The sequence below is a fragment of the Vulpes lagopus genome, chromosome 4 (genome assembly GCF_018345385.1).
Source record: "Vulpes lagopus strain Blue_001 chromosome 4, ASM1834538v1, whole genome shotgun sequence".
NCBI lineage: Eukaryota > Metazoa > Chordata > Mammalia > Carnivora > Canidae > Vulpes > Vulpes lagopus.
The window spans coordinates 132,662,425-132,806,603 of NC_054827.1; the positions used below are offsets into that span (position 1 = coordinate 132,662,425).

General features: G+C 36.9%; 2 protein-coding genes and 1 pseudogene across 2 annotated transcripts; 1 reads left to right on the forward strand and 2 right to left on the reverse strand.

Moving 5' to 3' along the window:
* Positions 1–16,289: 16,289 nt before the first annotated feature.
* N4BP2 (NEDD4 binding protein 2) lies at positions 16,290–111,935 on the reverse strand. The gene is made up of 18 exons (XM_041753462.1): positions 111,286–111,935; positions 98,682–98,783; positions 84,596–84,935; positions 79,571–80,717; positions 78,879–79,003; positions 66,398–66,486; positions 61,514–61,590; positions 55,647–55,802; positions 46,485–48,868; positions 45,796–45,881; positions 45,241–45,286; positions 43,783–43,979; positions 40,932–41,050; positions 36,090–36,228; positions 30,519–30,707; positions 29,378–29,546; positions 19,482–19,605; positions 16,290–18,210 (listed from the first exon to the last, which is right to left on the reverse strand). The coding sequence occupies exons 3-18, from the start codon at positions 84,819–84,821 to the stop codon at positions 18,165–18,167; spliced, it is 5,319 nt and encodes a 1,772-aa protein (XP_041609396.1). The 5' UTR covers positions 84,822–84,935; positions 98,682–98,783; positions 111,286–111,935; the 3' UTR covers positions 16,290–18,164.
* Positions 19,614–20,448, reverse strand: LOC121489438 (annotated as a pseudogene).
* Positions 59,685–60,669, forward strand: LOC121489963 (acylphosphatase-1-like). Its single transcript, XM_041753461.1, has one exon. It carries the CDS (start codon positions 60,271–60,273, stop codon positions 60,667–60,669), a length of 399 nt encoding a protein of 132 aa, XP_041609395.1. The 5' UTR covers positions 59,685–60,270.
* Positions 111,936–144,179: the final 32,244 nt, after the last annotated feature.

Genomic DNA, 144,179 nt, shown 5'->3' on the forward strand with positions numbered 1-144,179 from the left:
GCAAATTATATTTTCCAAAAATAGCCACAATATATCCTGTCCCACATGGTATTCCAGAAACTGTCCACTCTCCTATAAAAAGTGTGGAGTCAAAAAAATAAAAAATTTAAATGTGGAGTCTATTTCCCTCCTCTTGAAGCTTGGTAGGCCTGTGACTGTCTTGACAAATAGAATGTAGCAGAAGTGATGCTGTGTGACTTCTAAGGCTAGGTTAGCAAAGATACAGCTTCAATCTGTTTCTATCTCTTTCTTTTTCACCTCCCTCTCCTCTTCCCCTTTCTTCTTCCTCTTTCTCTTTCCTCCTCTTTCTCCTTCTTGCCTACCCCTCCCCTTCCTCTCTCCCTCTCTCTGCTGTCATGTTGTGCAGAAGTTCAAATTACTCTTGGAGCCCATGTGCAAAACTTCTAGTAGACAGCTCTAGTTAAGGTCTCAGCCAATAAGCCAGACTGCCAGATATGTTAAGTGAATGAGTCTTTAAGTAATTCCAGATCCTTCCATGATGTTCCCCTCTGCTTTCTACATGAGGCCTCAGACACCATGGAGAACCGACAAAACATCTCCATTGTGCTTGGAGTCTCAGCTGTGCCTCACCCAAATCCCTGACCCACAGAATCCACAAGCATAATAAAATTGTTGTTTTATGTCAGTAAGTTTTGGGGGAACTTCATTACAATAGATTACTGGAAGAGAATCGACTTGTCTATTCTAGTGGCTGCATAGTGTTTTATAGCATGCTATATAATATGGCTGGTTTGATAATTACATTTGCAAGGGTGTTCACTTTGTTCCCTGTTTTTGCTACTACAAACATTACTTCAATAAATATCCTTGAATATATATTTTGAGATGTTTTTATTTCCATGAGAATTGTAGAGTAGAATTGCTGTATATTTTTATTTTTACTACTTCTTTTCTTACTCTGGTTCATAAGAAGTTTATTCGGTGGAGTGAAGGGGCTTTTATTTATCTTTGTTTTCTCTTCTGTCTTTTATGGTTCATTTTCTAATTTATTAAGATGAACATTGAGTTCTTGGGGAGTTTTTTTTTTGTTTTTTTGTTTGTTTGTTTGTTTGTTTTGAGTTCTTGTATTTTTAATCCTTGTTTGCATACAGCTTTTTTTAAGTAGGCTCCATGCAGGGTGTGGAGCCCAATGCAGGGCTTGAAGTCATGACCCTGAGATCAAGACCTGAGCTAAGACCAATAGTCACACCCTTGACCCATTGAGCCACCCAGGCACCCTGCATATAGCTTTCTTTGGGTCTTGTAGGTTTGGTTATGCTAGGTTTTCCTTTTTTGCTTTAAAAAGTTTATAATTTCAATTTTAGTTTCTAATTTGACCTAAGAAATTATTTAGGAGGATAGTCTTAAGTTTCAAATAATTGGTTAAATTATCTTTTCAAAATCTATTTCTAATTTCACTGATTTTCTTCTAATTTCATCAGATAATGTGACCTGTAAAAGTCTTTACTTCTAAATTTTTTATTGTTTTTTTTTTGTGGAAAACTTTATGATCAGTTTTGTAAGTAGTCAATGGCCATTGGGAAAAATATATGTAATCCTTATCTAAAGAATGTAAGATCATGAAAAAAAATGTAAGATTCCATATATATTTATTAAAGTGTATATGTTGATCATGTGCCTTTGTACTATGTTACTTTTGGGGGGGTCTACTAGCTCCATCTATTTCTGAAAACAGTATAGGACAAATCCACTCTAATTTCATTTTTATGAAATTGTATTTACATTACTAATAATATTCTAGTTTACATATATTTGTATACTTAAATATATATACATATATTTAACTACTATGTTGTTCAATGCATATATTCATATATTACACCCTTCATAGGAAATGTTCTTCTTCCTGTTCATTAATAGTTTCACCTGGCTGATGTTAACACTGCCTCTCCTACTTTTGTTTGCTTGCATTTGTGTGCTTTCTCAATCTCTATATTTTAGATTATTTCCTTATTACGTTGTGTTTCCCGTGGACAATGTATTGCTGGGCTTGCTTTTAATCTATAGTCCCATCTCTATCTTTTTATATGAAAACTGAGTTCATTTACATTTAATATAATTTCTGATATTCTTGATTTTATTCCTTCTTTTTTTGCTTACCATTGAACATACTTAATTTCCCTATTTCATTTATATTCACTAGTATGCTCAAGTTATAATTTATTTCCTTTTTCCCCTTACTATAAATTTCAAAATTATATACTTTCCCATTCCATGCTTACCTTCCTTTTTATTTTCTGAAAAGCTACAATTTCCCCACCATGTTAGTCTATTTTCCTGATCTTTCCCCTCCACTTCAGTAAGATAATACTTCTTGAATGCTTTTACTTTCCACTCCTCTTCTTCCACCCCCACTTTTTGGATTTTGCTGACAAATGTTGCAACTTTTACTTCCAGGCTCTCATTAGTAGAGTCACATTTATGTTAGGAGTCTTTATTTAACACATATAGTATATATTCCCAGTCATTCCATTATTATCCACATACATTACAAGGCTCACTGCTCACTTACCACTTTTTCCCTTCTACTTCACCATCTCCTTTCTTTAGATCTCTATTCTTATTAATTTGTTGATTAGCTACAGCCCTCTTTTCATAGTTTTCTTGGATGGCATATGAGTGCTATATTCTTGGAATCCTTACATTTTCTCATTCCTTTCCCCCTAGCAGGTGAATGATCCAGGCTGGAAAGAAACCTACCAATTGAGTTACATTCCTTTTCTCCTAATAGGGATAGATATTATTCCATTGTCTGAGGCCAGTCTGATTCTTTTCCATTGGTAAATAACTTCCTTCTGTCTGGAAATTTGCAAGGTTTTTCTCTTCAACCTTAGGATTCAGGAATGCTGCCAGAAAATGTTTAAAGTGTGTGTCTTTTCTCATCAATTCTGCCTAAAATTTCATGGCACTTTCAACTGCAAATACAAGTTTTCATTCAGCTCAGGAAAATTTGCATCTATTAAATTTGTTTTTTCCCTTGTAATTCACACTGGAACTCCTATTACCCACATATTAGATCTCTGGATTTGTCCTCTTTCTTCCAGAAGTTAAAGTACCCATTTAAGAATTTGAAAAGGTTATTAATGCTTTTCCTGATAATACTGGATCATCACCAAGACCAGCTAACTTACCTAATTATAACATTTGTTACTACACTATAGCCTAAAGTGAAATATAATAATATACATATCATTTGTATACTAGATAACTCAAAGTTGGCTTTTCTCACTATATTTTAAAATGTTCATCTATTAATTTAATTATGTCTATTTTTAAAAATACTTTTAAAGCAATATACACAGTTTTTAAAAAATCTGTTCAGATGATGAAAGTAAAATCTCCATCTTCTACCTCTGACTCCTCAGGCCCACCCTTATCCCTAAGATAACCTGCTCTTCACAATTTCTTACAAAAGCTTTCAGAAGTTCTTCATGTATAACAGGGACAAAATTATTACTGTAGAAGTATCCATAGCTCCTTTCCATGCTCATACCTACTAACAAAAAATTTTGACATTTGCACCCTGATCCCTTCCCACCTCCTACATTCCTACTTCCCACTGCCTTATGCAGTTGGGACAAACAGAAGTGGGAGACTTCTAAATGAAGAAGCAAAGAAGTTGAGGTAGAAGATTTATATTCCAAAAGCCCAGACCCACTCACTACAGGGAGGAAAAAAAAGAAAGAAATGGAAAGAAAGGTAGAGGGATGATAGATGAGGCCTAGCACTGGCAGAGACATTAGGGAGAGTTTTGGCAAAAGGGGGGAAACAGAAACTTTGGAGTATCTATAGGATATGAGACAGTGGGGGACAGAAAGGCTATGTGGATATGCAGACATAAAGAGGTGCTCATGCAAATTATGTTTTATATAACTTCTGTTGGATAAAATATGTTTCAATTAAGCTTTTTGAGGAATACAAAGATTAGAATTGCTTTCACTGTCTCATAAGCACAAGGCCCTCTGAGACTGTCATTTGAGGCCCAAGATCTATTCTGTTCGTTTTATGTGTGGGTTTGCATTCATGTATGTGTGTGTAGATGAATGTACATGCGTTTAGAAAATGTATAGTATATAATATTTACCCACATGTATCCTTTTGTAAAAATATTTATTATGATTTTTTAAATAAGCTCTACATCCAACATGGGCCTTGGACTCACAACTCTGAGATCAAGAGTCAACATGCTTCACTGACTGAGCCAGCCAGGCACCCCCACATATATCCTCTTTTAAAAAACACAAGACTGTGGAACACCTGTTAAAAAGCACAAAACTGTGGGACAGCTGTTAAGCATCTGCCTTCGGCTTGGGGCGTGATCCTGGAGTCTCAGGATCGAGTTCCACATTGGGCTCCCTGCGTGGGGCCTGCTTCTCCCTCTGCCTGTGTCTCTGCCTCTCTCTATGTGTCTCTCATGAATAAATAAATACAATCTTTATAAATAAATAAATAAATAAATAAATAAATAAATAAATAAATAACACAAAAGTGTAAATACATTTTTGCACCTTGCTTCTTTTCCCCTTCAATATATGGATTGAGTTATACCCTGCCTACTTCCTGCAAAGATTTGAATTCGTTTACAATAAAATCATAGGCAAATTTTTGACATGACTCCAAGGATAAGACCAAAAAGTAAAAGGGCTAACAGAGAAACTATATTCAGAAATTCTAGCTAATGGTTTCGTTGCATAAATGTAATAAAGTTAATAAGGTACTTTATTTTTTTTAATTTTTATTTATTTATGATAGTCACACACACACAGAGAGAGAGAGAGAGAGAGAGAGGCAGAGACATAGGCCTTTTTTTTTTTTTTTTTTTTTTTTTTTTTTTTTTAAGATTTACTTTTTTGAGAACAAGAGAGCACAAGCAGGAGAAGCAGGCTCCATTCACCGGGAGCCCGACGTGGGATTTGATCCCGGGTCTCCAGGATCGCACCCTGGGCCAAAGGCAGGCGCCAAACCGCTGCACCACCCAGGAATCCCAAGAAGGTACTTTAAAAACAGATTCCTAAGTAACCAAATGCCAAACCTTACTTTTGAAAGGAAGAAATTAATTTTACCTAAAAAAAGACTTAACAATGAAAAGAAAAACTTAACTCAGAGCTTAAAAAGACAGTGAGCTTCTTACTGTGCAGCTCCATCCACATCAGAATCTTAGCAAAGAGATTCAGGAGAGTGCCATCAATTCTCAATTGTTTATACAAGCAGAGAAACCAAGATAAACCAAAATAGTGGGTAATTTTTAAAATATATTTTATTGGTTTTTTATATCCAGATGGATAAATGATCAGGAAAAAAGTGTTCAGACAAAACAATGAAGTCCTACTGCAAAGAATTATTTCACAAAGACCTAGGAAACTGTTCATTTCCCATAATCCTCTCAGTTCCTCCCGATGACCCCATCCATCTCATCCCTCCAGTATGTGCAAAACAGTAGATTAAAGCAGAATAATCCTTATAAATCTTTCCTCAAAGTGGAGCTGTGTTGAGTCAGATCCTATCAGTGTGAAGGATGGGGACCATGCAAATAAAGAAAACGTGTTTTAATCCATCCATACTTTAGGCAGATGGCTTTAAATCTTCCCCTCTATTTCACTGCCTGTCACCTTCTGTACAGTATGTACCTAAAATGGATGATCCAGAAATTTGATATCCCTTCTGTGACCTTCTTCATGCTGATAACCATCATCCCCATGCTCAGCCACAAATCAAACTATGCGGGGAAAAAATATCCACAGTCCTAATATCTTGAACTCTGATATTCTCTCCCTTCCTACATCTTCCTTCCACCTTCCCTCTCGGACACTTTCTGAATCTGTTCTTTATCTCCACCATACCTTCTCTTATTCACCTCCATTTCCCCACTCTATCAGCTCCCTCCACTTGAATCCACTTGACCCCTAATCTAGTCTGTATCTCATAGTCAACCATTTCAACTTCACACATACAACACCCTAAATGCCTTCTCCCTTCCTTTCCACACTGACTCCCTGTTATACCTAACACTAACTTTGCTTAACACAACTGATGTGTGTTTCTCTTCCCTTCTGAAAATTGCTGGAGAAAAATCAATTAATTGATACAATAAACAAGTATCAGGTGTTTAGGATATACAGCTCGCAATCCAAAACCTGGTTCTGCTATTTATTAGCTAAGAAAGTTTGGGCAAGCAACATAATGTTTCTGAACATCTGTTTCCTTATCAATAAAGTGGGATATATCCATTAGGATTCTTGGAGCTGTAACAGAAAATCCAGTAAAAAGTAGCTTATTGTCTCCCGTAATAAACTGGTTAAAAATCAGTGCCAGGGTTAATTTAGTGGCTTTGTGATGTCATCAAGAACAAAGATTCTTTCCTCTTTATGCTCCACCATCCTCAGCTCATGGACTTGGTTGTTAGGCATATCTCTTCATTTTACTACATTGGTGACTGCAATTCCAGACATCACATATAGACACCAAGTCTTGCTGAAGAAGAGTGCACCTCCTTCCATGTGCCTCCTCTCTGTATTTGTAAAGGAAACCTTTCCTAGAATTCTCCTTAGGTCCCTTTTGTCTGGTCAAATATCCACCGTCTAGCCAATCACTGGCAAAAGGAAATGGGATTACCATGATTGCCTTTTCAACCAATCATAATTCACTTTCTGCGGCTAGAGGGGGGCCAAGCTTTCCTAAGCATTTTGCCACCAGATACTTGTTTAAAAAAACTGCAATAGAAAGAATACCTGTTGTGTAGGCCAGCAACCTCTGTCATTTGGGCAATAATATCTGCTCCACAGGGTGGTTATAAAGATTATAGTGGATACATTTGTAAAGTACCTAGTGATATCTGGCACATGGCAGACTGAGGGCTTTTAAAGATGTCCACAAATTCTTTAACATTCTTTCCTTCAAAAAATAGATCTAATTCCCTTATCCTTGAATATGGACTGTACCTAGTGACTGAGTTCCAACAAATAGAATTTGGCAAAAATAATGGTGTGAGATTTCCAACACTTAGGTCATAAAAGGCATTGCAGCTTCTGTTTTGCTCTCCTGGACTGCCCACTCTGGCGAAAGCTGCCATGTTGTAAGAACACTCAAGTAGCCTAAGGAGAAGCCCACACAGGGAGAAATTAAAGATTACCACCAACAACCAGCACCAACTTACAAGCCATATAAATGAGCTATCACCTTAGAAGTGAATTTCTCAGCCCTAGTCAAGCCTTCAACAAACAGATGCACCAAGCCACATCTTGGTTGCAATCTTATGAAAGACTCCAATCCAGAATGATCCCTGCCTGACACTCCAAGAATCCTGGGAAACTGAGAATAATTTTTGGTGTTTTAAGACTAAGTTTTGAAATGACTTTTTACACAACAATCGATAAGACAGATTTGGGTACTAAATGGGAGTTCTGCTCTAACAAAAACTTTAAAATGAAAGAATAGCCTTTTTAACTTGGCAGTGGACAGAAGCTGAAAGCACTTCGATGAGAGAATTAGTGAAGACTTTAAAGGGCCTTGAAGGGACTGCCAGTGAGGGTGGGAAGGCTCATGAATTTACTATGACAGACCAGGTAAAATGTATCTTGGTTTTCTCCTCCATAAGTTTTAAGTCTGACCATTGCTGAAAGGTAATATGCATCATGGTTAAATGCAACTTTGGAACATGATTGCCTTGATTTGAATCCTGGTTCCATCACCTCTTATCTACGTAACATTAGGTAAATTGCTTAACCTTTTTTATGCCTCAATTTCCTTCAGTGGATTTTTTATAAGGATTAAAGAAGTTGCTGTGTGTAAGCTTAAATATATATAATTAAGAATTATATATATATATATATATATATATATATATTTTTTTTTTTTTAAATAGGTTTGTGTCCCATGGCAGAGCTGATTATAGTTGAGGACCTGCAAACCAGGTTTGGGGTAGAAGCCAAGGAACATTACCTTGAGTAGCCAAAAAAAGAATAAAGTCTTTCTGATGGGCTATCCCACAAGGTAGCATTTCTTAAGGTGTGGCCCACTTACATTAGAATCATTGAAGTATTTATTTAAAATTGGGGTCCCTACCTTCTGAGATTCAGGAAGTCTAAAGGAGGGCAAAAATCTGTATTTTAACTGAGCCTTGTGTGGATGATTCTTGTGTCCACTAAAGTTTGTAAACTATTGCCTTGGGGAAAGGGAATCCAGGTGCATAGCTGAAAGATGAATCTCTTTGAATTCTACTGTTTGATTTTTTTAATTGGGGGCAAAATTGCCTGTTCTTCTCCACAATTTATCCATTTTTGTTTTAATATCCAAATAAGATACATTAAATAATAATGTGCGTTATTTGCCATTGAGTGAAACTAATGCTCTTGAATGATCTGCCACCTTTATCCTAGACTTGTGGTAGTCCCTGGCATACATCTACATACCCCAGTTGACACACAAGCTTTTGCAATAATTGCATAAACCCATTTTATTTCTAGTGTCTGAGATGACAAATACCACTAGTATTGTCAATATGGACATTTGATTATTCATTCTCTGGCAACACTTTCTTCTAATTAGCCTTTTTGTACTATAGAAACTGAGAAGTTTAAAACTACATATCCTAGACCTCTCCAGCAGGTAAAAATCTGGATACAAAATAGTTTACACCAACTAGATAATACTCTTATGGAATGCGGAGGCAGAAGTAAGTTGAAGGCTATCCACCTACTATGTCTCATTCCAATAAAACATCAAGTTATGGAGAGGTCAGGGTTTTCACAGCAAGTTTTCTGGTGTCTAGTCACCAGTTCTGAGTACACGGAGAGCCAGGTGTGGCAATGATGCCATGGTGGACTTTTAATCATGGCAGAGGTGGCAGGAGGTTAATTCTGCAGTGTCCTGGAAGTCACTTCCTGATCAAATCTAGAGTTCACTCCTCTAGGTCTTCTACCGACTTTTAAAAAATATTTATTATAGTTTTGAACATATTCGAAAGTAGAACCAAAGATTAATGAAACCCCAGCTTCAACATTTACCAATTTAGACCAATCTTATTTTCTAAGTACCCCCACACACTTCATTTTAAGTAAATTCCGGATATCGCATCATTTTATGTATTTTAGCATGTATCCCTTTTTCAAAAAGTAAAGACTCTAAAAAATATAATCCCATTGAAAGAATATATTGGTCTCTGCACGTATTTCCTGGCAGAGCTCCTGAAACCCTTGCACTCATTCCCCAAGTGATAAAAACACTAGGAGAATCTCTTGTTCTGATATTTGTCTTTGACCCCAAGGCTCCTAAAGCCCATGTTTCTAAGTGATAAGTGCACTAGCAGCATCTTCTATTCTACTGAGGTGACTCTGGGGGTGGGCTCCTGGATAGAGGCTGACCACCAGAAAGAAAAACCAAACCATGATCAGAAACTTGGAATTTTCAGTCCGAGCCCTCATCTTCAGAGGCAGGAAAGGGGCTGGCAATCAGGGTTAATAATTGATCACGCCTATGTGAGGAAGACTTCATAAAATTCCAATACTACGGGGTTTAGAGAGCTTCCAGATGGATGAACGTATCCAAATAGGAAGGGTGATGCATCCCAACTCCATGGGGACAGAAGCCCCCACACTGGGGACCCTCCCAGATCTCACCGTAGGTGTCTCTTCATCTGGCTGTTCATCTGTGTCCTTTATCATATCTTTTAATAATCTGGTTTACATAAGGAAGTGTTACCTTGAGTTCTGTGAGCCACTCTGGTGATAATGTATCAAACCATGGGGGGAGGGGGCATTGTGGGAATCTATGATTTACAGCCAAGTTGGACAAAAGTTGTAGGTAACCTAGAGACCTACTACTTGCAACTGGTAACTGAGGTGGGATGACAGTCTGACAGTCTTGTGGGACTGAATCCTTAACTTGTGGACATTTTCTCTGGGTAGATAGTACATGAATCGAGCTGAATTGTAGACACCCAACTGGTGTCAAGAGAATTGCTTGGTGTGGGGAGAAACTCCACACTTTGGTGAACAGAGGAAGGTATTTTGTGTGTGTAGTAAAGAGACACAGAAAAGATAACACCAGGAGGAAAGACTGGGTTTTTCCCTACACAAGGAAGAGAAAGAGAAAGGAGGGGGTAAAACTGGATTTTTCCTAGTATGCTTACAGAATCATCCCTAAAATTAATAAAGAGATAAATGGATAAATAGGTCTTTAATATAATTGTCCAATGTTTACACTGCCATCATCTTACTTAAAAAAAACTTAAGATTTTTGCTGATCAAGTAAAGTCCACAAATTTCAATTGGTTGATATGCCTCTTCCATCTTAATGTTTAGGTTCCCTTTCCATCTGTGCTTTTTTTCCTTTGTAATTTATTTGAAGAAACTATGTTGTTAGAGCATCCCACAGTCTGTCTTTTGGTGGTTACATCCCATGGTGTTGACACAGTCCTCTATCCTCTGTAATTCATATAAATTGGTTAAGATCTATGTACAATTGCCTCTAAGGCTTGATCAGATTTAGGTTCAATTTAGTTGTTTCCACTGATTTTTGAGTCCCCAATTCTATGTATTAGATACATTTCTGGGATAGTAGAAGCTACCAAAACACAAACAAAAACAAAACAAAACAAAAAGCATTATATTGTGCATTCAACCAGATGGACAACTACAAGACATATCTCATTTCATTTCATTTTGCTATAAAGCACTTCACAGATACTGTGTTTTTACAAAATGAAGGTCTGTGACAACCCTGCATCAAGCAAATCTATTGGTGCCATTTTTCCAACAGCATTTGCTCATTTTGTAGCTCCTTGACATGTTTTGGTAATTCTCAGAATATTTCAAGCTTTTATTATTATTATTGTTATTATTATTTGTTACAGTGATCTGTGATCAGTAATCTTTGTACTACTATAATGGTTTTTGAGGACCATGAGCTGTGGGGCTTACATAAGATGGGAAATTAGGGACAGCCCCGGTGGCGCAGCGGTTTAGCACCGCCTGCAGCCCAGGATGTGATCCTGAGACCTGGGATCAAGTCCCACATCGGGCTCCTTGCATGGAGCCTGTTTCTCCCTCTGCCTGTGTCTCTGCCTCTCTCTCTCTCTCTCTCTCTCTGTGTGTGTGTGTGTGTGTGTGTTTCTCATAAATAAATATAGCTCCTTAGAAGCAGCAAAATATTTCTGTGTCCAATAAAGTTATTAACCTCTAAAAAAAAAAAAAAAAAAGATGGGAAACTTAATTGGTAATTGTTCTATGTGTGTTGACTGTCCCCAGTGGCTGCTCCCCCATCTCTCTCCCTCTCCTTGGGCTTATTTCCTGAGATACAATATTGAAATTAGGCCAATTAATAACCCTACAGTTTGCCCCTAAGTGCTCAAATGAAAGGAGTCACTCACTTTAAATCAAAAACTAAAAATGATTAAGTGAGGAAGACTTGTCAAAAGCCAAGATAGGCCAAAAGCTAGACCTCTTGGGCCAGTCAGCCAAGTTGCAAATGCAAATGGAAAGTTCTTGAAGGAAAAGTATAAATGCTACTTCAGTGTAAACATGGTAAGAGAGTGAAACAGCCTTAGCGCTGATAGGGAGAAAGTATGAGTGATCTGTAGAAGATCAAACCAACTATGTAATTCCCTTAAGCTAAAGCCCAATCCAGAAAAAGATCCTAACTCTTCAATTCTATGAAGACTGAGAGAGGTGAGGAAGCTGCAGAAGAAAAGTCTGAAGCTGGAAGAGGGTGGTTCATGAGGTTTAGGGAAAGAAGCTGCCTCCGGAACATCAAAGTGCAAGTGAAGCAGCCAATGCTGATGTAGAAGCTGCAGCAAGTTACCCAGGGGACCTAGTTAAGACCCTTAACAAAGGTGGCTACACTCAACAACAGAGTTTTGATGTAAATAAAACAGCCTTCTAACAGCTAATGCAGCTGGTGTCTTTAAGTTGAGACTTTCGTTTACCATTCCAAAAACCTAGGGCCCTTAACAATTATGCTAAGCCTACTCTCCCTATGCTCTTTAAATGGAACAAAGCTGAATGACAGCACATCTGTTATAACATGGTTTACTAAATATTTTAAGCCCACAGTTCAGACCTACTACTTAGAGAAAAGATTACCTTCAAAATATGACTGCTCATTGATAATGCGCCTGTTCACCCAAGAGCTCTGATGGAGGTGGACAAGATTATTGTTGTTTTCATGCCTGCTAACACAACATCCATTCTGCAGATCAAGGAGTCATTTTGACTTCCCAGTCTTACTAGTTAAGAAACATATTTCATAAGGCAGTAGCTGTCATAAATAGTAACTCCTCTGATGGACCTGAAAGCCTTCTGGAAAGGATTCACCATTCTCAGTGCCATTAAGAACATTCCTGATTCATGAGAAGAGGTCAAAATATCAACATTAACAGGAGTTTGGGACATTCAACTCCCACGGATGACATGGAAGGATTCAAGACCTCAGTGGAAAAAGTAACCATAGCTATGGTGGAAACAGCAAGAGAACGAGAATGAGAAGTAGGGCATGAAGATGTGACTGAATTGCTGCAATGTCATAAAACTTTTAACAGATGAGAAGTTGCTTCTTATGGACGAACAAAGAAAGTGGTTTTAGAGATGGAATCCACTCCTGGTGAAGCAGCTGTGAAGACTGTTGAAATGACAACAAAGGATTTAGTTATCAAGAAGACTTCATTGAGAAAGCAATGGCAGGGTGTGAAGGACTGACTCCAATTCTGAAAGGTCAGCTATGGGTAAAACGCTATCCAACAGCATCACACGATACAGAGAAATCATCATAAAAGGAAGAGTCAATCAATGCAGCAAACTTCCTTTTTGCCTTATTTTAAGAAATTGCTACAATCACCCCAACCTGCAGCAACCACTACCCTACCTAAACAGTCATGTTGCTTAGTGGTATCATCTGAATATTTAAGTCAAAATAAATACAACTATGATTTCCTCTTTATTATTCCTAGCACAGGTAATCACTGACAAAGATACGGTGAAGGAATGCAGCAGGAACTGATTTTCACATTATTTGCACCCAACAATCAAAAATGATATGGCAGAAACTACGAATTCCCCTAACACACAGTCACTTTCCTCCAAGAGAACGCCCAAATTGTAGCTGACCATACACTGAATTAGGATGACTTCCCAGCGTCTCTTGCTAGACGTGAGCACATGACTAAGTTTTGACCAATAAGACTTAGATGGAAGTGTTGTATGGCAACTTCCAAAAATCATCTATAAAAGATCACTGGCACTTGCCCATCACTCCTGTCGTCTTTGTCCTTCCACCAACAGAATGCAGATGCGATTATTTGAGCTCCAGCCACACACCATGGTTTAGGAATTGAAAGCTACACCTTGGGTATGATAGGAGTCCTTGATCTCCAAAAACTTCATGGAAAAGAGCATGCCCGTAAGTCCTAGAGTCTCTATCTCTGGAATTTTATATTAAGAGAGAAAGAAACTTTTATCTTTATCATCAGGAAAACTCCATGATATGAGCTTCCTTTGTATGAAGGAGGAAGGCAGATTTACAAGTGGGAGTTTTTCAAAGACATACACTGTGGAGCCACATCTTAGTTGGAGATAATAAGGTATTTTTTCTTTTCTTACTCTTATGAAAAATGTAATTGCTCTCTCATAGGAGTCAGAGAACTCAGGTTCGAGTCTTATCTCTGTCCTTAACATGCAACTAAGTCAACCTCTCTAAGGCTTTGTAAGACACTTATGTAGTAAGATATTCTTGAGCCTTAAAACATAACATATATGGAAGTGTTTCATAGTATAAATAACTATACACAGATAGTTGATGAGAATTATAAGATACCTTCAGGTAGAAACTCTATCTCAGACTGTATCCCCAGTAACAAGTACTCAATAAATATTTGTTGAAGAGATATTTTTAAGTCCTTGCCAAATGAGTGAATTATTCTGCTTTGGAGTGAATAAAGTTCAAAGGTCTTTAATATTTATTAATTAAAGTATTACTTGAGTTTCTCAGAGCCACAATTCCTAATTTTGCCATCAGTCAAAAAATACAAAGGTGTGAAAAGATAAACCTAGCTAATACATTTATCTGGTTCAAAAGTGGATCCCAATTTGCTATAACAAAATAATTTAAATAAGAATAAAAGCTGTGGTACAGAAATAAAATTTTTATGACCTTCTTCTTTCCCTTGAAATTACAAAGTTTTTTTACGTGTATTTAAAAATGTCTTTTATGTGTATATATATTTTTTAAAGATTTCGTTTAATTATTCATGAGAGACAGAGAGAGAGAGAGAGAGAGAGAGAGAGACAGAGACAAGGCAGAGACAAGGCAGAGGGAGAAGCAGGCTCCATGCAAGGAGCCCAAAGCAGGACTCAATCCCGGGCCTCCAGGATCACACCCTGGGCTGAAGGTGGCGCTAAACCACTGAGCCACCCAGGCTGCCCATTTCTTTTCTTTTCTTTCTTTCTTCTTTTCTTTCTTTTTTTATAAAAGACATATTTTAATACTTAAACTACTAACCCTACCATATCAAATGAAGGATTTCCTCACACTGGACTGTGGCTAAAGTTCTTTATTAAATTAAGTATGTAATTTGCAAATGGTTTCATAAGAAATTTTAAAAGCAAAGTTATAAAACATTTTCAATAAAAAAGTACAGAGTTAACAGCAAAATTACATTTTCTTTATAGTACAAATAAAAACATTTCATTTCTGATATACTGTCTGAAAATTTTATAATATATTCTCCAACTGATAGCTGCAATATTACATTTTAATGAGAAGTTTTGTGGTTAATTTCAATCATTTGTTAATAACAGGTTCATCATTTGGACCATAAAAGTCAACTGCTCAACTTTAAGGAAAATAATAAAGTCTGTCATTAGATAATGTTAAGTTACAAAAGGCTCTTCGGGATATCCATGTATTCCAGCCTTGCTTCTCTACTAAATTTTGTAGAGGCATTAAGTAATATGTAAACTTGAATTACATTTTAAAAATAAGCACCATTAACATACATTCTACATAAATTACCTTTACCTTTGAAATGACGCTTTTTTTGTACACACATTTTTACTATGTAAATAAAAATAAGCAACATTTAACCACTACACAGAAAATTACCAAACTTCACTTCATTGCACAATGGAAAAGCACTTAGAAAAAGCACTTGGAAAAACAGCACACATTATTTTTGTGTCTTTTTTTTTTAATACATATTGTCATTTTCTTAAATTGAGAGCAGTTATAACATTGTCAGAGCAATTTCCTGAGTCTCAAGAGTTTCCAATTTCCAGCTCAGAAATAACCAATCTTGCTATTATAACCTCCTTTTTCTAAGCACACAAAACACTTGAATTTAAAAAGAGAAAGACCAAAATAAGGATCGGAAACGATCCAACAGAATTGTTTAGCTTTTCCTCTCAAAATGTGTTATAATACCAAAGACACTTTAAAAGTGTAAGTCCGAATTTCTACTACATAATATGTCCTATATTTAAAGGCCATAGAATTGTAAATAGTATGGAAACACTAATAAATTGGGGGAAAAAAACTCAACTTGAAAATAATAGAGATATATAACAGCCAATAAATCCAAGATAACATGCTTCCATGTCTCATGTTGAAGGAAGTAGATGATTTGAAAATACTGTTAAAGAGACTCCTTTAAAAAAAAAGAGAGAGAGAGAGAGAGAGAGACTCCTTAGTCCAACCCCCTTTCCCCTGTGGTTTCTACATTAGTTCTCTTTTTTTCTCCTGGTAGAAGAGAAGACTACTGAAAAGATGTAATTGTTACCAAGACCTTCCAAACTACAGAAGTGGTGTACTTTTAGAACACTGATACACTTGTGAAGAGCCATCCTAACGAGTCATCATGTATTAGCACAAATATACCAATACCTGAAAACTTTGATAACTGATAACTCCCTACAATTTCTACTTCTGACATATAGGGTTTGGAATGAGCAAGAGAAGAATCTGATTATCCCCAAACTATGTTTACCTTTGGCATACAGAATTGAGAAATGGGCAAAACAAGAAAGGAGAAACTATAAAGGTTTCTTTCATAATTACATGTTGTTTAAACTATGCTAGTCAGTAGGGCAGGAGGCAGTTTAGGATTGAACAACTTCATAAAAACACTTGAGATACTCAAAATTTGCCTATATATTTATGAATGATGATTAAGAAAAAATACCCTAGGGCAGCCCGGGTGGCTCAGTGGTTTAGCACTGCCTTCAGCCCAGGGTCTGATACTGGAGACCCAGGATCGAGTCCCATGTCAGGCTCCCTGCATGGAGCCTGCTTCCCCCTCTGCCTGTATCTCTGCCTCTCTCTGTCTCTCTGTGTGGGTCTCAAGAATAAATAAATAAGATCTTTAAAAAGAGAAAAAAATACCCTAGATTTACCAAAATAAAGCCTAAAATTAAGGTTGGTACAGCAAAAAACATAGCTTGTTTCATTTGGTTTCTGCCCACAAAATACCTCATCCCTTCTTCTTTTTGATTGCTCCCACATTAATCATAATTATAATAACAATGAAATAAATTTAGCTGAAGTGCACAAAAGTGAAGCTTTTTAAAACTGGGTGAAGAAATATGAAAACATGGAAAGTGAGTATGCAGCTGCACACACTTGAATAACTTCAGATTTAGCATTGTTATTCACATTTCTTAAATCATATTTATACATAGAAATATTTTATTTCATTAACTATATTTTTATAGTAAGTTCTTGAACTGCTTTATTTTTAATGTATACAACTCTTCTAGATATTATAAAAAACATATGCTAAACTGTTGGATTTTTTTAACAAATTATCAAACAAGAATAATTTTTCAATACCACTCACTGTTTCTAAATAATAAACATTTTTATTTTTGTGGAAATAAATTTAATGATACAGCTCTTTTAAAAGCATGCTTTCATGATATGTAAAAATGTGTTTTTGAGTTTTATTTTCATTAAAATGTCTGTTCTTTTGAGAAACCATTCTGTAATTCAGGATTCTTTCAATAACAACTCAACCTTGTAATTCCTGATCCAAATGACTTTTAAGCTTATCAAAAAAGCAACATAACCATTTGTTAAATTACATATATTGGAAATATTCTCTATATCCAAAGTCAAATTTACTCAAACCATTGTTTCATATTGGAAAATTATACTTTACCACACTAAACTCGTGTAAATGAAATTATAATTGACATATTAACAAGACTTTTTATAGCTCACACAAAAAAGAAGTCAATGAAAGTTTCCTTTCAGAAAGTTGGCTCATCTTAAAAACAACTGTAAAAAATGTTTAAATTGTAAAGATTCTTTTTAAGATTATATCAAAAATGTTTTCTATATTTGTTTTAAATTAATAGGACTTTGACCTACTGCAGTTTAGAAATCATATGCCTCAAATATAAAATATAGTTCTTTAGTATCATCTTGAAAACCACTTACACAGCTCTAGAAGTTCAGTAAGACACCAATACTTGGTCGATACCTCATCATTTCTCCTTCTCTAAAAACTTTTCTGTCTACAGAAAGTATAAAAGTGTAATATAATCTCAGGCTCCAACTTTCCTCCTAAAAAATGCACACACACACACAACATAAGAGATCAAGATATATACAAAACAGAAGAAAGTGCAAAACAGCATGTCTTCCTTCCTGTAGAATATGGCAAAATGAAATGGTTTTTTGTAGTTAGTTTTGAAATCAAAAGTATTCAAAAGTGTTTTTTGTCAGATTTCCTTCTTCTTTTAATACGAGGCTTTGATGGGCATGAACCAGGTCTCAAAGCACTTTAAAAACCTCTCAAAGATGCCTTTAGAATTTTACTAAATGTTAAACAACAATTAATATAAAGGTAACATTTTCTGAGAAAGAATCAGAGCACTTCAAACTTTAAAACTGCAGCTGATAATTTTCTTAGACATTTTATAATCAATAAAAATTCTCTTTAATATTTTTAACAGACAACCTATTTGGCATTTGATTCAGTAAAAAATTAAACTTCTCTTGAATTCTGAAAAACATCATCATAATGTTTTTGTTACAACTGGACATTTCTAATAATAAACACATATTTACAGGAAATTGACTAAATTATCACAAATAAACTAATTTTAACCTACAAACCTTCACACTCTAAATCAAGGATGTGTTTTGTTTTGTTTTTTTTACTTTAGCATGACTTTCAAGCACCCTGGTTTAATTTCAGAGAACCTACAGAAATGAAAAAAAGAGTTATTTTAGGTAAAAATTTCAAACTGGTTAAGGAATATATCATGCATGTAATCAATTCCAAATGTCTTTGCTAAATGTAATATTTACTATCAAAGTACTCTCCTTTTTAAGTCAATCATCCAGGACCATTATCTATGCTTATGGACCTTATAATCCATTGTAAAAATAAATAATCCTAAGGCTAGGGGTTACTCCTAACCTAGAAGTTATTTAAGACTTCTCAAAACTCTCAAGCCTGAATCTGACCTTCATTGAAGAAGCGCATGCTGTATCAATGGTAAGATGATGTCTGCATTAAATTATTTTACTATTCATTGAACACTAAAAAGAAATCTCTAACATAATCAGTAAGTCTAATTCATCAGGCCATGATATGCTTCCAAGTCCCTCAGTGTGAAATTAAAAAACACTGGTCTTTACAAGAGATAATTAATACTAACATGATAATGTTCTAGTCCTGAACTACTCCTTTTGTAATAGAAACTCTAAGATGTCATGTTTTCATGATCAGAATTAATGCTACCATTTTCTATAATGTAGCCAAACAACATTTTTTACATGGCATAAACAAAATATGCTACGCTAACTAAAATTAGAAGTTGGGGGGAGGTTGGTACCTAATTATAAACATCCTCAAGGAATCTATCCATCAACAGACCTTTATTCTTGGACTCTTCTTATCATTTCCTGTTACTGACTTATAATCCCTTAATGAAAAAGGGCATTTCATGTTTATCAGCTAAGATCATTAATGGCACTTGACTTATGAAGATGTATAAATTACTACTGACTTCTGCTAAAGTTTTAAAAATCCAAATTATAATCATATTTTAGCAGAAACCTCCAATGTCTTCCAAAATCCACAAGGGAATAATAGTAACTTTAAACTGGTGTGTGTGTGTGTGCACACACACACATACACACACACTGGTGATATATAATCTAATTATTTTAGATAACACATTATCAAAGAAATACAACTATACATACTTTCCGTTAGATTTTAAATTTATGATAGAAATAGTTTTGTCAGGTAACTTCAAAAAGGAACACATTTTTTCTTTCATTTCTAGTTTTCTGAACATCATAAATCCATCAGGGAATGTTATATCATAATTTAAGTATGAATCTGTGACTAAAATCAGATGGTTAAATTTAGTTGGCTATTTTAACAAATCATCTGAGCATACTATTATTGTTTACTATCTGTATGGCAATTGCCATGATCAATAAGAGAAATCTATACTCACCTGAAGCTATGGCTTGTGAGGTATTTAATGACGGCTGGTTTGATGCGTGCAACTCCTCCTTGGCTATGGTTTCCTCTCCCCGTAATCACAGAGAGATAGGACTTACCACCATTCTGCTTAAATTCTGTTATAACAGGAATTGGAAGAGTTAAAATTCATTTATCTTACGTTCTCAATAGAAACAAACTTTACTCAAACACATGTGAAATTACTTTTTTTTAAACTAAAACAGTTGGCAATTTTATTTTCACATTTCACAATACAAATGAAAATTTGTGCCTTTTTTTGGGTCCCACTACTCCCCTGCAAAAACTATTCTCTGATAGGAAGGGGAAGCCAGTCTTCCTTGTCATGCTGTTAGAAAACACCCAGAGTCACAGCACCATGATCTCCTGATGAAGTAGAACAAGTAATATAAAATGAATATAAAGAGGTTCCTATCTCTCCTTATCTGTCTGGTCGAGTCATTCCTGGCCAAGTGGGCACCATCTTGGGATGGGCAGGAGGTCTCATCATTAGGGGCCCAGGCATCATTGGCATGTGGCCTCCCATAGGTGGCCTCATTCCAGGAGCAGGTCCCATTGGCATCATCCAAGGAGGAGGAGGGCCCATCATTGGCATCATGGGAGGGCCCCCAATATGGCAGGCCTGCATCATACCAGGGCGAGGAGGACCCGGGAGACTGGGGGGGAGGTGGGATCATTGCCCCTGCAGGAGGAGGAGCAGAAAATGGAGTAGGAGGCATCTTTCCTTGTTGAAATGCAGTAGTTGTTTTGTTGATCAGGCTCTGAGTCTGCTCTTCCATCCATTTCTGATAGTAGTCTTTCACATTCTCTTTGTGTTTCCTACCACTGCAGTGTGTCTTTCTCACAGATGGAGATTCATGGGTGAGGTATGTGTCACAGTAGACACAATAAAACTTAGGCGTGTTGCTCTGCAGGCCACTGGCCACTCTATCCCCGTGAAATTACTTTCATGGGGATTTAAAAACTTATAAATTCAAAAAGTCCCCAAAATTGATGTTTTTAAATGTATGTTTCATCTATACTGTTTAAGTATGGCAACCTCAAAGCAACTCATCCACCTAAACACAAGTGAAATTTCTTCCCCTGTGGGGAAGGAGGTTTCTGTGTGCTACCAGAATTTCTCTCTAAAGTAATGATAATGACAATAATAATATTAATGATATCTAACAATTATTATATACTTGGAGTCAGGCATTGCTTTAAGTAACTTATATTTATTAACAGAGAATCTTCACAATGACCCTTTTTTAATTACTCTCAAGCCAGCCAGCTTTGGTCTAATCTGAATAGCAACTTTGCCACCAAATGACTGTGTGGTATGACCATGGACAAGTTACTTAGCCTATCTGTGCCTGTTTCCTTATCAGTAAAATGGGATATAGCCTTACTGTTAGAGATAATCAATTGTTAAGAAACTCTTCCAAGGGCACCAGGCTGGCTCAGTCAAGAGCATGTAACTCTTGACCTCAGTGTTGTGAGTTCAAGTCCTATATAGAGATTACTAAAAAGATAAATAAAACTTAAAAAAAAGAAGGGAGAAGAAACTCCTCCAAAGAGATGCTTTTTAAATATCAAATGAGCCTAGGCCTCTTATATGAATACAGCTCCAGCTTTGGATATGACCGTGTGAAAAGTTATAACCCAAAGTTATAAACCAAGTGTATAAACCCAAAAAGTTGATAACAGCTGCAAAAAAATAACAAAAACACTGTTAAATAAGACTTGACTTAATGAATTTCATAAATACTTGTTCCTCGGGATGCCCGGGTGGCTCTCTGTGGTTTAGCGTCTGCCTTCGGCTCAGGGACGATCTCAGGGTTCTGGGGATCGAGTTCCGCATCCAAGTCCCTCCTCTGCCTATGTCTCTAACCTCTCTGTCTCTCATGAATGAATAAATAAAATCTCTTTTAAAAAAATGTGTTCCTCAGTTATAAAGAGCACAAGTTTTGACCTTTAGTGTAAAATACATATACACATAATATATTCTATATTCTGCTCATTAAGTTGCCCTGAGACTCCTACAGATCCACAGATACTTTTTCAAGTCTCGTATCTCCCAGGTAATGTTTAGCCCAGAACTTTAGGAGGTATGTTGCTCTTGCATTTGTAATTCTTTCTTTGCTTAAGATCCCCATTTCTACTCTAGTCCATATCCATTACTTTTTTTTTTTTTTTTTTTTTTTTTTTATGATAGTCACACACAGAGAGAGAGAGAGAGAGGCAGAGATACAGGCAGAGGGAGAAGCAGGCTCCATGCACCGGGAGCCTGATGTGGGATTCGATCCCGGGTCTCCAGGATCGCGCCCTGGGCCAAAGGCAGGCGCCAAACCGCTGCGCCACCCAGGGATCCCTTTTTTTTTTTTTTCATATCCATTACTTTAAGCAACATTTTGTTCAAAATTCAACTCTTCCTGAGTGCTGGCCACATAGGGTACTCACTTTGTAAAAAATCTTTATTCTATATAATTATTACTTGTATACTGTTCTTTAAGGTTGTGATATTAGAAGGTTTACTTTAAAAAAAAAAAAAAAAAAACTCAGGACAGGACTCCTAGCTCAGTGGTTGAGCATCTGCCTTTAGCTCAGGGCATGATCCTGGAGTCCCTGGATCAGGTCCCATATCGGGCTTCCTACATGGAGCCTGCTTCTCCCTCTGCCTATGTCTCTGCCTCTCCTTCTCTCTCTCTCATGAATAAATTAAATCTTTAAACAAACAAAAAACCTCAAATCTTATAAGTACGCATAATTCACTCTCATCACTCTTTCACACTGCTGTTCCCCTTATTAGTGAGGGCAGTCATTACCCATAATTCACTCTCATCACTCTTTCACTGCTGCTCCCCTTATCAGTGAGGGCAGTCATTTATACCACCTCCTTTTTAAATTCACTGCTCTGAAAATGTTCCACAGCTGAATCACATGCCTGAGATAAAGTAGCTGTTCAAAGGGTGTTTGTTGAATGAATTAATGTGTATATTTAAAGGTTCCCAAATTTCAGGCTATTCCTAACATTTATCACTTAAAAAAAAAACATTTAGGGGCTCCTGGATAACTCAGTAGGTTAAGCATCTGTCTTTGGCTCATGTCATGATCCCAGGGTCACAGGATCAAGCCCCAAGTTGTGTTCCCTGCTCAGTGGGGAGCCTGCTTCTATCTCTGCCTCTCCATCCTATTCTGCTCCCACTATCTCTCTCTCTCAAATAAATAAATAAAATCTTAAAGAAACACTATTTAAACCATTTTCAATCCTAGCTCAGATTTATTTCACTTATAAATATTTTAGTACTTACTTCAAAAGGATAAGGACTTTTTTTTTTTAAGATTTATTTATTCATGAGAGATTCACAGAGAGAAAGAGAGAGAGAGAAAAAGAGAGAGGCAGAAACACATGCAGAGGTAGAAGCAGGCTCCATGCAGTGAGCCCGACACGGGACTCGATCCCGGAACCCCAGTATCACACCCTGGGCCAAAGGCAGGCAGGCAGGCGCTCAACCCCTGAGCCACCCAGAGATTTCCCAGGAAAAGGACTCTTTATTTTTTTATTTTTTATTTTTTTTAATTTATGATAGTCACACACACAGAGAGAGAGAGAGAAGCAGAGACACAGGCAGAGGGAAAAGCAGGCTCCATGGACCGGGAGCCCGACGTGGGATTCGATCCTGGGTCTCCAGGATCGTGCCCTGGGCCAAAGGCAGGCGCTAAACCACTGCGCCACCCAGGGATCCCAAAAGGACTCTTAAAAAAAAAAAAAAAATCACAATGTCACCCATGCTGTATTTTAAAAACAGTTCCGTAATATCATGTTTCTAAAAATAGCTAAAAGTTTCCCTCAAAAAAATGTTTTTACAGTGGTTTGCCTAAATCGTGGTTGAAACAAGCTGGCACACCACATTTGGTTGATATATTTCTGAAGTAATTTTTAATCTAAATGCTCCCCCCACCCTGGGATTTTCCTTATGGTTTGTTGAAAAATTTGGATCGTTTATTTTTAGTCTGAATATTGTTGAGTGTATCCTGATGGTGCCATTTAACCTGTTCCTCTGTTCCCTGTAAATCCCTATAAAGTAGGAAAATTGCAAAGATAGTGGTGATGCATATTCCATAAGGGTCAGATATATTTTTGTTTTCACCCCCAAGTTTGACAATCATCTTTTATAACTAAAAGCAACAGGGGAGCCCCAAATTTCCCCTGCATGTATTTCTATTCAACAATACTACCATCTGGTGGTGACTGAGAGCAACTACAGACTACCACAGGTGGCAACTAAGATAAGGCTAGTCCTGGCTTCAGAACAGGTTTGTATCTTGGGTCTGACCAAGTACCACCTTACACAAGTTATTTAACTTTTTTTTTCTTGTAATCTTTTTTTGAAATACAACTGATATACCATAAAGTTCATTTTTTTAAAATGTATGGTTCAGTGGTTTTTAGTATAGCACAATATTGCGCAACCATAAACACTAATTCCAGAACATTCTATCATCTCAGAAAAGTTCTATACTTGTTAGTTGTCACTCCCCATTCCATACTTTCTAGCCCCAGCAAGTACTAATGTACTTTCTGTTTCTATTGGTGTGTCTATTCTGAACATTTCACATGAATGATAATCATATAAAAAGTGGCCCTTTTGTACCTGGTTTCTTTCACAAAGGTTCATCCATGTTGTAGCATATTAACCACTACTTCATTTCTTTTTCTGACCGAATAATATTCCATTGTATGGATACACCAAATTTTGTCCTTTCATCAGTTGCTGGATGGACATTTGGTTGTTTCCACTTTTAGGCTATTGTAAACATTCATGTACAAGTTTACGTAGGAATGAATGATGTTTTCAATTGTCTGGTGTACATAACTAGTAGCAGAACATCTGGGTCATATGGTAACTCTATGTTTAAGCTTTTGAGGAATGCCAACCTTTTCCACCGTGGCCGCACCATTTTACATTCCCACTTGCAACATAAAGGGTTCCAATTCTCCACATCTTTACTAACATTTATTATTTTACATTTTATTAAACTTTTTAAGTCATTAGTTTCCTCATCTATAAAATGAAAAGAATATCTACCCTTTATTTATTTATTTAGAAATTTTTGGGGGGTAATGAATGAAACTCAACAATGATGATTCAATAATTCCTGGCCATAAAAGACAGATTTTAATAATCAACTATATAATAAGCATTTTAGAAATACTGGGATACACAAAACTGCAAGAGGCTGTTAATGGGGAACCTGGACAGCAAGAAATGACAGTGTAGGTAAGTAGTCAGAAAAGGAGGAGTGGGTGCTTGGGTGGCTCATTAAGGTAAGCATCTGCTTTTGGCTAGGGTCATGATCCCAGAGTCCTGGGACTGAGCCCCACACTGGGTTCTCTACTCAGTGAGGAGTCTGCTTCTTCCCCTGCCCCTCCCTCTGTCCTGCATGCTCTCTCTAATTTTTTAAAACTTTCAAAACAAAAAAAAAAAAAAGGAGAAGGAGCAAAATACAAGATGAGAATGGGGAGGTAGGCAAGGAGGAGACTATATAGAGATTTGGGAGTTTATGCTAAATGTAACATGGCAACCTATACTTTTGTATCGCAATGCTAATTACTTTGTAACTATTTGTTCACTGTCATGTACCTTACTAGACAGCAAATTCCATAAAAATAGGGACCATGTTTCTTTAACTGCTCTATCCTTGATGCCTAGAAGATAATCAAAATTTTATTGAGTAAATTATTTATTCATCCTCTATAGACAGAATATTCTCTTATAATACTTCTATATAAGTTTTCTTTTCTCCAGATTAAATAATATATTTAAACTGCTTAGATTTTTAATTTTCTAATCTTTATTATTACTGTTTTCTAGATTTTCTCAAAGGTTTCCAAAATTCTATTTAAAAAAACACCAGGGGATAGAGATCCTTTATCAAGGAATGTCTGCTAATAAATACAGAATGGGGCAGCCCAGGTAGCATAGTGGTTTAGCGCCTGCCTTCATCCCAGGGCATGATCCTGGAAACCAGGGATTGAGTCCCACATCGGGCTCCCTGCGGGGAGCTTGCTTCTCCCTCTGCCTGTGTTTCTGCCTCTCTCATGAATAAATGAATAAAATATTTAAAAAAAAAAATAATAATAAACACAAAATGCACACAAATTACAAAACACCATTATATAACCACCAATATAATAACTGATTCATTCAAGGACCATCTAATATTACTGGTGATGCTAATGGATGCTAATATTACTAGGTGAAATACTAATGGATGCTAATATTACTAGGTGAAATACTGCAAGAAAACAATTATTCACACAGCTGCCAAGTATCAATTGCCAAAAACTACTAGTTAATTACAAAGAAAAAGGACATTTACATAGAGAAATCCATTTGATTTCTAGAGTTCCACCTTAGCTAAGAAATCAAACTTAACACCAATAATGGGGCAAACTATTTATGTGTGTGTGTGTGTGTGTGTGTGTGTGTGTGTGTCTCGATGTGTTCACCAAGGATAACTCAACATCACCTATGTAATTTCACCAACAAAATTAACTGAATCTAATCATGAAGAAAGAATCAGACAAAACTATAGGTCAATCTACCAGAGGCTGAGAGTCTTCAAAAATGTCAACAACATAGAAGACAAAAATAGGCAGAGGAACTGTTCCTTTTTTTTTTTAAGTAATCTCTACACCCAATGTGGAGCTCGAACTCATGACCCTAAGATCGAGAGTCACATGCTCTACTGACTGAGCTAGTCAGGTACCCCAAACAATTTCTATATTCCTGAAGGATATGGGGCAATCCACTGGAATATGTGATGTCTGACCAGATCCTGCCTTAAAGGAGGAAAAAATGGCACAACTACATAAGACATTTCCATACAGCTGGAAAATGAATGTGGGCTGCGTATTAGACAATATTATTTTAACAATGTTAAATGACCTTAAAAGTGACAATGGTACTGTGATTATGTAGGAGAATGGATTTGTTCTCAAGAGATAAACATGTTGAGGTATTTAGAGGTAAAGTACCAGGATGTTTAATAACTTATTTTCAAATGGCTCAGCAAAAAGCAATTTTAAAGAAATTAAACAAATGTGGCCAAATGTTAACAAGGGATCAATCTAGGTAAAGGATATATGAATGTTTACTTTATAATTATTTCAATTTCTCTATGGGTTCATAATTTTTAATACAAAAAGGCAGGGAAAAAGATAGCAATAAGAATATACATGGTGATATGCAAAGTAAAGTTCACTGTGACATTATAACTAAATGTGAGAGAGGAATGGATACATTGTGATGCACTCACAGAATACTATATAGCAGTTACAATTTTAAAAATCAGACCAGGGCAGCCCTGGTAGCTCAGTGGGTTTAGTGCCGCCTCCAGCCCAGGGCTTGATCCTGGAGACCCGGGATCGAGTCCCACATCAGGCTCCCTGCATGGAGCCTGCTTCTCTCTCTGCCTGTGTCTCTGCCTCTCTCTCTCTCTCTCTCTCTCCCCCTCTGTGTGTGTCTCTATGAATAAATAAAATGTTTAAATAAATAAATAAATAAATAAATAAAGTCAGACCATCAACAAGAGTATATCCTGAAAACCATATTGGGTAAAAATAAAGTTTGGTTTAAGATATAGTGTGAAACCACGTATATTCACTTTTTAAAATGCACAAAAGAAATACTATAGATTGATTATTGATGAGTCTACCTATAGTAAAGGTACTTTAAAAACTAGGCAGGAACCAAACTGAAAGATGTTTATTTCCACTAGAAAGAGAAGAAAGAGAAAATGATTGGGGAAAAAAGGGGGCATCTGAATGGCTCAGTTGGTAAAGCATGCCAACTCTTGGCCTCAAGGTTGTGGGTTCAAGCCCCACATTAGTGTAAAGATTATTTAAAAGCAAATAAAATAAAATCTTAAAAATACCTGGAAAAGAATACAAAGGGAAGAGTAAAAATAAAATGTAAAGCATACATGGTAAAATGTTATTACTTGGATTCATGGGTACTTAGGTGTTTTATTCTATTACTATAAACTTTTCAACATGGTTTTTATGATAAACAGATGAACTCCCAATCTCTATATCAATCATATTTAATCAAGTATTTAATTAATTACAAATGATATATGCTCAATTGATAAACCTGTATAAAGTATAGTACAAAGCCTCCCTATATGCATATTATACATATAATATTATATATGTATAAGTTAACCAGAAAAATATAGCTATCAGTGAGAGGGCAGGGTTATGGAGCTACGAGGTCATAGCCGAAGCATGGGACTCCATGTCTCCAAAATAAAATGGAAGATAAAGAAAAAGTCAACTGAGAATTCAAAAATACTCTAGTAAGGATAAAAGGAGATGATTTCTAGTATTGGAGTCTGGAGTAACTAAAACAGATTGAATTTTTCTAAATGCTACCATCTGATAATGAAAAAGAAACAAGATACTTTTTTGGAAGAAGTCCGGGGAAAAAAAATCAAAAGGGGGAAAAAGGGAAAATTTGGGGGCGGGTTTGGGGTTTTTCCCCGGATTTTCCCCTTCCCCCATTTTTTCTCTTTTTGTTTTTTTTTCTTTTTCTTCTTTTTTTATAATTTAAATAAAAATTTTAAATAAATAAATTAAAAAAAAATAAAGTAGGGAAAAAAAGGGGGATACCCGCCAATTTGGGAAAAAATTTGGAAAATAATTAAAATAATTACTTTTTTAAAAAGCACCCCAAAAGAAAAAAAGAAAAGTGATCCCTTAAAAAGTAAAGGGAATTTTAAAAATTGGAGGAAAAAGAAAAATTTTACCCAAAAAAAGGGGGAAAAGAAATTAAAAAAGGGGGGATCTTCTGGGGTTTGGGGCAGCCAACTTTGGCCCGGGTTTTGGGCCCCGGGCCCCACCTTGGAAAAAAAACAAAAAAAAAAAACCCCGGGAAAACGGGGAAAAAAATCCCAAAATGGGTTTTCCCGGTGCATGGAGCCCTGCTTCTCCCTCTGCCTGTGTCTCTGCCTCTCTCTCTCTCTCTCTCTCTCTCTCTCTCTGTGACTATCATAAATAAAATAAAAAAAAATAAAAAAAATAAATTAAAAAAGAACTTAGAGAAGTAGAGAAGAAGCAGGGGCCCTTCCTTGACCTGTGAAGACCAAATACAAGCAAAAGGGAGGAAGGGAGCACCTCCATAGTACAAACACTCAGAAAGCCTAACTTCTATAATAATTCTGTAAAACTATCACCTTATTTACTTCTGCATTTTATTAAATACCTATCAAACAACTGACATCTCATAAATATCTATTAGCTTCAGGATGCCTGGGTGGCTCAGCAGTTGAGCGTCTGCCTTTGGCTCAGGGAGTGACCCCAGAGTCCCAGGATCAAGTCCCATATCAGGCTTCCCGCATGGAGCCTGCTTCTCCCTCTGCCTATGTCTCTGTCTCTCTCTCTCTGTATCTCTCGTGAATAAATATATAAAAAATCTTTTTAAAAAATATCGATTAGCTTTAATAAATGTCTACTGAACAGAGATGTAGGATATTCCTGAAAGGTTCCATTTCTAAGTCACACAGGATTCTCAGATTATACCATGCCCTCCCTTTAATAAATACAGCAAAGGAATACAAATATAACTGAAATAGGGAGTTACCTAACTAGAATTTAAATAAAAACTTCTGAAACAAACAAATATGAAATAGGAAAATAAAATGTTAATGACTATGTCAATGAGGATTCTTTTCCAAGAAGGTCCCCCTTCAAGAGTGAGCCTAATACAAACATCTATAAATATGACACATATATCCTGCAAATTCAGATTCTCCTGAATTGGCAAGTTTACTAATATAAGCAAATACATATTCTATACTAAAAATTTGTCATTACTACAGTCCTACCTTCAGTCTTCTGCTGTAAAACTGTCATCAAATGTTCTATAGCTTCATCCACATGCAGCCCATGGAGGTCTAAAACATTCTGTGGCAGCAGGGAGGCATTGACTTTCTCAAAGATCTCCACAGCAGCAAGGTGATTGGCTTCTTTCATCTTCTGCTCATGGAGACTACCCTTTTATTATAAACAGATCACCAGTAAAAACTTTTGGTATTTGCTACTTAGAAGGCAATAAGGAAACAAACAGTACCCCAAATAAAAGGTAGAATAAAAAAAGGGAATAACATATCCAAAATTTTAAATAATGCAATGGGCTAATATGCAAGAATGCACCAAAATTTAGGTGAATTTTAGTGAGTTAATAACATAGTTCTTAAAATACTAAATCATCATTTCTAATATATTTTCTGATCTAAAAATCACTGAAGAGGAAGACTTAATAAACATCACCTATCTCAAGAAGGAATCCATCAGTTTACCTTTTGATAATCCTGGTCTCATTCCTTTCAACACCTTGTGGTTACCCCCGAAGCCTTTCCTCAAGGTATGTTACTGGGGCTCACAGGGTTATACCAGTTTGATACCTTTCTCCCCTCTATCAAAAAAGCAAGCCATTATGGAACCACAAAAGCTAAAAAGGAAATCAGACAAGTTTCTTGTAATACCATGTCCAATGAGCCTGAGTCAAAATTTTACTTCCTTGAAAGACATTAATGTAACTCTTTTCCTGACCATAAAAGTGATACACTACTAAATATTCAAATATGACAGAAAGCACAAGTCCCCTGTAATTCTACCCAGAGATGGTCAAGATTAACATTCTGTTGTCTTTCCTTCAGAAAACCTGTATCTGTTTAGAAGCAGTACTGACAGAATTTATCCTAAGGAAAATATGGACTGTCAGAATAAACTGTAATTCATGTAAGCCATAAATGCAAAAGAAACCATAGAAATTGAGCATTTCAAAGGAGAGGTAATTCTCAGAACCTTACATTGCTTATACATTAGGATATCTTATGTCCCTTATATAAGCTACATTCCCCAGATAACTTAATCTAGTACAATAAGAGTATTACCTGCTTTAGGACACTATTCATACATCATTAAGTGACAAAGAAAGAAACAGTAATCACTTTTCCTTTTTACCTGCTGGGCATAAAACGTGGCAACATGTTTTTTCCCCATCCGATAAGCTTCTTTCGCTTTGCTGTAGCATTCCATCCTCTTCTGTTGGTGCAGAAAAGCCTCTGCCCTGTAGTCATTATACTCTGGGTACTCAAAATCCTGGAAAGATGGTTCACTTGGTATATCTTCAGTCTCTTTCGATTTCTTTGCCTATAAGATGTTATAGAATAAATAAAATACAAATAAAGTAAAAAAATACAGGCTTTTCCTTCAGAAAATGTATATGAAAACTGTGGTCCACAATTTTTTACCTTTCTTCTCAGATAACAGACTCTCCCAAAGTCTACCTAGTAAGTCATGCACTTAGCAACTACATTAACTTTTTCATGCTATAAGGTACCTCTTCTTTAGTCACTCTTATCTTAGAAGATGTTGAAAAGTTTTCTAAAATTATCAAAATATAATTAGGTCACAAAATCAAACCAAAAAAGAAAACACAAGATCTTCAAAGAATAAAACTCAATTAGCTAATGCAAAATTTTCCAAATTTTAGTTTGTAAACCTATAGAGTCTAGTCACTGAAAGTAATAATGGTATATTTCAATTTATATGTTTTAAAAAACGATCAATAATTAAATAATATTCTTTTTAAAACACAAAGGCACAGGGATCCCTAGGTGGCGCAGCGGTTTGGCGCCTGCCTTTGGCCCAGGGCGCAATCCTGGAGACCCGGGATCAAATCCCACGTCGGGCTCCCGGTGCATGGAGCCTGCTTCTCCCTCTGCCTATGTCTCTGCCTCTCTCTCTCTCTCTCTCTATCTGTGTGTGTGTGTGTGACTATCATAAATAAATAAAAATTTTAAAAAAATAATAAAAAAATAAAACACAAAGGCACATGCAATGTCCATACCTAAAAGTAAAAATTAAAAATCATAAGTAGGTTTATGGGACAGTTTTCAATCAGCTGACTACTACCAACCAGCCACTATAGTAGACTTTTGAGCTTTTTGAAAAATTATCAATCAAGTAACCGCCTTCCAAATTATCATTCAAGTAACTTTCCAAAAGACCCTTAAAATCAAACAAGCAAAAGTAATTCTAAAACACAAAGTAATGAAAATAATAATGATGCCTCAATACTCCCCACCAAACAGAAAATTGCAGGTTTCTGAAGATGACTTCTAAAATATTAAAAGTCAGTGTTTTTAAAAAACAGCAAAATATAGTGACTTCTATATCCACTTTGGTTTTTCATTTATCCCATTTCTAAAGTACTATTTGCAGAAAACTGCTTGCAAACAGCAATCTGATGTATTTTTTAGCGTGTCACTGGGGTGTGGGAATAGGGATCAATTATTATGATTTAAGTGGATTTTCTTAAAAGCTTAAAAAAATTCCAAGTATCAGGTGCCATACCAAGTAATTTAATGAACATTTTATGAAAATTCAATCCCAAAATTCCTCCTAAAATATAATCTTAAATTTCCTAAACAAATCATGCTTTTCTGATATGATTAATTAAAAGTAAATTAAACAGGTTGTTAAATTCCTAAAAGCTGAAAATTGTCACTAAAATAGAAATATTATCAAAGATTATAATATACTCTACAATACAATCTTTAAAAAAATGCCACTTTAATTTTTAAGGTGGTATCATTTGATATATACTAAGTATTATATTAATATTATATATATTATATAATACATACATTACTAATTGATCTTTTTTTGTTGTTTCAAATTTCCTATTAGTCAAATCCCAAAGTCACAAAAAGGTTGGGAAAAAAAAAAAAAACTACTGGTCTAATATATAATAGTTGATTGTGTAATCTCAACTCATTACACTTTTTCTTTAACCCCAAGAATTATAGAGGTTTAAAACGAATTAAGGGGCAGTCCTAGTGGCTCAGCGGTTTAGTGCCACTTGCAGCCCAGGGCATGATCCTGGAGGCCCGGGATTGAGTCCCACATCAGGCTCCTTGCATGGAGCCTGCTTCTCTCTCTGCCTGTGTCTCTGCCTCTCTCTCTCTGTGTCTCTCAAGAATAAATAAATATTAAAAAAAAACACGAATTAAGGAGTAAAATAAAGGTATCCGCATACTTCTAATTCATTATCAAAGTCAAAAATCTATAAATAGGGGTGCCTGAGTAGTTCAGTGAGTTAAGTGGCTGACCAACTCAGGTCATGATCCCAGGGTTCTGGGATCAAGCCCAGTGTTGGGTTCTGCACTCAGTAGGGAGTCTGCTTTTCCCTCTCCCTCTGCCCCTCCACCTGTTCGTTCTCTCTCTCAAATAAATAAAATCTTTTTTAAAAACCTGTAAATAACAATTGATTTATTTTTGCAAAATACCCAATCTATTTTTTTTAAAGATTTTATTTATTTATTCATGAGACACAGAGAGAGGGGCAGAGACATAGGCAGAGGGAGAGGCAGGCTCCTCACAGGGAGTCCGATGTTGGACTCGATCCCTGGACCAGGGATCACACCCTGAGCCAAAGGCAGACGCTCAACCACTGAGCCACCCAGGCGTCCCAATACTCAATCTACTTTATGAAAGAACACAAGGCTCTCTCTCACATAAGAATATTCATAGACCTACATCCTTATCACTCTCACCAATACTTAATAACAAGCTTGTTTCATATTAATGTTTAATTTTTTTTTTTTAAGATTTTATTTACTTATCCATGAGAGACACAGAGAGAGAGAGAGAGGCAGAGACACAGGCAGAGGAAGAAGCAGGCTCCACGCAGGGAGCCCGACACAGGACTCGATCCTGGGTCTCCAGGATCTCACCCTAGGCCAAAGGTGGCGTTAAACCGCTGAGCTACCTGGGCTGCCCTATGTTTAAATTTCTATGAATATATGGTTTGCATCTCTAATAAAAATCAAAGATTTTGCAAGAAGGGGATAATGAAAATGCTTTCTATGACTTTTGAAAAGTCACAGTGCTTAACAGTATGAACATAAGTATTTCCTAGCATTAGTCTCTGTTGGCGTTCAGACTAAAAAATGCAAATCACATTCGGTTCTCTGGGAAGAGACGCTTCATTTCTTATTCTTGAAAAAGAAAAACATAGTATATGAGAAATGCTTTCTCAAATAGCTACTCTCTTTCAAAATAAAATAAAACCATGATTTATTTCTATATCCATTTCATAGTGATGTGGTTTATTACTATAACACCATTAACAAGGGCCAAGTGAAATACACGCTTCTTGGGGTTGTGGTTGTGAGTTTGAGCCCCATGTTAGACATGTGGAGACTAGACTGACTGACTGACTGACTGACTGACTAAATAAATAAATAAATAAATAAGCAAGCTAAAAAAAAAATCCAGCCATTTTCTCTATAGAAATTGGTAAGCTGATCCTAAATCACACGGAACTGCAAAGGGACCAGAAGAAGCAAAACAATCTTAAGAAAAGACCATAGTTGGAAACTTATATTTCCTAATTTCAAAACTTATTACAAAGTTACAATAATAAGGCAATGTGGTATTGATATGATGACAGACATACAGATCAATGGAACAGAACTGACAGTCTAGCAATAAATTTACAGTCAATTCATTTTTGACAAGGGTGCTAAAGAAAATTCAGAGGGGGAAAAACAGTTTTTGTAATAAGTAGTTCTGTGACAACTGGATATCCACATGCAAAAGTATGAACCTGGACCCCTATCTCACACCATATTAACTCAAAATGGATCAAGGATCTAAATCTAAGCACTAATATTATAAAATTTTAGAAAAAAACAAAAACAAAACTCCAAAAAACATAACAAAAGACAACATAAAAAAAAATTTCATGACCTCAGAAGGCAACATTTTTTTTTTTTTTAAGATTTTATTTATTCATGAGAGACACACAGAGAAAGGCAGAGAGAAGCAGGATCCATGCAGGGAGCCCGACGTGGGACTCGATCCTGGGTCTCTAGGATCACACCCTGGACTGAAGGCAGCGCTAAACTGCTGAGCCACCGGGGCTGCCCAAGGCAGTTTCTTAAATATGACACCAAAAGTACAAGTAACAAAAGATAAATAGCACATCATCAAAATTAAAACTTTTGTGCCTCAAATGAAAGACCTCATCAAACAAGTAAAAAGACTACCCTCAGAATGGAAGACAATTTTGCAAATCACATATCTGACAAGGGACTTGTATCTAGAATATAAAAAGAACTACAAATCCAGAATATACATTTTTAAGGGGCAATTAGGTGGCTCGGTGGGTTAAGTATCAAACTCTTGATTTAGGCTCAGGTCATGATCTCAGGGTCATGAGATGGAGCCCCAAGTAGGGCTCCACAATCAGTGGGGAATCCACTTGAGATTTTTTCCCTCTGCACCTCCCCAAACCCCTGCCCGACTCCTGCTTGCATGTGCGCATAGTCTCTCATAAATAAATAAATACATATATACATACATAAATGTCTTAATGGGCAAAGATTACAAGCAAACATTTCTTCAAAGAAGATATACAAATAACCAATAAGCACATGATAAAGTGCTCAACATCACCAGTCATTAGAGAAACGCAAATCCAAATGACAATGAGATACTACTTCTTTATTAACCCATTTCTTTTATTTCCTGTTTCCTGATGCTTTGACATCTGGGTCCCTGCTACCCCCTGGAAAGACAGTACCCTCAACCCTGAGGTTGGCTAATTCCTAGAAATAGCAAATAACTCATCTGCTATGTAAACCAATCTAGAGCCCATAGTCTGAACCACTTCCTTTATGGGGTTCTCACTCTCAGGGCCACAATTCACATTGCCTAATCACCCACACCAGACAGCAGAAAACCTGGGACAGTTTTACCCTCTGGTGCCTGCCAAGAATGTTCAAACTAGCCAATCCTAAACCCACTTGCCCTGCCTCACCCATTCCTCTCCACAGAAACCACAAAAAAGGCTCTAGCCCACATTTCCCCTCTCCTCCCTCTGTCTCCTCACTGACTCTGGTGCTTCTGCACGTGGTCCTGGGTGGCAGGCCACACCTCCTGTTTCTAGAGATCTATTGAGTATAATAAATTTCCTCCTTAACATACCTGATTAAAACAAATCCCGGGTACCCTTAAGACAACTTTCACCCACTAGGGAGGCTATCATCAGAATTCAAAAAAGGGTCAGAGACAATGTGGATAAATTGTAACGCTCATACATTGCTGGTGAGAACATGTTACAGCCACTTTGGGGAAAAAGTTTAGCAGTTTCTCAAATGGTTAAAAATTTCTGCCTACATATTTAACATATTTACACCCTAAAACCCATCACATTACCACCCCACTGCTACTCAATTAAGTTTCATACTCTACTGTAATAGAGCCTATACACAAAAAGTTACAGAAATTCAAGTGCTTGACATACACAATGATATTGAAGAAAAAAGCATGACCAACTATAAATTCACTATTTTGAGCAAACAGATAACCTAAATCAAATATATTATTGGTGGTTAAATTTCCAATCTGGTTAAAATGTGAGAAATAATCATCAAATTATATCAATAAACCAATTATATTTTCATATACAATGATTTACCATTATAGTAAAATAAGTAACTTTATACTTTTTTTTTTCTATACCTTTTTCTCCTTAGACTTCTGTGTAGTATGAGAAGTGACATTCTCATTTAGGTGAACAAACTCTTGCGCTACGACCGTTTTTACAGGGTCTCCTTCAAGAACACAGTTTAGAAACTGAACTGTGTGTTCTAATGAATAGCTGTAGAGAGTTACAAATATAATGTCACTTAAAAAAAATAAAAGTTATATGGAAACATTAACATAAGCAATCCTTCAAACATTTTTAGAGTATGAAAAATTTGCTTACTTCTAAGTTTTATTTTTTTCTAAGTTTTAAACATTGACATTATATGTTCTTTATGTACTTCAAAATCAAGAATGACCAGAAAGAAACTATTAAATAATAAGCACTCAAAAACTAATTTTTGTAAATGAATGCGAAAAGTTATATATTGTTAATTAATTCATTTCCTGATCTTTTATTCCAGGTAGATTACCTACAACAAATCTTACTTTTAACTCATCACCTACACTGCTTAGGTTTCTTATTAGATTCACACATGGTTTCAGTTTCCTTAAACATCAAGCACAGACAATATATCTTTACACTGAAATTTCACGTTTTATTTAAACTATAAGGTTCTAGTCAAAGAAATTCTAAGCAAGGACATAAAAAAGAAAAAGTAAAACACTATGTTACCTCTCACCCCTAATTATTCAGGCATATTTTCATGGTGATTCTATATAATATGTAACATCAAATTCTATAAATTGACAAAGACTTGAAACTCATGTTTCAATTTCTAAAGGTACTCATTCCAAAGCAAATTATAAATGATTGTATACTGCTCATTATTTCAGGCTATTTATGCTTCTCATCTCTTCCATAACATGTATACTTAATGAAGAGCTGACCACAAAGGAATATTTATGAAATGTGATAAAAAGTTAACCAAAGTACTGTGATATTTTGCTATTCTTCAATTTAGTAAAGACAACTCTTGATGAGGAACCATTTTGGACTACCACACTAGCCCTCTTATCTTGCTGCCTCAGATATGCTCAACAAATAGAAGTTCCTAGGGGCTAGAAGCTACCAGCAATTATCTATCCTAAATAGCCCTTAAAATCACAGGCTTGCTTACTCATGGGGCTGGAAAGCAGTGTACACCACTGGTGGGGTTAGAGGAGGATGGCCCTGGAAAATTACACCATAGGCATATATATAATCAGTAACTAAACCTCCCTACCCCCTACCCTTCTTACCAGGATGAAGGTGAAGCTACTGCTAACTGAAAAAATTATCCACCTGCTGGCCAACAAATGGAGGCAACTGACCACCTACCTTGAAGGGCCTGGCTGACTCCCATCATTCTGGGCATCCCCAGGAAGGGACTCACTCAGTCCCAGAACTCTGGGTTGTTTCGTATCAGGCCATCTTACACCAGGGTCCCCAGAAAAGAGAGTTGCCATGCCAGTGCCACTCCCCTAATCCCTATCCCCTTGGGAGATTTTAAACTTAATTCTAAGAAAAAAGCTGGTTAGGTAGCAAAAATAAATAGGCAAATATTTATTGGAATAATACCATTAAAAATTTGATTTAAGTGACATGTTTAGAATTCTACATACTTAGCAGAGAATATTCTTTTTCAAAGGCACATTCATGTAATAATTGTAAATCCTAAAAAGAACTCTTCCAGGTCACATTCTTCTACCTCAATACAACAAAACAAAATAAACAATAATCCTTACTCTTCCTCCATGAAGTCATCAAACCATTTAGAAAATTAAACACTCTTTAAAAAAAAAAGAATATAAAAGCTTTCAGGTAAAAGAGAATATCAATTTGAATTAGAGATTATTTAAAAAATAATGAAAATGAAAATACTATTTATTCATCAAAACCAAAATATTATATATATCAAAAATGCTATACAAAGAAAAATTCATACCCTTAAATGTATTTGTTTAAATTAAAGACTGAAAGGAAAAAAACTAACCAAAGAGTTAAAAACACATCAACAAATTTTAGGAAAAAGGAAAAGGGGGCCTGGGTGGCTCAGTCTGTTAGGTGTCTGCCTTCAGCTCAGGTCATGATCTCAGGGTCCTGGAATAAAGCCCCACAACAGGCTCCCTGTTCAGTGGAGAGCCAGTGTCTCCCTCTACCTCTGCAGCTCCCCCTATTTGTACTCTCTCTCCCCTTCTCTCTGTCAAATAAATAAGTATTTTTTTTAAAAAGGAAAGAAAAAGGAACTATCAAAAACAGAAAGGAAAATGAATCACCAAAATTAAAGACAAAAATAAATGATTAGAGAACATAATATAGACTTTGATCAATAAACCAAGAACTTGTTCTTTTAAAAGGGCTAATCTGATAAAGAGCAAAACAGAGCACAGAGAAAAAAAAACATGCAGAAAGGAAAAAGGGATACAACCAAATACAAAACAATGTTTTTAATTATCAAAGTATATTATATATAACAATAATAAACTTGAAAATTAAGGTAAAATTGATTTTTTAGCAAACTACCAGAAAAGGCTCATGAAAAAAACAATCTAAACAAAGTAATAACCTTAAAAAGACAGTGAAAGATTCTAAAGACCTTCTGTCTGAAAAGGCACAACTCCAGAACCTCCAAGTACTAATTTACTTAAACTTTCTTGAGCATAGAGAAAAATAGCAGTCTTTCTAGATTATTTTATTAAGACTAATGCCAAATAAAACCCTGAAACGAAATCTGACAAAGATAACCCAAGAACAGAAAATCATAGACCAATCTCATTTAATTGCTGCTGCAAAAATCATAAAATTAATTCCTACCCTGCATTTAAAGAAAAAAAAAAAATCAGGGGTGTCTGGCTGGCTCAATTGGTAGAGAATGTGACTCCTGATCTTGGGGTCCTGAATTCGAGGTCCATGTTAAATATAAAGATTACTTAAATAAATAAACAAACTTTTTTTTTTTAAAAGAAACCATCAAAAACAAAAATCTGAAGGTAAAGGTTTTATCCTAGAAATCCACTATTATGATTGAAATACACTAATAAAAAAAAAGAAATACACTAATAAACTAAAAAAAAATCTGTAGTAGATTCTCAAGCGATTATAAAAAGGCACCTATTTAAAACTCTCTCGCTAAAATACAAATTTAAGAAACACGTAAGATTGAAATATATACTATTCAAACCAGAAGTATTCCAAACATGCCACACATCAAACACACTGTACCACTATGATAATTAAAACAATATAGTGGAAACCCAGAACCAAACACAGAGCTCAAAAGAACTGAAGTCTTTAAAAGAAAAATGTGTATTTTGGAAAAGAGCAAATAGTAGTGGTTATATTTTGTATGAGTGAGTAAAGATGATCTATTCATCCAGTTAATTATTTGGAAAAACAAGTTAAATCTCTACCTCATACCATACACATATAATTTAGAAAATTTTAAACTCATGGGTAAATGGGAAGTGCTAAATTAAAACTTTTTGACTATTAAAAATACTGAAGAAAATATTTTCATAATATTAGGGTAGGAGAGACTTCTTAAAATGACATTAAACTTTGAAACCATAAAGGAAATGATTTTCTGATAAAACACGTTAATAAAAACATGTATATGCCCGAAAAGACCAAACTAAGTTAAGTGATAAACATCAGTGTAGAAAAATAATTATAACCTATAGCAACAAAGACAACTACACATAATATATAGTGAGTTCTCACAAATATCAAAAGAAATACAAAGAAACAAAGAGAAAACAGGCAAAAAGTAATAAGTAGAAAAAGAAATTAATGAAAAAGTCTTAACTTTCCTAATAATCAAGAAATTTTAAATTTAAACAACAATGAAATATTTTACCTATCAGGATGGCCAAAGTTTTAAAGATTCTTATCCTAGATGATTATACTATCCAAGATGGGTTATAAGTGACATGTTTAGAATTCTACATACTTAGATGGGTTATACTATCAGTACATATAATTAATACAGAAAGTCCTTTAAAAAAAAAAAAAACTGGCATTAGCTGTAAAAATTTTCTTTTTTTTTTTTTTTTAATTTATTCATGAGACAGAGAGAGGCAGACACAAGCAGAGACAGAAGCAGACTCCATGCAGGGAGCCCGATGTGGGACTCAGATCCCAGGACTCTAGGATCATGTGCTGGGCCGAAGGCAGGCGCTTATTCACTGAACCACCCAGGCTTCCCTAGCTGTAAAAAGTTTCAATGCATACACTCCAAACCAGCTATTTCACTTTAGGAACTAGCCTACAATAGTATTCATACATGTGTGCAAAAATGTATATTCAAGGAAGCTTAGTGCACCATGGTTTCAAGAAGCCCATAAAGAGGAGTATGTTCATTCAAATTACGGTACTTCTGGGGGGAAAGCAGCTATCTATATAGGAATGGCAGCAGTGAAGGTTTTTTATGTGCCTTTTTTATTTTTGTAAAAAAGAAAAGTTGGAAAAGCTGAAGGGATACATTTTATTTCTGGATTTTTACAACAGAGATGACCATTATAAAGGAAAACAAACAAACAAAATAAATCTTTTTAAAAATCACTTTAAGATTACTGTGGAATATTCTATGGACTTAAAAAAAAAACCTATTACTAAGTATGGACTAGAAAAATAAATACCAACAAAAAGCAGCATATAAAACCATCTATTTTTGGTGAAATACGTATTTATATATAGACACAAAAGCAAACAGGTACACACACAAGCACATACACACTAGCAGACTATGAACCAACTGCCCAAACCTGCTCACTTCCGATATTATGTACACTGCATTTAAATGACTTATAATATGCCTCTATGAATTATCAGAAAAATTAAAATGATACGCTTTCAATGACATCACAATAGAAACTACATATAATCCTATCACTCACTTGTGGTCCTTGAAAATGTCCACCAGAAAATTTTGGTTAATGGCTGGAAATATCTTAAAGAGCTGCTTCTCCTTTAGTTTAGTGGCACAATCTTTTTCAAACATAAGTGCCTCCTTTTTCTAAAACAAACAAAAGAGATAAAAATCATCCTTCAGACAGAATTCATAAAACTAATTACGCTGATCCAAAAGCATGGTTATTTTGTTGCAAAAAGATTAGTAATTTAAAAGCAATCACAGACTTTCTTCACTGATTAAAGACTGAAATTAGTAATATAAGTATTCTTGCACTATTTATTTATATCCCATTTTTTGCAAAGTATCTGAAGCTGTTAATTTATATATATATATATATACTCTCACATATACACACCCAGCACAGTCATATTACATAAAAAAGATAAAAATAAATAAACATATAAACAGGATATAAATAAATGAAGAAGTCAGAGTGGAGAAAATAAAAGTAAGAATATAGGAAAAAGCTAGCAAGTAAAATTAGTATATAAATGCATGCCACAAAATCCTGTACAATTGCTAAAGGTGGGCCACAAATTCAGTTCTGAGCTTCTTAGTGGCCAAAGCAAAGGGGGAAACAAAGATTCTCAGTGTCCATAAAATAAAAACAAACCAGTTGCTCAGGAGAAGTACAGCTTTTTCTGGTACTGAGACCTGAGAGAAATTTCTCCCATGGGTCCTCATAAAATGGACACTGTGTGATGCTGTGAACAACGTCCTCAAAAACATATTCTCCTCAATGGGCAGAAACTACAACGTACAAATAAGTTGCAAATTCAGGTTGACAGAAAATCTTAAAATTCACAATTTAAAAAATTTTCACAAACATTTACTCCAAAATAATTGCATGAGAACTGTCACTGATTGTTATTTTTTCACAAGTCATGATTGGATCTGTTTAAATTGCCAAACTAAAGAACTTTCCTAAAATGTGCTTTTTGAATTCTAACCTAGGATTATGGTAAACATTTCTAAAGTGATTGCTAACTCTAAGACAATTTGTTGACATTGTGATATAAGTACATAATATTTTTGTTGCTACAAAGATGCTAATATTTGAAGAATAACTTCCTATAAAATCTCAAAGGTGACTCAAAAATATAAAAATCATAATAATCTAGAACAACCATAAAACAATTGTTGCTTTTGAAGCCTAACATATTTAGATCATTTGTAACACCAAACAATAAAAGAGGATCCACAATAGGTGACACTCTGACCAGTAGAAGAGCCTGGTAAAGCTGAACATGTCACAAGAGTAAATAATAGAAACAAGCCACCTCAAGAATTAAAGATATTTCATGATAAGCATTATAATCTGAACTTACTAAAACTTCAGTGATCAGATTTACTAGCACTCTACAAGGTCAAAGAGTTTCTAAACCACAAATTTTAAGGTCTCATCAATAAACTGAAAACTTACAATCTTAACCATCTTATAATTATTCTACTCATATATTATGCCTAATGTTTATTTTATATCCTTTGCTTAAAAAAATACAAAGTGTATTTCTCCTCTGGAGACAAAGAGTGAAAAGAAAGCATCAAGAAATTTTCTTACTGAAGTTCTACCTAGGGAGAAGTATCCTTAGGACCAAATAAGTATAACTTCTATTACCTAACCCATAGAAAAATAAGCAAAAATCACTGATAGAAAAAAAATGAATTAAGTTGGGAAGTCAAAGATACTCATCTCTTCACTATTACACTGAGAGATTAAAAGGCAGATTAAAACCACAAAGATAAGTTTCAGAGTTTCAGTAGTAAAAAATGGCATTTCAACAAAAGGTATCACATCATTTGGACATAAGTACTAAGTTTCCTTATTTTTTTAAGAAAATGCATTTCTCTGATTTATTACGCATATAAATGAAGAGGATATTTGAAACAACACTACACTGTAAGACCCTACCCAAAGAGACTATTCTTGGATTATGTAAACATGGTAATAGTAGCATTACCATTAGTAGCATTATTTCCAATGGTAAAATGGTAGCATTATTTCCAATTTAATTAATAAGATAACTGGGGAAAATAAGTATGAACATGGAGGAATCTCATCATTCTTCCTATGGCCCAATTCTATGTATTTCAGCCAAATATACAGGTGCTCCTTTGAGTAGTCAAATGAGTAAGAAAGTAAAATGTTTAAGATCACCATCTATAAATTATTTCTTCTCTTTGAGAATTGGACTAAATAACCTCCGGGTCTTTTCCTTTTTGATTCTGAAATTCTGATACTAACATTCAGAACTCCAAAAAAGGCTAAGAAGTAATGCAAAAGAAACCAAATTGACTTACACCTTCACAAAATTTGTTATGGTGGATAAGGAACAAAAATAAAGTTCAAAATAAAATTTCTGTTTGAACTGTTTGACTGAAAAGTTAGAAAAAGAAGAGTATTTAATTTTTTAATTCAAATTCATAAGTTTTTAAATTTTTCTCTAAAAATTTTGTTTTGGGGTGCCTGGGTGGCTCAGTCAGTTAAGCAACCGACTCTTGGTCTCCAACTCAGGTCTTGATCTCAGGCTCATGAGTTCAAGCCCTGAATTGGGTTCCACGCAGCCTACTTAAAAAAAAAATTGTTTTGAGGTTGGATATTTAATAGCAAGACAGACATTTCTTTTTACTAATTTATTAATAAAGTTATCTTTAAATGAAAGATTTCATTCATGTTTTTCAAGAATTAAAAAATTTACAGAGATAAATGCTAAAAGTTAAAAAACATATACAGCCCAATCTCCTGAAATACAGAATCAAATGAAAATCACAAAGTAAACATACAATCAACCTAGAGTCAGAGACAAAGGCTTAATAGTTATACTAACTCATACCAAATCATGTTTTTCCTGTAAGGCAATTTCTTCTGACATTATTTCTCTGAGTGAGACTTTTTTAGTTTGAGCGTTCCAATGATCCAATAAGGGTAGCATTTCAGGTGCTGCTAAAGTCTTCAGTAATTTTTTGCCTGTTCTCTGAGATGATTTTTGTTCTGGATTATCAAGACCAATATGCCCAACCAGGGAAGGATCTACAAAAGCAGCACAAATAGTATCAGGCCCTCAACATAAACATATAAATTAAACATTACTCATTCTGTTACAACTATGTCAGAAAGACCAAAGAAACATGATTTTTTTATTTCTTGCTTATAATATAACTCTGATGTTTCAAGAGATATCTTCACATAATTATAAGCAAGAAATATGTATAAAAGTAGGAATATTACAATGAGCAGGGTATCATTGTAAATCAACTCAATGCTTCCCACTCTTTTTTAAACCACATTGATTGACACAGAAAGAACAACACATGCATACACTGGTAAACAAAGGGAACTGCAGCCAGGTGGAAGCAACCAGCTAGAGCAGTTCTGCTCAGCCTTGCTCAGCCACTGCAAGGACTGAGAGGATCAATATTTTGGCAAATCCATAACCCATTAGAGGCACACAACAAATATTGAACAAATGATATTCAACATAAGGAAAAAACTGGACATTCTAATAAATTCATAAACACAAGATTTAATGTATAGTATTTCAGCATCTCTAAGGGCTATCGCACATTCTGATATATTCCTTTGCTTTCCCAGAGAGTGAAGAAACACAGCAGATACTGCCATCCACATAACGCTGATACCCCTTCAGGACCTCTAGCTCTCAAATTGCTTTAGCTCTTAAAGCTGCAACTTAAGTATACCCAAAGAATCTTCAACCTGGAGTCCTGGTGTGGAGTGGACAAAAGAGTCACGTGAAGGAAACATGCACAAAAGGAGGCCCCTATTAACAGCTCTGCCACCCTGCACTAATCACTGAGGACAATGCTATCTAAGATGTCTTGGAATCAAATATTTCAATTTGACTGATGTTCCAAAAGCAAACTGACTTTTGTGCTCTAATAAAATTAACATCAATAAAATTTTTGAATAACCAAGTAACAGCTGAATGATGCTCTCAAACAATCAAATGAACATTTTACTGTTCTCAAACCAGAACAAGTTTTCGTTCCTTCAAAGCAAAATCTTAAAAAGGAAACACCTTGATTATATGTATTAGAGTACACCTAGGGTCTTCCACTGCACTCATAAAAGTTAATCATAGGTGCTTTTCAGTTCTTCTAATCTTATGTCAATATTAAATGTTAAATATTTTAAAAGAATTTTTATTGGAAATCAGAATTCCTGGGTAACATACTTATTGGAAGTACATTTAATGATGAGTTAAAATTCATACACATACACCAAATTTAAATATCATGACAAGAACATCAGAAGTAAAAAATATATGCTTTACCTTGCATAAACTTGCCACAGGATACCTCTTCTTGTCTTTGTCGCTCCTAAACACAAATATAGGACAGGGGATTGGCAAAGGAGGGTATATTAAAAAACAAGATTATACTATTTTTCTCTAGAAATAAGTTTTCGTTGTAAAACTATCATTCTTGTAAATCTAAGTAAAACAATAAAATCAGATAAGAGTATGAAATATGACTACATCAATATATTTTTTCTACTTATAGAGCTCTTAGGCTGTAATTTTAGAATGTTTTTGAAATTTAATCAATTAGCACTGCAAGTCTTTAGAGAATAAAAAAACTACTTATGATTTTTCTCTTAAAAAAAAGGCAATCAATATATGGAGCTCCATCATTAGTTATATAATTTGGCCAGTTTGGAAATAACCTAAAATACTGGAAAGAGAAAAAAATATCAGTAACCTGCTTACTAGTAAAAGTTCATTCTCAAAGTCAAAATTCAATAAACTTCTTTCATACAACAGATTTTATTAAGAGCAAAGGTGAACACAAAAGGAGCTCTTCAAAAAAAAAAAAAAAAGCCTACCAACCATTATAGATTCTTTCCATTTCTCATGAATCACTTTAGCCAGATTCAGATCTATATGAACCACACAATCCTCAACTGTTAGAGACCCTTGTGAGGGGAAAGAAAAAAGAAAATATAATCATTACTCATTATACATTTTCAGAAAACATACTGAACCACCTTATAACCATTTGTATTATTAATTACTAACTATGTTTCTAGTTCTAAATATCTTGGAATATTTTTGTTTATGTAGTATGTCACTTTTTTCACACTTCTTGGCATGTGTAATTATATACACTTCTTCATATATTTAAGTTATTTATGTCCATTAGTCTAAATGTATATATTCATTTCCATTAGTCAAGACTTTTTAAGAAGTGTGTTCTAAGAAATTAATCTTGCCTTAAGCATATCTGGAGGAGCACCACAGATTCAAAAAGGTTCATCTGTGCAAATAAGTATGAGGTAAATACCACAGGAAACTTTCAACATATGCATGGGATGAACACAAACTCCATATAAATACTATTTCTTTAAATTACATTTTTAAAAATCCTCTACAAAAAAAAATGTGTCAAAAATAAGGTAGGCAACACAAATTCCTTTTCATTTAACATATGACATTATTTTAAAATTATGTCAGAACCCTAAATCTGTAGCCTATTCACACAAAGACACATATATATAGGTAATCTGTTTTTTCTTTACCTGAATCAATACCAACAGGGCCAAATAATTCATTGAGCTGAAAAGCCAGCTCAGGGGGTAATGCCAATTCCAGACAGTCTATGGTCAGTGATTTGGCCATCACTGGCATGGGATTCAACATCTCAGTTTTATCTTCTTCACTAACTTCAGCTGAGAAAGTACTCTCAGCCATTAGAATTTTTTCCATTTCCTGTTCATCTTCATTCATAAATTCTTCAGTGTTTGGAAATCTCATATAATCCTTTGGAAGATTTTCATTTTTCTTTATTTCAAGAGAGTCAGTAAAGTCAACTTCTTCATTTAATTCAAGATTTGAAGTGCTTGATACAGAGTTTAAAATATCAGACAAATTCAAAGAAGAATGTATACTGTTTCCAATCTCCGTGGCTTCTAGATTCTTCTCCATTTCACTCATATCTTTAGCAAGAGTTGGTTTTAGAGTACCTGGGAAAGACTGCTTAATGTTATATAGACCTGGAAGTTCTACCTGACTACTGGGAAATACTTCATTATTATTCTTTAGATCTAGAGTGGCATTAGGAAATAAACCTGTTATTAACACAGGTTTTTCAGTAGGTATAGCTCTTATTTCTGCCTGCTCTGAGTTTCCCTCTTCTGAATCACAGGTAGATTGTACATCAGGGTTATTAACAGCAGTGCCATGGCTAAATTCTGGCACAGAACTAGAATTTTCCAAAGTTCCTCTTTGACTAATAATTTCCTTCAAATTTAATCCCAGAGAAAATGGCCCAATTTGTGCTTCATCGTATGATTTTTGGATATTCTCAAATTCAGTATCCTCACATAATTTTGTTTCAGAATCCAACAAGAGACTTGTGGCCCAAATAATATCTTTGTTACACCTCTCATATAAGTCCTTTAGGGCTTCTAATGAAAAGGACCCAAAGAGTTTACAAAGAATATTAAGATTTTCAGATTCATCAGCACTGGTAAGCTCACTTTCTTCAACATACGTGCTCTTATCATACATTACCCTATATGGAATTGTTTCTTGAACATCTAACTTTGTGTTAATATTGAAAGCTTTTGGTTTAAATCCATCTAATTGTCCTGTTAACACTCTCACAGAATCTGAAACATTAATTTTATTCTTTTCTATTTTCCATAAGAGAGCAAAATCCTGTGGTTCAGTCTGGGTACACATGCCTTCTTCTATTCCAGGGACTATATTAGGTTTTCCTTCTGGAAATTCAACTGAAGTTTGTGGTCCTACTACTCCAGAAAAAGTTGGCCCACTGTTGGTACTAGTGAGAGACGATGTGTGCTGTCTATGAATCTTTTTACTTGGACAGGTCTTATTCTCACAGGTCACTTTATTGGGTAGTGTTTCAGAACTCCCTAGAGTGGAGCTACCCAGGGTTTTTAATTCTTCAGGGCTTGTGCCCCAACAACAGGTCTCATGTGCTATGTAGAAGGCTATTTCATTCATACTGTCATTAGTTCCAAATTCTAGGTTGGGTTCCTTTAAACCATCCTTTGGCATTCTTGACCTGTGCTCTCTCTGAGCTAAGGAATCAGATGAAGGCCAGTCACCCACAATGTTAAATGACTGTTTTTCAGTATCTTTATACGTATCATATTGACAGGAATTGAAAGATTCTGAAGCATCATCATACTGTGACTTCTTGTCATCCTCTGTACTTTCATTTGGAGATTCTCGTTGCTGGATATGATCTATATTTGCAGATAGAGTATTATCTAATACTTTGCGTGACTGAGGGCGATTATATTTTTTGTCACTTTGTATAGATGAAGCTTTTTCAGTTTTTCGGTTCCTTTTGGCCCTCTGACCAATAGTCTTATCAACTGGCCAGTCACCGACAAAATTTGATAGCTCATGTCTTGGGAACTTTTCCAAAGTTGACTTGCTTTTTTGTTTTCCAAAGGCTTTTTTCCTTACTGTGGCTCTTTCTTCTAATGTTTCACCAGGTGAAGATTTTTCATTTTGAAATGGCACAGTATCTGAAAGATCATAGTCTTCTTGATTATTTTCACCACAGCAAGTACTCGGTGACATTCTCTCTACAAAACTATCTGCATCAGTTTTACTATAATCTTTTTCAGAAGCCAGTTCTACTTGCTCTTCTCTTTTACTTTCTGTTGCTTGTACTTTGCTTTCAGAATCAGAAAAATACACGTCTGAAACTTCCTGAATAAAAGCACTCTGATTCTGAGAATTCGTAACACTTATTTCTGTTCTTCCTTTGTTTAAATCTCCATTAGAGAAATATGTAACATTCTCAGGTAATATAGTTTCTTTGGCCACTTCAAGTTTCTTCTCTTCGGTTAACTCTAGATGCTTCAAAGATGAGGATAAAATATTTTCTTCTTTTTCAGAGGTAACATCTTCATTGTCTCTTGGGCTGTAAGATTTTTTTTAAAGTATTATAAGGAAGTCTCTTAATGTGGTCATTAACATTATGATTTAAAGAAGCATTCAACTGAAAGAAAAGGCACTTAACATTTATTCTAAAACTTCTATAAATAAACTACATTAAATTACAAAAGCTCATCTGATCTTTACCTAGTACATTAGAACACTTTATTGTAACCCCAACACCTAACACAATGCTTGGCATGTAGGAAGCACTCAAACTTTTTTCAAATTAAATAATAAGCATGAGATTTTCAGTTAAGGTGTTCATGTGCATTAAATATTAAAGTTAAGAATCTAAATTTGTTCCTAGAGGGAACACCAGCTCCATGATTTCTTTCAAAAGTATTTAATATATATGTCTTTATAACACTTGTCATTTGCTACAGAGGAAAATGCTTAAGCTTCATTTACAAAGTGACAAAGAGTCAACATGATGTGCACAACTAAAAGAAATGAGACAAAGGGAGGAGAGCTGTCTTTTGAAATGTCAACTGTTAAATTTTTTAAAACCATCCTCAATGTTAACCTCAGACTTAAAGCACTTTTGCCTAATCATTACACTTTTAATTTCAGTGCTTTTTCCTTAGTCAATTTATTAGCTCATCTTCCTTTCTCTCTTTTTAGAGGGGGGGGGGAGGGACTAAGGGAAAGGGAGAGAGAATTCTCAATCAGTCAGCTAAGCTCAGAGCCAGAGGCAGGGCTCAATCTCACAACCCTGGGATCAGGACCTGAATAGAAATCAAGAGTCAGACACTTAACCAACTGAGCCCCTTTTCTTTCTTTATTCCAGGAGTTCTCGAAGTCCCAACTCTCCCATGAAGCCTTCTTCAATGAAATCACATATAACACTGAGTTTTCTATATGCCAGATGCTATTCTGTCTCGTTAGAGTATTAATTCATGATCCTTATGGGATTCTTAAGAGCAAAGTGTTACTGCCATTTTAGAAATGAAGAGCTGAGTATAGAGACACTCTCTAATTTGTCAAAGATTACAAAGCCAGAAACTCATAGCTCAGGAGCGCATGCTCTATCTAAACCACTTTGCAACACTGCTCTTCAATAAAAGAGCATTTATGAATTTTCTCTTCCCAACTCCTTTTTAACAGAGCCTCAACCACCATTCCTTATCAACAAAAAGTGTGGGCAATTTAGACTTCTACCTTATATTTAAGGCTATTCCTTAACTCACCTATCTATTTAATTGTTCATATATCCCAAATGTTTAATAGAACCAGTACTATGCTGGACTGCAAACTTTCAAAAGGCTATGACTTGTATTACTTAGGGTATACCATTAATAATTAATTTTTATAATACTAATTTGAAAGAGTATTTTTACAAATACCTATAGAAATTAAGAAGTGATGTAACTATATATAAAATAACAATAGGCAATAACAGATAGATACTGGAATAGCAGGCAGTTACATAAAGAAGGCAGGAGTATTCCCAGTATAAATATGGACTCACAAAACCCTGAGGACAATGTAAAAACTCCCATGTCATTGCATATATACCTTCAGTTCTCTTGCTAACCATATACACCTTGCTGTAGGTAAAACTATATCTAAGCTCTATAAATAATATACATCTACTTTTATTTTTAAAGTTATTTGGCAGTGATTTCACAAGCTCCAAAATTATTCTTTTTTTTTAATTCTTTTAAATTATATTTCAAACTAAATTTTTGTACACAGGAACTTTAACCTACCTAGTATTTCTGTCCTCACAAGAATATGCACACAACGCAACACGTTCAATTTTCTCTGGAACTGAAGAACTCATAATTATTGGCACTGAAACAAAACGCTGATAATGTTCCAACATTCTTGTTATTTTTTCTTTGCTTACCCCATGAATATTACGCCTAAAAGTTCCGGGAAAGAAAAAAATAGAAGAAATATCGGTAATTAAGTTTTTTTTAAGACTGGAACATGAAATGTCAAAAAAAAAATGATATTATTTCTAATACGTAAAAATATCTAAGCTGGTTTATTACAACACAATATATACTATTGATGCTAATTTCATCTTATTCAAGAGGTCTTAAATTACCATTTCTTTAATAATTCCACACAATCTTTTCCAATCATTTATCAACTTGGAAAAAACCAGCAGATCCAAATAACTTTAAAAGAAGTTATTCCCAAACTCTGCAAAAAACATTTCATAAGAATATGACCATCACTTTAAGACTAATTATTAACTAGTAAGTAAAAAAAATCCCGCTGCAGTCTTCTACTTATGCCACTATGGCAGCCTAGAGTTCCAAAGGGCCCTCCTGTTAAAATAAAACTGGATTCCAAGTCAATTATAGCAAACTTATGTTTTAATACAGTTTAAGTTGAAGCAAAGGAAAAAAATTGCTGGTATTTGAAGTCTCTGGATGTCTTAATATGAAATTTATTACATTTGTGCTCTCACTCATGGTAGCTTCTTTGTGGGTTTTGTTTATGAACTCATATTTAGTTGAACCTAATATGTAAGAATCCTTAGGCCTTAAACTAGGGGTGCTTTCCTTCATACCTCATGTGGATTTGCATGTGCCAAGAGGCCAGATGGTATGCTTCAGTCCCTCAAGGATCTTGTCTTAATGAAAACATCTCAGTTGCAACATTCCTTCCTTGGGTTGGATCCAAGGCTTAATGTCTGGATCCCAGGGCTAATATTAGTATTTGCCACCTGGGCAAATCTGGCTTTCATATTTACCTACCTCAATCTTGTCTGGTTTCAGATCACAGAGAAGCAAAGAGATAGAAAATATGAAAGAGAAGTTAAGAGACATAGACATAGAGGACAGAGCAAAAAGGTAGTATACATCTAATCCAAGTCCCAGAAAGACAGTTCATGAGACAGAAGCAATTTAAAGAAAAATGGCTCAGATTTTTCAGAACTGATCGAAGATATCAATCCCCTGATCTCAGAAGCCCAACAAATTCCAAACAAGATACATAACAAGAAATCCACTAGAAACATGGTACTGAAATAGTAGTCATACACGAAAGATGAAGAGAGGATATTAAAAGCAGCCAGAAATTAAAGGGAAAAAATACCTAAGTTATCTACAAAGAAATGAAGTATTAGAATTACAGCTGACTTAACAATAATGGAAGTCAAAACAGAATTAAATGTTATCTTCAATAACAGAAACTGTCAATCTAGAATATATACACCCAGTGAAAGTATCTTACAAGAAGGAAAGCAATAAAAGAATTTTAAGATTTAAAAAAAAAAAAAAAAAAGGAGTTTGACATGAATCAGAACTACACTGTAAAGAAAATCCTAAAAGATGAATGTCAGACAGAAGGAAATTTCCAGATGAAATATCTATGATAAAAGAAAAGTTAAGCACAAAGCAATCTCTATATGAGTGAAAACACACACTGTATATCCTGGACAATCATAATCATAGCATGTCAGTTGGAAAGGAGGTTAAGTATCAGAGTTAAAATGTTTGAAGGAAGGCTAAGAAAATGGTTTGACTTTAAAGTTTGCATGATCAAAGTTTTAATGTAATCACTAAAAGGATAAAAATAGCATATACCATTTCCAAATTAAAAGAAAAGAAAAAAATGAGAAAGTCTGCATTCAGTGAAAAAAATCCAAAATAAGGCATAATAAAAAGGGGAAAAATCAAATATAGTTATCTGTGATAGGAGAAAAATAATCACAGGAAAGGTGAGATAAAGAGAAAGTAGAGCAAGACAGTAAGAAGCAAGACCAATTATATGAATAACCAAAAAACAATTAAGCTTAGGAATGAAAAGGCAAAGATGGACAGAGAGGATTTTTCAAAACCCAGTCATATTGGTTATAAGAGATACACCTAAGGCAGCCCGGTGGCTCAGTGGTTTAGCACCACCTGCAGCCCAGGGCATGATCCTGGAGATCCGGGATCGAGTCCCACATCAGGGTCCCTGTGTGGAGCCTGCTTCTCCCTCTGCCTGTGTCTCTGCCTCTCTCTCCCTCTCTGTGTCTCTCATGAATAAATAGATAAAATCATTAAAAAATAAAAAAGAGAGATACACCTAAATGTAAAGACACAGAAAAGTGAAAAGTAAAAGTATGAAAAAAAGAAGTAACACTCAAATCCTAAAAGGAAACTGGTATAGTTCTATTAATATTAGACAAATTACTTTATATTAAAAGTTAATATTAAGGATAAAAGAAAGTCACTTGCCAAAGATAAAAGGTTCAATTAGATACAAAAACTTTAAGCTTATAAGCACATCAAAAAATATCCTCAGGATACATAAAGTGAAAATAGGCAGATTTGTAAGAAACTGACATACTCAACATAATAGAAGGAGGTTTCAACACATGCTTCTCATACAGATTTCCTCATTCCTGTCTTAAGCACTAATCTAATCAAGCAAATTTTTTAAAAAGTAAAGCTATAGGGATCCCTGGGTGGCGCAGTGGTTTGGCGCCTGCCTTTGGCCCAGGGCGCGATCCTGGAGACCCGGGATCGAATCCCACATCAGGCTCCCGGTGCATGGAGCCTGCTTCTCCCTCCGCCTGTGTCTCTGCCTCTCTCTCTCTCTGTGACTATCATAAATAAATAAAAAAAAAAAAAAAAAAAAAAGTAAAGCTATAGAAGATGTAACCAACAGAATAAACATGATTTATATATAACTACTATACATCTTTATCAAGCAAACATGAAACATTTATAAAAAATGACAATGAACTAGGCCATAAAATATATCTTTTAAAATATCAGAGAATTAGAATCACACAAATGGCAAAATCTTAACTACTACAGTTAGGTTGAAAATGAATCTCTTAAAAAATAAAATTCAAACACCATCTGTTCACAAATTTAAAAACATAGTTTTAAATAACCCAAGGGTTGTAAACACCTGTAAAATCACTTGACAAAATGCAACATTAGTTGATATTATGATAAAAGAGAAATGTATTTAGGTAATTAGTTTCTTTGGACTTAAAGTTTCTTCTCTCGAATTTAATCAGATGCTCAAAGTGAGGATAAAATATTTTCTTCTTTTTCAGAGGTAACATCTTCATGTCTCTTGGGCTGAAGATTTTTTTTAAAGTATTATAAGGAAGTCTCTTAATGTGGTCATTAACATTATGATTTAAAGAAGCATTCAACTGAAAGAAAAGGCACTTAACATTTATTCTAAAACTTCTATAAATAAACTACATTAAATTACAAAAGCTCATCTGATCTTTACCTAGTACATTAGAACACTTTATTGTAACCCCAACACCTAACACAATGCTTGGCATGTAGGAAGCACTCAAACTTTTTTCAAATTAAATAATAAGCATGAGATTTTCAGTTAAGGTGTTCATGTGCATTAAATATTAAAGTTAAGAATCTAAATTTGTTCCTAGAGGGAACACCAGCTCCATGATTTCTTTCAAAAGTATTTAATATATATGTCTTTATAACACTTGTCATTTGCTACAGAGGAAAATGCTTAAGCTTCATTTACAAAGTGACAAAGAGTCAACATGATGTGCACAACTAAAAGAAATGAGACAAAGGGAGGAGAGCTGTCTTTTGAAATGTCAACTGTTAAATTTTTTAAAACCATCCTCAATGTTAACCTCAGACTTAAAGCACTTTTGCCTAATCATTACACTTTTAATTTCAGTGCTTTTTCCTTAGTCAATTTATTAGCTCATCTTCCTTTCTCTCTTTTTAGAGGGGGGGGGGAGGGACTAAGGGAAAGGGAGAGAGAATTCTCAATCAGTCAGCTAAGCTCAGAGCCAGAGGCAGGGCTCAATCTCACAACCCTGGGATCAGGACCTGAATAGAAATCAAGAGTCAGACACTTAACCAACTGAGCCCCTTTTCTTTCTTTATTCCAGGAGTTCTCGAAGTCCCAACTCTCCCATGAAGCCTTCTTCAATGAAATCACATATAACACTGAGTTTTCTATATGCCAGATGCTATTCTGTCTCGTTAGAGTATTAATTCATGATCCTTATGGGATTCTTAAGAGCAAAGTGTTACTGCCATTTTAGAAATGAAGAGCTGAGTATAGAGACACTCTCTAATTTGTCAAAGATTACAAAGCCAGAAACTCATAGCTCAGGAGCGCATGCTCTATCTAAACCACTTTGCAACACTGCTCTTCAATAAAAGAGCATTTATGAATTTTCTCTTCCCAACTCCTTTTTAACAGAGCCTCAACCACCATTCCTTATCAACAAAAAGTGTGGGCAATTTAGACTTCTACCTTATATTTAAGGCTATTCCTTAACTCACCTATCTATTTAATTGTTCATATATCCCAAATGTTTAATAGAACCAGTACTATGCTGGACTGCAAACTTTCAAAAGGCTATGACTTGTATTACTTAGGGTATACCATTAATAATTAATTTTTATAATACTAATTTGAAAGAGTATTTTTACAAATACCTATAGAAATTAAGAAGTGATGTAACTATATATAAAATAACAATAGGCAATAACAGATAGATACTGGAATAGCAGGCAGTTACATAAAGAAGGCAGGAGTATTCCCAGTATAAATATGGACTCACAAAACCCTGAGGACAATGTAAAAACTCCCATGTCATTGCATATATACCTTCAGTTCTCTTGCTAACCATATACACCTTGCTGTAGGTAAAACTATATCTAAGCTCTATAAATAATATACATCTACTTTTATTTTTAAAGTTATTTGGCAGTGATTTCACAAGCTCCAAAATTATTCTTTTTTTTTAATTCTTTTAAATTATATTTCAAACTAAATTTTTGTACACAGGAACTTTAACCTACCTAGTATTTCTGTCCTCACAAGAATATGCACACAACGCAACACGTTCAATTTTCTCTGGAACTGAAGAACTCATAATTATTGGCACTGAAACAAAACGCTGATAATGTTCCAACATTCTTGTTATTTTTTCTTTGCTTACCCCATGAATATTACGCCTAAAAGTTCCGGGAAAGAAAAAAATAGAAGAAATATCGGTAATTAAGTTTTTTTTAAGACTGGAACATGAAATGTCAAAAAAAAAATGATATTATTTCTAATACGTAAAAATATCTAAGCTGGTTTATTACAACACAATATATACTATTGATGCTAATTTCATCTTATTCAAGAGGTCTTAAATTACCATTTCTTTAATAATTCCACACAATCTTTTCCAATCATTTATCAACTTGGAAAAAACCAGCAGATCCAAATAACTTTAAAAGAAGTTATTCCCAAACTCTGCAAAAAACATTTCATAAGAATATGACCATCACTTTAAGACTAATTATTAACTAGTAAGTAAAAAAAATCCCGCTGCAGTCTTCTACTTATGCCACTATGGCAGCCTAGAGTTCCAAAGGGCCCTCCTGTTAAAATAAAACTGGATTCCAAGTCAATTATAGCAAACTTATGTTTTAATACAGTTTAAGTTGAAGCAAAGGAAAAAAATTGCTGGTATTTGAAGTCTCTGGATGTCTTAATATGAAATTTATTACATTTGTGCTCTCACTCATGGTAGCTTCTTTGTGGGTTTTGTTTATGAACTCATATTTAGTTGAACCTAATATGTAAGAATCCTTAGGCCTTAAACTAGGGGTGCTTTCCTTCATACCTCATGTGGATTTGCATGTGCCAAGAGGCCAGATGGTATGCTTCAGTCCCTCAAGGATCTTGTCTTAATGAAAACATCTCAGTTGCAACATTCCTTCCTTGGGTTGGATCCAAGGCTTAATGTCTGGATCCCAGGGCTAATATTAGTATTTGCCACCTGGGCAAATCTGGCTTTCATATTTACCTACCTCAATCTTGTCTGGTTTCAGATCACAGAGAAGCAAAGAGATAGAAAATATGAAAGAGAAGTTAAGAGACATAGACATAGAGGACAGAGCAAAAAGGTAGTATACATCTAATCCAAGTCCCAGAAAGACAGTTCATGAGACAGAAGCAATTTAAAGAAAAATGGCTCAGATTTTCCAGAACTGATCGAAGATATCAATCCCCTGATCTCAGAAGCCCAACAAATTCCAAACAAGATACATAACAAGAAATCCACTAGAAACATGGTACTGAAATAGTAGTCATACACGAAAGATGAAGAGAGGATATTAAAATATTAAAAGCAGCCAGAAATTAAAGGGAAAAAATACCTAGTTATCTACAAAGAAATGAAGTATTAGAATTACAGCTGACTTAACAATAATGGAAGTCAAAAGAGAATTAAATGTTATCTTCAATAACAGAAACTGTCAATCTAGAATATATACACCCAGTGAAAGTATCTTACAAGAAGGAAAGCAATAAAAGAATTTTAAGATTTAAAAAAAAAAAAAAAAAGGAGTTTGACATGAATCAGAACTACACTGTAAAGAAAATCCTAAAAGATGAATGTCAGACAGAAGGAAATTTCCAGATGAAATATCTATGATAAAAGAAAAGTTAAGCACAAAGCAATCTCTATATGAGTGAAAACACACACTGTATATCCTGGACAATCATAATCATAGCATGTCAGTTGGAAAGGAGGTTAAGTATCAGAGTTAAAATGTTTGAAGGAAGGCTAAGAAAATGGTTTGACTTTAAAGTTTGCATGATCAAAGTTTTAATGTAATCACTAAAAGGATAAAAATAGCATATACCATTTCCAAATTAAAAGAAAAGAAAAAAATGAGAAAGTCTGCATTCAGTGAAAAAAATCCAAAATAAGGCATAATAAAAAGGGGAAAAATCAAATATAGTTATCTGTGATAGGAGAAAAATAATCACAGGAAAGGTGAGATAAAGAGAAAGTAGAGCAAGACAGTAAGAAGCAAGACCAATTATATGAATAACCAAAAAACAATTAAGCTTAGGAATGAAAAGGCAAAGATGGACAGAGAGGATTTTTCAAAACCCAGTCATATTGGTTATAAGAGATACACCTAAGGCAGCCCGGTGGCTCAGTGGTTTAGCACCACCTGCAGCCCAGGGCATGATCCTGGAGATCCGGGATCGAGTCCCACATCAGGGTCCCTGTGTGGAGCCTGCTTCTCCCTCTGCCTGTGTCTCTGCCTCTCTCTCCCTCTCTGTGTCTCTCATGAATAAATAGATAAAATCATTAAAAAATAAAAAAGAGAGATACACCTAAATGTAAAGACACAGAAAAGTGAAAAGTAAAAGTATGAAAAAAAGAAGTAACACTCAAATCCTAAAAGGAAACTGGTATAGTTCTATTAATATTAGACAAATTACTTTATATTAAAAGTTAATATTAAGGATAAAAGAAAGTCACTTGCCAAAGATAAAAGGTTCAATTAGATACAAAAACTTTAAGCTTATAAGCACATCAAAAAATATCCTCAGGATACATAAAGTGAAAATAGGCAGATTTGTAAGAAACTGACATACTCAACATAATAGAAGGAGGTTTCAACACATGCTTCTCATACAGATTTCCTCATTCCTGTCTTAAGCACTAATCTAATCAAGCAAATTTTTTAAAAAGTAAAGCTATAGGGATCCCTGGGTGGCGCAGTGGTTTGGCGCCTGCCTTTGGCCCAGGGCGCGATCCTGGAGACCCGGGATCGAATCCCACATCAGGCTCCCGGTGCATGGAGCCTGCTTCTCCCTCCGCCTGTGTCTCTGCCTCTCTCTCTCTCTGTGACTATCATAAATAAATAAAAAAAAAAAAAAAAAAAAAAGTAAAGCTATAGAAGATGTAACCAACAGAATAAACATGATTTATATATAACTACTATACATCTTTATCAAGCAAACACGAAACATTTATAAAAAATGACAATGAACTAGGCCATAAAATATATCTTTTAAAATATCAGAGAATTAGAATCACACAAATGGCAAAATCTTAACTACTACAGTTAGGTTGAAAATGAATCTCTTAAAAAATAAAATTCAAACACCATCTGTTCACAAATTTAAAAACATAGTTTTAAATAACCCAAGGGTTAAAAAGTAAAATCAACCATAATGCAAATTAGAGGATAAATGATAAAAAGAAAGTATGATATATTAATATTATATATTAAAATTCTAGGAGCATCTAATTTATAGCATCAAATGCTCAAGTAAGAAAATAGCCTAGGGGATCCCTGGGTGGCACAGCAGTTTAGAGCCTGCCTTCTGCTCAAGGCATGATTCTGGAGTCCCAGGATCGAGTCCCACATCAGGCTCCCTGCGTGGAGCCTGCTTTTCTCCCTCTGCCTGTGTCTCTGCCTCTCTCTCTCTCTCTCTCTGTATGAGTCTCTCATGAATAAATAAATAAAACCTTAAAAAAAAAAAAAAAAGAAGAAAATAGCCTAAACCTTCAGGTGAAACCTTATAAAAAATAACAGAATGGGGACGCCTGGGTGGCTCAGCAGTTGAGCGTCTGTCGGCATGGGGCATGATCCCTGGGATCAAGTCCCATATCAGGCTCTTCACAGGGAGCCTGTTTCTCCCTCTGCTATGTCTCTACCTCTCTCTGTGTCTCTCATGAATAAATAAATAAAACCTTTAAAAAAAAAAACAATAAACAAAGCAAAATAGATTTTTTTTTAAAGGCAAAGAAAGTAGAATAAAAAAGAAGCAAAAATGAACTGAATATAAAACAAACTTATAATAGAAAGATCAAAGGAGCAAAGGAATGTTTATTTGAAAAAGCTAATAAAAAAATCTGATCTTTGGTGAGAATAATCAAGAAAAAAAGAAGGAAGATACACATAAACATATTCAGATTAAAAAGGGGAACTTAAGTATGGATGCAACAGAGATGTAAATGGTTAAGTGAATACTATAATTGTTTTAATAAAGTCTTAATAAATTTGGAAACTTAGGTGTAATGGACAAACTCCAACTGAAACTTCTCACAAAGAAAACACCAGGTCCAAGGTTTCCTAAGTAAGTTCTATCAAATATCCAAACCTACATAAACTCAGAAAAGAGAAAAAGAAGAAATACTTCCCAATTACTTTTACCAACCTAAAACTATGATACCAAAGCCAGGCAAGAAAGGGCAAGAAAGAAAAAAAAACTACTGGTCAACCTCACTCAATTATACAGAGGCAAAAATCCTAAGCAAAATATTGGGGGAAAAAAATCTAGTAATGTATCAAAAACATATAAAATGGAATGAGGTGCTGATAAATGCTCCAACATGGATGAACCTTGAAACATGATGCTAAGTGAAAGAATCCAGACACAAAAGGCCACAAATTATATGACTCCATTTATATGCAATGTCCAGAAGAGACAAATCCGTAGAGACAGAAAAGCAAACTAGCGGTTGCCAAAGGAAAGGGAGAATTGGGAGTAACCAAAAACTGGTATGGGGTTTCTTTCTGAGCTGATGGAAATATACACTAATAAGATTGGGGTGATGGTTGCACAATATAATGAATATACTAAAATTAGGTTGTCCTTTCATTAGCATTGAAATTAGCTAAAATGGGCCGAGGCTACCCTGCAGTGGGAACCGTTGGCGTGCTGGTCGGCCCTGCTGTCCTGAATGCCCGAGAGGAGGACGAGGAGGGTGTGGGCATGAACATGGCAGAAGGGGACACCCTGATAGCAGTGGATTATGAAATTTTTGGGAAGGTCCAAGGGGTGTTTTTCCGCAAGTACACTCAGACTGAGGGTAAAAAGCTGGGATTGGTTGGCTGGGTCCAGAACACTGACCAGGGCACAGTGCAAGGACAATTGCAAGGTCCCATCTCCAAAGTGCGTCTTATGCAGGAATGGCTTGAGACAAAAGGAAGTCCCAAATCACACATCGACAGAGCAAACTTCAGGAATGAGAAGGTCATCTTAAAGTTGGATTACTCAGATTTCCAAATTGTGAAATAATGTCCTGAATTTAAACTTTCTAAAATAAACTCGCTGGCTTTGTTTTTATTGTTATTATAGAATTAGTCTGTGTTTAGTATTAGAATGGGTCAGTAAGTTATGTTAGTGTATTTGAATATTACTGTATAATCTACATATGATAGAAAGATGACAACTCTACACAGTTCTAAATAAATAAAACTACACTAGAACCTTCAAAAAAAAAAAAAAAAAAAGAAATTAGCTAAAATGACCAAGAAGAAAATACCAACCAAAATCAAGTTAGGAAAAAAAAAAAATCAAGTTAGGATTATCCCTAAGGGAATACAAAGCACAAAGCAAAATACATTGTGTGTCCATGTGCTAAGTAACACTTTCATGTAAGTCAAACAATCATATTAAAAAGTATAACCTTTGGGAGAAGGGCAAGGAAGGGGGAGGGTTGTACAATACCCGCACAGCTGGACATTTGTTACCTTTTCCACCTACAGTTTTCTCACTTCCTTTCAGTATTCTCAGTCACTAGGCAACTACAATGATTTTGTTCCTCCCAGTAATACACGGTTCAGGTATGCCAAACCCCAGAGTCTGTTCTAATTTCAGATATTGACATTATACTATTAGTTAGTAATAAAGTACTGAGTATATAAGACAATTGGAATTTTTCTATTAACTCAGTATTAAGAACAAAAAGATACAAAAACTCTTCATAAATTGAAAAAAGGTCTACAAGAAATACAAAATTTGTTAACAACATTGCAATCTAATCCATTTTGTTTCATTATTTATAGGGAGAAAAAATCTAGATGAACTTTCTATCACTGCCATAAAATTAAAAACATGTTAGATAGTCTTTAAATTTTACCTCGCAAGTTCCTTTGGTTTGAATTTCCACCACGTGTCTGGTTCCCGGAAAAGGACTTTATATTTATGTTTTTGAGACTACATACAAAAAAGACAAATGTACTTAAAAATAATACTTTCATGAAATTAAATGCATTGTTTCCAAACACACAGCACGTAAAACTGAAAGAATCTAAAAGATTATCTAATTGTCATGAGTTTGTTAAACTGGCAAAAGGTACAATCTCTTTGACCCAGCAATTAATTTCCAGAAAGCTAGGCTACTAAAATAATTATTTAAGAGTGTAAATACACACACATATTCACACACACACAGGATATCTAGTTCACCATTATTCTTTATAGCAAAAGAAGATAACACAGTGACTATAAATATGCAACCGGCTAAATAAATGAAGGTACAACCATACAATGCAAATACAGCAATTTAAAAAATGCTGTATGTGTTAATGAGAAAAGGTCCCAATAAAAACTGTTAAGAAAGTAGGATACAGAATTTCCACTTGGGTAAAAAAGAATTATTCACACATTTTTACATGTATCGAAAACTTCTAGAAAGATTCTCAAAAATATTGTTAAAAGCATCTACCTTGAGGCCGTAGGACTTTTTAGCATTCTTTTTTATAATTTGGATACCATACATGTACTACTTTTATAACTTTAAAACTATTTTAGGGACACCTAGGAAACTCTGTGGTTTAGCATCTACCTTTGGCTCAGGGCATGATCCCAGGTCCTGGGACTGAGTCCCACATCAGGCTCCCTGCATGAGCCTGCTTCTCCCTCTGCCTCTGTCTCTGCCACTCACTCCAGGTCTCTCATGAATAAATAAACTAAATCTTTAAAAAAAAAAAAAAAAAAAAACCTATTTTAAATAATAGCTTATTCTATTTTTCAAACCTCTAATATGGCTATAATCTAAGAGCCATGCCCTACGCTTGTATACTAGATCCATCTCCTCTCTCTACCTCAAGGGTAACTGAGCTTAGCAACTGGCTCCTCTTTCTGAGGTGGCATTAATTCCACACACACCCCCTCCTTGAATCAGTCTCATCACATTCAGTTATTTCTCCCACCTTATTCTTAATCTCCTTCCCCTGGCCAGTGATCTCCCCATTTTCCTGTTCTCTTTTGTAGGAAAATGTCTCAAAATAATTACTACACTGTCTCCAATTCCTCTCACCTCTCTTAAACCCACTCCAGGGCAGCCCCGGTGGCTTAGCAGTTTAGCTTCAGCTCAGGGCGTGATCCTAGAGACCCAGGATCGAGTCCCACGTCAGGCTCCCTGCAAGGAACCTGCTTCTCTCTCTCTCTCTCTCTCTCCCTAATAAATAAATAAAAATCTTTAAAAAAAACCAACCCACTCCAATTGGCTATCCCTCTCAAACTGCCCATCAAGATCATAAATTACTTCCACACTGAAAAATGCTATGGTTAATTCTCAGTCCTAACGACTCTCAGCAGCATTTGTCACAGTTCATCACTCCCTCTCCTGACACTTTCTTCCTACACTCTTGGTTTTTCCTCCTGTCCCACTGGAAGGGTGTTCTCACTCTTTTTTGCTAGTCCTTCTTTTATGTCCAGACCTCTTCCCACTTAGTCCTTGACTTAATCCTTCATCCTCTACTCGAATCTATACTCACTACTTTGGGTAGTATTATCCCATTCCTTGGCTTTGAGTATCACCCATATAGTAATAACTCTGAGATGCGTATCTTTAGCTCAGAATTCACTCCTGAACTCCAAGTTCAAAGATTCAAAGACCTATTCAACAAATTTAACATATTCAAACCTAAACTTGGGAAATCCATTACCCCATACCCACCACAAAACTATCTCATCTGAACCCTTCTCTATCATTCTCAGCTCATGACAACCTCTAATTACACAGGCCAAAAACCAACCTGTATGTCACAATGAACTCCTCTCTTTCACATCCATATCAATCTAGTAAGAAATTCAGTTGGCTCTACTTTCAAAATATATCCAGAATCTAACCACTATTCACTGTCATCTACACTGCCACCATGTTGGTCTAAGCCATAGGATTTCTTACTTTAATTACCACTACAGTCTTCTAATTAGTCTCCCTGCTTCCATCCTCGCTACTGCCCAAACCCCAAGTCTATTCTGAACACTGCACTATAGCAATCCTGTTAATAGCTGGGTCATGTCATTACTCTGCTCAAAACCCTGTTATGGACTAAATGGCCATGTCCCTTCAAACCCCGTATGTTGAAACCCCACTCCCCTCACGTGACTGTGTTTGGAGATAAGGCCTTTACGGAGATAATTAAGGTTAAATGAGAATATAAGGTTAAAACTCTGATCTGACAAGATTTGTATGCTAATAAAAAGAGACATCAAAATTCATTATTCACCATAAGAGAAAACGGCAAGAAGGCAACCATCTATAAGCCAGGAAAACAATTCTCACCCAGAAACCAACCCTGTCAGACCTTGACCCAGGACTTCAAGCATCCAGAACCGCGAGAAAACAAATTTCTGTTGTTTAAGACACACAGTCTGTGGTATCTTACTATGGCAGCCTGAGCAGATTAATACAACTTCCATGTCATTTAAGGTAAAAATCTAAAATTCTTACATGAGCCAATGAACCCTATAATGTGCCCTACCATCTCTCCCAACTACCATTACACCTCTGACCTCATCTCCCACTACTGATCCCCTCAGTTTTCTGACAAGATGCAAAGAATTCATTGCTATTTTGTCATTCTGACAGAAAAGCCCCCAATCAACCTAGGTAAGTGACATAACATCCGGTAATGACTCTACTCACTTTCATCTCCTTACCTCAGTACCAAATTTTATATACTTTATTCCGGGGCTGGCAAAACCCCGGTCTCTAATTACCTAAAGGAGTGCCCTACAGCTCTTAGGATCAAATTAATTTTAAATGAATACACATACATGGGGGGGGGGGGGCCTATGAATATAAAGACTTTTTCAACTCCCATATCAATAGGCAAATCTTAATAATGTTATATTACTTGGGAGGACTGTGATTTATGTTAAACTATATAATAGCTCACAAGGGAAACTATATATATATATATATTTAAAGCAAAGTAGTAAGTTTTGCCAGGTGCCACTAAGCAGATCTGAATGCTTGCTACTTAACCCCAACTCACTACTTAACTACTTTTGTAAATGATAGTCATGATAGTAATAGACTGTTATCGCCAATCTATTCCACTCCCCCACAGCTCTCATTATCTTGCTACCAAAAGGAGCAAAAAGCGATCCTCTTCTCTACAGTAACTGTTATAGCTACTTCCTTTTGAAGAAAAAAATGAATTTGATATTCTATGATAAGCAGCAGTTCTTCATACTTCTAAATAGAGTTGGGGAGAGAAAGGGAATCAATATTGGAAAATAGCTTCATAATTTCAATTATTATATAAGAAAAATATTATGGAAGCCTGAAGGCTAAATAAAAATCAGTAACACAGTAATGCAAAGCCTTCTTTATTTTCTATATAGAAAAATGAGTATTAAAGAACTTTCTAAGATGACAGCAGGAAGCTAAGGGAAACTTACAGAAAAGTCAAGTAAGGTTAAGGGAGAAAATATTACCCATGATAAATACGTTAGGCTAGAAATCAGGAACTCCTGAGGCCAGAAAGCAAACTGAATTTCAATTCCCGATGTACTAAAATTGAGTCTTTGTTCCCTCTACTGCCCCCGCACAGAAGTAAAATCTCATTTGCTCTCAAAGGACATTAATTTTATTCAAAAAATGAGGAGTCACACCTTCAAAACAGTACAAGTGCACTAGACAGCAAAGAAGGTACAGACTGGATATGCTGAGGACATAAAAGGACATTCATTAACTGAAAAAACATAAACTGAGCTTTAATGTGCCAGACATGTGCTAATATTGGAGGAATAAACAATTCCCCATAATCACAAGAGGTTCATTCATTCACCATTTTGACTCAACAAATATATATTTACTATATGCCAAAGCACAGTGCTATACCACGGAGATTCAATGATGAATAAAACAACAGACCTATCCTCAAAAATATACAGATGGCTTACAGCCAAATTTAGCCCATCAGCCAGTATTTCTACGGCCTAGGCACTAAGGATAGTTTTTATGTCTTTAAAGGATTATTTAAAAAGAAAAATAAGAAAAAGGAGATACTACAACAAAGACTGTATGTGGCCCACAAAAACCTAAAATACTTACTGTCTGACACTATAGAAAAAAGTCAGCCAACCCATGGCCTACTGATAAAAGCAGCATATTTAATGGTATCACAGAAGTAAACCAGAGTGCCATTAAAACAGAAAGAGCTTTTTAGTAAGTTAAAAAATACTAACTTCCTGAAAAAGGTGACATCAAAGCAAGGCAAAAAAAAAAATCTTGGCAAATTTGGAGAGCTGAAAAAAGTCTGAACTTATCAGAAGAGCAAAATCAAAAGAAATTTGGTCACTACAAAGATCCACCAATATTGATTCTGCCAAGTAACAGCAATAAGGAAAAATATTTTCTGTGTATATACATACATATACATGCACACACACACACACACACATATATATACTCATACGAACATAAAATTATAATTTATTATGTATATACACACAAACATAAAATCATAATACCATTACTTTTTCATAAAAGACATCAAAAATGAAATCACAGGATTTAAAAACTAAATCTCCTAATTTGAAAACTGAATAAATTTAGCTTTATGCAAAAACTATTTCTATTTTTCTTATTTTGCTTAAGACTAGAGAAAGCTCAGTTACAGACCATCCAAAGATTGTTTGCTAGAGATTCACTTGTGTAATTAACATCTCCCAACAATTTCAAACTTATTTCTATAGACTTATGACAAGTTATGGTACAAACCAAAGAAACATATGGCTTCATTTCCCATGCCTGTAGGTTTGTATTATCTATTATTATAGGAGACACCTTCTTCTCAAATGCTTCTTTTGCTGAAAAACACAAACAGAAAATGACAAATCACTCTTTATAACAGTATTAAGTATATTCTGTTGAAATTTTAAAAATCTGATCTTGGGGATCCCTGGGTGGCTCAGCGGTTTGGCACCTGCCTTTGGCCCAGGGCATGATCCTGGAGTCCTGGGATCAAGTCCCACATCGGGCTCTCTGCATGGAGCCTGCTTCTCCCTCTGCCTGTGTCTCTGCCTCTCTCTCTGTGTGTCTCTCATGAATAAATAAATAAAATATTAAAAAAAAAATCTGATCTTGTCTCCATAATTTGAAAATCACAGATATGTACTAACTTTACTCAAAACCCTACTTCTTCTTTTTTTCTATTAAGAGAGAGGAAGGAACAATAGGAGAAAGAAAGAGAGAATCCCAAGTAGGCTCCACACCCAGCTCAGAGTCCAACGCCAGCCAGGCTTGATCCCACAATCATGAAATCACAACCCAAGCCAAAATCAAGAGTTAAATGTGTAAACAACTGAGCCACCCAGGCACCCCAAACTCTCCTTCTAAAAGTCACTTTTGAGCATATAAAAAATTAAAGTACCAGTAAATATTGGATTATAAGTAATAAATACTAAAGTTATAATCAGGGACATCTGGGTGGCTCAGCAGTTGAGCCTCTGCCTTTGGCTCAGGGTGTATCCCAGAGTCCTGGGATCAAGTCCTGCATCGGGCTTCCTGCATGGAGCCTGCTTCTCCCTCTGACTATGTCTCTGCCTCTCTCTCTCCGTGTGTCTCTCATGAATAAATAAAATCTTAAAAAAAAAAAAAAAAGTTATAATCAGAGAAAATTATAAAACTAAGTTTTTTTTGTTTTTTTTTTGTTTGTTTTTTTTTATAAAACTAAGTTTTATGTGTTACATATATAAACAGCATAAATGCGGGAAAAAAATCATATCATAAAAACAACTAGGGTGGAGGGGCAAGATGGCGGAAGAGTAGGGTCTCCAAGTCACCTGTCCTCAACAAATTACCTAGAAAACCATCCAATCATCCTGAAAATCTACGAATTCGGCCTGAGATTTAAAGGGAGACCAGCTGGAACGCTACAGTGAGAAGAGTTCGCGCTTCTATCAAGGTAGGAAGACGGGGAAAAAGAAATAAGGAATAAAAGGCCTCCAAGGGGGAGGGGCCCCGCGAGGAGCCGGGCTGAGGCCGGGGCGAGTGTCCCCAGGACAGGAGAGCCCCGTCCTGGAGGAGCAGGAGCTGCACCGACCTTCCCCGCAGAAAGGCCTCCCGGGGAATTGGAGCAGGATCCCCAGGAAGGCGGGGATGCCCTCGGGCTCCCTGGGACAGTAACAGAGGAACTGCGCCCCGGGAGATGCGCCGAGCTCCCTAAGGGCTGCAGCGCTCGGCGGGACCCGGAGCAGCTCGGAGGGGCTCGGGCGGCGGCTCCGCGGAGGGGGCTGCGGGGCTCAGGAAGCAGCTTGGAGGGGCTCGGGCGGCGGCTCCGCGGAGGGGGCTGCGGGGAGGGAGCACGAATCCAACAGCACAGGCCCCGGAGCACAGGGCGCCGGGACACAGCCCAGGATCCGGCCTCCCCCAGGGACAGGCAGAGGCCGGGAGGGCCCAGGACAGCAAGGACGCTCCTGCCTGGAGCTGAGCAGATCAGCGGCCCCACCCGGGAGCCCCCAGGCCCTGCAGACGGAGAGCCCCGGAGCTACTGCGGCAGCTGACTCCAGGGTCCCAGAGCTGCCCCCGCCACTGTGGCTTCCTCCGGGGGCCTCACGGGGCGAACAACCCCCACCGAGCCCTGCACCAGGCAGGGGCAGAGCAGCTCCCCCAAGTGCTAACACCTGAGAATCAGCACAGCAGGCCCCTCCCCCAGAAGACCAAGGAGACGGACCAGTTCCAAGGGAAGTAAGGGACTTAAAGTGTACAGAATCGGAAGATACTCCCCCGTGTTTTTTGTTTTGTTTTGTTTTTTTGTTTTTGTTTTTTTTGTTTTGTTTTGTGCTTTTTTTTTTCTTTCTTCTTGATTTCTGATTGCTTCCCCCACCCCCACCCCTTTTTTTTCTTTTTTCTCCTTTCTTTCTTTTTCTTTTTCTTCTCTCTTTCCCCTTTTTTTCTTCTTTCTCTTTTTTCTTTTTCTCTTTTCTTTCCTTCTCTCTCTTTTTCTCCTTTTCCCAATACAACTTGTTTTTGGCCACTCTGCACTGAGCAAAATGACTAGAAGGAAAACCTCACCTCAAAAGAAAGAATCAGAAACAGCCCTCTCTCCAACAGAGTTACAAAATATGGATTACAATTCAATGTCAGAGAGCCAATTCAGAAGCACTATTTTACAGCTACTGGTGGCTCTAGAAAAAACCATAAAGGACTCCAGAGACTTCATGACTGCAGAATTTAGATCCAATCAGGCAGAAATTAAAAATCAATTAAATGAGATGCAATCCAAGCTAGAAGTCCTAACGACGAGGGTTAACGAGGTGGAAGAACGAGTGAGTGACATAGAAGACAAGTTGATGGCAAAGAGGGAAACTGAGGAAAAAAGAGACAAGCAATTAAAAGATCATGAGGATAGATTAAGGGAAATAAATGACAGCCTGAGGAAGAAAAACCTACGTTTAATTGGGGTTCCTGAGGGCGCCGAAAGGGACAGAGGGCCGGAATATGTATTTGAACAAATCCTAGCTGAAAACTTTCCTAATCTGGGAAGGGAAACAGGCATTCAGATCCAGGAAATAGAGAGATCCCCCCCTAAAATCAACAAAAACCGTTCAACACCTCGACATTTAATAGTGAAGCTTGCAAATTCCAAAGATAAGGAGAAGATCCTTAAAGCAGCAAGAGAAAAAAAGTCCCTGACTTTTATGGGGAGGAATATTAGGGTAACAGCAGACCTCTCCACAGAGACCTGGCAGGCCAGAAAGGGCTGGCAGGATATATTCAGGGTCCTAAATGAAAAGAACATGCAACCAAGAATACTTTACCCAGCAAGGCTTTCATTCAAAATGGAAGGAGAGATAAAGAGCTTCCAAGACAGGCAGGAACTGAAAGAATATGTAACCTCCAAACCAGCTCTGCAAGAAATTTTAAGGGGGACTCTTAAAATTCCCCTTTAAGAAGAAGTTCAGTGGAACAATCCACAAAAACAAGGACTGAATAGATATGATGACACTAAACTCATATCTATCAATAGTAACTCTGAACGTGAACGGGCTTAATGACCCCATCAAAAGGCGCAGGGTTTCAGACTGGATAAAAAAGCAGGACCCATCTATTTGCTGTCTACAAGAGACTCATTTTAGACAGAAGGACACCTACAACCTGAAAATAAAAGGTTGGAGAACCATTTACCATTCAAATGGTCCTCAAAAGAAAGCAGGGGTTGCCATCCTTATATCAGATAAATTAAAATTTACCCCAAAGACTATAGTGAGAGATGAAGAGGGACACTACCTCATACTCAAAGGATCTATCCAACAAGAGGACTTAACAATCCTCAATATATATGCCCCGAATGTGGGAGCTGCCAAATATTTAAACCAATTAATAACCAAACTGAAGAAATACTTTGATAATAATACACTTATACTTGGTGACTTCAATCTAGCTCTTTCTACCTTCGATAGGTCTTCTAAGCACAACATCTCCAAAGAAACGAGAGCTTTAAATGATACACTGGACCAGATGGATTTCACAGATATCTACAGAACTTTACATCCAAACTCAACTGAATACACATTCTTCTCAAGTGCACATGGAACTTTCTCCAGAATAGACCACATACTGGGTCACAAATCGGGTCTGAACCGATACCAAAAGATCAGGATAGTCCCCTGTATATTCTCAGACCATAATGCCTTGAAATTAGAACTTAATCACAACAAGAAGTTTGGAAGGACCACAAACACGTGGAGGTTAAGGACCATCCTGCTAAAAGATGAAAAGGTCAACCAGGAAATTAAGGAAGAATTAAAAAGATTCATGGAAACTAATGAGAATGAAGATACAACCGTTCAAAATCTTTGGGATGTAGCAAAAGCAGTCCTGAGGGGGAAATACATCGCAATACAAGCATCCATTCAAAAACTGGAAAGATCTCAAATTCAAAAGCTCACCTTACACATAAAGGAACTAGAGAAAAAGCAACAAATAGACCCCACCCCCAGCAGAAGAAGACAGTTAATTAAAATTCGAGCAGAACTCAATGATATCGAGACCAAAAGAACTGTGGAACAGATCAACAGAACCAGGAGTTGGTTCTTTGAAAGAATTAATAAGATAGATAAACCATTAGCCAACCTTATTAAAAAGAAGAGAGAGAAGACTCAAATTAATAAAATCATGAATGAGAAAGGAGAGATCACTACCAACACCAAGGAAATACAAACGATTTTAAAAACATATTATGAACAGCTGTACGCCAATAAATTAGGAAATCTAGAAGAAATGGACGCATTCCTGGAAAGCCACAAACTACCAAAACTGGAGCAGGAAGAAATAGAAAACCTGAACAGGCCAATAACCAGGGAGGAAATTGAAGCAGTCATCAAAAACCTCCCAAGACACAAGAGTCCAGGGCCAGATGGCTTCCCAGGGGAATTCTATCAAACGTTTAAAGAAGAAATCATACCTATTCTACTAAAGCTGTTTGGAAAGATAGAAAGAGATGGAGTACTTCCAAATTCGTTCTATGAGGCCAGCATCACCTTAATTCCGAAACCAGACAAAGACCCCACCAAAAAGGAGAATTACAGACCAATATCCCTGATGAACATGGATGCAAAAATTGTCAACAAGATACTAGCCAATAGGATCCAACAACACATTAAGAAAATTATCCACCATGACCAAGTAGGATTTATCCCCGGGACACAAGGCTGGTTCAACACTCGGAAAACAATCAATGTGATTCATCATATCAGCAAGCGAAAAACCAAGAACCATATGATACTCTCATTAGATGCAGAGAAAGCATTTGACAAAATACAGCATCCATTCCTGATCAAAACCCTTCAGAGTGTTGGGATAGAGGGAACTTTCCTCGACATCTTAAAGGCCATTTATGAAAAGCCCACAGCAAATATCATTCTCAATGGGGAAGCACTGGGAGCCTTTCCCCTAAGATCAGGAACAAGACAGGGATGTCCACTCTCACCACTGCTGTTCAACATAGTTCTGGAAGTCCTCGCCTCAGCAATCAGACAACAAAAAGACATTAAAGGCATTCAAATTGGCAAAGAGAAGTCAAACTCTCCCTCTTCGCCGATGACATGATACTCTACATAGAAAACCCAAAAGCCTCCACCCCAAGATTGCTAGAACTCATACAGCAATTTGGTAGTGTGGCAGGATACAAAATCAATGCCCAGAAATCAATGGCATTTCTATACACTAACAATGAGACTGAAGAAAGAGAAATTAAGGAGTCAATCCCATTTACAATTGCACCCAAAAGCATAAGATACCTAGGAATAAACCTAACCAAAGAGGTAAAAGATCTATATCCTAAAAACTATAGAACACTTCTGAAAGCAATTGAGGAAGACACAAAGAGATGGAAAAATATTCCATGCTCATGGATTGGCAGAATTAATATTGTAAAAATGTCAATGTTACCCAGGGCAATTTATACATTTAATGCAATCCCTATCAAAATACCATGGACTTTCTTCAGAGAGTTAGAACAAATTATTTTAAGATTTGTGTGGAATCAGAAAAGACCCCGAATAGCCAGGGGAATTTTAAAAAAGAAAACCATAGCTGGGGGCATCACAATGCCAGATTTCAGGTTGTACTACAAAGCTGTGGTCAGCAAGACAGTGTGGTACTGGCACAAAAACAGACACATAGATCAATGGAACAGAATAGAGAACCCAGAAGTGGATCATGAAATGTATGGTCATCTAATATTCGATAAAGGAGGAAAGACTATCCATTGGAAGAAAGACAGTCTCTTCAATAAATGGTGCTGGGAAAATTGGACATCCACATGCAGAAGAATGAAACTGGACCACTCTCTTTCACCATACACAAAGATAAACTCAAAATGGATGAGAGATCTAAATGTGAGACAAGAGTCCATCAAAATCATAGAAGAGAACACAGGCAACACCCTCTTTGAACTCGGCCACAGTAACTTCTTGCAAGATATATCCACAAAGGCAAAAGAAACAAAAGCAAAAATGAACTATTGGGACTTCATCAAGATAAGAAGCTTTTGCACAGCAAGGGATACAGTCAACAAAACTAAAAGACAACCTACAGAATGGGAGAAGATATTTGCAAATGACATATCAGATAAAGGGCTAGTTTCCAAAATCTATAAAGAACTTATTAAACTCAACACCAAAGAAACAAACAATCTAATCATGAAATGGGCAAAAGACATGAAGAGAAATCTCACAGAGGAAGACATGGACATGGCCAACATGCACATGAGAAAATGCTCTGCATCACTTGCCATCAGGGAAATACAAATCAAAACCACAATGAACAAAAAAAAAACCACAATGAGATACCACCTCACACCAGTGAGAATGGGGAAAATTAACAAGGCAGGAAACAATAAATGTTGGAGAGGATGCGGAGAAAAGGGAACCCTCTTGCACTGTTGGTGGGAATGTGAACTGGTGCAGCCACTCTGGAAAACTGTGTGGAGGTTCCTCAAAGAGTTAAAAATAGACCTGCCCTACGACCCAGCAATTGCACTGTTGGGGATTTACCCCAAAGATTCAGATGCAATGAAACGTCGGGACACCTGCACCCCGATGTTTCTATCAGCAATGGCCACGATAGCCAAACTGTGGAAGGAGCCTCGGTGTCCATCGAAAGATGAATGGATAAAGAAGATGTGGTTTATGTATACAATGGAATATTACTCAGCAATTAGAAATGACAAATACCCACCATTTGCTTCAACGTGGATGAAACTGGAGGGTATTATGCTGAGTGAAATAAGTCAATCGGAGAAGGACAAACAGTGTATGTTCTCATTCATTTGGGGAATATGAATAATAGTGAAAGGGAATATAAAGGAAGGGAAAAGAGATGTTGGGAAATATCAGGAAGGGAGACAGAACATAAAGACTCCTAACTCGGGGAAACAAACTAGGGGTGGTGGAAGGGGAGGAGGGCGGGTGTTGGAGGGGAATGGGTGACGGGCACTGAGGTGGACACTTGACGGGATGAGCACTGGGTGTTTTTCTGTATGTTGGTAAATTGAACACCAATAAAAATTAATTTAAAAAAAAAAAAACAAACAACTATGCTAAAAGCAATGTGGTATCCTCTATAAGATTCCACATGGGAAAAGAACCTTAGTAGAAAAACTAATATCCAGGGGCACCTGGGTGGCTCAGTCAGTTAAACATCTACCTTCAGCTCAGGTCAGGTTCCCAGGTTCCTGGGATAGAGTCCCACACCCCTGCTAAGCAAGGAACCTGCTCCTCCCTCTCCCTTTGCCTGCCACTCGTCCTGCTTGTGCTTTCTTACTCACTCTCTCAAATAAATAAAATATTTAAAAAAAGAAAAAGGAAGGAAGAAAAAAAGAAAAACTAATATCCGTGTGTGCCTGGCTGCCTCAGTCAGTAGAGCATGCAATTCTTAATCCCAGAGTTGTAAGTTCAAGCCCCATGTTGGGTATGGAGCCCAATTAAAAACAAAAATTATTTTAAAAATTAATTAATTTAAAAAAAATTTTTAAATAAAAACTAATATTCAAATAAAGTCTGGAAAAAAAAAAAAAAAAAAAAAAAACAAATAAAGTCTGGAGTTTAATATTAGTTAACAGTAGTACACCATTGTTAATCTCTTAGTCTTGACAAATGTACCATGGTTAAATAAGATGTTAACATTAGAGGGAAATGGGTGACAGGTATACAGTAACTCCATATTGCCTTTGCAACCTACCCATATATCAAAAATTATTCCAAAATAAAGTTTTAAAACAAACAAGCACAAAATATAAACAAACACATGCAAAAAGACATATTAATCTGAAAAAAAGAAAACACTATACTGTTGTACAAGAGATTTTTCTCAAAAAACTACCTTTCTTCCCAAGGAATTAGGCCATTCACAAAATTAACAATGAAGCACAATAAATAAGCCTTACAAGGAAATTATGTGGGTTTTAAAAGTTCCCTGTAACTCTCTTACAACTCAATAATAAGAAAGCAAAAAACCTAATTTAAAAATAACAAAGAGGGATCCCTGGGTGGTGCAGCGGTTTGGCGCCTGCCTTTGGCCCGGGGCGCGATCCTGGAGACCCGGGATCGAATCCCACGTCGGGCTCCCTACATGGAGCCTGCCTCTCCCTCTGCCTGTGTCTCTGCCTCTCTGTCTCTCTCTGTGTGACTATCATGAATAAATAAAAAAAAATCTTAAAAAAAAATAAAAATAAAAATAACAAAGACTGGGATCCCTGGGTGGCTCAGTGGTTTAGTACCTGCCTTTGGCCCAGGGCGTTGACCCTGAAGTCCCAGGATCCAGTCCCACATGGAGCTCCCTGCATGGAGCCTGCTTGCTTCTTCCTCTGCCTCTGTCTCTCATGAATAAATAAATAGAATCTCAAAAAAAAAAATGGTAGAATTTAAAAAATAAAATAAATAAAAATAAAAAAAATAAAAATAACAAAGACTAAGAAGCTAGAAAAAGGAGACAAAACTCAAACCTAGCAAAAGGGAGGAAATGACAAGTTCAGAACAGAAATAAATGATACAGAAACTAAAAAAATAATAGGACAGATCAATGAACCCCGAGCTGGTTCTTCGAAAAGATCAACAAAATTAATAAACCTCCAGCCAGACTCATCGAAAAAGAGAGGATCCAAATATACAAAATCATGTAAGGAAGAGGAGAAATAAATAACAATCAACACCACAAGAAGAATATAAACAACTGTTTCAGATTATGAAAACCTACAGGTCACAAATACCCACCATTTGCTTCAACGTGGATGAAACTGGAGGGTATTATGCTGAGTGAAATAAGTCAATCGGAGAAGGACAAACAGTGTATGTTCTCATTCATTTGGGGAATATGAATAATAGTGAAAGGGAATATAAAGGAAGGGAAAAGAGATGTTGGGAAATATCAGGAAGGGAGACAGAACATAAAGACTCCTAACTCGGGGAAACGAACTAGGGGTGGTGGAAGGGGAGGAGGGCGGGTGTTGGAGGGGAATGGGTGACGGGCACTGAGGTGGACACTTGACGGGATGAGCACTGGGTGTTTTTCTGTATGTTGGTAAATTGAACACCAATAAAAATTAATTAAAAAAAAAAAAAGAAAACCTACAGGTCAACAAACTGCACAACTTAGAAAAAATGAATAAATTCTTCGAGACATATTACCTAACAAAAACTAAAGCAAGAAGAAATAGAAATTTTGAACATACTAATTATCAGCAATGAAATTGAATCACTAATCAAAAAATTCCCAAAAAACAAAAGTCAAGGACCAGATGGCTTCACATTTAAAGAATAGTTAAAACCCATTCTGCTCAAACTATTCCAAAAAATAGAAGAGGAAGGAAAACTTCCTAATTCATTCTATGAGGCAAGCATTACCCTGATATTGAAATAAGATAAGCACCACAAAAAAAGAGAAATACAAGTCAATATCACTCATGGATATAAATGCAAAAACCCTCAACAAAATCCAACAATACATTAAAAAAAGGGGGGGGGGCCAACAATACATTTTTAAAAAATCATACACCACGATAAAGTGGAATCCATTCCTGGGTTGCCAGAGTAGTTCAATATTTGCAAAACAATCAACATCACATCAATAAGACAAAGGATAAAAATCATAGATCATTTCAATAGATGCAGAAGCATTTGACAAAGTACAACAACCATTCACAAGGAAAGTCATCTGCAAAGTAGGTCTAAATGGAACATACCTCAACATAATAAAGGCCTTATTTGAAAAATCCACAGCCATCATCATATCCAATGCTAAAAAACTGAGAGCTTTTGCTCTAAGATCAGGAACAAGACAAGGATATCCACTCTCACCACTTTTATTCAACATATTACTGGAAGTCCTGGCCACAGCAATCAGACAAGAAATAAAAAATAAATAAAAGGCACCCAAATTATAAGGAAGAAGTAAAAATCACAGTATCTACAGATGACATGAGATACTATATATAGAAAACCAAAAAACTACCAGAACTGATAACTGAATTCAGCAAAGTCACAAAATACAAATTCACTGTACAGAAACATGCTGCACTCTATAATAATGAAGCAGAAAGTAAAATTAAGAAAACAATCCCATCTATAATTGCACCAAAAACAATACAGTATCTAGGAATAAACTCAGCCAAAGAAGTGAAAGACCTATACTCTGAAAACTGTAAAACACTGATGAAAGAAATTCAAGATGATACAAAGAAATGTGGAAAGGTATTCCATGCTCACGGGCTAGAAGAAAAATAGTGTTAAAATGTCTATACTACCCAAAGCAATCTACAGATTTAATGCAATCCCTATCAAAATACCAAGAGCATTTTTCACAGAACTAAAACAAAAAATCCTAAAATTTGTATGGAACCATAAAAGACCTCAAATAAGCCAAGCAATCTTGAAAAACAGAAACATAACTAGAGGTATCGCAATTCCAATTTCAAACTACAATACAAAGTGATAGTAATTAAAATAGTCTGGACCTAGCATAAAAAGAAAAACACAGGTCAATGGAACAGAAAATAAATAAGTAAATAAAACTCATAATTATATGGCCAATTAATCTTCAATGAAGAAGAAATGAATATACAATAAGAAAAAAAATCTCTTCAAATGGTGCTGGAAATACTGGATGACATGCAAAAGAATGAAACTAAACCACTTTCTTTCACCATACACACACACACAAAAAAAACCCTCAAAATGGATTAGAAACCTTTATGTGAGACCTGAAACCATAAAGAGCACAAGCAATAATTTCTCTGATATCCACCGTAGCAACATTTTTCTAGATAGGTCTCCTGAGGCAAGAAAAATGAAAGCAAAAATGAACTATTGGGATTACGTCAAAATAAAAGGTGTCTGCTCACCAAAGAAAACAATCTACAAAAGGAAGGAAGGAAGGAAGGAAGGAAGGAAGGAAGGGAGGGAGGGAGGGAAGGGGGGGTGGGGGAGAGAGGGAGAGAGAAAAGAAAGAAAAGAAAGAAACAAAGAAAAAGAAAACAATCTACACAATTAAAAGGCAACCTACCGAATGAGAGAATGTATTTGCAAAGGACATATCTGATAAAGGGTTAGTATCCAAACACATATAAAGAATTTATACAACTCAACACTCCAAAAACAAATAATCCAATTAAGTTAAGCTCCCTACTCTTCAGTTTGAGGAGAGCTGTTTTTACTCTCCCACTGTCCCCCCCCATAACAATAAAATCAATCTAGGAAAGAGTAGCGATTAGCAACACAGGAAATATTTCCTATAGGAAATAGGAACCAAAGCACACCAGAGAACTGGAGACATCTTGAACTATTCTGAGACCCATATAGAAAATCTGATACACTTTTGACAACATCTCCATTGATTAAACTAAAAAAATAAAGAATAAAACCAAAACATGCCATGCCATGTTCTAAGCTTTTTACAAAAATTAACTTGTTTAATCCTCATAACAATTCTGTGAGATAAGACTACCTCTGGGACACATGGGTGGTGGCTCAGTGGTAGAATGTCTGCCTTTGGCTCAGGTCATGATCCCGGGGTTCTGGGATCGAGTCCTCCATCAAGCTCCCTGTGAGAAGCCTGCTTCTCTCCAAGGGGAACCTGCTTCTCTATCTGCCTATGTCTCTGCCTCTCTCTGTGTGTATCTCATGAACAAATAAATAAAATAAAATCTTTAAAAAAAATAAGACTACCTCTTTCACCTCTTGCTATGTAACTTGTTATAATTTTTTATGTTATATATAGTTGAATAAATAATTCAGTTTAACAATTAAATGAGGGGGCACCTAGTTGGCTCAGTTGGTTAAGCATCTACCTTCTGGGGTCCTGGGATGGAGCCCAGAGTGGGGCCCTGCTCAGCGGGAAGTCTGTTTCTCCCTCCCTCTGCCCCTCACCCATTCATGATTTCTCTCTCTCTCTCAAGTAAATGAAATCTTTAAAAAAATGAAGGGGAGGGATCCCTGGGTAGCTCAGCAGTTTAGCGTCTGCCTTTGGCCCAGGGCGTGATCCTGGAGACCGGGATTGAGTCCCACATCAGACTCCCTGCATGGAGCCTGCTTCTCCCTCTGCCTGTCTCTGTCTCTGTCTCTCATGAATAAATAATTTAAAAAAATAAAATTTTTAAAACAAAATGAAGGGGATTGTAACTTTCTAAAAACTGTGTATCTCTCAAAATACAAATATTTTATATTGCTCTTAGTATTACCCAAAATCTATTGTCTATTCTTACCACGATTCTGGTTCCACTCGTGTGCTTCTCCTAGGTACTTTACATCAAACTGATACTGCCCATTTATGTAAAAATAATCATCAGTACTAAGAATAATTCCACTTGGATTATCCTCTTGCAAAGTCCTGTGAATGACAAATGGAATTATTTTTATTAATTTTTCTTCTAAATTCCCTCTCCTAATTTTTACAAAGCCGTAATTCAAATAAAGAACTTGTACTGTTACTTAAAAGTAAGAATATAAGAATATCCAGACAAATCATACTGGAAAACCTCTAGGCAGAAGTCTGATACCCAAGAAAACTGAACTAAAACAAGTCTATTTTATTCCTTGAATTCAAAATCAGTCATGGCTTTTTAACTCTATAATCAAAGTTGAACTTCTTTTCTTCCCAAACTAGTTCTCTTTCACATAAAGCTATTTCTACTGATTTCAGAAGCTCGTAATCTTGGAATTATCTTTAAATTTTTCTTATCTCCCAAAATGATATTCTAAGATAAAAGAATTCAATAAAAATTTCTGGAGAAAAGAATGCTGATATTAGCTACAAAGAAAAAAATAGTAAAAAGAAAAGATCTTAGCAGTTACTAACATCTCTATTAAACAAAAGGATTTCACATGTTCATATTCTCCATCATAAATGTTCAGGTTCAAGTATTATACTTTTTAAAAACTCAATTAAACCTCATACCTTGCCAAAAAAGATTTTCCTGATCCTGGAAGCCCTCTGAGGAGAACAAGAACTAGTCCAACATAAGATGATGTCTTCTTTCTTACGACCTGAGAAACTGGGGTTTCTTGTACTTGATAAGCACTTGTTCCCTCTTTATTTCTCCATACCTTTGTTGGGGAAGTGTGAGAAATAACTGGAGGGGGAAACGTGTAGCTGACCGGTCTCCAGTGCGTAGCGGTGGTTACAACAGGAGCTACAAAGCCATGATTTCCTTGAAAGAGGTCAAAAGCAGGAATCATTGGATTCCACATTGGTGGAGGTGGAGGAGGAGGCAGCAGCAGAGGGAGAGGGGTAAGTACAGGACAGTAATTCACATCTTTCCCCTTTGACGGAAGTTCAGTATGTTTATGTGGTTTGAAACTGAATTCTTCAGAAGGTACAAATGCATCGGGGACAGAGGCAGATTTCTGATCCCCACTTGTACCTAGTAAATCAAGCCCCAAATTTTGCGCAGTAAGGCTTAAAGGAGCCTGAGGTTCACTGGCATCCAAATCTACAGGGGCTTGAGAGAACGGAGTCTCAACACACTCAGATTCTAAAAGCTCTTTCTGCCTTTGACTGAGATTGTTACTACTCACCATAGTGTCATTTGCTACATTTAAAGAACTACTGAGAAGAGGATCTTCCAATGCCAATACGTCATCCTTTATAAAATTTTTGGACTCATCAGAAACAGAATGTGAAATTAAGGTGTTTGAACTTAATGCAGAGGCAGAATTCTCTAAATTTTCACTGTCCAAATCCATATTCTGTGTAGAAAGAATGGGAGTCATATTACTTGAATCTGAATTTATAAATGCACTCGGGTCACTAAAACTATTAACACCTTGCAAAGGCAAAAATGAGTATACTTGGTCATCAGGAGAAGAGTTCAATTTCTCAAAAGCATTCTGTATTAAGGAATCCAAGTCTTCAGTTAGCTGCATGTCCAAAAATGAATCCATTTTTGAATCTTCCCTCTCTTCTTCAGGAGTATATTTTTCCATTATTTCACGTCCCACAGCACTTACTTGGTTCTCGGAGGCAACAAAGCTTTTTGAAGATGATTCTTCTACCTTGGCATCAGTGGCAGATAATTCTAATAGACAATCCATTGCATTTTCAACTGTACAAGAAGAGCAATATTTGTATTCAATATTCAATAGTATTCAATAGTTGTATTGAAAACAGTAAATAAAATCCATGAAAAATTATACTTTTTGTACTGAATGGAATACAGAAATTTATAAATATTCAACTCATTTTTTAATTAACATTTTACTAATACACAAGTCTGTATCAATGTAAAGTTTGAATGATGGAGTCATGCAATGATGTTACTATCAGACAAACTATAATAAACTAGGATAATAGGGATCCCTGGGTGGCGCAGCAGTTTGGCGCCTGCCTTTGGCCCAGGCCACGATCCTGGAGACCTGGGATCAAATCCCACATCGGGCTCCCGGTGCATGGAGCCTGCTTCTCCCTCTATGTCTCTGCCTCTCTCTCTCTCTCTCTGTGACTATCATAAATAAATAAATAAATAAAATTTAAAAATAAATAAATAAATAAACTAGGATAATAAACTGCCACCAAGTAGACAATCCCTGATAAATGTAAGTAAAACAGAATAATATCTATAAACTATAAGTATCTATAATTGCATATATTATGGTTACTTATAAAGACCCAAAAACCAAAAAATAAAAAATAAAAAAACTTTTAAAAGACCCAAAAATCCGTTAATTTATTCAAACTTTAGCTATTGCCCATCTTTTTAAAAATTAAGCATTTTTAAGTACTCTCCTGTAAATCTGATTTGTTTATATAGTTTATGCAATGAATTTCATTTAATACCAAAAAAAGCTATTAGCATGTATTACGTTCAGACATACTTTGTTCAAAGTAAATAAGACATAGTTTTTACTACACTTAAGGGATTTTTTGCAGTCTAACAGAGGCAATTAAAGATAATTAAATTAGAAGACAATTACATTATAATATAATATAGATTAAATAATGCATACTTTTAGTAATACACAAATGCCATAGCAGCCTTATAAGAGAATAAGGAAGATTCCACATAGGGTAATATGTGATCTGGGACTTGAAGATTAAGAAGAAACTTGTCAGACAAAGAAGGGAAAGGGAAAGCCAATCTTGAAAACACAAAGCATGTTTAAGGTATTAAGAGAAGTTGGTTGGAATGTGTGTACACAGTAGTATGGTAATAAAAGGAGACAAAACTGGAAAAAAGAGCAAGTGGAACTGGCAAGAGTGCTATATGTCATGGTAGGACATACCAATTTTACCTTCTAGGGAAACTACCTGTCACCAAATTTGAGCTAGGCACTTTGTATGTATCACCTCAAAGAGCCCTCAAATAATACTGTGAGGTATAGTATTTCTAGCAAATAGATGAAGAAAATGAAGTTCGAAAAGTACATTAACTTAACCCAAGTCACACATATATTAAGTGACAGAGCCAGGACTGGTATGTCTGACTCCAATGCTGAGCTCTTTCTGTCCTAACACAAATACAGAATTAGAATTGTTAGGCATTTGAAGTTTGGAGTTTTGCTTATTTCTGTGCTTTGTTTTGTTTTAAGGAAAATAAATAGGGAAAGGAAGCACAGCACAGGAGTAACAGCTCTGGTCTGGACTCAGAAAACCAAACTTCAATCCCTACTTGCTGGCTATGACCCTTTGAACAAATTACTGAACTTTCCAAAGCCTTGATTTTCTCATGTGCAATATGGGGATAATAAAAGTACCTACCTCATAGGGTTGTTGTGAGGATTAAATGAGATAATCCATGAAAATGTGCTGTGCACAAGGACTGGCACCTAGTAAGCACCCAATTAATGTTCCCTTAAGAAGAAAAACAAAGAAGGATTGGAGGGACAAGCCTGGCAAAGATACCAGTTAGGAGATTATAGCAATAGTACAAAGGTTAGAAGCCCTATACTTGGGGGGGGGGGGGGGGGGGGGGGGGGAGGAAGCAAGCACACAAGCAAACATAAGTATTTCTATGAAGAAAATTTATATAATAGAAAAACCCCAAGATCAACCCAAAAAAATTAACATGTATATAATAAAAAACAGTATTAAGTAAAAATAAGCAAAAGATCATGATATATATACATATATATATATATATATATATATATGTATATATCACAAAAGAAAAGTCTTTACACAGAGTGTTGGAAAAAATTAAACCAATGATATAAAACAAAAAATACATGAATAAACAATTCACACAAGAACATAAAAATCAATAAACAACCATCTACAAAAATGCTCAATAACCTTGTTTATTTAAAGGAAAAAAAAGGAAAAAGCAAAATTTTATTCCTATTAAAATCTTTAATACTAAATGCTGAAAGGGCACACCTCTCTGGTAGGCAATTTACGGGTATGTTTCCAAGAACTGAAAACTGTTCTTACCTTGTGACATACGAAAATAAAACGTTGGAACTAAGAAAAAAAGCCAAAAGAAGGGAAAGATGATTTGTACCAAGATGTCCTCTGCTGTATTAATTATTCATGAAAAACTTATATATAATTTAAAAATCAGAGCACAATTAAGTGGGATATTAGAAAGCTATTAAAAATAAATACAAAGATCACAGCAACACTGAAAAAAATGCTTATGTTAGGTTTAAAAAGCAGAATATGTAGTTTCATTAACACTATTTATTCAGACTACTCAAAATATCAGTATTTATAAATAAGGTGTAGAGAAGATCCTGGAAAAGAAAAATGTTTTCTGTTAGGATGTAAGGGTAATATATTTTTCTTGTCGTTCCTCATTACTAGGTTAGTATATGTGAAACAAATTTTAAACACCTCAACAACAGGAAATAAAAAAGTAGTACATAAAAAAAAGTCATACATAAAACTATACAGTATCATTTTTGAGCATAATGTGGACTGCTGAAAACTGTTTTTCTGCACACATAACAGGATAGTTAATATATTCTCCTCACAGTCCATGTAATGAATAAAAATGAATTTTCATGCATTAGCAAAACTTCTCCAATCTAGAAAAATTTTATCTTATACTAATCATGGCCAATAGTAACACTAAGCATCAATATTTAATTTACTCAGTCAACTTTGAAAGTTTGTCTGTCAACATACTTCTAATCAATTTATTATGTTATTAATAATACTAAATTGAAAACTTAACCAAAAAAAAACAAAAAAATCCCTCAGTTCTTACCAAAAAAAGTCCTATGAGGTACATACTACTATTTTTCTCATTAAAGATAAGAAAACAGACCCAGAGAGGTTAAGTAGCGGAACTGGAAATCTAACCCAAGTTTCCTGACTCCAAAGCCAGTATTGTGAAACACTACTCTATAATATCAACTTCTAATCAGCTCTCATTCCCACAATTACAATGATCTTTTCACTCAATAAATATTTACTGAGGTCCTGTATGAATCATTTGTTATTTTAGGGACTGGGGATACAGCAGTAAAAACTTTATAAAATCTGTTTTTATGGAGCTTACATCTTAAGACAGCAGTCCTCAATTGGGGATGATTCTGGTCCCCCAGGGACATATGACAATAGGTGGACACATTTTTAATTGCCACAACAGGCTACTGAAGGTTGCTACTGTCAACTAGAGAGTATAGGCCAGGGATGCTGCTAAACATCCTATGATTCACAGGAAAGCCACTCACAACAAGGAATCATCTGGTCCAAAATGTTAATAGTGCCAACCTGTTCTAGAGGGAAGATAAAAAGAAATAAAACACAGAATGTAGTATCTATACATATATCTTACACCTAGAACTGTGTATTTCTTGAGAGCAGAAAAAACTGCTTTCTTCTCATAACACAATACCAACTTAGTACCTTGCCCATAGCAGGTGCTCGATAAATTAGAAAAGAGAAATATGGCAGTTGTTTTTCTATATTACTACTGGCAGTAAAGTACATGAAGGCTTCTTATACTATGCAAAGGGTTCAAACTAAACTTTTTCTCACCTTTGAAATCACATTCAGAAAGCATCAAATACACTACATCGGGGTCCAGATCAGAAAACATCTCTGAGATACTGGTGAAGAGTTCCTCCCGATCAACTTTTGTCTCACACATGGAAGGAAGAGTAGTGGGTGGCTCCTCACGACTAGCCACACTGGATACAACTTCCTGAGAGCTTGCAGTCTTCCGAAAAGGATTTCCCCCAAGATTTTTCTTTCTCCTTGGCATTCTGACTTCCAAAACTAAAATGTTCCCCTTTTCTTATTTAAGATGTTTGATATTTAAGTCATACCTCAAAGAAAACACGGTTAAATATCTTGTACAATCCAGCAGTAATAGGACCTAAAATAGAAAGCAAGTAAAAACACTCAGACTATATAGTTGTATTTCCATTTCTAAGATCGGAATGACATCTTTATTTAACACTACGGAAGTACCATCAACTCTGATAGCAAAGCCAAAAAGCAGTAAGACAACCTCTTACACTTTCTCCAAAATATACAAGTTTTGCCAGGATTGAACATGTTAAAAGATTAAGATATTAACAAATAAAATGAATTTTCACAACAGTGAGCACACTGTTTCAATGTCATTATTTCATTTTTAAAAACAGTATTCATAAATGACAATGCCTACTGAGCACCTACATTTGGATGTCTAATAGGCATCATAAACTTAACATGTCCAAAACTGAGCTCCTGATCACCTCCTCCACATCCGCTCTTCCCAGTCTTTCCCATCTCAATTAATGCAGCTCTGTTCTTCCAAATGCTCAACTCAAAAATCTCAGAATAATTCCTAACTCCTCTCATCCCACATCCAACCACTAAACAAATTTTGTCAATGCAACCCTCACAATGTATCCAGAATATGACCTTACCTCACTATCTCACTGCTACCACAGCCTGTCGCCTGAATTAAGTTCCCAAATCAATCTCCCTTCAGTCTCTCTCTATATGTAGGCACAGCGATCAGAGTGACTCAGTTATAAACTATAGGTCAGATCACATGTATCTTCTGTTTAACTATCTACTGACTTCCCATCTCACTCAGAACCCTTAAAATGGCCTATAACCCAGACATGTGTTACTTCTGTACTGTCATCCCTAAACCTCTTTCCCTTGCTCAGTGTCATTCTAGCCACACCTTACCTCCTTGTTCTTCAAACACATCAGCCACACTCCCCCATGGGAAACTTTACATTTGGCTCCCTCTTCCTAAACTACTGCTCTCTCAGGTATAAAGTCTATTTCCTCACCACCTTGCTATCATTACTCAAATGTCACCCACTCCAGAAGCCAGTCTCCAACACCACTTATCCTTCTTCCCTTACTTGAATTTTCTCAGAAGTCTTATCTTCTAACACGGTATATGTTTTATTTGTTTTTATTGTATTTACTACCCATATTCAAGTACAGTATAAGTAAGCTCCACAAGGGCAGGGACTCATTGATCTAGAGAACCTCAGATAGTCTACTTGCTTTTCTCCACTTAGATGTATCTAATAAACATTTCAAATTTAACATATCCCAAAAGAAATGTCTGATAATCTCCCCAAAATCTGCTCTAACCATTTGGTCTGGCAACTGTTCTCATTCACTCATATTCCAGGGGCCTAAATGCTTTTTCTGCTTCCAACTCTTGTCTCCTGCAGTCTATTTTCAACACATGAGCCAGAATGATCTATGTACAACAACATACAACATACATACATACAACAACACACAAGTCAGAAAGAAAGTCTTCTCTATGTCACTCAGTGAAAGCTCAAATTCTTACAGTGGCCCACCTCCCTGCTGGCCTTTGATATACTCTCCCCCAGAATCCTTCAAACCTTTATTCAAGTGTCACAATCAATGATTTCTTCCTTGATTATCCAATTTAAAATCATGTCCCCCACTCCCTCTGCCCCAATCTCCTTTTCCTCTAACCACCCATTGCCCTTAACACCCATACTATAAAATTTACCTTTTAATTAAATTTACTGTGTCATAGCTCTCTCCATCTTCCAGAACTGCACTGTCAATATGGCAGCCACCAGCCACATGTGCCTATTTAAATTTAAATTAATTTAAATTAAATTATACCTTTCTCTATTAATAGCACGTAAAGTAGAATTTGGAGGAGGAAAAAAAAATGCCAGAGACAGAGAAGGACATTATGTAATCATAAGGGACAGAGCACCAAGAGGACACAGCAACCCTAAATGTGTGTGTGTGTGTACCAAACAAAAGAGCTACTAAATAAGTGAAGCAGAAGCTGACAGAATTGAAATGAGAAACAAATTGACAATTCTAGAAATTTCAAACCCCCGTTCTCAACAATTGATAGAATTGATAAACAAAGAAGATAAACAAGAATATAAAACACAGTAATACCATCAATTAAGAATAATCAACCTTTATAGAACACTCTACCCAACAGCAGCAGAATACATTATTTTCAAGTGCCCACCAAATAGGTACCAGAAAAAGACCATATCCTAGGCTTTAAAACAAATCCCAACAAACTTAAAAGAAGTGAAATCATATAATGTATTCTCTGACCAGAATGGAATCAAACTAGAAATCAATTAACAGAAAGATAACCGATAAAGCTCCAAACATTGAAACTTATGCAATATACTAAATAATCCATGAGTCAAAAAGAAAGTCTCAAGAAAAATTTAAAAATACATTGAAATGAATGAAAATATACCATATCACAATTTACAGGACACAGCTAAAGCAGCAATGGTGGAAATTTATAGCAAATTTATACCCAAATGCATACAACAAGAGAAAAAGTCTCAAATCAATAATCTAAGCCCTCACCACAATTACCAAGAAAAAGAAAAGCAAAACCAATCCAAAGCTAACAAAAGGAAGGGAATAACAAAGACAAGAGCAGGACCAAATGAAACTGAAAACAGAAAAGCAAAAAAGAAGAATCAGTGAAACAAACTAATAGTTCTTTAAAAATAAAAATGACAAACATCTAACACAACTGACAAAAGAGAGAAGACACATATTACCAGTATCAGGAATGAATAAAGGGTTATCACTACAGAACCTTGTATGCTGAAAACTATACAACACTGATGAAAGAAATCAAAGATCTAAATAAATGAAAAGGCACAGCATGTTCGTGGACTAGAAGACTGAACATAGTAAACATAGTTTTCCCCAAATTGACAAACAGTACTCCTATCAAAACCCCAGCAAGATTTTCTCTGGATATGGACAAGATTATTCTAAAATTAAATGGAAAGACAAGGGAACTAGAATAACTAAAACGATTTTGAAAGAGAGGAATCGTCAACTTCAATTTCAAGATTTGTTATGTCACTATACTAAACAAGACTGTATGGTATCAGTAGAGGAACAGACATATAGATCTGGAAACAGAACAGAATATACCAGAAATAAACCAACATAAATATGCCCAACTGACTTTTGCCAAAATTGCAAAAGCAATTTAACGAAGAAAAGATAGTCTTTTCAACAAATGAAACTGCAGCAGTGAACATCCACAGCTTAAAAAAAATAAACCTTGACCTCAGTCTTGTACTTTGTAGAAAAATTAACTCAAAATGGATCAAGAACGTATTAAGTCCATAAAACTATAAACATCTTAGAAAAAGAAAAAAAAAAAAAAAACAGGAGAAAATCTCCAGGACCTAGAGCTAAACAAAAATACTACAAGTATGATCCATAAAAGGAAAAACAGATAAACTATACTTCATCAAAATTAAACATTTTGCTTTGTGAAAGATCTTGTTAAGAACATGAAAAGACAAGTTACAGACTAAAGAAAATATCTGCATACCATATATCCAACAAAGGACTAATATCTGCAATATATAAAGAACTTATCAAAACTCCACAGTAAGAACCAAACAATTCAATAAGAATATGCGCAAAAAGCGAAACTCCAAAAGGATATACAAATGACAAACAGGTACATAAAAGATGTTCAAAATCATTAGGTATTAAATACAAATTAAAACTATGTACAATATGGGATCCCTGGGTGGCGCAGCAGTTTGGCGCCTGCCTTTGGCCCGGGGCGCGCTCCTGGAGACCTGGGATCGAATCCCACATCGGGGTCCCGGTGCAGGGAGCCTGCTTCTCCCTCTGCCTCTGTCTCTGCCTCTCTCTCTCTCTGTGTGACTATCATAAATAAATAAAATTTAAAAAAAAAAACTATGTACAGTATGATATTACTTCCACATCTATCAAAGTAGCTATCATAAAAACTAACGACCACACAAAATGCTGGCAAGGATAACGAGAAACTAGATGATTCATATGCTCTGCTGGGAACATAAAATAGTACAGCCACTTTGGAAAAAGTTTGGCAGTTTCTTTTAAAAACTAAACAAGCAACATCATACAACAATTCAGCAATTGCATGTCTAGATATTATTTACCTAAGAGAAATGAAAAATATGTTCACCCAAAAACCTATACACTAAGTTTATACCAGCTTTATTCATTATAGTTAAAAATTAGAGAACAATTCAACTGTCCTTCAATGGGTGAATGGGTTAAACAAATTATGATATTTCCATTCCATGAACTACTAGTTAGCAATAAAAAGGAACAAACTGGGACGCCTGTGTGGCTCAGCGGTTGAGCGTCTGCCTTCAGCTCAGAGTGTGGTCCTGGAGTCCCCGGGATTGAGTCCCACACTGGGCTCCCTGCATGGAGCCTGCTTCTCCCTCTGCCTATGTCTCTGCCTCTCTCTCTGTGTCTCTCATGAATAAATAAATAAAATCTTTTTTAAAAAAAAGAATTATTGAATCATTATATTATATACCTGAAACTAATATAATACTGTATGTTAATTATACTTGAATTTTAAAAACATCTTTTAAGGGAAAAATATAGTTTTAGAGATCTTAATCAAAAATTTCTGGTACGGGATCCCTGGGTGGCGCAGCGGTTTGGCGCCTGCCTTTGGCCCAGGGCGCGATCCTGGAGACCCGGGATCGAATCCCACATCAGGCTCCCAATGCATGGAGCCTGCTTCTCCCTCCGCCTGTGTCTCTGCCTCTCTCTCTCTCTCTGTGACTATCATAAATAAATAAAAAATTGAAAAAAAAAAAAAAATTTCTGGTACAAAAAAAAAAAATTTCTGGTACCTTCTCTCATATTCATTTCTAAGTACAAGCCATTCTAAATTAAAATAAGTGAAAAAGCAGCCCAGAAAGGCTCTGATTTTTCCCTGGTTATGATTTATGTTGTTCTTTTTATGTTAGATATTAAATTATTTTCCAAAAGGGAGCTTGGGTGGCTCAGGTCAAGATCCCCAGGGATCGAGCCCCAGGACAGGCTCCTTGCTCAGCAGGGAGCCTGCTTCTCCCTCTCCCTCTGCCCCTCCCTATTGCTCGTGCTCTTTCTGCCTCAATAAGTTAATAAAATCTTTAAAAATAAATCAACAGTTTTCCCAAAAAAAGTAAAAACTGCTCTTACCTAAATCACCATTGATGTACATGTAAATGATAAAAGGCAATGATAAAATTCACCAGGAAGATGTAATAATTTTACAATTCTAAGTTTGTATTCAACTTGTAAAACTGCTCTCTCCATTAACTATTAGAAAAAGGGTCACCCCCAACAAAACAGAGAAAAAAAGAAAGGCGAACAATAAGGACACAAAGACCTGAGCCATGTCATAAATAACTTAGCTTAGTATCTATATAACACTGGACCCAATAACCACTGAATACACTTTATTTTCAAGTACACATGGAATTCTACTAAGAAATAGTATCTAAACTATAAGTAGAAAACACAATTGTCTGAAAATTAAGAAATATACTTCTATACTTGAGTCAAAGAAGAATTCTACTATATTAGTGAAATGCTAACATCAATTTAATATATAATTAAGGGGAGCCTGAGTGGCTCAGTCAGTTAGGCATCTAACTCTTGATTTCGGGTCAGATGGTGATTTCAGGGTTTGTGTGGTCGAACCTCAGGTCCAGCTCTGCACTCAGTTCTGAGTCTGCTTGTCCCTCCCTCTCCCTTTGCCCTTCCCTCCTCCACAAGTGCTCTCCAGATAAATAAAATCTTTTATTAAAAATAATGAAAATTTTTAAAATAAAGTAATTAATAGTAATAGAAAATATTTTAACCAAATAAATATATCCAAACTGTGAGATACAACTAAAGTCATGCACAGAAAAAGATGCATACAAAAACATATATTAGAAAAAAAGAAAGGCTGAAAAATCAACTATCTAAGCATTCAATAAGCAGTTAGGGGAAAAAAAAAACAGTGAATCACCCCAAAGAAATTAGAAAGGAAATAACAAACAGCAAATACAAAATAGAAAACAAATACATAGTAAAGGGGATCAACAACATCAAAAGATGGTTCTTTGAAACTTAAAGTAGTTTTAAAAAAAAAACTATTAAAAATAAAAAATCCTTGGCAAGAGTGACTAAAAAATGTGAGAGAAGACACAAATTACCAATCACAAATAAAAAGGGAACATCATTATGAAATCCACACATTTAAAAGAGATAAAATGAAAAATTTTATGCCAATAAATTTTAAACTTTAAATGGAATACACATTTTTTAAAAATGCACATCATACCACATCTGAAATAATAAGATGTTAGTCCTTTATCTATTAAAGAAATAGAATCTATAATTTAAAGCCTTCCCATAAAGAAAACCCTAGGGTCTAGGTGGCTTCATAAGTAAATTCCACTAAGTAATCTCTAATACCAACCTTACATAAACTCTTTCAGAGACTAGTTAAAAGAAAAAACATTTCACAACTCATTTTATGAGGTCAACCCAACCCAGATACCAAAACCTTACAAGGATATTAAAAGAAAAAAATTACAGGCTTATTTCACTCATGAAAATAGATGTAAAACTCCCAAGCAAAATATTAGAGCAGGAATATATAAATTATGATATATTATTAAAAAATCCAAAAATTGTATTAGTTACTTATAAAAATAATATATCATAACTTGAATTTATTTTTTGATTATAAAGTTGTTTTAATATTTGAAAATTGGGACACCTGGGTGGCTCAGCAGTTGAGTACCTGCCTTTGACTCAGGGCGTGATCCTGGAGTCCCAGGATCGAGTCCCACATCGGGCTTCCTGCATGGAGCCTGCTTATCCCTCCACCTATGTCTCTGCCTCTCTCTCTCTCTCTCTGTCTCTCATGAATAAATAAATAAAATATTAAAATAATATTTGAAAATTAACCAATGCAGTACCTGACATTACCAAAATAAAGAAAAATCATATAATCAATTCAATATATGCAGAAAAACTATCTGAAAAAAGTCAACATCCACTCATGATAAAAACTCTACACACACTAGAAACAGAAGGGAATAAAGAAAGGCATTTACAAAACACACACACACACACACACACACACACACATACAAACCCATCATACGTAATTATGAAATGCTAAGTTTACTCTCTGTAATCAGAAATAAGACAAAATGACGGCCATCACCATTTCTATTCTACAGTACTACATTGTACCAGAGATCACAGCCAGCATGTTAAGACTTGCAACGGAAATAAAAGTTAAGGATTGGAAAAAAAGAAATAGAACTATCATTATTCACAGGCAATACAACTGAGTGCATATAAAATCCAAAAGAATCTACAGATTATCCTTTAGATTACCCAGGTAATTTAGTAAGAGTGCTGGACTGCTTTTCTCTCCACTAGCAGTTAGAAATTTAAAAATTAAATCTAAAGGTCTAGACCTATCAGCAGTATTTACACAGCTCGTAAATAAGAACACCCTAAGGACATTACCTTCTAAGAACAGGGCCACTATCAGAATTTTCTTACTATTCAACTTGGGAAAATGTTGTGTTCCAGGGCTTAGCCCTAGGTTCTCCTTTTCCCACTTCTTTGGTGACCTCACCTAGTCTTATGGTTTTAAACATTAACAAAATGCTAATAATTTACATCCCCAAGCTGCACCTCTTCCCTGACCTCAGACACACATCAAACTACCCACTAAATATCTCCACTTTGTGTATCTAAATAGACATCTAAAAACCTAAGTCAAAGGTTTGCTTTAAAGCCTCCAGAACCTCTGCATTTCATATAGAGTAAAAATCAAAGTTCTTAAAATGGCCTAGTTAAGATAGTAAACAGTCTGGTTCCCTAATAACTCTTTCAAATCCTTTCTTGCTACTCTCCCTCTTGTTCTTTCTTAAATTCACCCAGTATTCTCCTGCTTCACTGTCCTTATATTTAATTCATAGCCTAAAATGTACTCTCCACAGATACCTTAATGACTCACTCCTTACAAGACTTTACTTATGGCACCTTTGCAGAGAGGTTTCCCCTAACCATCTAATGTAAAACTGCACATATACGTTCTCTCCATCTCCCTTTCATTATTTTTTTTCTCCAAAGAAATTATCATTCTATAATTTTGATGTTTATTTTGTTTAAAATCTGTTTACCCTGACACTAGAAAGTAAACTCTTTGAAGACAAAGGTTTGGTGGGATCCCTGGGTGGCTCAGTGGTTTAGCGTCTGCCTTTGGCCCAGGGCGTGATACTGGAGTCCCAGGATCGAGTCCCACATCAGGCTCCCTGCATGGATCTTGCTTCTCCCTCTGCCTGTGTCTCTGCCTCTCTGTGTCTCATGAATAAATAAATATTTTTAAAAATAAGAAAATAAAAACAAAAAGAAGACAAAGGTTTTTGGCAATTCTGTTCACTCCTGCATTGCCCTCACTAAATTAAATAATAAGTACCAAAATTATATACTAATACCAAAACAATGTCTAGCACATAGTAGCACTAAATAAATTTCTGCTAGATAAATGAAGGATTAAGGTAAGAAAAAAGAAATAAAAACAGGAAAGCAATAGGTACAGAATTCTAAAACAAAATAGTGATACTAAAAAAAATTTTTTTAAGTTTAACCCCATTAATAAAATGGAATTAAAAGAATATTACTGGGGTGCCTGAGTGGCTCAGTCAGTTAAATGTCTGACTTTTGGGACACCTGGGTGGCTGGGCGATTGAGCATCTGCCTTTGACTCAGGGCGTGATCCTGGAGTCCCTGGATCAAGTCCCACATCGGGCTCCCTACAAGGAGCCTGCTTCTTCCTCTCCCCATGTCTCTGCCTCTCTGTGTCTCTCATGAATGGATGAATGAAAATCTTGGAAAAAAAAAAAAAGTCTGACTCAATCTCAGTTCAGGTCTTGATCACAGGATCCTGAGTTCAAGCCCATTAGGCTCCACGCCCATTCTTTTTCTTTTTCTTTTTTACTGTTATGTCAAAAATAATTAAGTTGCCTAATAGATAAAAAATAATTTTTAAAATAAGAATAGCCATTGTTGGCAAGGCTATAGTGAAATAGGAATTCTCAAACATTGTAATGACAATAAACTAGTATAATCTTTCTAGAAAGCATAGTGACACTATGTATCAAGAAACCTTAGGGGATCCCTGGGTGGCGCAGCGGTTTGGCGCCTGCCTTTGGCCCAGGGCGCGATCCTGGAGACCCGGGATCGAATCCCACATCGGGCTCCCGGTGCATGGAGCCTGCTTCTCCCTCTGCCTGTGTCTCTGCCTCTCTCTCTCTCTTTGACTATCATAAATAAATAAAAATTTAAAAAAAAAAAAAAAAAGAAAAGAAACCTTAAATTACAGCTGACCTCTGAACAATGGTGAAGGAGGTATTAAGAGCACCGATCATCCATAGAATCAAAAATCCACGGACAGTTTTTAACTTAACTACTAATAGCCTATTGTTGACTGGAAGCTAGAATATAAAGTCAATTAATACAAATTTTATAAATGTATTAGACACTGTTCTGTTACAATAAAGTAAGCTAGAGAAAAGAAAATGTTAAGAAAAATATAAAGAGGAGAAAATACGTTTACAGTACTGTACTGTAAGAAATCTGTATGTGAGGGGCATCTGGGTGGTTCAGTGGTTGAGTGCCTGCCTTCGGCTCAAGTCACAATCCCAAAATCTTGGGATTGAGTCCCACATCAGGTTCCCCAGAGGAGTCTGCTTCTCCCTCCGCCTGTGTCTCTGCCTCTTTTTCTGGGTCTCTCATGAATAAATAAATAAAATCCTTTCTTTCCTTTCTTTGATTTTATTTATTTCCTTTAGGAAGGAAGGAGCGAAGGCAGGAAGGCAGGAAGGCAGGAAGGCAGGAAGGCAGGAAGGAAGGAAGGAAGGAAGGAATCTGCATGTGAGTGGATCTCAGGTAGTTTAAACCTGTGTTGTTCAAGGGTCAACTGTACTTATATTCTTTCATCCAACAATTCCACTTTTAGGAATTTATCATAAAAAATAATCAGATTTACATATATAAATAAATATTTATATAGAAATGTTCAAAATATAGTAATTTTTTACAAAGAAAAATTTAAAAATAAGTAGTATAAGAAAGGAATGATAAAATAATTTCTGATCATAGTAAGTATAATTTATTAAATACTTAACATATGCCAGCTAAAATGTTAAGATCAAGTAAGAAATATTATACCTATTTTGCAAATAAGAAAACTAGAGACTAGAAAAGGGAAGTATCAAACTTAAAGCTCTTGGGACGCCTGGGTGGTTCAGCAGTTAATGTCTGCCTTCAGCCCAGGGCGTGATCCTAGAGACCTGGAATCAAGTCCCGCATCAGGCTTCCTGCATGGAGCCTTCTTCTCCCTCAGCTTCTGCCTATGTCTCTGCCTCTCTCTCTCTCTGTGTGTGTCTCTCATGAATAAATAAATAAAATATTTTTAAAAAACCTTAAAGGTCTTAAGTAGCAAAACTGGATTGAACTCAGATTTGTTAGACTCTGCTAAACAAAATATCCCTTTAGATTCCTAAGATGGAATTTTATAGTCTTAATTAAAGACTGTATCTTGAATATTTGAGAGGTTTTTCTTTTTTAAGACAATGTTAGAAAAGAAAGCAAGACACAACACTCCATATAATTTATACAGACACCCAAATGGGATTAGGTTAGATTAACTGTAATATTAGACTGGAAAAGAAATCTCTGGGTAGTGGGATTACAGGTAACTTTATTTTTAACATACTACTGTTTTTATATACTACTTTTGTATTTTCCAAATAACCTCTAATATAAAGATACTTTAACAATCAGGGGAAAAAAAATAACAATCACTATTATCAAAGCTGAATCTTAGACTTCCTCTATACTTCCTCCAGATGGCAAACCATAAATCCCTTCTAACTTTTTCCATTGTGTCTATTTATATGGAAAAAGACCTAAACATGTAGGTGGCTTAAGTGTCCAACCAATATTTAGTATAGTGAAGAATCTCTATAAAACATACTACCACTCAAGTACCAGTTTTACTTTATATATCCAGATTATTTCAATTCCATTTACTCACTTGAGTAACGTTCAGTTATTGTATCAACTGAACTTATGCATCTTCCTTTTTCAATAAAGAGAGCCTTATTAATACACTAGTGTAAACAAGATTATGTAGCTTCTTCATATACATACCTGACCTAGAGAGAGTGTATTCTAAAAGGATATGGGAAATAAGGATGGGTAAGTAAGGTTTGATATATTATGGAGAAATGTGAAAGAACTGGCTCAAATGAAGAACCTAAAAGCAAATAATATAAATTTCTGTTAATAATGAGACCATGAATACATAAATTTCATATACACATTTTCCAAGCTCTTCTACCTTTATTATTTAATTTTACTTGACAGAGAACCTAACCAATACATGCTTGCTCATTGACTATCATCAAAATATTCTAGCATGGTTAGCAGAAGTCTTATCAATTCCATGTTTTGTTTTGTTTTTAACAGATAAAGATAGATGTTCTTTTAAATCTTAAAAAAAAAAAAATCCAGGTTACATGAAATTTATAAAAGTAACAAAGTGAACACGAACTCTAACAGTGGTATGGCAGTGGTCAGTACTGCCATTAATGTAAATATACCAATAACCACTTCAAAAAAAAGACACCTTCCTATTGAAAACTATATCAACACAATATTAACACTAAAAAATTTCCCATGTCATTTTATGAATAACTCTGCTATATTTATATAAGGACTACTAATTTTAGATAACTTACCTTATAGAAAAATATCAGAAATTAATACATTTCTATAACAGTCAAGAAAGATATTCTATTTAATACACAATATCAACTATCTAGAAAGAATAAGCCTAGGAAAATCAATACTAACAATCAAATTTATTAGTAATACTTTAGTTCCAAAAAAAAGAAAAGTAGTACTTTAGTTCCTAAAACCATCAAAAGAGAAAGAAAAATAAAAAATATCTCTCTAGGGGATCCCTGGGTGGCTCAGTGGTTTAGCGCCTGCCTTTGGCCCAGGGCGTGATCCTGGAGTCCCGTGATCGAGTCCCGCGTCGGGTTCCTGGCATGGAGCCTGCTTCTCCCTCCTCCTGTGTCTCTGCCTCTCTATCTCTATGTCTATCATAAATAATAAATAAATAAATATTTTTTAAAAAAATATCTCTCTAGAAGGAACATATAATTTGAAATCATAGGAATTAACCATGGCATTATCCCAAACCAGATCAAGAAAATCTCTTTCAGGGGCACTTGGATGGCTCAGTCGGTTAAGCGTTTGCCTTCAACTCAGGTCATGATCCCCAGGTCATGATCCCCAGGGTCCAGGGATCGACCCTAACATAGGGCTCTCCCCTACTGCTCCCTCTTCCTCTGCCCTTCCCACTTGTGCACTCTCTTGCTCGCTCTCACTCTCTCAAATAAATCTTAAAAAAAAAGAAAAACATCTCTTTCAGAAGCAAATGCTACCAAAACCAATCAATCCATCTTTACTGGGGATTAAGTTACCTACAAAATGATTTTAAGGATACCACTGTGATAAGGATAAAATACTAAATCATATCAAGATACCAAAGGGTGTGTCACTAAAAAAGAAAGTATTTATAGAAAATATAATCAAATTAAGGTAACCAATAATCTTAAAATGTAGCTATGTGGCATAAGAACTATTATAATTAATCATTGAACATCCTAAATATCAATAGGTAACAGTATAGCTAAATAAATTATAGTAAAAGATCACCCTTTAGGATACTAGGCAGCTATTAAAAAGTTTAAGATAGAATGAAGAAACCAGATGTGTGGAGAAACCAGAAAGATCTCTGAGACATATTCTTAAGGGAAAAAGCTAGTTGTGGGGCAGCCCGGGTGGCACAGTGGTTTAGCGCCGCCTGCAGCCCAGGGCGTGATCCTGGAGACCCGGGATCGAGTCCCATGTCAGGCTCTCTGCATGGAGCCTGCTTCTCCCTCTGCCTGTGTCTCTGCCTCTCTCTCTGCATCTCTATGAATAAATAAATAAAATCTTAAAAAAAAAAAAAAAAAAAAAGCTAGTTGTTAAACAATATACAACTTTTGGCCAAAGAATCCAGGAAGGTGTAATTCTCTGAATTCTTCAACACTTCTTATAATCCTTCGTTACTTACTGCCAGAACTAGTCTTGCTTCATTATTTTAGAGCCTTGTTGCTTTTACCAACATATTTTCTTCTATATGTGTTGATTTCCCCCATTAGCCATATTCCTTAATAACACAGATTATGATATATACTCCAATCTGGCAGTTGGCCGTAGTCCCACACATAAAATAGGTGCACAAATATTTACAGATGGTGAATATGTAAAATATGAAGAAGCATTTTAGAAGCAGAGAAACTAAAGCACACATTAAAGGAGAAATCCAGGACTATAATACACTTGTTTTACACAATCATAAGCTCTTTGAGAAATTCTAGTAACATGGGGGATCCCTAGGTGGCTCAGTGGTTTAGTGCCTGCCTTCGGCCCAGGGTGTGATCCTGAAGTCCCAGGATAGAGTCCCACATCTGGCTTCCTGCATAAAGCCTGCTTCTCCCTCTGCCTGTGTCTCTGCCTCTCTTTCTCTGTGTCTCTCATAAATAAATAAATAAAATCTTAAAAAAAAAAAAAAAAGAAATTTTAGTAACAAAATTTGTGACTACAGTTTCCAAGAGATTTTTTAAATCACTCAAATAAAAATGCTTGAAAACCTATGTGTAAAATATTCATACTCTGTGACTTTAACAATACTTACCATCTGTCTGGCATTGATGCTACTAACGTGCTTGCTTATTAAGGCCACAGTTGATATCTGCAAACTCTATAGCTCTTCCTGTTATCCAACATGTCTTCTTTACTGCCAAAATAAATAAAATATTTTATGTATATACTAAAGGCAAATTTAAGTTTATGTCAAACTATAATCCTAAATGAAATCAAAGTTCAAAACATGTAATACGTATAAATACATATAATATTCCACAGAGAAAGACACAAAAGCAAAAAGAAAAAAAAAGATCAACCTCATTTGCCACCACTGGAAGTAACTATTACACTGTGGAAAATAGTTATATTAAAAGAAAAAACTAAGCATTTATTCTTCAGGTAAAACATTATTTCAAGGTAACAAAGTAGCCCTAACTAATGAGGGAAACTTCTTCATGGAAGATGACTATGCAAAAGGAATGTAAAAGGAACAATAGAATGTTAATATTTATTACAAGTAACTGAACAAGAATCAGCAATCAATGAAGGCTAAAATCACCATTAGGTTTAAGGTTGATAGAGATTACCTGGTGCCAAAGTGCCACCGCAGAGGACTTACTAGATGCAAAAAGATAACTTTTTTTTAAGATTTTTTTTTTTAAGATAAGAGACACAGAGAGAGAGGCAGAGACACAGGCAGAGGGAGAAGCAGGCTCCCTGAGACGAGCCCAATGTGGGACTTGATCCCAGGACCCCAGGATGACGCCCTGAGCTGAAGCAATGCTCAACCACTGAACCACCCAGGCGACCCACAAAAAGATACCTTTACAATAAAATAATCGGGTAATGATCAAACAGAGCATCAGAATGATGGGAAAACTAATTATGTGCTCTTAATATGAAACAACATGCATACACAGCATAACTAAATAAAGTACTCTTCCAAAAATCTTTAACCTGAATCTGAAACACCTTTAGATCTAACTCCCAATTAAATATTTTTTTGGAAAAAAAAAAAAAAAGAATGAATGAATGAATGAATGAATGAATGAATAAATAAATAAATAAGGGGTTTTTTTGGGGGGGGAAGGGGCAGAGGGAGAGGGAGAGAGAATCCTAAGCAGGCTCCATGCTCAGCACAGAGCCCAAGGAAGGACTTGATCTTCTGACCCTGAGATCATGACCTGAGCCCAAGTCAAGAGTTTGAAACTTAACTGACTGAGCCACCCAGGCACCGCCTAACACCCAGTTTATAGAAAATATAGGGAATAGAGTAACAAGTTATACTATATCATGAGTAAATAAAAAACGTCCAACATTCTCAACAGAACTAACAAATCTGTATCATGGAGTAAGAGAGGGAGGGTGGTGAAAAGATAGATAAGAGGCAGTTTCATATTAAAAAAAAACTCAAGATATAACGAAGTGCAATAGGTAGGTCTTGATTTGAACTGGTATGAATGAATGAATGAATGAATGAATGAATGAATAAATAAATAAATAAATAAATAAATAAATAAATAAATAAATGGGGTGCCTCAGTGGCTCAGTCAGTTAAGCATCCAACTCTTGATTTTGGCTCAGGTCATGATCTCAGGGTCATAAGATCAAGCCCTGAATCAGGATGAATGCAGGCCATAGACCCTGCTTAGGATTCTTCCTATCCCCTCTCCCTTTGCCCCTTCCCTCCTAAAAAAAGTAAATTAAAAAAAAAAAAGTAAAACCTGTTTTGGGAACAAATGGAGAAATAGGACTATGGTATGAATATTATATTAGAGAATTACTGATAATTTTGGTAGGAATAATAATGGTTTTATAGCTATATCAGAGAATATCCTTTTCCTGGAAGATATACACTAAAGATAATATGCCTTCTTGTAATTTTTTTAAAAGAGCAAATTTCAAATTAAATCCTTAAATGAAATTTAGCAAAGCCCAAAATATACACTTATAATACTCAAAAAGGAAAAACCAAAAAATAAATTTCACTTTATTTTTAAGTGGCTCAGGAAATTTATACATACACATATGTAAAGTAAATGTGGCAAAATTATTAACAATTATTGAATCTAGGAGGTAAGTGTATATGAGTTCAATGAGTACTATTTTGTTATATATGCTTAAGTTTTTTGCCAAAGTTTTTAAAATGTACTATGCTTCAAGTAAACCAGTTTGTTTACAAAGTAAAAAAAATCCTTTTTTAATCCAAATACCAACCCTTGTGGGAACCGGGTGGCTCAATCTGTTAAGACCTGCCTTCAGCTCAGGTCATGATCCCAGAGTCCTGGGATTGAGGTCTGAGTTGGCCTCCCTTCTCCCTCTGCTCCTCCCCCCTTCTCATGTGCGCGCTCTCGCACGCATTCTCTCTCTCTCTCTCTCTCTCACTCTCATTTAAATAAATAAAACCTTTAAATAATATACCAACCCTTTATTTGGAATTTCTAAATCAAATATGACAAGTTTTCATAAAGCAGAGTAAAGATTATACCTGGTTATCTATCCGTATGTGACCTGAGAAGAAAAATTCAATCACACTCTAAGAGAAGAAAGAAACTGAAAGAAGAAATCTTAAAGTATAAAACTGAAGGAGGGGCTCCTAGCTGGCTCAGCCAGGGGACCCTATGACTCTTGATCTCAGGGTTCTAAGTTTAAGCCTTATATTGGGTGTGGAACCTAGTTAGAAAATTAATTTTTTAAATGAAGAAAAGGACCCATGGGACACCTAGGTGGCTCAGAGGTTGAGCGCCTGCCTTCAGCCCAGGGCGTGATCCTGAGTCCCAAGATCAAGTCCCATATCAGGCTCCCTGCATGAAGCCTGCTTCCCTCTCTGCCTATGTCTCTGCCTCTTTCTCTCTGTGTCTCTCATGAATAAATAAATAAAATCTTAAAAAAAGAAAGAAAGAAAGAAAGAAAGAAAGAAAGAAAGAAAGAAAGAAAGAAAGAAAGGGACCTTGAACAAACAAGACAACCTTGAGAAATTAAAACAGAGCTAGAGGCTTCACACTTCTTGATTTCAAAACATATTAACAAAACTACAGTCATCAAAACAGTATGGCACTGGCATAAAGAAACAGAACGGCTGCACTAGAATATAGAGCCCAGAAATAAATCCTGACATATACAGTCACATTAATCTTTCTTTCTTTCTTTTTCTTTCTTTGTTTCTTTCTTTATTTGAAAGAGAGAGAGAGAGACAGGGAAACAGAGAGCTAGCGAACAACAGCCAGGGAAGTGGCCAAAGGGGTGAGAGAGGAAAACAGAAAAAGTCCCAAGCAGACTCCACACTGGGCATGGAGCCTGACGCAGAACTCGATTTAGTGACCCTGAGATCATGACCTGAGCTGAAACCAAAAGTCAGTTGCTTAACCAACTGAGCCACCCAGGCACCCCTAGAGTCAAGTAATCTTTGACAAGGATGCCAAGGCTATACAATGTGGAGAGGATCGTTTTTTCAACAAATGGTTGCTTGAAAATTGGATATTCACATGCAAAACAATGAACTTGGACCCTTACATGACACCATATACAAAAATTAACTCAAAATGGGTTACAGACCTAAACATAAGACCTGAAACCATAAAACTCTAGAAGAAAACATGGGTGGGATGCCTGGGTGGCTCAGCGGTTGAGTGGCTGCCTTTGGCTAAGGGCATGATCCAGAGTCTGGAGATCGGAGTCCTGGGATTGAGTCTTACATTGGGCTCCTTGCATGGAGCCTGCTTCTCCCCCTCTGCTTGTGTCTCAGCCTCTCTCTCTCATGAATAAATAAAATCTTTAAAAACAAACAAACAAAAATCCATAATGAGATATCACCTCACATCTGTTAGGATAGCCACTAACAAAAAAAAAGGCGGGGGGGGAGGTGTTGGTAATAATGGGAAGAAATTTAAACCCTTGTGTATTGTTAATGGTAATGTAAAATGGGCAGCTGCTGAGTAATATATAGACTGAATTACTATATTGTATTCTTGAAACTAATTTAACACTGTTAACTATATTGGAATTAAAATTTTTTAAATAAAATTAAATAAATAAAATGTGTAGCTACTATGGAAAACAATATAGGAGTTTCCTCAAAAATCAAAAATAGATTATGATCCACCAATCTCACTTTGGAGTATACATCAAAAAGAAATAAAAACAAGATCCCCACAAAATATTTGCACAATCATGTTCACCACAGCATTATTCACAATAGCCAAGAGTGCAAGCAACTAAAAATGTCCATGCAATGTAAATGTTCCCTAACAGAAAAATGGATAAAGAATACATGGTGTGCGATGCCTGGGTGGCTCAGTGTTTGGGCACTTGCCTTCGGGTGAGGTCGTGACACCAGGATCCAGGATCGAGTCCTGCATTGGGCTCCCTGCAAGGAGCCTGCTTCTCCCTCTGCCTATTTCTCTCTGTCTCTCTCTCTCTCTGTCTCTCTCATGAATAAATAAATAAATCTTAAAACAAAAAAAAAAAAAAACATGGTGTATATACAAACAAACGTGATGGAATATTACGTAGCCTCAAAAAAGGAAATCCTTCATGGATAAGCTTTGAGGACATTATGCTAAGTGAAATAGGCCAGTCACAAAAATACAAATACTGTATGATTCCACTTATATAAAGTATCTAAAGTAATGAAACTCTTAGAAACAGCAAGTAGCATGATAGTTGCCATGGGCAGAAAAGGGAGAAAAGCAGAGTTGTTCGGCAGGAATAGTTTCAGTTCTACAGGAAGAAAATGTTCTAGAGATTTATTGTAATAATAATGTACATACAGTTAACAGTACTGTACTGTTCATCTAAAAATGGTTAAGACAGTAAATTTTATGGTATATGTTTACGGATTTTTTTGTTTGTTTGTTTACGGATTTTTTTAAATAAAACTATATATAAGGGTTAAGTTTAATCACAAAGGGAAAAAAAATAAGAGGTGTTTAGCAAAGAAAAAAAATGCTCACTAAGAGAACTGGAGTCAGAAATAGAACAGGAGGGATCCCTGGGTGGCGCAGCGGTTTGGCGCCTGCCTTTGGCCCAGGGCGCGATCCTGGAGACCCGGGATCGAATCCCACATCGGGCTCCCGGTGCATGGAGCCTGCTTCTCCCTCCGCCTGTGTCTCTGCCTCTCTCTCTCTCTGTGACTATCATAAATAAAAAAAAAAAAATTAAAAAAAAAAAAAAAAAGAAATAGAACAGGAAAGAAAATCACAAATAGAAATCCTGAGAAGTGAACTACATTTAGTTATAACTACATAATCAATTACCAACTCTGCATCCTGTGATAGAATAGATGTACTGGATCTTTATAGCTTCAGAGACTACATGCAAAATACTCTATTATCTACTAGAATTTATACATATACTATAATCCATCTCCTACTCAACCACTTCTTTCCTATGAACCATCACCTACCACAAAAGTCTCCATCTTTTCCTTCCTAAAGTCTAGTTCTAAAAAGTCTAAAAAGTCTAATTCTAAAAAGTTCAAATTCTTCCATTGGAAAAACTGTTTAGAAATTTGGTATTCTCAGGCCACCTGGCTAGCTCAGTCAGTAGAGCATGCCAGTCTTGATCTCAGTGAGTTCAAACCCCACGCTGGGTGTAGAGATTACTTAAAAATAAAATCTTAAAATAAAAAGAAAAGACAAATCTGATTTTCTCAATGCACTCAGAATTGATAACATCAGGTTAACTCAGACTAACCAAATTCCTAATAATCTCTGCATATAGTTTTTTTAAATAATAATTTAGGGACGCCTGGGTGACTCAGCAGTTAAGCATCTCCCTTCGGCTCAGGGCATGATCCCAGAGACCTGGGATCAAGTCCCACATCGGGCTCCCTGCATGCAGCCTGCTTCTCCCTCTGCCTGTGTCTCTGCCCCTCTCTCTGTGTCCCTCATGAATAAATCAATAAAATCTTTTAAAAAGTAATAATAATTTACATTTGTTGTTTCAAATTCCCACTTCTTGTTGACCTCTTAATCCAAAGCAATTTTCCTCCTGTAGCTTTTTCTCTGGTTTTTCTCTGGCTGCCCTTTCAGTCTCCATTGATTCCTTCCCTTTTGCTTATTCTTTCAATACCACTGTTCCCCTAGACTCTGTCCCCAATTTTCTGCTCCACCAGCTTTTTCTAGGCCCATCTAACCCCATGGTTTCAATACCTGTAACTAAGACTCCAGCAAAGAATTCTCTCTAAAACGCCAACATACTTAACTGCCTGACAGACATAATCACTTGGATATTACATAGGCACTTCAAGTCTGAGAGCTCCAGCTTAAAATCCCTCAGTGGCTCTACAGCTTTCAAGATCAAGTTCCAACTCCTTGATAAAGCACTCAAGGACTTCTATGATCTGGTCCCTTATGTACCCCTAGTTTCCTCTTTCTCTATTCCTCCTCAGAACTCTCTTATTATTTCTGTATTTAATTATTTGTTTCCCAAACAATATAGGACACTTCACATTTCTGTGCTTCACAGATGTTCTGTCCAAAAGTCCCTCTATACCATCCCACCCAACTCATATTTCTTGGCTTAATTAACTTTCCTTCAGAAGAGTTTTCCACTATCCTAAAGTCTGACTTAGACACCGCTCCCGCTGCATCCTAGATATACCTCTATCTTAACACCTCTGTATTTACTTGTTTAGACTACTAGTCGGTACACATCTCCCAGGTAGCATGTTATTTGGCAAATAAGACTTCAATAAGTATTTGTTACATTGCAGCACAAACCAAAAACCCAAATTAGTTCTTAAAATATTAGACTTTCCATTACAGTACCTGGAATACTCACGTATGTAATACTGAATATCTCTTTCTCACAATAAAGTACCTAGGAAAATAAATTTATAATCAGAAGAATGGTTAAGAATTATAATGAATATTCTTTGTGTCTGCCCAGAACTCCACCTACCCTACTCCACCAGGGGTCTGCTAGCAGACTCCTGACACATAAATGAGCACATAACATTATCTACACTAGACTAAGCAGAGCACCTCATCTCTTCGGCTACAGAAATTGGTCAAGAGATGGACATGTGGCCAAATCTACTAAAACCTCAGACATAAGGCTCTAAATAGATAAGCCTATGCAAGAAGGAACCAGGTCCCACCATGTGAAGTATATCCATCATAGGAGAAATGGCACCAGTATGCAGATTTTAAGTATAGGAAGGACAATGGGTAAGTTCCTACCTTAGCCCTCATGGCCATCTCTAACCATACAATTTCTGTTATGTGGTTATTAAACCAGTAACTTTTCCCTCTATAGGCGATTTCAAACTGTATCTCTATTACTTGCAATCCAAAAAGTCCTAACGAGAAACTGAACATATAGAAATTTTCCGTAGGGGCAGCCCAGTTGGCTCAGCGGTTTAGTGCCGCCTTCAGCCCAGGGCCTGATCCTGGAGACCGCAGATCGAGTCCCATGTCAGGCTCCCTGCACGGAGCCTGCTTCTCCTCTGCCTGTGTCTCTGCCTCTCTCTCTCTGTGTGTGTCTCTCATGAATAAATAAAATCTTAAAAATAAAAAAAGAAATTTTATGTGAAGATTTTTATGTAAAGATTTCATCGAAGCTATAAAAGGGCCTACCTAGTATGCGTTTCCTAACGTAGAAAACTTTCATCTATCAGATATAGTGTCTCCTTCCCTTCCCTACTAGGTAAACTCCGAAATAAGTAAATTCCCTCTATGCAAATCACATCATTTTTTAAGACAGTCAATTCACCTTTTTCATTACATCCTAACTACTACATGGTGAGAGAACAGATAAGCAAACTACTATAATGTGATAATACAGAGTTGGCTAGGGAAACAAACAGAAGACATGGAATGATCATGAAACCAAGCCTTGAGATATCAAAAAAAGCTTCCCCGTAGAGCTATCACCTTGACTGACACCTGAAAGACAAGTATGAGATAACAAATCCCAAGAGAAGGGAAACAGAGAATTAGAGAAGGCATTCCAGACAGAGAGAAGCTCCTGTTCTCAGGACCAGATTTAACAAACTTGGCATCTTAAAGAAGAAATCCAAGTAACTGAATATGAAGAGCACACTAAAGACAAAGGGAGAAAGTAAGAGAGGATGAAGATGAAGAGAGAAATAGAAAGCCAGATCAGGGGATCCCTCGGTGGCTCAGTGATTTGGCACCTGCCTTTGGCCCAGGGAGTGATCCTGGACCCCCGGATCGAGTCCCACGTCAGGCTCCCGGCATGGAGCCTGCTTCTCCCTCCCTCTGCCTCTCTCTCTCTCTATGTCTATCATAAATAAATAAATCTTTAAAAAAAAAAATTTTTTTAAAAAAAAGAAAGAAAGCCAGATCAGGAGGATCCTGAATGCCAAATAAAGAAGTTCAGCCTTTATCCAAAAATAATGAAAAGCCACAAAAAAAGGTTTTTAGCAAGGAAGTTAATGTGCCAGATAGATCTCTCTGGCTACAATGCGGGGAGTAAGGGAGGAGGACTGGAAGGCAAGACTGGAAAGCAAGAATAACCACTTAGGAGGCAATTGCAGCAATCCACGTGAGAGAGGATGCTAACCTTGAGCAGGATGGTGGGTAACCTTAGGGACAGGGAAAAGGCAGAGATTCAAGAACTATTAAGAAGAAAGAATCCAACAGGGCTCAGTGATCAATGAGAATGTGAAAGCAAAAAGAGAGGACAAGAAATAGCCCACGTTTCTGCCAAGTTATTATTAGCAATGTCTACTACTTACTGAATTCTTATCACACATGCATTATCTCATTTAATCTTCCCCTAGAAAGACTGAAAAGAAACAGCCTATTATTCTCTATTTTTGGTTTGAGGGTGGGAGAATAAAGTTGTTAATGACTACAGTTTGGGATATGCTTAGTTTGAAGTACCTGTGGGGAGCGTACAAATGGACATGTCATGAAGATAGATGATACATGAGTACATTTATCAAGAAAAGAGCTTTGGGTTGGAGATAGAGAATTACCAGAATACAGATAACAGAGAGAAATATTTTTAAAAGTAAAATACCTCCTTTATTCATGCCAATATTTATTTAATACATGTAAACCTAAAATAATTAGGTTGGGACCAGTGTTAGCAGGAAACAAAAGGAAGATTCAGTGAAGCTCAGTTACTAGGAGGAGGAAGGAGCGCAGCATAGCAGTTAAGTGTATACTGGAAATATACCAAAGGTTCAAAGGTTAGGGGGGAGGAGAACAGAGAAAACAGTAAAACACTGCAGGCAGGAGAAATAAAATTCAAACACAGAATTTTTTTTTAAAAAAAAAAGATGCCCTGGGCAGCCCCGGTGGCGCAGCGGTTTAGCACCACCTGCAGCCTGGGGTGTGATCCTGGAGACCCCGGATCAAGTCCCACATCAGGCTCCCAGCATAGAGCCTGCTTCTCCCTCTGCCTGTGTCTCCTCTGCCTATCTGCCCGCCTGCCTCTCTCTGCCTCTGAATAAATTAAAAATTTTAAAATTTAAAAAAATAAAAAAAAGATGCCCTGCTTCAAGGCGCCTGGGTGGCTCAACTAGTTAGGCTACTGACTTGTCATCAGCACAGGTCTGGATCTCATGCTTGAGAGTTCAAGCCCGGTGTTGGGCTCCACTTAAAAAAAAAAAAAAAAATGCCCTGCTTCAGAACCAAAAAAGTAAATATTATTCATGTCAGTTTCCCAAACTAATTCTTAAGTTTAATAGATAAAGGATGTATAAAAAAAATTTTTTTTAAGTAACGTGGGGAAATTCTCTCTAAATACTAATGCATTTTATGATGGGGTCCCTGCGTGGCTCCACTGGTTAAGCAACTGACTCTTGATCTCAGCTCACATCTTGATCTCAGGGTTGAGAGCTCAAGCCTCACATTTAGTCAGCTCCCAGCATGGAGCCTACTAAAAAACAAACTAATGCATATTATGAAAGTAACAATAAAATTAAATGGTACAAGCACAAAAATCCTATAAAAGACTGAGGAACTATTTTAAAAAATCAAGAGTCCAGAAAGTCCTCTCAAAATTTATATGTCAAAGATAGGCTTTCCAAAACAAGAAGGTAAGATTAAAGTTTTTAAGAGTGGTAAGATGATTTAACAGTATTTGTAAAAACGATTAGATGGTATCACCTTGGAATTATGAATTTATGCTTAGAATTTATCCTAAATTCAAATTTTACAAATATTAGGAAGAACTAATAATCACATCTGTAGAACAATGAAATTTTTTAATTTGAAATAAAATTATGAATAGGAAATATGAAAGCAATGACAAAGGAAAAGAATGATGGATTCATGTATGAACATTTTAAACTTCTGACAAATAAAAGTAACCAAAAAGTAGAAGAGCAAGCTAGAGAAAAATATTTTCAGGAAAAAAAGACACTAATAACCATGTATTTGGACCATTCTCAAAATTTTAAGAGAAATACACCTAGTAGATGATCAAAGGACATGAACAATCCATGTTTAGAAAAATAGTGTCCACCATCAGTCGAGTGATGTTTAGTGAAACTGGTACACCCACAGCCAGTGCTCAGCCAAGTGCAACATGTGGGTTCCTCCTGCTACAAATTTCCCTAATAATTCTAAAAACCTAGTTGGCTTAGCTAGCTTCTTCCCTTATGGAAATTAATGAGATTTTTTTTTATTTTCAAAACTATGTAAGTTTGGATAGCACAAATTAGTTAGCCTGAATCTAGATGTATCTACTGAAATAATTTATGTAGAACAAGGCTGAGATTCTTCCAACAGTCTGACTACCTAAACATATTTTAAAACTTGAGTACAGTGGGTAGGAAGATATTTAAAAGTAAATTTGGGGGGATCCCTGGGTGGCGCAGCGGTTTGGCACCTGCCTTTGGCCCAGGGCGCGATCCTGGAGACCCGGGATGGAGTCCCACGTCGGGCTCCCGGTGCATGGAGCCTGCTTCTCCCTCTGCCTGTGTCTCTGCCTCTCTCTCTCTCTCTCTCTCTCACTGTGTGCCTATCATAAATAAATAAAAATTTTTTAAAAATTTTTTTTAAAAAAAAGTAAATTTGGGGATCCCTGGGTGGCTCAGCGGTTTGGTGCCTGCCTTTGGCCCAGGCGGTGATCCTGGAGGCCCCCAGATGGGAGTCCCATGTCGGACTCTGCATGGAGCCTGCCTCTCCCTCTGCCTGTGTCTCTGCCTCTCTCTCTCTCTCATGAATAAATCTTAAAAAAAAAAGCAAATTCAATAAACCTTAGTTTATGGAGTAATGTTAAATTCCATATATATATAAAAAAAATCCGAGTATAGTTTTATATAAGCAAATTGAACTATTCATTATAAATGGAAAATGTTTATGTGACAAAATATACCTTACATCATCAATTTTAAGACATTTTTATAATTCTGGAATAAGGATACATCCTAAAATCAATAGCATATCACTGTTACTTGGAGTTTTGAATTGTGTTTTTTATTGTGTAGTGGTACATAAAATAATCTAAAATGCACCTACACTGATATTTATTTAGCCTCTGAGGAGTACAAGCTACTATGCCTACTTGAATAAAGAAAAAACATTCTTCTGTAGTAACTTAAGCCCACTTTTTCTATTTAGTCCAATACTTGAGCCCTCTTTACTCTTCTCCTCAAAGCTATCAAAGTCAACAGGTATACAAACTAACATTCATCAGTACGGTGGGTTTCTTTCCGCCCTGGGATTTTGTACTGGCTTTGTTTTTCTCTTTTTTGTTTTTTTTGTTTGTTTGTTTGTTTGAATCGATATAGTCTTTTTTTTCATGAATTGTTGCCTCCCCGTACAAAAGCAGCCATTTCTTCCCTGTTCTTCCCAGGGTCCCCACCACCCCAGCCCCCCACCCCCCACCCTGGCACGATCATCACTTAAATGATAACGGCTCTATCTAGCATAGGTACGGTACTAAAAACCGTGGATGTAATCTCTGACCTTTAAAAATGCGCAGCGTTAGAAAACTGAACCACGCCGACTACATCAACAACATAAAACACATGACGCTTACATCTCACAGCGTATAAGGAGGATTCTTTCATTGAAAAATGAAGGATGGTGAAAACGAGTTACAAAAGAGAGCTGGATGTTTGGGAGGAAGACAATAGAGATAATAAGAAAGGAACGAAAAGGCTGATGTGCGGGAGGAAAAGATAACCTTTTTTTTTTTTTTAATTAAAGGAAAAAAGTGAGAGAAGAGAGGCATCCGCAAATCAGTCCCTGTTTCCTCTCCACCAGCCCACCCCACCCCCCAAGACCAGGTTGAGGGCCAGGATTTTCCTCCCTGCGCTCCACCAATCCCCACCTTTCCGGAGTTAACCAGTCTCCAGGCAAGCAGCGCGCCCTGATTGGCTCGAAGATGTCGAGTAGAAAAACCAGCCAATCCCGCCTTCGAGTCGCAACTGTGCCATGGAGACATTACAACCACTGCATGGCGAGAATGTGTACAAACCTGTCCCTGCCGCAGATCCCAGATCCCTACTTCGCAAGGCTGCTGCCCAAAGGAAGCTTCTTTAAAAGCCCCACTAGGCGTGACCCGGCATGTGCACTTTGTCACCCCAGCTCCGTCTCGGGCGGGGGCAGGGGGGAGGGGGCCACCACACACACACACACACACACACACACACACACACACAAAATTTACGGTTTTAAGCCATTAGCGCCTAAGGCATGAACGGTGCCCCCGGGCAGGTGACTCACTCGAGCCCGGCGAAGGCGGATTTCCAAACGGGCATCTCGGAGCGAGTCCGGGGGACCGAAGGGTTCAAGGAAGGTCCCGGCGAGGATCAAAGTTGCGGCGGGGGAGGGGCGGGTGCGCACGAGGGTCACGGAGGCGCAAACAACACCGACCCGGGCCGCCTGCCCGCAGGATCCCCCAATCGGAACGCGTGGAGTGCAAGGCTGTGTCTGGATATTGAAGGAAGGAGTAAATACGCGGCTTTGCTACGACGACGTGCCCGGAGGGTGGCCCGAAGTTCCCAGAGGGCGCCTCCTGGGAAACGCCGAGGGCGCTCGCGGGGGCACGAGGTCGCGCGCCGGCGGGAACCGGCCGAGGAGAAGCCCCCGGGGCCGAGAGGGGTGTGTCTGGGGCCTGGAGGCCCGCCCGGGACCCGGGACCCGGGACCCCGGACCCGGGGGCAGGGGAAGCGGCCGCGGCCCCCGCCCCCGCCCCCGCCGGCCGCGGGCCGCGCGCCAGGGCCCGCCTCTCGCCGACGCCTCACTTCCCTCCCGTCCGCGCGGCCGCGGCCCCCACGTTGGGGCGCTGGGGCTGGAGTCGCAGCGCCGCCCGCCGCTGCCTCAGGCCCTCCGCTGCGGCCCGGGGCCCCGGGGTCCCGTCCGTCCTGCCCCGCCGCCCCGCCTACCCCCCGCCGCCTTTACCTGCTCCGGGAGCGGGGGGAGGCCGTCGAGGCCGGGGCCGCGTCGTCGAGCGCGCGACGCGGCGCTGCGGATCCGCAGCCCTTTCCCGCCGCCGCCACTGCGCTCTCCGGCGCGGCGCTGGGCGGGCGGCGGCGGCGGCGGCGGCGGCGGCCGCGGGGGGGGCGGGGGAGGGAGACGCGCGGCGACGGCCGGGCGGGGACACACTGCCGCTCTCCGTCCGGCCCGGGAAGAGCAGCCTGGCAGCAGCCAGCCGCGGGGGGGCGGGGGGCGGCCGAACGGGGAGGGGTCTCGGGAGTAGGAAATGGCTGCCACGTCGCGCGGGCGGCTCGCCGCCCTCCGTCGCGACCTCTGGTTCGTCCCCGAGCTCCGCCATGGCGCGTCGGCCCGCCCCGCGGGGTGGCTCCGGGGACCGGGCCCGCGGGCGCTCCCGGTGCTCCCTCCGCCCCCCCGGCGCCCCCCCTAGCCCTGAAGCGCTCGCCCGAACTCCCGCGCTTCCCCCTTCCGTGGCGGGGCGGCCCCTGGGAGGAGCAAGCCCGTTTCAACGTGTCCGGCTGGGGGGGGGGGGGCAGCTGCTTAGAGCCGGTGAACGCGATCCGCAAGGGGCCCCAAGTATTTGCCGAGTAAAGGGCGCGGGAAGCCGCAGCCGCTTCCGGCCCTCTACACGCTCCCGAACCAGAAAACCAAAAACAGAAACACAAGGTCGTACTCGGTACTAGTCGAGGCGGGGGAGGCCGCCTGCGCGCGGGTCCCGGCGGCAAGTTGGGAGGACGCGCGGCGAGCGGGGCGCCTCAGCCGGGCCTAACTGGGCTGCGGACGCCCGGCCAAGGGGCGGGCGGGGCGTGCGGGGGCGGCGAGGGCGTGCGGGGCGGCGGGGGGCGGGGCGTGCGGGCGGCGGGGGCGGGGCTGCGGGACCGCGGGGGCGGCGGGCGCGGCGGGCGCGCGAACCCTGCGGTTGCGCGCGCGGCGCCGAGCGCGGAGGTTCCCGGGCGCAGCGGCCCCCCGGCAGCGCGGAGACAAAGGGGTGGACGGACTCCCAACCCGGCCCCGACCCGCGCCGCCGACGGCGGTCGGAACCAGCTGGCGGCAGCCCCGAGACGGGGACTTGTTTGCAATGCAAAACTGCACGCCCCGCCCTTTGCCCTCCAGGGAGAGCTTGGGTTTTGAGACGCCGAGGAAAAGCAACGAGGTGTTCTTCCCCCGCTGCGATCCCTGTGCTAGGAGCCCGTCTCCTACGCCTGCCCCATTTCTCCTCCTAAACTCTGCTTTCTTTGTTTTGTTTTTTGTTTGTTTGTTTGTTTCTGTGTTCTGACATGAAATCAGTGTTTGCAGCTACCCGAGTTTTTTTCACCCTTGCTTTCTGGTGCTGGTGGTTTTGCTGATCCGTTTTTTTCTCCCTCTGACCGACTCCCCTTGCGATGACTTTTCATTCCATCTTCCTTGTTTTTCAGAAAAGCAAAATAGCCTCCTGACCAAGTATTCCTCTGCGTCGAAGAGACAGTCAATGTTGTAGTAATTGCTTTAAACTAAGTGGAAATTTGGAGAAAGTTCAAGTGGATTTTTATCTTCATCTGGGTCTAACTGAAATACCTACTCACATTCAATGAAGACATTCTAGTGGCTTGTTTTTTGGGTTTTGTTGTTGTTGTTGCTTTTTTTTTTAGAATCAGAAATACTTAAGCAGAGAGCCTCAGGATGGTAAATTTTCTAATGAAACCAACTAGACCCAAAAATATGAATTGTATGATTTTCTGTATTATTGGTCTCCATAAAGAAATCACAATATAAAAACCTTTATTAGTGCTTTTATTAAATTTCAAGACAGCAAAAATTTTAATAAAAGTACCCAGAAACTCAAGATACAAATAGCTATTGCCGAGAACCTAACATTAACTCTGCCTGTGAAGAGCGATTAAGAGACCTAATAGCAGTGATACATGCCACTCAGAAATGAAAGAACCCTAGTAATTATGAACTTCAAACAAATCTAGCAACTTAGTATTAATTTTGTTCGTATGAAATATGTTCATGATAATAAAAACATCAAAATTCTTGATTTTCTTTGAACATTGTTAAAGATTCATCACTTCTTATCTGAACAATAACAAAGTGTCTTAACATTGGAAAACATATTTCAAGCCAAGACATCACCCAGACTGAATTTTAAAAAAACGAATGCTTACTACACTAATTAAAGGAAAACATCGACATTACAAAATTCTGAAAGTCAGACTCAAATGAAGAACAAAGCAATTTTTACTCAACATTCACAATGCCAGCCTTCCTTTGTGAATATTTATAAAAATGTTCTCCTTCCTTATTGGTTTAAATTCTAGACCAATAGGAGAAGCACAACACATCTTTCAAAGGGTGAGACATCAGCCCTCGGTTAAGACATTGGATAAATAGATTGTTTATCGTGCTCATTCTCATTCAAGATCATCTATCTTTTCAGAGAAGAAATTTAAGAATCTTTGAATGATTGAGTATCTTGATGTACCTTCAATACCAAATTGCTACTCCTGATCACACTCGGGCTCTCTGTAATCTTCCAATTGGTTACATTACAATTAATTAGTTAAAATATTAAATCTCTAAAATGCCAGATGAATCTGAAGGATGACAAAATGCCTACCACCTAATATTCTAAATAGGATGAACACTGTCATTTCTTTGTATGAAAGACTGGCCTTTAAGGAAATAATAAATTTTCTCTTTTAGAAAATGTCTTGGATTTTTATAAATAAAATAGCCAGTGCATCATAAATCTTTTATGTTTTATTTTTCTAAAGCCATCTTTAATCTATTTAATGGTTGAGTACTAAACCTACTTGTTTATATTTATATTTATGTTTAGAACATAAGTATGATTTCCTCCCAATCAAAAATAATCTATGCTTTCACATTCCTATACTTTGATTTTGACTCAGAGCATTCTGCTTAATTATAATTATTTACATATTTATAATTTCCCCAAGTAGTTCATCAATTCTAAGGATAGTTTCCATCTCCCATTCAATTTTTTATTCCTCACTGCCAAACTCAGAGCCTTGTACAAAATAAACACTCCACGGGTATTTGCTGAATGAAAGAATGAGTGAGCATTATTCTATAACGGAGCATATGGCAAATCAAAGAAAATCTGTCTCAGGATTTTTTTCTTCCTCTACATAATAGCTGATAAATACTTGTTTTCATTCCCAATTAAACTTAGAATAGCGTTGTTGTTTTGTTGCAGTTGTCGTAAGCTCAAGCTCCACACCCTGCGTGGAGCCCAACACTAGGCCCAAACTCACAACCCAGAGATCAAGACTGGAGATCAAGACCTGTCAAGAGTCAGACCCTTAACCAGTTTATCCACCTAGGCGCCTCTTGAATAGCATTGTTGTAAGAACTTGACTAAAAGAAAGTAGGACCAATGTATGCTGGACTCCTAGGTTTTTCAACTTTAAATTTGGTGGAAACTGGATAGTGGGTAATAATATTGCTGTTATCTAAAGTAAATAAAATATCGATGGGCTTATCTTTATACAGGATTGCTTTATCAAGCTCAACAAGAGCTGCAAGCTCTGTGACTTTGGGAAAATTACTTAAAGCCTCTCTAAAATTCAGTTCTTTCATCTCTCAAATGCATTTATTATATTCACTTTCTAATTGAAATAATGAAACCATGTAAAAGTAAAGACTCAATAGATGGTAGTTATTATTACTTGCAGATATTAGTGGACTCAATCATGAAGAAAAATTATTTTTTGTATAATTGTCTATAAAAGGCATAAAGTTATGCTTAAAATTTTTTAATGAGAAAATTTTTTAACGTGGAAACAAATATCTTGAGGGAAAGAATAGAATATTAAAAACATCCACCAAGAGGAGATAACTTTTGAGAATTTAAATTTGCTAAGAGAATAGATCTTAAGTATTCTACACACGCACGCACGCACCCACCCACAAGGTAACCATTTGAGGTGATGGATGTGTTAATCATTTCACAATATATGTTAAATCACATTGTACACACATGAGTATATATCATTTTATCAAGTGTACCTCAGTAAAGCTGGGTGGGGGGCAGAATGAGGAGAAAAAAAGTCAACCCAGTACTGAGAAACCAAACAACATAACAAAAAATAAGCAAGCAAATAAAAAACAAAAATAAACTGAAACTAGAAAAAATAAGGAGAACGATGGCACTGCAGGCTGAGTGAAAACTTCATGAAAACCCAAATCTGACTGTGTCTCATAAACTTCACAGCCCCCCACTATTTATTTTAGCTTTACTCAAAATTTTAAGAAATGAGAAAATATGTAAATGAGGGTAAATAAATTTTACATTTCTTTTAAACTGGAAGGCTTCTTTTAAACTGGAAGGCTTCTCATCGCAGTTTGTCCTTTAAATTCTCAGAGTTTTTAGGATAAGCTGGTTAAGGGTCTGACTCAGCGGTTGAGCATCTGCCTTAGGCTTGAGGGCATGATCCCAGTGTCCTAGGATCGAGTCCCACTACAGGCTTCCTGCCGGGAGCCTGCTTCTCCCTCTGCCTGTGTCTCTGACTCTCTCTCTGTGTCTCTCATGAATAAATAAGTAAGATCTTTAAAAAAAATTCTCAGAGTTTTTACTATGATATTGTACATTATAAAAGAGAGGAAATATGTACATTTCCAAACTTACTTGACCAAAAATCTTTATCCATAGAGAGTATCCCAGGGCATAAAATTTCATATCATGCTTTGGTAAGAAACACTACTTTATATGTTTGAAGATAAAATCCCAGCCTCTCAGCCCATGCGTCCAAATCTGACACTAATCCTACAGAAATGGACTTCAAATAGACCTCAAGCCTCGAAGCCCTGAGGAATGCTCTTGAGAAATTTATCTTTGTTTTACCCAGTTTCTCCATAAGTGAGTAGTCAGGCATGAGGCAGTCTCCAAAGTTGACAGGGAAGGGTGGAGATGGGATTGGCAAAGAGAGTATTAAGCACACACACACAAAAAAAAAAACAAAAAAAAACCCAAAGAGAACTAGAACTGCAGAATGGCAAGGTTAGCTTTCTCATGCCTGGGAGAATCTGGTGGATAATGATAGCAGCCACAGTTCTGTCTTTGTGGGGGATTTTTTACAGGAAGCCACACTTCAGTCCAGAAGCATATTGTGGTAGCTCCAGCTTTTTTTTAACTTCTGAGATTCCATATCATTCACCACTAAGGAACCATTACATCCTATAACCATCCCTGTTGAAGTCTTTTTGACAATCACATTACTCTTGCATTTGTGACAATCATACATTTCCCAATATAACCTGCTTTCCATGATGTTGAATCCTTGGCTAACATTCATTCATTTTCATTTACTTCTGTCTTTACAAAATCCAGCTCAAGGGGCAATTGGGTGGTTCAGTGGTAAGTGTCTGCCTTTGGCTCAGGTGGTGAACTCTGGGGTCCTGGGATCGAGTCCCACATCAGGTTCCTTGCAGGGAGCCTGCTTCTCCCTCTGCCTGTGTCTCTGCCTCTCTCTATCTCTCGTGAATAAATAAATAAAATCTTAAAAAAAAAAAAATCTGGGTCAAATTCCTTTTCTCCCTTAAAGTTTCTCCGAGATACTCCAAACATAATGAACTGCTCCTTTCTCTATGCCCATAGCAATTTGTATATCCTCTCTTACCCAGTAGCAAAGGTGATTTTATGGATCATGTAACTTCACTAAGCTGATAGCTGTCTTCCCCAAAGCCAGAAGACATATCCCCAGTAACTCGAAAAGGTTCTATACACATTGAAATGTAGTAGACTCCTTTTAGGGTATCTTCGTCACTCACAATTTCCGCTTTAGTTTTCTTACCCCCATTTCAAAAAGTATACTCCAGGATCAAAAAAAAAAAAAAAAAAATGACTCCACCTCCCCAGCCATAGTGAATTAATCAAGAGTGAGTGTCTTTATCCAATTAGGCCTCCCTGGGAAATTTTAGAATTAGAACAAAGACAAAAAAGCATCATTAGAAAAATCAAATGATATACAAGAAAAAAATGCAATTCATATTGAAGACAAATCACTGATTTCTCTAATATATAAATATCTAGAAATCAGTAAGACAAAGATCAATAATCCAATAGAAAAAAATAGACAAAGCATAAAAGATTGCTCACAGAAAAAGAAAGATTACTCTTAAATGTGTGTGTGTGTTCCAGTTTTTACTGCAGCATTATTTGTAATAGCAAAAAAATTGGGAAAAACCTAGATGTTGATCAATAGGGAACTGGTGAAAAATATTACATTACAACATCAAATCCTATGGCATTCTCTGAATGCTGACACTGTACAGTTTCCAGAATAAATTGCTTGGTAAAAATGTGTATATATTATACTGCCATTAGTGGGGAAAAAATACCTAAACAGATAGACACATAGATAAATGTATTTAATCATATATACATAAAATAGGTCTGGAAGGAGCTGGAACAAACGTACCATTGGTTGCCTTGGAGAAACAGAATAGGGAGCTAGAGGGAAAAGGCTGCAAAGACTTTTCACTGTACCTTTTTGAACCGAAAGAATCTATTTACTGTTTTTAAAAAATATCATTTAAGGAAGAATAAAATATTCTAGAGAGATTGAGTTTCTTTGTGCAACTAAGCCTGTACAGGGTTAACTCAGGGGTTGGATGGCAAATATATTCTGCAAGAAGACTGGGGGGCAAAGGAATCTGTCTCAGAAAGAATGAAGCAGACAAAGCAGGGATGGGAAGAAAATAGTATCTGGGCTCTCAACGATTTGGTTGTAGTCTTTCTTAGGGCGAGCTACATCAAACCTCGCCTTGGGTTCCTTAAAACATTCCTTTTTGGGCCTAGGTTATATATAGTTTGTTTTTTTGTTGTTTTTTGTTTTTTAATTTATTTATGATAGTCACACAGAGAGAGAGAGAGAGAGAGAGAGAGGCAGAGACATAGGCAGAGGGAGAAGCAGGCTCCATGCAGGGAGCCCGACGTGGGATTCGATTCCGGGTCTCCAGGATTGCACCCTGGGCCAAAGGCAGGGGCCAAAGGCAGGCGTCAAACCGCTGCGCCACCCAGGGATCCCCCTAGGTTATATAGTTTTATAATAAACCTCCTCTTGTGGGGCCTAAATTAACTTGAAGTGTTTTCTAATAATGGTGTCCAACAGAGTTTAACTATTTAGTAGGGTTTTTTTGTAAATGCATGTCAAAATGAAACGTGACGTTCTTTATATAATGAAATCCATTTCGGGTCTCAAAATTTGATTATACTATTTAAAATTTTTTAAAAAAGGAAGAGACACACACACAAAAATTCACCTCTTTCAAATTGACAGAGGGCAAGCTCAACAGACATTCTTAAAGATATTCGCCCTAAGCAAAAGTAGTGCTTGCTGATGGAAAATATAAACTGGGCCTGGGGCCAAGTAGCACATTCCACCTAATAGACCTACCTCTCTGATCCTGCCTGAGAGCTGAGACTTCTCAGTGAATGTTTGGTGATGGCATTTCTGAAAGACAAATTCTTGAATATTGCTAATTAGGATGGAGTTTGAGGATTGTAGGACATGTTTGTTGGTTTGGTTAAAGCTGATTTGTATTTTGAAAGGAAAAGTATTAGGGAATAGAGCAAGAAGAGCACCAATCCTAGTGCAATTATTTGAACATATTCAAATATAAATTTCTAAGACCCAGGACTAGTTAACACTTTGAGGCTAAATCTTTCTGGAGGTGGTATCCATTTCTTTTTCCATGTTTTCAAATCTATGGATAGTACTATTTATTTTATATCATCCTTCCCAGTATTGAAAAAATAGGAAATACCTGGAAAATTCCTAGAAGGTCCAGAATGGTATTTGTAAAGCAGCTCCCAGAGTTAAAGCAGCCTAAAAACAAAGTTAAATATATTTTGTATGAGCCTGATATTGTAATGTACATTCCAAGGATTGCAGCATAGAAGCTTAATTTGTGTTTATATGCCTTTTTTTTTTTTTTTTTTTTTTTTGAGAAAGAGAGAGAGAGCAGTGCACATAAGAGAGCAGGAGCCTGAGGAGGTGCAAAGGGAGGCAGAAAAAGCAGATTCCCCACTGAGCAAGAAACCTGATGGGGAGTTGTCCTCCATCTCAGAACCCTGGGATAATGACCTGAAGCCAGAGACTTAACCAACTGAACCACCCAGGTGCCCCATACATCTTTTAATATAAAGTGAATTTAAACAAGATGATCAAATTATGTCTGCTGTAAAGTCAGAATGTTATATATACACTAAGGGGTAGAAGAGCACAATTTATTTGTATCATTGAAAACCATTGAAAAATTAAATAACATTAAATAAATATCAGGAGCTCTTCTTTTTTCAACCAATATTTCTTGAGAATTTAGGGATAATGTAAAAGTGAAAGACACAGTCCTCATCAAGGAAATTGTGGCAATTTTTCTGAGATAAGACATACATAAAAGCTCATTGTCATTTTTCCTAAGGGGAGTAGGAAGGTGAAATGGAAAATAATATTGGCTTTTTAAAATTTTTTTAAAAATTCAATTAATTAACATATAATGTATTACTGGTTTCAGAGGTAGAGTTCAGTGATTCATCAGTCGTATATAACACCCAGTGCTCATTGTATCACATGAACTCCTTAAAGTTCATCACCCAGTTACCCCGTCCTCCATCCCCCGCTCCAGTGACTTCAGTTTGTTTCCTATGATTAAGAGACTCTTATGGTTTGTCCTCCTCTCTGATTTTGTCTTTATTTTTTCCTTTCCTCTCCTATGATCCCCTGTTTTGTTTCTTAAATTCCACATGTGAATGAAATTATGTGATAATTGTATTTCTCTAATTGACTTATTTCGCTTAGCATAATATCTTCTAGTTCCATCCACGTCTTTGCAAATGGCACAATTTCATGTTTTTGGTGGCTGAGTAACATTCCATTATAAATATATACCACATCTTCTTTATCCATTTTTCTGTTAATGGACATCTGGGCTCTTTCCATCGTTTGGCTCTTGTGGGCATTGCCACTATAAACATTGGGGTTCAGGTGTCCCTTTGGATCACTACATTTGTATCTTTGGAGTATATACCCAATAGTGCAGTTGCTGGGTCATAGGGTAGCTCTATTTTCAACTTTTTGAGGAACCTCTATACTGTTCTCCAGAGTGGCTGCACCAGCTTGCATTCCTACCAACATTTGTACCTGGGTGGCTCAGTTATCTAGCATCTGACTCTTGGTTCCAACTCAGGTCATGATCTCATGGTTGAGGGATTCAGTCCTTTGCTGGGCTCTGTGTTCAGCGGGGAGTCTACTTCAGATTCTCTCCCCCTTTGATTCCCCCCCCCCCCCCCCCCCCCCCCCCCCGTCTCCACCTTCCTTTGCATGTCCTCTCTCTCTCTAAAATAAATAAACAAACAAATAAATAAAAAAAATCTTTTTTTTTCTTTGAAGAGAGAGAGAGAGAGGCAAAGACACAAGCAGGCAGAGGGAGAAGCAGGCTCCATGCAGGGAGCCTGACATGGGACTGGATCCTGGGACTCCAGGATCAGGCCCTGGGCCTAAGGCAGGCACTAAACCGCTGAGCCACCCAGGGATCCCAATAAATAAAATCTTTAAACAAAAAACACCCTTATACGTTTCTTTGAGTTTTAGCTTTAAGCCAATTACAATTGTGATTCTCAAAATGATTGAAGTTTTTAGCTAACTTCAATTTAAAAATTGACTGATGATAGAATTAAAGCATTATTACTTACAAATGAACAAAAATGAGTTAGAAAACATCTATAATCCTTTTAGTTCAGTTAGAGAGTAAACTAATATTTATTAAGCCTCTGATATGTATCAAGCATTTACTTAGATATTTTCATCCATATTGTTACAATGTAATTCTTACAGTGGTTCTCTAAAGTGAACATCTTTGTTCCTGCTCTAGGATTGAGGCTAGGAGCAATTAATTACCTTTATGGAGCTCATACGTTAGTGACATAGCAGAACTAAAAATGCGAACCCTACACCTGTTTAGAAGCCCATATTTCCAAAATCCCTATCAAAATGTCAACAGCATTTTTCACAGAACTAGAACAAACAATCCTAAAATCTGAATGGAATCACAACAGCCTCTGAATAGCCAAAGCAATATTGAAAGAGAAAAGAAAAGCTGGAGGCATAATTATTCTGGACTTTAAGTCATATTAGAAAGTTGTAGTAAACAAAGCAGTATGGTACTGGCATAAAAAATAGACACATAGATGAATGAAACAGAATAGAAAATCCAGAAATAAACCCATAATTATATGGTCAATTAATCTTTGAGAAAGCAAGATGAAATAGCCAATGAGAAAAATGCAGTCTCTTCAACAAATGGTATTGAGAATACTGGACACTAACATGGCAAAAGAATGAAACTAGACCATTTTCTTTCACCAGACACAAAAATAAATTCAAAAATGGATTAAGAACCTAAATATGAAACCTGAAACCATAAAAATCCTGGAAATGAACACAGGCAGTAACTTCGTTGACATCAGCCATAGCAACTTATTTCAAGATATGTCTCTTGAGATAAGGGAAACAAAAGCAAAAATAAGCTATTAGGATTACATCAAAATAAAAAGCTACACAGTGAAGGAGGCAATCAACAAAACAAAAAAGCAACCCACAGAATGAGAGAGGACATTTGCAAATGACGTATCTGATAAAGGGCTAGTATACAAAATATATAAACAACTTTTAAAACTCAACACCCAAAAAACAAATAATCCAATTAACCAATTGGGCAGAAAACGTGGATAGACATTTCTTTTTTTTTTTTTTTTAAGGTTTTATTTATTCATTCATGATAGACACAAGAGAGAAAGGCAGAGACATAGGCAGAGGGAGAAGCGGGCTCCCCCATGGGGAGCCCAATGTGAGACTCGATCCCAGATTCCAGAATCACGACCTGAGCCAAAGGCAGACACTCAACTGCTGAGCCACCCAGGCGTCCCACTGCTGAGCCACGTTCCCAGGTGTTCCCAGACATTTCTTTAAAGAAGACATCCAGATGGAGAACAGACACATGGAAAGATGTTCATCATCACTTATCATCAAAGAAATGCAAATCAAAATTACAATGAGATCACCTCACACCTGTCAGAATAGCTAAAATCAACAATACAAGAAACAATGGGTGTTGACAAGGATGTAAAGAGAAAGAAATACTTGTGCACTGTTGATACAAATGCAAACTGGTGCAGCCACTGAGGAAAACAGTATGGAGGTTCCACAAAAAGTTAAAAATAAAAATACTTTATGATCTAGCAATCTCACTCCTGGTTATTTACCCAAAGAATACAAGAACACTAATTCAAAGGGATACACGCACCCTATGTTTACTGCAGCATTGTTTACAATAGCCAAGATATGGAAACAGTCCAAGTGACTATATGTTCGCAATGACATGGATAGAGCTGGATAGTATAATGCTGAACGAGATAAGTCAGAGAAACATACATGTTATGTGTATGTTAACTAATTCAAATTAAAATAAAAACTTAAGGGGATCCCTGGGTGGCGCAGCGGTTTGGCGCCTGCCTTTGGCCCAGGGCGCGATCCTGGAGACCCGGGATCGAATCCCACATCGGGCTCCCGGTGCATGGAGCCTGCTTCTTCCTCCGCCTGTGTCTCTGCCTCTCTCTCTCTCTCTGTGACTATCATAAATAAATTAAAAAAAAATTAAAAAAAAAAAAAAAAACTTAAGAACAGGGCGCCTGGGTGGCTCAATGGTTGAGTGCCTTTGGCTCAGGTCGGGATCCAAGGGTCCTAGGATCAAGTGCTGCATTGGGGTCCCCACAGGGAGCCTGCTTCTCCCTCTCCCCCATTGTCTCTGCCTCTCTGTCTCTGTGTCTCTCATGGATGGATAAATAAAATCTTAAAAAAAAAAAAAAAAAAAAAACTTAAGAACAACATCAAGAACAAAAAACCTGTTCCAGGGCGTCTGCCTGGCTCATTTGGTTGGGTGTCTGCCTTTAGCTTGGGTCATGATCCCAGGGTCCTGGGATCTGGCCCCATGACAGGTTCTCTGCTCCAGGAGGAGCCTGCTTCTCCCTCTGCCTACTGCCCCCCTGCTTGTGCTTTCTCTGTCTCTTTCTGCCAAATAAATAAAATGAAAATTTAAAAACCTGTTCCAAAGCAGAAATCGGTCATCATTTGTAGGATCATGTCAATACATTTCTTCATTTTTCTTTTGGCTAATTCCAGGATGTAGAAGGATTTGATCTGCCTGGGGCATAAAAGAGGGAAGTTCAATAAGAGTATTTTTGCAAAGACTGACTTGTATGGGTCAGGGTAGTGCTGCTTACTACAAAAATTCTCCAGTCTTTTTCAGTTCAATTCAGTAAATTCCTGTGATTTATGTTGGGGTTTTCAGGGGGCCTAGTGAATAGCCCTCTTTTCTATCCAGACTGAGAGTAAAGGTCAAGTGTAAGGTAAATGATGGGTCAAATATCACCTTGAGCTGATAAGGGCTAACTGGAGGGTGTAGCTCATGAGAACCAAACTGCCCTGTCACCTGAAGCCCTGAATTGGACTTCCCTACCCTGTTCCACAGGCAAGCACAAAGCCACATTGTGTCTTGCATGGGGCCAGTGGCTCTTCTGCCTTTATGGGTACCTCCTTCATTGAAAAAATTTTAATTACACTTTATGACACTGATATAAACAAAAATATATTAATATTATATTTTATTTATTTTTATTTTTTAAAGATTTTTATTTATTTATTCATGAGAGACACACACACAGAGAGAGAGAGAGAGAGAGAGAGGCAGAGAGAGACACAGGCAGAGGGAGAAACAGGCTCCATGCAGGGAGCCTGACGTGGGACTCGATCCAGGGTCTCCAGGATAATGCCCTGGGCCGAAGGCAGGTGCTAAACTGCTAAGCCACCCAGGGATCCCCTAATATTATATTTTAAACATTTTCTTTGGCCTACAAGTTCTTTTCTTTTCCTTCTGATCTTAAAATGAAACATTTTAGGGACCTGAAAGTATGCTAGATCCTCGACATTGGTCGTATCATGTCTAATGGAGAAGTTGGCCCTGGGCATCACACTGAACCAAGTAAATCTTAAATCCTGAGAAAAGTATGTGCTCTCTGAGAGCAGCCTTACTCAAGGAAAAGAGAGGAAATGAGGCAAGATGCCTAGGTTATTATTCCCAAATCTACCAATTAGATGTCACTCTCCCTTCTCTGGGTGGGGAAAGGGATAGTGAGTAGCTCAGAGTTATACCATCCTAACTCCATCCACATAAAAGAAAATAACAGTAGAGAAAAAGCCACCCTACCTTAGCAAGTCTGTTCTCACCATTGAAATGGTTGTGTTCAGTAATCATAATTTGATAATCCTGGCCTTACAATTATATATCTAAGTCTTCTTGCTCCAAATTCCTGTTTACCAGAAAACTTTCTGATTATAACTATATGGCTTTCCATATAGATTTTCCTACAAAGAAAGTGTATCAAGCAGCTGATAAAACATACAGTCTGCTCTTTGGTTTCATTTATCATCGTAAATTAGTAAATAAGTATTCTGATTTACATATTATTTTCACAAGAAATTGGTTGGCATGAGAATCCCTGGATTCGTTTAATTCATTTAAGTGATGTTACCATGTTAACTGAACCAGAAAAATTGAGATTCAAAATCTAAATCATTGATGGCTTAATCCAAGGTACTACAACCCCAGAGGACCCCACCTCAGTGGTCAGCAAGTTTTTGATGGTTGCAATTCATTTTTCCCATGCTCTAGCCACAACATAACCCTCTGCCCTCATACTGTTTCTAATAATAGTGTATCCTCAAATTAGATGAGTGGTGGGGGAAGAAAAAGGAAGAAATACTCGCAAATTTTTCCACAACTGTCCTTCCAGTTCTATCTAATGTCAGGGATTAAGAATACATGGCTTTTTTCCATGGCTCATAATTAGGGAAGAATTAATCATTTTCAGTTAGATCTGTGTAAAAAATCATATTCTTTTTTTTTTTTTTAAGATTTTATTTATTTATTCATGAGAGACACAGAGAGAGAGAGAGAGAGAGAGAGGCAGAGACACAGGCAGAGGGAGAAGCAGGCTCCATGCAGGGAGCTCGATGTGGGACTCGATCCCAGGTCTCCAGGATCAGGCCCGGGGCTGAAGGCGGTGCTAAACCACTGAGCCACCCAGGCTGCCCAAAAAATCATATTCTTTACAACAAATTATCTATTGGAAATTATCTTTTGGTCTTAACTATGTCCATGGCAAGATGAGATATCATCTTGGATCAAGATAAAGAATAACTGGTAACACAACGAAGTTTTATTGTTATTGTTGCTGTTTTAAGATTTTATTTGAGAAAAAAAAAAGATTTTATTTGAGAGAGAGAGATAGCAAGAGAGAGCACAAGGAGGGAGGAGAGAAGAAGCAGGTTTTCTTTGAGGGAATAGGGGGCTCAATCCCAGGACTTTGAGATCATGACCTGAGCCGAAAGCAGACACATAACTGACTAAGCCACATGGATGCCCTCTCAACAAAGTTTATAATGGGATATATCAACAGTTATATTCTTTCATTAACTATATATTGAAAGCCAATGACGTATGGGTCAGTAGGCATCTAACATAATTGGAGGCTGGGAAGCATTATCTAGCTGTGTATCCAGTAAAAGGAAATAGATTTTGGTAAATATATATTAATTTCTAACTCAACAACTGGGATTATCATTCCCATTTTCAGAAAAAATGGAGACACAGAGAGTAAATAATTTGTCCAAGATCATATCTAGAAATCATATAATCATGACACAAGTCCCAGCCTCTTTGGTTCAATAAATATTTGTTGTGTCCCTACTCTATGGCAAGCCCTGTGGTGGACATTGAGGGTACAGCCCTACTCTTCCCTTGAAGCACTCCACCCACCAGTTTCCTAACATCAATTCAGTAAACCTACCTCCATGACCACTCATACTTTCTGCCAGCCCTCTTGGTTCCATGGGAGAGACATGCCTTCTCAAAACCAGGAGTACTCTCTACCCTGTGATTTAGATCCCACCCTTCACCTTTATTCTTTTGGTGGTTGTTGGTTCTTATGTTTTGTTCTGAAATAGTTTTAGATTTAGAGAAAAGTCACAAAAATAATACAGAGTTCATGTACATCTTTCACTGAAGCTTCCTTTATTTTTTTTTATTTTTTAAAGATTTTATTTATTTATTCATCAGAGACACACAGAGAGAGAGAGAGAGGCAGAAACATAGGCAGAGGGAGAAGCAGGCTCCATGCAGGGAGCCTGATGTGGGACTCGATCTCGGGACTAGGATCACGCGCTGGGCCAAAGGCAGGTGCTAAACCACTGAGCCACCCAGGGATCCCCTGAAGCTTCCTTTAATATTAACAGTTTGTATAACCATAGCATAATGATCAAAAACAGAAAGTTAACATGCTATATACCATTAAGTAAACTATAGACAGTATTGAAACTTTATTAATCTTTACCTTAATGTTTTGTTTTGTTTTGTTTTTTTCTGTCTCAGGATCCCATCCAGGATCCCATATTGTATTTATTATTGGGTTTCCTTAGTCTCCTCCAGGCTATGACATTTTCTCAGTTTTTTCTTGTCTTTCATGACCTTGATGAGCATTGGCAGTAATTTTGTAAAATGTTTTCAATTTCATTTCTCTGATACTTTCTTTTTTTTTTTAAGATTTTATTTATTCATGAGAGACACAGAGAGAGGCAGAGATATAGGTAGAGAAGAAGGCTGCCTGCGGGAAGCCCAATGCAGGACTCCATCCTAGGACCCAGGAATCCCAACCTGACCCAAAGGCAGACGTTCAACCACTGAACCATTCAGGCAGGTATCCGTCTGATATTTTCTAATGATTAGGTTGAAGTTATGCATTTTTGGCAAAAATACCATAAAAGTGATATTGTGTTCTCAATGCATCATATCAGAGGGTACATGATGTCCATACATCTTATTACTGATGGTATTAATCTTGATCACTTGGTTAAACTAACAGCGACCAGGTAGTTATTATTTTTTCTTTGTATGGATAAAAGTCTTGAGTTACTTTGAGACTATGCAAAAATCCTGTTCTGCTCAAATTGCCACTCACTGATTTTACCATGCATTGGTGGATCTTGCTTAAAACTATTACTGTTGTATTTACCTAATACAGACTGTATATTTCCCTTATTCATTCTACACTTATTAACTGGAATTTTTCTGTGAGGAATAGTTATGTTTTCTCCCTAATTTATTTGTTTAATTATATTTATGTCAGTATGGACTTACAAATATTTATTTTATACTATGGGTTATAATTCAATATTATCATTATTTTGTTTCTAAAATTGTTCAACTTTGGCCATTGGGAACGCCTTCAGGCTAGTTTCTGTATCCTTTTGACATGTCCACTTCTTTTTCTTTTTTACAAATATTTTATTTATTCCTTCATGAGAGACACAGAAAGAGAAGCAGAGACAAAGGCAGAGGGAGATGCAGGCTCCCTGTGGAGAGCCTGATCCAGGACTCCGTACAATCCCAAGACCCCAGGAATCACAACCTGAGCCAAAGGCAAATACATGCTCAACCACTGAGCCACCCAGGTGACCCATGTCCACTTCCTTTTTAAAGTACTTCCTTACAAAATAAATAAATAAATAAATAAATAAATAAATAAATAAATAAATAAATAAATAAAGTATTTCCTTATTTTCTTGTACCACAAGCTATTCCAGGCTCCTTGGAATCGACTACTTCTCCAAAGAGAACTTCCCTTTGTTCCCCTGGTTCCCTTTGTTAAAGAATGGCATTTAAGAACCAATCTGGGTGCTAGATGTGCTCATTGCTACTAAAGTGTCTTAATGAACAGAGGCCCTCCTAATGAACAGAGCTAAGGAATTTCATGTATGTATATTAATGCACATATGCACACCCATTTATATTTCTCTCTCTATATATATACATATATATAGGTTTATAAATATATATAGGTTATATATATATATAAACTCGAGTTTATATATATATATAACCTATTTTTTTCTGACACAATCGATTCCAGATCGCAAAATTTATTCTAGCCTTTCTAGCCTTTCTCTTCCTTTATTTGTAACTTCTTTCTCCAACAATGAGAAACCTGGCTGTCATTATCTATAATACATACACTCATAGGTTCAATCCTAGTATACACATAAAGTAATTAGAGAACGTTAACCCATAGCAATGTGAGAAACAGAGTTACTAAGCACAGTATTTGTGTAGGTTTTTTGTCTTTAGTCTTACAGTATCTAGTCCATATATTGATCACTTGTATTTTTTTTAAAGATTTTATTTATTTATTCATGAGAGGCACACACAGAGAGAGAGGCAGAGACACAGGCAGAGGCAGAATCAAGCTCCATGCAGGGAGCCCGATGTGGGACTCGATCCCGCGTCTCTAGGATCACACCGTGGGCTGAAGGCAGCGCTAAACCGCTGAGCCACCGGGGCTGCCCCACTTGTATTTTTAATATCTTTTCTTCAACTAACATCTTCGTTTATTAAAGTGTAAGTAGAATTAATCATTTTTAAAGTTTATATTTAAATTCCAGTTAGTTAACATACTAGTTAGTAATATTAGTTTCAGGTGTATACTGCCACTCTAGAAGGAGAGATAAAGAGTTTCCCTGACAAACAAAAACTAAAGGAGTTCCTGACCACTAAACCAGCCCTGTAGGAAATATTAAAGGGAATTCTTTGAGTGGAAAGGGAAGATCAAAAGTGACAGAGATAGAAAGGAACAGAGAAAATCTCCAGAAACAAAGAAGCAAGTAATAAAATGGCACTAAATATATTTTTAAAATCTTTTTGTAAAAGATTTTATTTATTTATTCATGAGAGACACAGAAAGAGAGAGGCAGAGACACAGGCAGAGGGAGAAGCAGGCTCCATGCACCAGGAGCCAGATGTGGGATTCGATCCCGGGTCTCCAGGATCACGCCCTGGGCCAAAGGCAGGCGCCAAACCGCTGCACCACCCAGGGATCCCTCAAACGCTTTTTAAAACTCTCTTTCCCTTCACTTAGTCTAAGACTTTAGATATGAATGAATTAATCATTTTTCATACTGAGTTTCATATTTTGTTCAGTAATAATTCTGAAATGTGATACTCTGCTGAAAATGACACACCTTCTAGTATTTAAATACTAGATATTTAAATAAAATTTAAATCAAATAAAAATTTATAACACTTTCAGAGCAGAAAAACACTTATTTTTCTTGTAGCAATGAACTCCTTTTATCTAAACAGTATTTCCTGGTTTCTCTCAATAAAAAATAATTAAATATTGTTATGTTTCATTTAGATTGCATTTCTTTCAGCTCCAGAAGTTAGAAATGTATATATTTAAATTTTGTTTAAAGTACCAACTAATGAGGAAAATCCATCTCTAGTGTTCTTTTAATTACACTTGCAATGTGTCCTAAAGTTTCCAAGCCAAAGATTCCTGGGCTTCCTTCATGATTTTTCTGTATTATACCCTTTGCTCACCCACACACAATTAGCTATATTGCAGAGTATTCTTTGTAAAATGTAAATCTGGTTAGGTCACTTTCCTATTAAAACTCTCACTCTTTTGTTTCAAATGACAACATCAAGAAAACAAAAAACAATCCACAGAATAAAATTTCTTTGCAAATCATATATCTGATAAGGGACCTGTAGCTAGTATGTGCAAAGAACTATTGCAACTCAAAAATAAAAAGACAAATAACCCAATTTTTTAAATGGGCAAAGGATCCAAGCAGACACTTCTCCAAAAAGAGATATACAAATGGCCAATAAGCACATGAAAAGATACTTGACAGCGTTAGCCATCAGTGGACTTTAATTTACCATGCATTTCTGAGGCTTTCACGTTTGGGGGTCATGCTAATGCTGAAGCACCTGTCCCTCCCAGGGCGATCCAACCCTTAGACAGTAAAGGACTTGCCTGCATATGCTTTTCATATGCAAACCAAGCAATCCAGAGTCCTTACCTTCAACCACTCCTTTATCAGACTCTTACACTCCAGACTAGTATTTTCCCACCCTAATTACCCCCAGACCAGGTACCAGGCAACTAGGAGCAACTCTCTCAGCATTGCAGAGCCTGTGGAAATTATTCAGCCTAGCCAATTCTAACCCTACTTACCCACCTTGCTTGCTTTCTTCCCACAGAAACCATAGTATAAGCTCTTGCCCACATTCTCCTCCCCTCCTGCCCTAACCTGGTGCCTCCCCTTTTGGCTTCCTCAGGCAGGGCTTGATATAACCCCTCTTCTTGTGATCTGTGAGTAGGACAGCTCTCTTTTCCATGACAGTCTGATTTGTTGACCTTGCCATACTTGAATAATAACAAAACCTATATTTTAAAACAGAAATGCAAATTAAAAATATAATAAGATGCCACATCACACCCACTAGGATGGCTGTCATCAAAAAGACAAACGATAACAAGTGTTAGCAAGGATGTGAATTCCCAAAATTGGAAACCCTCGTGCATTGCTAGGAGGAATGTAAAATGCTGCACCTAATTGAAAAATAGTCTACAGATTCTCAAAAAATTAAACATGGTTATTACATGACCCAGCAATTCCACTCCTAGGTATATACCCAAGAGAAATGAAAACATGCCCACACAAAACCTTGAATGTGAATGTTTATAGTGACATTATTCATAATAGCCAAAAAGTGGAAACAACTCTAATGTCTATTAACTGATAGACAGAATGTGCTATATCAGGCAATGGAATACTATTCAGTCATAAAAAGGAATGAATTACTGATACATGCTGCAACATGAACCTTGACAATATTACACTAAGGAAAAGAAAGCCAGTCACAAAGGACCACATATTATATGGTTCCACTTATATGAAGGCCCCAGATAGGCAAATCTATCGAGACACAAAGTAGATTAGTGGTTGCTGAGGGAGAGATGGGATGAGGGATAAACTAAGAGGTACCAGTTTCTTTTAGGAATAATGAAAATGTCCTTAAATTGGTTGTGGTGATAGATATGCAATTCTGTGAATATACTAAAAGCCATTGAACTGAACATTTTAAATGGATGAATTACATGGTTTATGAATAATGTCTAAATAAAGCTGTTTAAGCAAACAAACAAACAAAAACTCTTCAATGGCTTCCCACTGCCCTTAAAATAAAAACTAAATTTTAACATGATTAATAAAGCAATAAGAAATCTGGGCCCAGCTCACTTTTCCAATGTTATTGGTCACTAGCCTTCGCTTCAATCATCATTACTCTCCTCCTTTGAGTCTAATTCTAGTCATGCTGAACTTTTTTTTGTCATTTCCCCAAACATGTAGTGGTGATTTCAAAATATGTTTATGGAATCTTTGATGCTCCTTTCAAAAAGTTTTAGGCTAATTCTCTTCTTCTTAGAGATGGGGGTAGATAGACTTAGTGACTCACTTCTAATGAATAGAATGTTGGTAGAAGTGATGTTACATGACTTCTAAGATGAAGTCATGAAAGACATCATGGCCTCCTTGCTCTCTCTAGGATCTCATGCTCTTGGGAAAGCTGTCATATTTCAAAGATACTCAAGCAGCACTAGGGAGAGACCCTAGTTGTGAGGAACTGCGGCTCCTGCCCATAGCCATGTGGAAGATCTCAGAGATCTTCCAGTCATGCTTTGTTAAATGTCCAGATGACTGCAGCCCCCGTCAGTATCTTGATGGTACCTTTGTGAGAGATCCAGAGCCACAACCACCTAACAAAGTCACTTCCAAATTTCTGACCACAGAAACTATAAGAAGATAATAGTGTGTTTCTTAAGACACTAATTTGGGGGATTAAAAAAGATACAATATAATATGACATGCTATCCATTACTCCAAGCCAAATATCATAAGATGTTTACCTCACTAACCTCCTATGATTCTTATCCTTCTCGGTTTTGAAATAATTTTTCCATGCTTCCTTAACTACTGATTATGTCTCCCTGCTACTTGCTACCATAACACACATCCATTTAATCAAATTATTTGTATGCCCCACTATACTCTAGGTTCAGTGAGGTCCCATATAGAATCTAACTTATCAAAACTGCTTTCCTAGCACCTGCCATAGTGCTGACGTATGTTATACTATAAATAAATACTTAAAGAATGAATAGTTAAATGAATGAATGATTGAATTAAGAGTATATTAAGGAGATAATAATGAGATAAAGAGCCCATGTATGCAAGGCTCCTATGAGAGCACAGAAAAATGACTTTTAATTTTATCTGTGTTACTCCCTTACTGTGTAACTTTTGGCAAATTACTTAATATCTCTGTTTCTCATTCTTTCTAATGGACAGTTTCCCTATGTATAAAATTAGGATAATAATAGTTTGTGTGTCATAGGATAGTTGTACTAATAAGTTAATACCCAGTAGAAAAAAATAATAACATTTGGGAATTTAGAGAAGAGCTAATGAGAAAAGAAAACCTAAGTAGAGTCTCAAAGCATGTGTATAAATTGGGCAAAGCAAAGTGTGTGTGTGTGTGTGTGTGTGTGTGTGTGTGTGTGTGTAGGCTTGGTGGCGGGATTGGGGGAGCCCTAGGCAGAGAGAAATGAAGAAACAAAGTTTCAAGGGCTAGAGATAGCAAAGAGCATGCAGAAAACTTCAAGCTATTCAGTATTGCCAGAGTATAAAATGCAAGGAATGGGAGCAGCGGAACAGGAGGCTAAAGAGACAGATAGGGAGGTAGGGATAGTAACATGGAAGGCCACCTATGCTATATTAAAACTTTACAATTTATACTGAAAAACAACAACAACAACAACAACAACTGGGACCATTGAATGGGAGTGAGTTGGTCATATTTGTATTTTGGACGTACTGTTTAAACAAACAAACAAGAGTCTCATACTCTATCGACTGAGCCACCCAAGCGCCCTGGATATTGTTCTGATTGAGGTAAAATCCATTAATCTCCATACCATTAAAATGGCTACAATATAAAATGTGGACAATAAAAAGTGTTTGGAAGGCATGTGGAGAAATTGGAGCCCTTACACACTGCTGTTGCGAATGGAAAATAGTGCAATTCTTCAGAAAATACTTGGCTGTTTTTCAAAAAGTTAAACATAGAATTACCATATGATCCAGCAATTTCACTCCCAGGTATATACCCAAAAGAAATAAAAACACAATTTGTCCTCTCAAAAATATACATGAACATTCACAGCAGCATTATTAATAATAGACCAAAAATGGAAATAAGTCAATGTCCATCAACTGATAAATGGATAGATTAAATCTGGTAAATCAGGGCACATGAGTGGCTCAGTGGTTGAGCGTCTGCCTTTGGCTCAGGTCGTGATCCCGGGGTGCCAGGATCGAGTCCCACATCGGGTTCCCTGCATGGAGCCTGTTTCTCCCTCTGCCTGTGTCTCTGCCTCTCTCTCTGTGTCTCTCATGAATAAATAAATAAAATCTTTTAAAAAATAAAAATAAAAAATCTGGTAAATCTGTGCAATGGAACCACGAAACCTGGCCATAAAAGGGAATGAAATATTGGTTCATGCTACAACATAAATGAACCTTGAAAAACATTATGCTAAGTGAAAGTATATAGACACAAAAGGCCACATCTTATAGGATTCCACTTATATGTAAAGTATAGATAAGTAGATCTGTAGAGCCAGAATGTAGATTAATGGTTATCTAGGATTAAAGCAAGGTGGAGGGGATCCCTGGGTGGCGCAGCGGTTTGGTGCCTGCCTTTGGCCTAGGGCGCGATCCTGGAGACCCGGGATCGAATCCCACGTCGGGCTCCCGGTGCATGGAGCCTGCTTCTCCCTCTGCCTATGTCTCTGCCTCTCTCTCTCTCTCTCTCTCTCTGTGACTATCATAAATAAATAAAATTTTTTAAAAAGTAATAAAAAAAATAAAAAGCATATAAGCTTTAAAAAAAAATAAAGCAAGGTGGAATAGGGAATGACATATTCCCTTAATGGATGAAAAGTTTCTTTTTTTAGGGGCACCTGGCTGACAGTCAAGAGCATGTGACTCTTGATCTTGGGGTCATGAGTTTGAGCCCCACACTGAGTGTAGAGATTAGTTAAATAAATAAAACTTTAAAAGGGGGGGGAGTTTCTTTTTTTTAGAACATAAAAACGTTCCAAACTGAAATTATGGTGATGGTTGCACAACTCTGTGAATATAGTAAAACCACTGTATGTATACTTTAAATAGGTGAATGTTAAGGTGTGCAAATAGTACCTCAAGAAACAAGGGTTTTCTTAAAAAATGAATACTCGGGATCCCTGGGTGGCGCAGCGGTTTGGCGCCTGCCTTTGGCCCAGGGCGCGATCCTGGAGACCTGGGATCGAATCCCACATCGGGCTCCCGGTGCTTGGAGCCTGCTTCTCCCTCTGCCTGTGTCTCTGCCTCTCTCTCTCTCTCTGTGACTATCATAAATAAAAAAAAAAAAAAAAGAATACTCTTTCCAATAGAATATTGTGTTGCATGATTATTACTATTATTATTTCTTTATAAGTTTCTCTTAAATATATGTGACATAACATGTGTCATGAAAGGGTTATGCATTTTGATTTGCAGTACTACCTTTTGTGGCATTGGATTTTTACTTCTTTATCCATTCTAATATGAAATTTCTGAAACAAAATGGTTTTAAAAATTCCCACTCTAGTCACATATTTATTGAAATAATAATAGTTTGCAGGGCACATTGCAACTATAGAATAAAAAACATTAGAGATGGGGGACACCTGGGTGGCTCAGTGGTTGAGCATCTGCCTTTGGCTCAAGTAGTGATCCTAGGTCCTGGGGTCAAGTCCTACAGTAGGCTCCCTGTAGGCAGCCTGCTTTTCCCTCTGCCTATGTTTCTGCCTCTCTTTCTGTGTCTCTCATGAATAAAAAAATTTAAAAAAAAAGACAACGAAACATTAGAGATGGATATTCCTCATATAGTTGGTACTTAACACAAAACATAAAATGTATGAATTTTTTACTTCTAGATATAAAAGAATGTTTCTAAAACGGATATATCTGAAAAGAATATAAATTATTTTGAGTATCGGGCACCCCGGGTGGCTCAGCAGTTTAGCACCGCCTTCAGCCTGGGGCGTGATCCTGGAGACCTAGGATCCAGTCCCGCATGGGGCTCCCTGCATGGAGCCTGCTTCTCCCTCTGCCTCTCCCTCTCTCTCCTCTCTGTGTATTCTCATGAAGAAATAAATAAAATCTTTAAAAAAAATTATTTTGAGTATCAATTTTTATTTTTTGGAAAATATGGTTAAAATGCTAGAAAGAATATTTTTAGCAATATGTGTCATATTTCAGAACTATTAAGTAAATATGGAGGATAGAATTAATTTATATCTGAAATGATAAACTAACCCAGCAAAAAAAGATTTTTTTTGTGCGTCGTTTGTGGTCTGTCTCAAAAAATATTTAGGTTTAACAAGTGTTTCCTTGCTTATAGAAAACATTTAAAATACATGCAATGCTTGAAATGAGACCAATAAATAAAATGAAATTTACTTAATTTTAAGTGGGCCAAACCAACCTATTTCCTTTTATTTCTCCCCCAGCAAAACTTGAATGAGCCATCTTATTCTCTTTATGGCCAATCAAAAAGATAAACATCATTACATTCACTACACAATTTTTTTCTCCAATCCAAGATTATTTTATGCCACAAATCCTGCTAGGTATTTGGTTACTTCCAGTAAGAATTTTAAGATTGTCCCAAAGATTTCTGCCCTTTGATGTATATATGAGCCCAGAGAGTATGTTTTTTCTTTCCAATCCATTGCCAACTGATACTACTGTAAAATACAGTGAAAATTAATTAATAGAAAATTATTAAAAAAAACAGACATCAGGGTGTACCTGGGTTGCTCAGTTGGTTAAGCTTCTGCACCTCAGCTCATGATACTGGGGTCCTGGGATCAAGCCTCCCATTGGGCTCCCTGGCCAGTGGGGAGTCTGCTTCTCCTCCTTCTGCCCCTCCCCTTCTCACTGTCCCTCCCCCTCTCCCTGTTGGCGTGTGTTCTCTCTCTCAAATAAATAAATATTTTTTAAAACGAGACATCAAAATACAACCTAACATTTTTATCATTAGATTCAACAGACATAAATTATTGTCAAACTGCTATAAAAGTTTCTAAATGCTTGTTCTCAATTTCCATGATTATCTGGACACAGACAGGTAATACTAATTCAAAAACTAACTCTAAGGGAGGCAAACCCTAAAAGGTTCTTAAATATAGAGAACAAACTGAGGATTGCTAGAGGGGAGGTCAGCGGGGAGATGGGCTAAATGGGTGACAGATATTAAGGAGAGCGCTTGTTGGGATGAGTACTGGGTGTCATATGTAAGTGATAAATCACTAAATTCTATTCCTAAAACCAATACTACACTACATTTTAACTAACTTGAATTTAAATTTAAAAGAAAAAAAAAGAACCGTAACCCACAAGTGCACACTGTACTCTGGGTAGCACTTCTTTAGATCTTCCTCAAAGGTGTTAATACGGCAAGTAAGGTGAGGTAACCAGTGTCTCAACTATGGTGCCTCTATGGCTTATAGACAGAGCATCCCCAAATGATTATAATTTCCCATGAGCACACAAGGCCTTAGAATGCCTTTGAAGGAGAATGGAATATGTCACCCCAAAATGTGCCACTTTGACATGTGGATTGTTTTGAGCTGAAGTCAATCAAGACCCAGCAGACCCACGACAAACTTTATCTCTCCCTTACCTACCTGAAAGAATTTAGATAGGAGGCCTGGCCCAGAAAGACAGCTATTACCAGAGACAACTTTTTATCTGACAGGCTTATTAACTGTGTGGCAGGACAACAGCTAATTACCAAACAGGCTTTTCTTATTAACCTGTGAATTACCTTCCTCCCCTTTGAAGCCCCAGGCCACTCTTCCATTCCTTAGCTGAGGATGGCATATAAGCCTCAACCACCCAACATGCCCTTGAGCCTCAGATCTTTGGGCCTCTGGAACATAGGAAATTTAACTTATTTTTGTCCTGTTGAGCTGTCTTATGTCAACTTGATGATTAGACCAGCAGAAGAACATAAGAGAAGGGGAAAATTTCCCATTCTTTTTTTTTTTTTAAAGGTGGTATTTATTTATTCATGATAGACATAGAGAGAGAGAGGCAGAGACACAGGCAGAGGGAGAAGCAGGCTCCACGCAGGGAACCAATGCGGGACTCGATCCCGGGACTCCAGGATTGCGCCCTGGGCCAAAGGCAGGTGCCACACCGCTGAGCCACCCAGGGATCCCCAAATTTCCCATTCTTATAGTTGGCAGTTGTGAAGGGACTTACACTGGCTGACATTGCTTACTCTCAGATTACTGCAACTGAGAAATCCTAAGATCTCTGAAAAAAGCCAGCAGAAGGTAAGAATTCATACATGTCAGTCTCCGGAATCTCTGCCTGCAGGATCCATTGGAAGCAAGGGTGGTGAGAGTCCTTTTCTTTTTCTTTTTTTTTTTTTTTTTTAAGATTTTATTTTAGGTAATCTCTATACTCAACCTGGGGCTCAAACTCACAACCCTGAGATCAAGAGTCACACGCTTCTCTGACTAAGCCAACCAGGTGGCCCTCCTTTTCTCTTTCTAAACATAGACTGACAGGAGAAAATACTTGTATATACCAAGTTCCTTGTGTGTAGTGACTCTGGTAAAGATTTGGTATGAGTACTCTTGATTTCTATTGATCCCTTTCCTCCCAAAGATGGTCACTATTTTTTTTTTCCTTAGTTCTGTCATCATGTTCCATGTCCTGAGAGCTTGGCTTTATGACAAATGAGAATATTCTTTCTGGTCTCCATCAATTACAGGATTCCTGCACCAGTATGTATCTGGCAGACAGCCAAACAGGCTGTGGATCCAATATGAAAAACCCATACTGGATCTGACTTGAGCTGGACTGGGTCCTGTATAAGGCAGCATTCTCTTTATCTGACTGTGCCAGCTTTCAGAAGACTGTGTCATAAGGAGTCCAGTCCATAAGGTCATCTCAACTTTCATTGTCTTAGTAGTGCTAGGAAAGTCCCATTCCAGTAGCATCTGCTTGGTGTCACAGATAGCGAGTTTGTGGCTGGGGGCATCTCATGTTCTTTTATTTTTTTTTTAAGATTTTATTTATTTATTCATGAGAGACAGAGAGAGCGAGAGAGGCAGAGACACAGGTAGAGGGAGAAGCAGGCTCCATGCAGGGAGCCCAATGTGGGATTCGATCCCAGGTCTCCAGGATCCTGCCCTGGGCTGAAGGCGGCGCTAAACCGCTAAGCCACTGGGGCTGCCCGGCATCTCATGTTCTTGTGGGAAACCAGAGATACTGTTTTCACCATACATTCTTACCACCGGTGACAATAAAAGTCTCTCCTTTCTTAGGCTAGCTCTGGTGAACTTTCTGGATCCCATGAGGGCCACATCTTTTGCACTGCCCTTTGAAACGCCTTTTATGTTCTTGGTTGAGCTGTCAAAAGGCATATTGGTTTGAGTCATTATTGAGATTAAGATTCTATTTGTCAATGGCTAGATGATGGATCCTTTGAATTGGCTAGTTTTGAAAGAAAAAATTTTAGAGAGCTCTCATCCTAAACAATTGTCTTCTCAGTACTGATGGAAAGACCAAATTAAAGAGGACATAAAAGAGTATTAGAGCTTAGAGACTCCCTTAACAAGGTGAAAGAACAGAAATCAGACTTAGAACAAAAAGTAATGTCTACATCCAATGTAAATTCCCCTTCTTAAAATCTGGCCCCATCTGCCTGTTTTAACTCTCCCTACAAGATTTGCAAAGAGCACTTCAACCTAATCTTCAGGCTCAGAGCATATAAATGCAAATGTAAATACTGCAAGCCAGAAATTGAATTTAGCAGAAGCATCCAAGACAGGCAATAGGGCTCACTTTGCTGTTTCTTACCATTTCTACTTTCCAGGGCTCTGTAATCTGGCTCTACCAGGTTTAGGCCTTCCTATGTAATGTCCTTTGTGGATGTACTCTACATCCCCACTACAAAGAATTCACGTCCTATGGACGGCATCAGATCTTTTAAATTATAAGGCCACTTTATCTCCATTTTCAAAAGTTCCTACTAAGTTTAGAGAAGAGTTTGAAAGATCACTAGCCATTCACAATTCCACTCATAGTGGCCTTGATTATCTGCTAAGAGGTGTTTATCCCGCCCATAATTATAGTTAAAATAAACCAAATAGCTCCCTAAGGATCCCCCCCAGCCCCCCCACCCCCGCCCCACAACTGCCATTAACAGAGGAAACAGATGACTAGAATTTCTCATAGGCCTTCCTACAGGTGATCAGCTGAAGGCTGATGTTCAAGGGCTGATAGAAGCAATAATAGAGGCTTTCCCCTTTAAGGTAAAGTGGTCCAAGTTTGAATTGTGAAGCAAATCAAAGATCATAATTGGATGGGTGAATTGACCTACGATGTCATTTAGAGGCAGCCCCGTTCTTGGAAGAACTGAGAGCAACCATACTTATCTTACAAATTTTCACTAAACTACAAATACAGCTCTGGAAGCAGTTCAAAGTTCACCTATTCCTTTTCACAAACTTCCAAATCTCCCCAGTTGATGTCAAAAGGCTTATAAATATTGGCCTCGGAAAACCAAAGTCCTTCTTGGGGAAGCATGTATTCTTTCTCTATGCTTTTGTGATGTAAATGTTGACTTATCTAGGCCATTTCTATAAAGTACAAACTTCAGGGAAGTAATTCTTATGAGAAGAAGAATGAAAGAGGGAAAGGTCATTTGAAACTTAGACAAATGAAAAAGCCCCTAAGCGTCCTCCAGAAATATTGGTTTTTAAAAGGCTTTAACCACCTGAGCAGGTAGCATAAATTTATTCCATTTGCCAGAAATATGACTTACATGCAACTTTTCTTATAACTAGTGAGTCTTATATTATTGTACCTGAGTCATAGCAGTAATTTTAAAACGGAAGCTATAACATCTCTGTTTCGGTCTATTTGTATGTCTATATATACATGTGTTATAAATATGAGGCATTTTCCTACCTCCAGATGGTATACTAAAATTAATCTGTAAAAGAGTTCATTTAATTAGCTTAAAGAAATTAGTTTATATAAATTAAGTCTTCCTAAAATTTTTCAGAAATAGAATAGAAACTAACCCAAATGCTTTTCAGGTTCATATGATCTGGGAAAATATACTGAAGCCAGTTTAAGTTGCTTAGTTTAGTTAAAATAGATACATCTTCAGGGTTACCAGAATTAAGTATAACACTTTTATTCTATCTAGGGTTCCTAAAGGTACATGTTATCTCATACAAAATTTGAGTACATGTTATCTCTTACAAAATTTGTACATGTTATCTCTTACAAAATTTGTCAGCAAGAAAAAGAGGTTGGTATGATGGCTGACTTTGTCTAATATCTCAAGAAGTCTGTGTGGGTAGCCTAAGCATAATTGTTAAGAACAAGTAAACTAAATAGATATAGGTAGGATAAAAAAGTTTTAGATGAACTTTTTTAAAAAAGATTTTATTGATTGATTGATTTTAGAAAGAGACAGCATGCATCTGTGCTTGTGAGCAGGGGGAGGAGCAGAGGGAGAGGGAGAGAATCATTTTTTTTTTTTTTAAGAGGGAGAGAATCTTAAACAGACTCCATGCTCAGTGCAGAGCCATCATAGGGCTCAATGCCAAGACCCTGAGATCATGACCTGAGCCAAAACCAAGAAGAGTTGGACACTCAACCAATTGAGCCATCCAGGTTCCCCTAAGTGACTTTTTAAAATAGTTTCCCCAAATCTTTGTGGTAATCTGAAGCCTTTAATTTTGCTAAGGTAAATTAAAGAGTGAGTTAAATCTGTTAAATATCCAGATCATTTCCAACTAAGATAAAATACTAACACATTAATTGCTGGACATAGGCTTATCTACTTTTTGCCTCCTTTTACAGAGCAACTAAAGATATTTGGATATATTCATAAACATGTTTTGTGCTATGTTGAGAAATTTACTATGAGAAAGCATGTTCCCCCAAATTATAAAGAGTATTCATAAATTGCCAGGCCACAGAATGCTAATACAAAAGGCAGTTCATCTTTTCACAAAAATGAAGTTAAAAAAATTATAACATGGGTAACCCGGGTGGCCCAGTGGTTTAGCACCGCCTTCAGCCCAGGGCGCGATCCTGGAGGCCCGGGATCAAGTCCCATGTCAGGCTCCCTGCATGGAGCCTGCTTCTCCCTCTGCCTGTGTCTCTGCCTCTCTCTCTCTCTGTGTCTCTCACGAATAAATAAATAAAATCTTTTAAAAAATTCTAATATATGTATTCTACAATAACAGTAAATACCTATTCTTCTCAAATTAGTCCATAAAATAGAAGCGGAAGGAAAGCTTCCAAATTCATTCTATGAAGCCAACATTACCCTGATCCTAAACAAGATAGACACTATAAGAAAAGAGAACTGCAGACTAATATCTCTAATGAACATAGATTCAAATATCCTCAACAAAAATGCTAGCAAGCTGAATTTAATAATACATTAAAAAAAATCATTCACCATGGTCAAATGGGATTTATTCCTGGGATGCAAGTGTGGTTCAATATTTGCAATCAATGTGAGACATCACATCAACGAGAAAGGATAAAAAACAGTGATCATTTCAATCGATGCAGAAAAAGCATTTTACAAAGTACTGCATTCATTCATTAGAAAAACCCTCAACAAAGTAGGTTTAGAAGGAACATACTTCAACATAATAAAGGCCATATGTGAAAAACCCACAGCCAACATCATACTCCAAGGTGAAAAACTGAGGACTTCTACCTTCAGATCAGGAACAAGACAAAGATGTCCACACTCACCACTTTTATTCAACATATTACTGGGAATCCTAGCCATAGCAATCAAACAAGAAAAAAAGTAAATAAAAGGCACCCAAATTGATAAGGAAGAAGTCAAACTCCCACTATCTGCAAATGACATGAAATGAGATACTATATACAGAAAACCCTAAAGACTCCACCAAAGGGCAGCCCAGGTGGCTCAGTGGTTTAGCATTGTCTTCAACCCAGGGCCTGATCCTGGAGACCTAGGATCGAGTCCCAAGTTGGGCTCCCTGCATGGAGCCTGCATCTCCCTCTCCCTCTGTCTCTGCCTCTCTCTCTCTCTCTCTCTGTGTCTCTCATGAATAAATAAATAAATAATCTTAAAAAAAAAGACTCCACCAAAAAACTACCAGAATTGATAACTGAATTCAGTAAAGTCACAGAATACAAAATCACTATACAGAAATCTGATGCACTCAATACTCTAATAATGAAGCAGCAGAAAGTGAAATTAAGAAAACAATCCCATTTACAATAGCACCAAAACAGTAAAGTATCTAGGAATAAACTTAACCAAAGTGAAAGACTTGTACTCTCAAAACTACAAAACACTGAGGAAAGAAATTCAAGATGACACAAACAAATGAAAAGATACTCCTTGTTCTTGGATTGAGCAGTCTATAGGTTTAATGCAATCCCTATAAAAAACTAACAACATTTTTCACAGAACTAGAACAAATAATCCTAAAATTTGTATGGAAGCACAAAAGACCCTGAATAGCCAAATCAATCTTGAAAAAGAAAAACAAAACTGGAGGTATCACAATCCCAGATTTCAAGATATACTACAAAGCTACAGTAATCAAAACAGTATGGTACTGGCATAAAAGTAGACACATGTCAGTTGAACAAAATAGAGAGCCCAGAAACAATCCATGAATATATGGTCAATTAATCTTTAACAAAGGAGGCAAAAATATGCACTAGGAAAAGAGTCTCTTGAACAAATGGTATTGAAAAAACTGGAGAGCTGCATGGAAAAGAATGAAAGTGGATCACTTTCTTTACACCATACACAAAAATAAACACAAAATGGATTAAGGACCTTAATGTGAGACCTGAAACCATAAAAATCCTAGAAGACAGCACAGGCAGTAATTTCTCTAACATCAGCGATAGCAACATTTTTCTAGATATGTCTTCTCAGGCAAGAGAAATAAAAACAATTGGGATTACATCAAAATAAAAAGCTTCTGCACAACAAAAGGAAACAAATCAACAAAACTAAAGGACAACCTACTGAATGGGAGAAGATATTTGCAAATGGCATATCTGATAAAGGGTTAGTATCTACAATAA

Bases quoted from the DNA above. Each gene is read 5' to 3' on its own strand.
- LOC121489963 (XM_041753461.1), top strand. From the start codon at position 60,271: ATGGGCCGAGGCTACCCTGCAGTGGGAACCGTTGGCGTGCTGGTCGGC.
- N4BP2 (XM_041753462.1), bottom strand. From the start codon at position 84,821: ATGCCAAGGAGAAAGAAAAATCTTGGGGGAAATCCTTTTCGGAAGACT. The intron at 80,718-84,595 runs GTGAGAAAAAGT...CTTCTTGTACAG, and splicing joins TTCTGAATGTGATTTCAAAG to TTGAAAATGCAATGGATTGT. The intron at 45,287-45,795 runs GTTGGTAGGCTT...ATTTGTGTTTAG, and splicing joins AATGGAAAGAATCTATAATG to GAGCGACAAAGACAAGAAGA.